At 36.8% G+C, this 110,912-nt stretch overlaps 6 protein-coding genes across 6 annotated transcripts; 3 read left to right on the plus strand and 3 right to left on the minus strand.

Moving 5' to 3' along the window:
• Nucleotides 1–17,473: 17,473 nt before the first annotated feature.
• On the plus strand, nucleotides 17,474–34,602 carry LOC121427639 (membrane-associated transporter protein-like). The gene is made up of 7 exons (XM_041624145.1): nucleotides 17,474–17,516; nucleotides 20,874–21,647; nucleotides 22,111–22,272; nucleotides 23,035–23,991; nucleotides 25,529–25,639; nucleotides 32,050–32,258; nucleotides 34,367–34,602. Exons 2-7 carry the CDS (start codon nucleotides 20,906–20,908, stop codon nucleotides 34,586–34,588), a joined length of 2,403 nt encoding a protein of 800 aa, XP_041480079.1. The 5' UTR covers nucleotides 17,474–17,516; nucleotides 20,874–20,905; the 3' UTR covers nucleotides 34,589–34,602.
• Nucleotides 34,603–45,406: 10,804 nt separating this feature from the next.
• On the minus strand, nucleotides 45,407–51,394 carry LOC121427631. The gene is made up of 4 exons (XM_041624133.1): nucleotides 51,266–51,394; nucleotides 49,236–49,348; nucleotides 46,626–46,717; nucleotides 45,407–45,881 (listed from the first exon to the last, which is right to left on the minus strand). The coding sequence occupies exons 1-4, from the start codon at nucleotides 51,363–51,365 to the stop codon at nucleotides 45,623–45,625; spliced, it is 564 nt and encodes a 187-aa protein (XP_041480067.1). The 5' UTR covers nucleotides 51,366–51,394; the 3' UTR covers nucleotides 45,407–45,622.
• A 2,363-nt stretch (nucleotides 51,395–53,757) lies between these two features.
• LOC121427564 (beta-lactamase domain-containing protein 2-like) lies at nucleotides 53,758–59,944 on the plus strand. Its single transcript, XM_041624018.1, has 8 exons — nucleotides 53,758–53,986; nucleotides 54,534–54,697; nucleotides 55,221–55,357; nucleotides 56,227–56,458; nucleotides 57,395–57,582; nucleotides 58,237–58,320; nucleotides 58,853–59,017; nucleotides 59,731–59,944. Exons 1-8 carry the CDS (start codon nucleotides 53,844–53,846, stop codon nucleotides 59,914–59,916), a joined length of 1,299 nt encoding a protein of 432 aa, XP_041479952.1. The 5' UTR covers nucleotides 53,758–53,843; the 3' UTR covers nucleotides 59,917–59,944.
• A 73-nt stretch (nucleotides 59,945–60,017) lies between these two features.
• LOC121427563 (monocarboxylate transporter 2-like) lies at nucleotides 60,018–67,638 on the minus strand. Its single transcript, XM_041624017.1, has 4 exons — nucleotides 67,083–67,638; nucleotides 65,482–65,628; nucleotides 63,414–64,331; nucleotides 60,018–61,239 (listed from the first exon to the last, which is right to left on the minus strand). Exons 1-4 carry the CDS (start codon nucleotides 67,276–67,278, stop codon nucleotides 61,109–61,111), a joined length of 1,392 nt encoding a protein of 463 aa, XP_041479951.1. The 5' UTR covers nucleotides 67,279–67,638; the 3' UTR covers nucleotides 60,018–61,108.
• Nucleotides 67,639–74,441: 6,803 nt separating this feature from the next.
• LOC121427514 (beta-lactamase domain-containing protein 2-like) lies at nucleotides 74,442–82,278 on the plus strand. The gene is made up of 8 exons (XM_041623949.1): nucleotides 74,442–74,767; nucleotides 76,508–76,671; nucleotides 78,307–78,443; nucleotides 78,975–79,206; nucleotides 79,870–80,054; nucleotides 80,623–80,706; nucleotides 81,120–81,287; nucleotides 81,861–82,278. The coding sequence occupies exons 1-8, from the start codon at nucleotides 74,625–74,627 to the stop codon at nucleotides 82,047–82,049; spliced, it is 1,302 nt and encodes a 433-aa protein (XP_041479883.1). The 5' UTR covers nucleotides 74,442–74,624; the 3' UTR covers nucleotides 82,050–82,278.
• Nucleotides 82,279–83,350: 1,072 nt separating this feature from the next.
• On the minus strand, nucleotides 83,351–93,604 carry LOC121428213 (mesenchyme-specific cell surface glycoprotein-like). The gene is made up of 11 exons (XM_041624825.1): nucleotides 93,409–93,604; nucleotides 92,682–92,900; nucleotides 91,822–92,017; nucleotides 91,067–91,208; nucleotides 90,024–90,156; nucleotides 89,042–89,197; nucleotides 88,527–88,589; nucleotides 87,733–87,980; nucleotides 85,849–86,066; nucleotides 85,325–85,443; nucleotides 83,351–84,892 (listed from the first exon to the last, which is right to left on the minus strand). Exons 1-11 carry the CDS (start codon nucleotides 93,602–93,604, stop codon nucleotides 84,777–84,779), a joined length of 1,806 nt encoding a protein of 601 aa, XP_041480759.1. The 3' UTR covers nucleotides 83,351–84,776.
• Between the last annotated feature and the right edge of the window lie 17,308 nt (nucleotides 93,605–110,912).

Consider the following 110,912-nt stretch of genomic DNA (forward strand, 5'->3'; position numbering starts at 1 on the left):
TAACTTTCTATATCTTCGAGGTGGGATCACCAAATTCATACCAGAGGTCCATCTCCTGAAGGCATAGGTCAAGTTCGAATATGAGTCGAATTTGAATAAGGTCAAAGGTCAATGAACTTTCCATGACTGGCACTGTGCTGTGTTGTACACACAATAACTTTTTATATCTTCGAGGTAGGATTGCCAAATTCATACAAGAGGTCCATCTCTTGAAGGTGCAGGTCAAGTTCGAATGTGAGTTGAATTTGATTAAGGTCAAAGGTCAATGAACTTTCACACTACTTTGTTCCTCTAATGACATGAACTTTATAATTTTATACTTTTTAATACTAACATTTTACTTCAGAACTCAGTACTCTCTATACCTGAACCAGATTTTGTATTTTACTTGTTTATTCTTTAAAAACTGTTGTTATTTATTTAATGAGCTATAGTTCTTGGCACCATTTATAATATTCACACAAATTTGCCAATGGTACAATAGAAAAGCTGTCAAAGTTTCTTAAATGTTACCCTTCAGATTTGCTGTATGTGCATGCTCTGGTATTAAATACTGTAGACTGTACAAAAGAAATTGAGAAAACTTATGCCCCTACCATTATCCAACCTAATGCTAAAGATTGGCATTTCATTACAGTGTGAATATTATGAAGTGTGATCCGCCTCCACTTACCAAAATAGCTTAAATGAGTGCTTTATTCTCATTATTTTTTAAAATGTGGGTAATTATAAACACAGAAAAGTTTACACACAATTGGACTGTGGAAATGATGTTGACGTACCTCTGCCGAAGTAGTTTGTTATTGAGTTTTGTAAGTAAAATACATACCTACATGTATACGTTTACAAAATTCATTGCTTTGATTACAGACTTCAGGAATTCATTCTAACAGCATATCATCTAACATTGTGTATGATATTTTGTTTCAAGTTCAATAAAATTTAAAAAAACCCACATGGCACCATGTGTGATTACGTCCCCGCCGTGGTGCCGGAGACATTTTGCCCTCGCTCACATCTATCATAGCCTTTAATCAAAATGTGCTTATAAAAAAACTGCACTCTTTCAAACTTCCTACTCATACCCTATTACTTATTTTATCTTGTAGTATTTCACTCTTGCACCATTTACTTATCATATGCGCACGGATCAATTTAAAAAACCCTAGTGCTAAAGTTTGCCATGACACCTTAATTCCATTGTTATTAATCGGTGAATAAACTCATCACGTTGTCCATGCATTACCCGTTGCCAGGTCAGGGTAGTTTTTATAATCATTTGATCGTCCAGACATTTATTGACAAGTGAAATTTTCCCTTCCTTGCATCCACCAGCTTTTGCTGAATCAACCTGTATGCAGCCATTATGTGTATAGGCCCTATGCAACCATGCATTATGTGATTATACCACGTATATCCATTGTGGCACCACCCTTTGGTCATGTTGGTTGTATATGACATTATGTGCTAATTTATCATCATTTTCACGAACTATCCTTCTTTCAGAGGTCATGAACCAATTTTGAGAAACTTGTGTTTAATTTCTAGCTTTTAGAATTTACTTTTTTATTTTGAATACCAACACAAGTGATCGATCATGAAAAATAAAAGACTCTGAAATTTAACGAGATATTTAACAATTTGCATCTCATTAGAAATTAACAAATTAAAATTTTTCTTTGATTCTGGATTGACTCAGACCTCTGAGACACTTCGTGATGCCGATGACCAATTATATCAATATATATAAATGTATATTTTTTCGATAGGATCGAAACCTTTATTTTGTATCCTTATTATTACAGTGCCACTGATATTTCGTGTTTAAAAGGTTCCTTCATATACAAATCATGGCTGAGACACTCAGAAATAAGAGTGTTCGTTACATTTCGATTATGAATATTCATCAGATTCCGGTTGTAGGATTTGAATTCTCCAATCATCAACTCCATCATCATTGTCATCATTGTCATCATTTTCATCATCATCATCATTATCACCATCATCATAATCACCAACAGCAAATTCTATTTCACATTCATTCATTTTTAGTTTTTTTAAACTTCATCCTCTCTTCATTTCATCACCATCTTGCTGTCACGACACAGAAAATTTACACACAAATCACATGTCATACCAATAATCTTAAGTTTTTGGTAATATTAAATATTCCTCCTGAGTAATGACATGGAAATTTTTTCTATTTTCAATACAAACAATATATCATCTGATAATAACTATTACTCAACTGAAGATTTTACTTCTAGATTTAGAGACATGGAACATAAATTCAGTTTGCTTCATATTAATGCTCGAAGTTTGAACAAAAATTTTGAGTCATTGGAATCATTACTTTTCACTTTAAACAATTTCAAATTTTCCATTATTGGTGTCACGGAAACATGGCTTCACAATACTTCACCTAACATATTCAGTTTGCAAAACTATAATCTCATTAGGCGTGACCGGGAAGAACAAAGAGGAGGAGGTGTAGCATTTTACATCAGTGAACATTTACAATTCAAAGTAAGGAAAGAAATATCATTAAAACAGAGTGAAACTTTATTCATAGAAATCACGAAGCCAAAAAGCAAAAATATAATTATTGGATTGATTTATAGACCCCCTCATGATAAAGTAAATTTATTTTGTGAAGACCTTGAAACATGCCTTCATACTATTAGAAAAGAACAGAAACAAATATATTTAATGGGAGATTTTAACATCAACCTGTTATCCCAAAATAATGAACACGATTTATTCTTACACACAATGCATTCATTTGGCTATTATCCCCATATAAATAAACCGACCAGAATTGATAACCATTCATCAACACTTATCGACAACATTTTTTTCAAATATATTAAACAGAGATATTACCAGCGGATTGTTAATATCTGATATATCGGATCATTTGCCGGTTTTTTCATTTTGCGATAATGATATTCCAAAAGAAAATATACTCAAATCGACAATGTATAGAAATGAATCTCAAAATAACATTGAATCGTTTAAAAGTGATCTTGCAATAGAAGAATGGTTGGATGTATTTCATGAGTCTAATCCAAACATTGCTTACACAAATTTTAACAATAAATTGCAGACATTTTACGAGAAAAATTTTCCCCTGATATCACAGGTCAAAAGAAAGAAGGCAAAAATGCCATGGATTTCTAAAGCAATTTTAAGATCCATACGTACCCGAAATAAACTTTACAAGGCATTTTTAAAGAACCCTTCTATTCAAAACAAAAATAAATACAAAACTTATAGAAATAGACTAACCAATACAATTCGAGCTTCTCGCAAATTATATTATTCCGAGAAGCTTTACAAAGTCAAATCAAACATGAAAGCAACATGGGAGATTATAAATGATTTGATTGGCAAGAAACCCAAAACATTACCCAAAGATAATTTCACAGCTCATAATCTTGCAATAAATTCAGAAGATGTAGCTGATACCTTTAATTCTTTTTTTGTTAACTTAGGACCCTCCTTGGCAAACAAACTAGGTAGAACTGATGAAAATTTTGGAAAATTTCTTCCCACACCCATTAACTCTTCTTTATTCTTTAACCCAACAAATGTTCAGGAATTAATTGAAATAACAAAAAATCTAAAATCAAGCAAATCACAGGGAATTGATAGAATTAGTACTTCCCTTCTTAAGCAGATCATACACTATATTTCCTCTCCTTTGTGTCATATTTTCAATCTCTCAATTAGCACTGGAATATGTCCTGATTTCCTAAAAATTGCAAAGGTAAATCCTGTTTTTAAAAAAGACAATCCGCATGAAATAACAAATTACAGGCCTATTTCTATTCTTCCCAGCATTTCCAAAATATTAGAGAAGATTATCTACAATAGACTTTATAAGTTTCTAGATACTTTTCATTTTCTAAATTCTAACCAATATGGATTCAGGAAAGGACATTCGACTGATCAGGCGTTAATACAAATATATGATAAAATTACAAATGCAATGGCAAATAAAGAACATATAATAGGCGTATTCATGGACTTAAGCAAAGCCTTTGACACTCTTGACCACCAGATATTACTTAAAGAACTTGAAAATTATGGAATTCGCGGAATTACACTATCTTGGTTTAAGAGTTATTTGTCCAATAGAAAACAATATGTAATTCACAATAATATTTCTTCTGATTTTCAGTTAATACAATGCGGAGTTCCACAAGGATCAATCCTAGGCCCCTTGCTCTTTTTAATATATATTAATGATTTGACTTCTGTAACACCTTTATTATCATATGTATTATTTGCAGATGACACCAACATTTTTTGTTCACATAATAGCTTAGAAACTTTAGTAGATATAATTAACCGTGAGTTACCAAAACTATCTTTGTGGTTTAAGTGTAATAAGCTTTCACTCAATATAGACAAAACAAACTTTATATATTTCAAGCATACACACTTACATGGTAACGAATTTCCTTATAATATAAACATAGACAATATTCCTCTCAAAAGGAAAAGAGAAACAAAGTTTTTAGGTGTCACAATAGATGAAAATTTAAATTGGAATGAATGTACGTTTTATAACTACTAGTATTTCTAGAAACGTTGGTATACTTTACAAAATGAAGAATATAATTCCACATACAACTCTTGTCATACTATACAATTCATTAATATTGCCTTATATATCGTATTGCAACATAGTTTGGGCAACATGTGCAAAAACTAAAATTAATACAATATACTTATTACAGAAAAAATCAATTCGAATCTGTACTGATTCCCAATATTTTTCACACACAAATCCATTATTCCATAAACTAAAGACTCTAACAGTATTTGACATAAATACTCTTCAAAGCTTACTACTTATGTTTAAGTACGTAAATAACATGCTCCCACCTTCATTCCACAATCTTTATACTCTGAATACATCTATTCATTCATACCCTACCCGTAACTCTTCAAATTTCCATTTAATTAACCCCAAATTGCTTATTGCGCAGAGATCCATAAGACACCATGGTCCAGATTTATGGAACTCTCTACCAGAGCCTGTTAAACAATGTTCGTCTCTTCACTCATTTAAGGCAAACGTTAAATCTATGTTATTATCAGAATACTTGAAGTAAAATTTCTGTGTCGTATCCTTTTTATCGTGAATTTATTCCTCCTTCGTTTTAGTCATTACCAATATCTTCATCTTGACCATCATCATCTCCATGGCCTTCATCATCATCATCATCATCATCATCATATCACCATCACCCTCAGCTATTTGAAAGAATATGCCCATTCTGCTTTATCAATGTTAAAAATGTATTAATTCAATTAGTATAAGTTTGGGATTGTCATTTTTTTCAAGCAATCTGCTTATGATGACAGTCCTTCTCCTGCAAATTGTGAACATCATATAGTTAATCATTTTTGTCTGGAATTATCTTTTTAGTAATCTTTATTTACAATTTATGCCAAAAATGCTAACATATTATGTTTATTATGTTATGAAAAATGTATTATACAAATGTTATGGATGCAGAAGAAAACAATAAATCAAATCAAATCAAATTAATAATTGATTTAATATTACAATTTTACTCACATTTTTATTAATTACATTCTTTTTCACTAACATTTATTTCCTTACTTGCATGTAAATAATGATAGCTTCATAATATTAACAGCATTCTTAGTGTTATCTGATTTTATAGGGATAAAGTAGGCCTATAAACTGTCAGCACAATTCACCCCCTAAACTGCTGACAGCCTCAGAAGTCATATAGCATAGTTTTGACAAGCAGTCTCTTCATGACTGCAATATGCAGGCGAGACAACGCTTGTCGTTTGCCTTGTTTTTAATACTTGGGGTTAAGAATTGGGGACGACTCTCCCTCGTTCTCCTTAGGGTAGCCGCTGGAAGGTCTATAAATATCTTTTTTTTGCAATACATGCTTAACAGGCTGGCCTCCAATTAGTTTACATGAAGAGTGGGGCGTCGCGGCCAGGTGGAAAACAAAACGTCTTGGGATAGAATCCCAGCCATGGCGTAATTTCTTCAGCAAGAAATGTATCCACATTGTGCTGCACTCGACCCAGGTGAGGTAAATGGGTACCCGGCAGGATTAATTCCTTGAATGCATGAGCGCTGAGAGGCAGCTCGAGCTAAAGCCGGGGTAATATAATAACAACGCGCCTCAGAATAGAATATTTCTAGATAGATGGCGCTATACAGTGCGTATAAAAAAAAACCGGGACAGATTTGAAAAGTCTATACAATTTTTGTTTCAAATCATGACGTCTTTATTTTGGTGTAAATAGATGCTCTATGGTCTTATCTTTGAAATGCAGTTTAAAAAAATAAATTTTGTTCATGCTTGAGCGAACAAGGGACGTTTTTGTTGGGGGTTCAAAATGAGGCTTACGCCAGAATTGCAGAATATGAGTAATGATCAGACATTTTGCTAATCAGGAGACTTTCTCTTGACCTTTTCATTATCTGTGCCACAATTTTCGAATTATGCTGTCAAATTTTATGTACAAACTTATTTATTTACTTGAATTATTTTTTTTTTCATTTAAACTTCTCTTACCTTTTAAGTTTCCTTCATTATTAACTGAGAAAGAAGATTTTTTTGTCAACCCAAGCAAGAAGATTTGCATTATTAATTGGAAAAACTTGTGATCATTCAAATTCTTTTATTATATGAAACAAATTATATTACGTACCTTTGAAAAACATGAATCTATTTTTCAAGGGGTCTTATGTTCCTTCAAAAGACATGAATCTATTTTGAAGGGGTCATTGATTCCTTGACCAAGTTTACTTGCTCGACAGGAAACACAGGAAGGGATTCATGTCTTTCAATCATGTCAATGACGATGGTGTATTGGGTCAATTTTGAAGGAGCTATATATATATATGGCAGAGTGTGTAAAATGTCTTAAAGAGTTGTGAGCGAGCGAAGTGAGCACGCAAATATTCCCACTTTTTTTTATTACAATACCAAATTTTGTAATAGATTTTGACATAATATCATATTTTACTTTCTATCTTTCCTTTTATTTCCTGTACACTTTTTGTCTTGGTCATGAATTATTTTTGAATTGGGGAGGGGACATCCCAGGCCCCCGCCCATCTGTGTGGCACTATTGAAAAACACCTTAACTTTTGTAGCACACAATGAAAGGATTTGAAAAATAAAATCACGCTCTTCCATACTTCGGTTGAAAAAAAAGTTGTTTTAGCTTAAAGAATGAATATTCAAAGCTAACAGAGAGCATATAAAAAAGAAACAACAGAACAGTTCAAGCAAATAAATAGATCTGAAAATGAATTTTGATCGCATGATTTGAAAATTATGGCAAATATAATGAAAGGGTTAAGATGAAGTCTGCTAATTAGCAGGAAGTCCGATCATCATATTTATCATTTTAGGCCATTTTGGCGCAAGCCTCTTTTTTAACCCCAGACAAAAACATTCCGTGTTCGCTCAAGCATGAACGAAACTAATTTATTTTAATAGCATTTGAAAGATAAGACCTTAGAGCACCTATTAACATTTAGGTAAAGGTAAAACCGACGTAGTGTTATTTGCACCAATAATTGCTTGTTCGTTTACGCCCTAAAGGATGCAAATTCTAACTTGTTTTTATTGGTAAAAATTTACTTCAAGTAAGGTTCAAATTGGCACTTCATTTCTGCACCATATAGAGTGCATGGTGGCGCAGTGGTAGAGCGTGCGCTCCATGAACGGGAGGTCGTGTGTTCATCCCAAAGAAATAGAAAATTGACATTCTGCCTTATTATTATCATTATTAGGGTGCTTAATGTCGTTAACTACATGTACACCCTTAAAGATGCACCAATGAGCACAATTCCACTCATTAACATCAATTGGGGTGCTGCTATTGTACCAACCCTTAGGTTTCAAAGTTCAGCCCATTTTTTTTTTAGTGTACATCTCGTAGGTTTCATGGACACAGTGGCACAATGATGATGATGATGATGACGATGACAATGATGGTGATGAGGATATCAGATTATATATTTTTTGCAAACTAGGCCTACAACGACAGCAATGCACTTCTAAGCTCCTAGTAACGTGAAAAGTTATTTCTATGATAATAACACCAATAAGAAGTTGCCTTGATTGAGAAGAAGAACATACCGGAGCCTCTTCGAACCATAGGCGGCGGAAGCGGGGGATGGGGGGACAGATCCCAAAAAAATTGAGGTGGGGGGACGCCCCCCCCATAAAATTTAGGTTGATCACCTTTTCTTTTTTGCTTGTCAATTTTTTTTACATGTGTCCATCACAAAATTTCAGGTAGACACCCTTTAATTTTTTGGGCTTCCGCCGCCAATGCTTCGAACCGTCACTGTAAATGTGCATCTATCGCTGTATCCTGCAGCATCTGTTGCTTGGTATATAGGAAACCTCGGTTATGCCAACAGGGTAATCCCCACCATTAGTTCCTGGTCCTAGGAAGTTCATTCTAGGACAGCTGGACCAACTGTTCAGAACAGGTTAAGTCCAGTTGACCGACGATGTGTTAATGGCGTTTGTGGCGTTGTCGTCAATCACAGCTACGATGTTCTCAGGGCATCCTTCTATGGCAACTGGTTGGTAATATGGAGCAGTTTGAAAAGTAAAAACAAATCAACTGCCTTAACATTACACGCATACTTGTTTGGCTAGAGATTCCATCTTTATGAATTAGTATTAGATTCCGGCAGATAGACCTACCAGTCATTTGAAAATGCATTCTACAAGCGATAAACCCAAGATGATTACGATATTTCAACATTTTAACAGCGTAGATCGGGGGGGGGGGGCACTCAGTATATAATGCATAGTGGGTATGTGCCGCGGAGGGGACCCCCATTTTTACACTCAAATTTCCGTTCCAAGGCATAGCATTTTTGTCTTATCGAGAAAAAGAACAAAGAAAGCCGCTCCAAGGCAAAGCATTTTCTTCTTATTGAGAAAAAAAGAAGAAAGAAATGAGCTCCAAAGCTTCGCATATTTTTCGTTACGCCGTTCCGATCGCATTGATCTGCTACAATGAGACGCAATTTTGGTGAAAAGCGGCCGCAGAGCTCACCCGGCGCGGCGGAGGCCGCGCTAGCTGCATGACCGTTCCATAGGGATGCATATACGCGCTCATACGCTGGCGATCCGTTCCAAGGACCGGGGGGGGGGGGCACTCGACCAAAAAAGTGGTGGGGGTGTGCCGCGGGCGAGACAAAAAACGGGGGCCTTGGAGCGGGCTTATTGTAAAAAGGAGGGTCCTCGGAACGGGCTTCGGAACGACAAATGTTTGTGAAAACGGGGGTCCTTGGAACGGATCGCCAGCGTGTGAGCGCGTGGGGTCACTCAGCCGCAGAGGGGGACACGTATGACCGTTACCACAAATGCAAGTGACCCCCTATTGCAGTCAATTTCAAGGACATTTTGTGAAATTTACCCCCTATTTTCACGCAAAACAAGGACAAAATTGCGGTAAAATGGTACCTTGAAACACCCCTAATTATAAGATTGTAAGGACACTTTTGCCCATTTCGCAAATTTACCCCTATTTACCGTATTTCAAGGACAGGGCATTTAACACCCTTTCCTCATTAGAGGAAATTGCAACACAGGCGTCAGAGTGCTCAGTCCTTAAAGATGACCAAGAGCCAAGTCATACTGATACAATAATCCAAAAGAACTTTATTTTTCTTGAAAAATAAGAAAAGTAGAATTCTTTGTAAAAATAAATGGAGAGTTGTCCATATAAAGATACAGAGCATGATGCGCGCACCCTCTGCGGCTGGTGACTCGGCGACGGATTTTACTTCCCGTAATCGTTCTCCCCTTTTTCCTGACCCCTATTTCCATCAGATCGAGGACGGTGAGCACCCCTATTTTCACTACTTCGAGGAGAGTTCTGTCCGCGGACGTTCCGTGAAACCGCTTTTCCCGCCGCAATTTTGGTAACGGTCATGCGGTCCCCAAGTCATATTGAGTGACCCCACCGGGATGCCTCCCTACGGAACGGTCATGCGTGCATGATGCAGCTAGCGCGGCCTCCGCCGGGGAGCTCTGCGGCCGCTTTTCACCAAAATTGCAGCTCATTCAACGCGATCGGAGCGGCGTAACGAAAAAAATGCGAAGCTTTGGAGCGGATTTCTCTCTTCTTTTTTCTCGATAAGAAGAAAATGCTATGCCTTGGAGCGGCTTTCTGTGTTCTTTTTCTCAACAAGGCAAAAATATGCTATACCTTGGAACGGAAATTTGAGTGTAAAAATGGGGGTCCCCTCCCCGGCACATACCCACTATCATTGGCGGCGGAAGCCAATAAATTTAGGGGGTGTCCACCTGAAATTTTGGGATGGACACATGTAAAAAATAGGACAAGCGCCCCACAAATTTTTGAGAAGCAAAAAAAAAAAAAAAAAAAAAAAAAAAAAGGTCATCAACCTTAATTTTAGGGGGGGACAACACACGTGTCAAGGGGGTCCACGTGAATTTAGGGGGGGACGCAGGAAAATAATTGACAAGCAAAAAAAAAAAAAAAAAAAAAAAAAAAAAAAAAAAAAAAAAAAAAAAAGTTATGAAAACAAAATTTAGGGGGGGGACCGTCCCCCCCACCTAAAATTTAGGGGGGGGACACGTCCCCCCCGCTTCCGCCGCCTATGCCCACTATGCATTATATACTGAGTGCCCCCCCCCCCCCGGGCCAAGGACCCCCGTTTTCACAAACATTTGTAGTTCCGGAGCCCGTTCCGAGGACCCTCCTTTTACAATAAGCCCGCTCCGAGGCCCCCGTTTCTTGTCTCGCCTGCGGCACACCCCCACCATTTTCTTGGTCGAGTGCCCCCCCCCCCCCGGGGCGTAGATTTCCAGAGTCCTGATGTGAACAAACTGGGTCACATTGTCGACCAACATTCCCCACCCACCGACCGGTACACCACTTCCATCTAGTCCTCTCCCCCCTCCCTTCTTAATCAGCAGCGTCATTACCCAAGGGCATATTGGGGGCCAGATATTTCTATGGGGCATAATTTCAAGAACTGCGAGCGAGGGAATCGAGAGCAAAATTTAAACCTTTAGAATGCAAAAATTTGAATTTGTGATAGATTTTGATGTAATATTCAGAAATGATATCCCTCCTTTCATTTTTTCCATTTTCTTTCTTGGTCGTGAAACTCGGAGAGGGGGGTCTATATGCTCCCTTTGACCACCCCCCTCCCCTTCTCCCTTGACAGTGCGGTGAACCATGGACCTACCACTCTTGTCCATGTTTAGAGTCACCGACGTGTTCCGTAATCCGTAGGGTGAGAGAAGAGAACTTCAGATCGTACTCGTGTATGCTGATCTCTTGTTTGAATCCCATACCCACCCAGCTGCCCAGAGCAGCTTGCTATGCTAATGAGGGATTGACCCAGAGATGGGGTGGAGAATACCTCGATTGTCTGGTCCTCGCTCCCGTCAGTATTGATGACGCCCAATTTAGTGTAATTCGCGTATTAAAACAAACAGGCTGTACGAGAGAAAAAAAGAAATCTTAAGTTCAGATAAATAGCTTGGCACAGATGAAAGTTTTACGATTAGCGTGGACAATTATGCCTTATTGCCATTACAAACAATTTTCACAAAATCAAATTAGTGAAGTGAAGTGAATAGTTAGATACTGAATACATTGTGGTCAAGAACTAAAATGTGACAACGTAAGTTCCTAAAGAAGACAGAGGCCCGTCGAAAATTTAAATAAAACTGTATCATAAAGTTTTATTGGCCACAATGCTTTTGTCATTTTTGGTCATTTTTATTATCTTGTTGGAGCCAAAACGTAAAGCTGTAAGCTTAATAAGCTAGTTTTACACTTATCAATAAAATATGTTGAAAACATGAATGAAATAATCTTCCTTAATTTTGAAAGCAGAAGATCAATGGTAAAGATCACCATGAAGAATTAAACCATAGACATGATAGAGTCAATTTTATATCAGAAAATATTGGAATGTACCCGTTGGTGGTGCAGCTACGCCTACGACAAAGGTCTGACGAAGAATGCAGCCAACAAGCATGGCAAGGAGAGCTTACCAAAATAGATAAATTTTCGTGATTGCGTTAAAAGGACATTTTTTAAACCGACCAAAATTAAAATTATTTTATTTGTTATCCGATTTTGATGAAATTTTCGGCATTTTGCTCAGTGAATTCTACTCTATATAAATATTTTCAACCCGGACCATCCCTTTAAGATCATTTTGGAATATTGACTTTTCATAATAATATAATACATATATTTTTATTGCTGTGCATTGTTTCTCATTTTGGAGGGGAAATGGATCATGAAACGTTAAAGGGATACTTAAACAAACTGAAAATAATGCTTTGAACATTAAAGGAAAATCAACAAACACAATACCAAACATTTTTTTTTTAATTGGACAAAGAATGACAAAGTTATGACATTATAATTTTTTGTATCATTTCATAAAACAGTTCTTTCTTCATGAATATGCAATGAGCAAGCTGATGATGTCATATCCTCATTTATTATCTTCTATTTCAGTATTGTGAAATAATATCTATTCACATTTTGCCCATGAAGATGGTTGGATTGACGATTGGTAAGGGAAAAATCACGCATGAAAATATAAAATTATTATGATTTCAAGGAATAACAAAGAGGGAAAGTGTGGACATGTTTATTGTAAATTGCCAATTTCATCTACTGCCAACACGTCTACTCACACATGGTCTACTTTCATTTAGTCTATTCCGTCTAGCAACCATTTGGTCCAGTAACCATTTGTGGTCCAATTATCACTTCGTCTGATCACCATTTCGTCTCATAACCAGTTGGTCTAATATCCATTTCATTTTCATTCACTTCTTCCAATCAGACCAAATATTAAATGACAATTGAACCAACTGGTTATTAGAAGAGTTGGCAATTGGACGAATTGGTGTGTGTGTTGGAGTTTTGTCAGACGTGTATCAATCAGAAATAATTATTTACGTCTGGGACCGACCTTTAACGTCACCATCCGAAAGACGTGTCCAGGGTTCGAACCTCAAACCTCTGCATCAATTTGTAACTTCCCCACAGCTTGGATTACAGGCGCATGCCACAACACCCAGTTGTGGCATGAGACAAATTGACGAATTGGCATGAGACTATTTGCCTATAAACCTTAATCAGTCCACCTAATGAATTTTAATGACGCTGAGCATATCTGTTTTCACAAATATTGCAAAACTTTAAACTTCAAGAACTTTGTAATCAGATTTTGATGAAGTTTTCGGCGTTTTTACTCTTTATGAATTTTGTTATAGTTATTTTTAAGCCAAGATTACCCCTTTTATATTACAAAAATTCTCGCAAACTTAAATGGATTCAATCAACCAAAGTAACAGGGGCCCTATCATTGAAATTGTCTTTCGGAAATGATCGATATTCATTTTTACCAGGATATGGCATATCTATGGAATCTAGGCTTGTATATGGAATGTGAGCGAGAGCTAAACTCTTTATTTTCATAAAATGATTTTTTTTTTTAAACCGTCCGCCCAAAAATTTGACAGGCAAAAAAAGGCCTCAATCACAAACAAAGGATTTCGTACCACAAAAAAAAATTGACAAGCAAAAAAAGGGTCTTCAAGCTCGTCAGGGGGGGGGGGGGCAATAAAGGTCTTTCAAGCTCGTCGGGGGGGGGGCAGGGATACGTCCTTTGCATGGGTTGTGGCTTGTCAGGGGGCAGACTTCCCCCTGCCCCCCCAGAAGGTACACTAGTGCTTGGTGATATTAGGGGCATTGGCGGCGGAATCCAAAAAAATTAGGGGGTTTCCACCTGAATTTTTGCGATGGACACAGGTAAAAAATTGGACAAGCGCCCCCAAAAAAGGTCATCACCTAAATTTTAGGGGGACAACACACGTTTCAGGGGGGTCCACGTGAATTTAGGGGGGACGCAGGATAAAAAATTGATAAGCAAATAAAAAAAAAGTTATCAAAAATAAATTTAGGGGGGACCGTCCCCCCACCTTAAATTTAGGGGGGACACGCCCCTCCCCGCTACCGCCGCATATGATAAGGGAAAAATTAACTAAGGGGGCAAGTGGTTCAGATATTTTGCAAGAGCAACTTTTCTGAAGGGCAATTAAGTCCATCTCACCAAAAAGGTGATTTGAATAAAATGAGAGCAATCAAACGAGCATAACATCGCACATTTCGTCAAAATCGGATAAGAAAGTCGTGATATTTGAGAATTTTGCTTACTTAATTGTCTATTCCCTCAATTTTAATTTTCCTCCAATAAAATTTATCATAGGGGAACATATAGTCCTTAAGACCGAAGTTTTAAGTATAATGTTTTCTTTTTTTCTACAAGACATGGTACTTCGTAAGGACGAAATAAATAACGCGAAGCGCTGGGCTGAATTTTCTAGAAAAAAATAGAAATTTGCTATTTTGTATTTCAATTAATATTTTTTTAGCTGTGGTACACATACTCCAGATGTGGGTATACAATTGAAGACTAGGAATTAACTAAGAGAAATAACTTATTGGGGGAGGAATACACAGGCCCCCCCCCCCCCCCCCCGGTGCAACACCCATCATTCATTAAGCGATATAAGCCATACAATTAAATCACAGATTATATTAAATTAAGTTCAGAATACAGGTCATTCGGAAATGATCGGTTTTTCTTTTTCATGTATTTTTGTGCACCCCGGGTTGTGCACGTTTGTTTCTTTCCTTTTCCTTATGAGACAACAAAAAATAATGACAAAATAGTGACTTGATTAAGACTATCCTTGATCAGCTGATCGTCGAGATCGTTTCGATCAACGAACGTAGAGGGCAGCAACACACAAGCGTGTTGCTCTAAGGAAGGTCAACTCCGCTCGAATTTTGTGACCACTCTAAAAAATAAGGGGGACTTTTCGGAAATTTGTCGAGTTGATTTCTTTTCATTTGTTAATTTTAAATATTTTTTAATCAACAATTATTAGATCGGTTATTCTGGGTAAAAATATTACAAATATTAATTTTAATTTTAAAGAAATTATTTAGCTTAAATAATCATGATTTTGACATTTTTTCTCATTTTGGAATATTAAGTCTATGACGAGGATCCCTCTTATCTCTTATTTTCCTCTGCTGAATTTCGCTGCACCACTAATAAATGCATAGACAACCACCGTAATAATCGAGGTCATTTTTCTGGCCTGGGTGCGCCGAGTCTGGGCCGGTCGCGTAGCTAACTAGTGACGTTGATGATGCGCTGGGGCTTCAGTCGACTCGTCATAGATCTTCTAGCAACATAGACAATGACATCTAATATGCCTGGTCTGATTTGAAGTGCAATTGCTTCAGGGCTGATGTTTATCAACGATGATTGTTCAAGGTCAGATTTCAAATTTTAAATTGCATTTGACTTTTAAGTCTATAAATCTTAATAGAAGAAGCTGCATCCCCGAAATCCGGGTCTAATTTCAACTTCGAGTCCGAGACTATGGACGGCGAAAAAAAACCCATGTATCGGATGCATTGCATTGGCTGCGCGCTGCGCTGCAGCTGAGCTGCACAGCCATGTAGGCGTTGCGTCGCGTCGAAGGTCGATAATCATTGAGCAACCAAACTTCCAAAGCCAAATTAAAGCTTGAATAAACGGCCACCTATTCACATTTTCCCTGGTTTTCTTCAATAATTTCTAAGAAAATCAGCCAATTGAGGGAAATTGATTGCAATGTTACATCGTTTGCAGAGTGCCATCATCGACATTCGTTTTGCGTTAGAAACCTTAGTTATAGGCCTAGACTAGAAATGGGGGCTAGATAGATTAGACCATCTTAATTTCTGATTTTGGGTAGAAAGTAGACTTGATAGACAGCATCCATATCTTAATTTGACAATTGATTCTGTGCAATCAATGTTTAAATACTTTTACATAATTTGTTTGCCATATTGCAATTGGTAAATTTTCATGGGCCTGCATGGCCTGGGCTTGGCTGGCAGAACGCGTTTTTTTTTTTGGATAAATTTCGAAAGTGAAAGAGCAAAGTGACTGAGCTCGTCGTAATTTTATTTTTATGCATTTTCTGACTGAATTTTAAAGATTTCATGCCTAACGCTAATGCCTAACGGTAACTTGTCAACCATATAATCTTCTAGTTCTAGATCTAGACTTTACCCTGTATGTAGGCATTTAACGGACTAAAAAATCGGCTAGCCCATGCAGGCTGGCCTTAATTGAACCAAACTTAGCTTGCATGGACCAACCCTCAAATGGTCTAGATTTAGGCGTCCTATACTATAAAGACAATGTGGAATTCGTCTGTTTTGAGTTGATTATTATTTTAGTATTTTTTTATTGTTGCATAGACTCATACCAACAAGACGTGCTAGATCTATATAATATATATTCTAGATCTACTTAGATATCCAGTGTGGAACAACATCTTCAACAAACAGATCGAGACTGGTCAAAGCATTTGTCTACAGTCTAGTTAGACAAATAAAGTTTTCTAGATCTTTAGACTTGGGTCTATCGATCAACTAGACAGGAATAACCATCGTTTCTGGGGATTTATTCAACAATTTCTGACATTTTACTTTAATCTCCATCGGTGAGTGAGCCAGCGCAGTTCAGCAGAGCAACCAAAATACAGAGACTGAAGCTTTTGGTCTATGATCGATCAACATGATCAAGATCTATGTTAGATGTAGACTTCACTTATTACTGATTGGAATGTATTTCTAAATTTATAAGTTTTGGGGAAAATGGTGAAAAGAAATGATAACATACTACTGATAGATACGTGAATTATTTTTTTTAATACCCATTGGCATTGCTGCCTGCTCTAATAAATAAATAAATAAATGAGTCACGGCCTATATGGACTGCAGATAAATGCTGATCGACGCCTAGCAGAACAAGTACGTACCAGTGCTAGACTAGGGGGTTGAAATCTAAGCAGACGACGGAGCGTAATGTAGCTTAAGCATAGAATGATGATGGGTTCAGCGAAGAGCCCAGAGAAAATAAGGGGGACATATTCAATCCCGAAATGCTTTGCGAGTGGTCACAAAATCGTCTCGGCGCAAATCACCTAATTCAGCCGTCTGGTGAAATCGCTGATAACAACAATCACCGATTTGGTAATTATTTTAGTTTCCTGAAACTTGCATTTGTAAAGTTTTAAATATCAAAGTATGTTTTCATATTTATGTATATCCCTCAACATATTTTTTAATGTTATCTTTGATATCGTTGTAGTCATATTCTTTCATATTCGTTTCTTGATCACTACTAATTTGTTGTTGTATTGGATCGGCATTTGATTTCGTTGTCATGAACAATAAAATATGCGCGCAGCTCAGTTGCATGCGCGTATCGAGTTGACCTTCCTTAGAGCAACACGCTTGTGTGTTGCTGCCCTCTACGTTCGTTGGTTTCGATGTGTTGACATCTCTCGAATTGATCGGACCAGACAGAATGTTCGACGCAATCTCGTTTACACTCGGTAATTTTGATTTCAAAGCATATTTTATCGTTGAAAATTGTGATTAATGTATGGATGGTTGTTTGTAATGTTCAAGAGCGCTTGTATAAGTTTGGTGTATTTGGAAACGATTGCTTTAGCTAAAGAGAAACAATTTAAATTGTGTTTGTTTCTTTTGTTTACATCCTTACATTACATACAGTGGTCAGTGCGGCTTGCCAGCCCGGCCTAGTGCGTGTGGCTGCTGAGCTGTGGTCGGTAACGCGACATATATTTGCTCCCACTCACACAACCAGGTGCGAGGTTAGTAAGCCTAATACTAACCTTGCACAACGCATTTGATTTCAGAGTGGACTTTGACGTTTTCATTCATCACACGAATGTAAGGGAATAAAACACGCCAAACCTTTCAGTATTTCTCCACTATAATCTTTATTGAATTATTTAAGTTCGTTTTAAAAAGGAATTGGAAATTATTAATAAAATTTATTAAAAGTGTTTTTATCGCTTACCTCCAAGTCTCAACCAGGAATCTCCGTTCGATCCATCCTTAGTTATCCTTTGCGGTGGAAAGTACGCAAACAACAATCGAAAAGCAATTTTTCCTATCGAACATTCTCGATTTAAGTCGTCAGCGCATAATAGGAAATTGTACCAAAAATCAACAGGTTGCATCTCATGTTACATGTACCGGTATATACTTATTGGTAAAGTATGCCATCTTTTGACAAGATGATGATGAAAGTGGATTGAACGACCAAGAAAATAATGCTGATCGCCTAGAATGCAGCTAGCAGTACAAGTTGCAAAACCGTAAACAAACCGCCTTGTGAATAATATCGCGCGTCCTCTTTAGGCAAAAATTGATATCCACGCTGAGCAGGAGGTATCTACGTGAAGATCACGAAAAATGCTATTATTTTATTTAAAAAAACAGCAAAGAGAAGTCAACAAACGATCCAAATGGTTCGGTAAGTGTCAAAGCACAATTATAATTCTTAGCTATGATGTAAAGTCATAGTTATTTCAGTAAAAAGATTCGCGTGCACCAGGTGCATATGAATCCTTCACATGCGAGATGATTTGAAACCATGGGTGATTTGCTCCCTGCCCTGCTTTAATTGCTTCGGGCTTAGTTTCGTCTAACTTAGCCTGGAGGTGTCTGGGCAGTGAGAGTCATGTACCATATATGGTCACTCCCCACTGACGCCTGGGATCCCTACCTATATTTCCCCACGTACGGGTACAAAACCAGAAACTTTCGCCCCCAAGAATTCTACTTTCCTTCTAAGATCTAGCCCTAAACATGTACATGGGGTCCAACTTCATTTCCAACATTTCTGCGATATTGATCATATTTTTAAAGGAGAATTCATTTTAAAAATCGAGAAATTTGTTATGAAAAGATGGGAAGAGCTTACGGCCGTCTTTACGTCGACATCTTGATTTCTTTGTCTTCCGCTTGGCGACAGCACGCAAATCGCGCGATTTACATGCTGGGATCCCAGGCGTCAGTGGGGAGTGACCATACGTATAGTATATGACTCTCACTGAGCGGAGCAAATCTCGCGTGCTGTCGCCAAGCGGAAGACAAAGAAATCAAGATGGCGACATAAACACAGCCGTAAGCTCTTCCCATCTTTTCATAACAAATTTCTTGTTTTAATGAATTCTTCTTTAAAAATGAAATCAATATCACAGAAATGTTGGAAATGAAGTTGAACCCCAAGTACATGTTTTAGGGCTAGATCTTTTAGAGGGAAAGTAGAAGAAATCTCGGGGGTGATAGTTTCAGGTTTTGTACCCGTACATGGGTGAATATAGCTTGGGATCCCAGGCGTCAGTGGGGAGTAACCATACGTAGAGTAGATGACTTTTACTCCCCAGACGCCTCCAGGCTACTGCAGTAATCCATTTGTTCACTGCAGTGTCAGTGTGCAACCGTGTGTGTGCGTGTACATGTATTTTAGTTTTGTCAGATGTGTATGATTATGTACGTCTGGGATCGACCTTTAAGTTTAAGTCACCATCCGAAAGACGTGACCAGGGCTCGAACCTCTGCAACAAATTTGTAACTTCCCCACAGCTTGGATTACAGGTGCATGCCACTCATTCAGTGAACAAGCTTATGATATAACCTTGTTCTCAGATACATCTCCATGTGTGGCAAAATAAGGATGGCAATGTTTGGCTTATTTTTTCTTTTTCTGGGACAAATGCTTGATTTTCTTACACTGTCAGATTCGTAGCGAAATTTGAAATGAGCTGTCAAAATCTTTGAATTATCAACAAATTTGAGCTAATTTTGAGTGAATTACGTCGGATGCCGAAGCAAAATGTGGTTTGGAAGTCCGCCTGAAATCCAGCCAGCTATGATGCCTCCACATTCAATACACAGTGTGTGCAATCACAGTGGTTCAGGTGGCCAGGCCAGCTCCACTACCTCGCTCAGACTACAACTTGCCTAACAGCAAATATTGAAAAGGTCTGGGACTGTCATATGCCTACACTCTTGTATAGTCATATTTAGACCTCTTAGAAAAATCATGAAGTAAAAGAAGTAAAACAAAATTGATATGATGTTGTACATGTAGCCACAAACATGGCCCAATGTATGCAGCTATATTATCAGACTTGAGAAATCATCATTATTAAAGGACAAGTCCACCCCAACAAAAACTTGATTTGAATGAAATGAGAAAAATTCAACAAGCACAACACTGAAAATTTCATCAAAATTGGATGTAAAATAAGAAAGTTATGACATTTTAAAGTTTCGCTTCATTTCACAAAACAGTTATATGCACATCTTGGTCGGTATGCAAATTAGGGAACTGATGACATCACTCACTCACTATTTCTTTTGTATTTTATTATTTGAAATATGAAATACTTTGATTTTCTCATCATTGTCATGTGAAATGAAGTTTCATTCCTCCCTCAACAGGTGGAATTCCATTATTTTAACATTGTGTGCTTCAGGCGAGGAGGTCCGAATCATCAAATTCGCAAAAATTGAAATATTGTATAATTCAAACAATAAAAAACAAAAGAAATAGAGAGTGAATGACATCATCGACTCTCTCATTTGGATGTAACTGGCTCGTTCATATAACTATTTTGTTAAAAATAAGCGAAACTTTAAAATGTCATAACTTTCTTATTTTACATCCGATTTTGATGAAATTTTCAGCAATGTGCTTGTCTGATTTTTCTCTATTGATTCAAATCAACATTTTTCTGAGGTGGACTTGACCTTTAAAGTGAATGATATGATTTTTAAATTTAGAAGATTATTTGTGCAAGGAAAGTAGACAGCACCGTGCAGTGTTTTTAACGATTAATATTTCTGTATTTTTTTCTCATTTGCCATTACAGTGTATTGTCTGTAAAGTTGAAAGGAGATCAAAATGGAAGAATCAGAAAGTATAGACAGTCCCTCCATGGATTCTAGAAGAACATCTAAAGAGTCCATTAAAGATGATTTAAGAACTAAATCTGATGAAGAGGTCTTTGCCAAGACCCTGCAATCAAAATCAACAAGAAGACGATCATCATTCCCTCTGATTTCTGTGAGCACTGAAAGTGATGAGTCGGTTGAGACGGTGTCCCTCTGTGATGGAAGTGTGATGCGAAGCAGCCCTGCTATGGCAAGTTCTATGGGAGCATTACCTGATGTTAAAACTCACTTCCCACTGCGTAACAAGTTCCTTCAAGTTCCCAAGACCCATGCAGACCTTGGAAGCACATTAAGTATAGCTAGCCACAGGCTGGTAAGACCACCATGCACCACAAGAACTCAACCAGAAGAATCCAAATTAACCTCGAAACCAAAGCGGAAGTGGTACCAGCTCCTGCAGCAGTCATCTGTCCAGTTTGGTCTTGATTTCTGCTACTCTACAGAAGGTGCCTTGGTTACGCCTATTCTACTTCAGTTGGGTCTACCAGATCATCTTTATGGACTTGCTTGGATTCTTGCACCCGTCCTGGGTCTCATTCTGGCTCCTCTTATTGGGTCGGCTAGTGACCGGTGTTATAGTCCAATGGGTCAAAGAAGACCTTTCATTCTGTCTCTAGGGATCTGTGTTATGATAGGGACGGCGCTGTATTTGAACAGTGCCGATCTTGGTGTCCTGATCAGTAAAGATGATGGTAAGAACTTGGTATCCTCAGATTTCTAATTGGCTGTTGAAAGAGGCACATCTCTAGTTTAAGTCTGGTGCTCTGCCTTTGAGTACTTTAACACTGTGTTCTGTTCCTAATGTTTTTTCTGTCTTTTGTCAATCGAGTAATACATCATGTTTAATACAAAAGTTGCTAATATTCTCATGTCTATGATTGTTTAGAGATAAAACAAAATGCAGATTCTTCACTATATATTGTGATTGTAGAAAAATGCCAACATGACAGGTACATCTACAGATATACTTTAAAAACCAAAAATACTTTTCCAAGTTCCATTATTTCCCTGGCTAAGAGTAAGACTACAGCGATCAATTCAGGCAGGGTATTGGGAACAGATCGATATTAATCGAGAGAGTGCTCGTCCAGTTTACTTGTCTATTTATTGCATTATCTATCTGTTATGTATTTCATCCCTCTTTGAATCTTACAGCAAATACTGCTACAATGTGGGGTATTGCAATAACAGTAATTGGGGTAGCATTGACGGACTTCAGCGCCGATGCCTGTGGCTCACCTTTCAAGGCATACCTGATGGATACATGCAATCTTGATGACCTTAAGCGTGCTCTTGGCATGCGGAGTACTCTCGGAGGTAACTGTTAATATTCATTAATGTTATTTGTTTTAATTCATCAGGGTGGTTCTGTCAGCAATCTGCTGTTTTCCTGAGACACCCTATAAGATGATTCCCCACAATCGGCATCTGACATTATTATAGAATGTTCTCGCAGTAACAGTTGTTGTTAATCACCAAGAGTAGAATCAGGCTTTACGAAGAAAATCCTTAATTATTCAATCCAATGTGTCGTATGTAACATAACTTTCACTGACTTAACTGACCTTCAAGTTCCCAAACCAGGCCAGAGAATATCTGATGGGACAGCATGTAATAATTGCCTGAGTCATGAAGATGTAAAATTCTATGACATGTCATGGACATTTCCTGGTCATTTATATACATGTATGGGGCCAGTACTAGGATGTAATGCTATTAATTCTCAGATAATCATTGTTGCAGGTCCAGGCGACATCTTTTTTTTTTTTACCAAGGCTCTGTTGATGTAAAGCAGAGTAAATACATTTATGTAGGTATACTGTGTATGACATCTCAGAGTTTTGCCAAAGCCCACCCACATGTAGGACAGAATAGAATGGTTTACATGTATGTGGTGTTTGTTGCAGCCATACATTTTAAAAGTTGTCCATTCAAATATAATGTGCACACATTATTTAACAGGGGCATGTCATCAGGGTGATTATCACATGGTTGATGTTAATTCAGTAATTTTGAAGAGGATTCGCTTCCATTTTATATTAATATTGTGTTTAACCAATTTTATTGATATTTTATCAGGTATTGGTGGAGGTCTGGGCTACATCTGTATTGCCATTGACTGGGAACAGACAGTCTTTGGACAGGCCCTTGGGAGTCAGCTCCGAGTGATTTTTCTTTTGAATATCACCATGCTTCTCATCTCCTTCATCCTTACTCTGACAAGCGTTCCAGAGGTTCCCTTGAGGAGATTTTCATCAAGGAGTGAGTCAGAAACAAAGTACATCCCATGCAGTGATGAAGAAAGTGATGGAACTAGTGACAAATCGCTGGACACCAACCAGGGCAAAGTGCTTAAATTTTGGTGTTTTATCAAGTGGTTCTACAGGAAAAGGCCAACAGAGGATATTTCTCTTGAAAGTAGCGAAAGAACTTCCTTGTCGTGTGATGAAATTGATGAGGGCAGTCCACATTGTGATGAGGAACGACCCCATAAACATAACAAAACCTATGCAAAGCTCAAGAAGCATAGAATTTCCAAAGGGCAGTGTAGATCATCCGATGGAAAACCTGCAAATAATGGAGGAGGAAGTAACAGGAGCTTTGTTCCAAAGAAGAAAGCCAAGTCACCGTCAAAGAAATCCGAAGCAGGCTCGCTGGCTGGAAGCAACTGTATTTTGAAGATCAACCCAAGTGACGATACCAAGGACTTCTTGAATTCCCAAGCCAAAATGCCAGCGGGGTCGTTCAATCATGACGCAACCATGCACCAGTGCAACGACAGCAGCCAATCTCTAGCTATCTGCATATCCAACCCTTCTGTTGAGATCAACTGTGGTGATGATGAAGAGGGGGGTGAAAGTGATGACGATGATGATAATAAGGGTGAACCAGTATCCATTCTGCAGTTGCTTCGGTCAACAATCCACATGCCCAAGGAGTTGAGGTATTTGAGTTTGGTGAATTTCTTGGGATGGGCCAGCATCATCATATTGATCTGTTTCTTCACTGACTTTGTGGCTCAAGCTGTATACCACGGTAAGAAGTTAGAAAATAGCATTACGTCAAACCCCCGTTTGGAGAAAGACCGCAGTTCAGATTGCAAACTGCGGTATTAGACCCCAATTTGTGTTTGAAATAATTTCCAAGCCCTAGGGGCCGTTTCATAAAGCTGTTCGTAAGCTAAGAGCGACTTTAAGAACGACTGGTGATCATTGCCAATGGTGTACCATTTACCGCAAGACAGGATCACCAGTCGCTCTTAACTAACGAACAGCTTTATGAAACACCCGCCTGATCAACCCCACTTGGCCAGGTAATCCTCGCTATCTCAATTTCACCTCCACAGGCCAGATTATGGGCGTTGAGCCAGGGACGAAATGATAAATAACAGCTGTGCTATTACGTAAGACCTCTCTGCCTGTAGTATGACCTTCGGAATGAAATTATTGTATTTGATATTTAATCGCGTTTTCAAAGGCATATTGTATTCAGAAATTCAATGTTAATAGTCAATTTTCAATTTCAAACGAAGAAAATCGACCGCGATAAGGAAAGTATGTGAATAAAAAATGGCAGCATGCTTAGCCGGGACGGCGCTAGGGCTGTTGTGTTATCTTCGGACCAAGGTCAAGAAACAGGTGTTTTGATACTTACATTGCTTGCTTGGGGCAGTAGGGTTCGTCGTACTTGGAGAAGGGAATTGAATGAGAAAAACTGGGGTAGTGTTCTCAAATAGAGGTTTTCATCATGAGGGCATAAATCCATGCACAATATAAAGTAATCATGTGGAGATATATGTACCTGGCTCTTGTATATGAAGTCAAGAGCATTGTGAGTTTGTAGAATAAATGTCTGTGCTTTTCCCATTTTTTAGGTGCATGTACAATTGTAGATAAATGTTGTTTGGTATATGAAGCAGCACCATTTCATTCCAACCATGCTTTAATGTAATGAACCAGTATTCTGAAGTTCTGAACAGAGATTATTACCAAATCCATATTCAAACATACAAAGTATGACAGTAATCAATAACAATAGTCATTAGATATAAAAAAAAAATGCAAAAAACTGAGTTTGGTGCTAAATTGATAAATGAAATCTTTACATGACGCTTATTCATGAGGCACCTCTGCACATTAGAATTCCTATTTTGACAATGTTCCGGAATGTGCCCAAAGAGTAGGGTATACAGTGTAATTTATATGTGTCTGCTTTAGTATATATAATATTTCTTCCAATCTTGTGAGAATTCAGGGGCCCGTCTTACAAAGCGTTGCGATTGATCTGATCAATCACAACTATGGACAGCCAGCAACGTCAACATCTAACATGCATGAATGTTCAAAATGTTTTATAGATATGATGTAAATTACATAAATAATTATTTTCTTTACAATTTGGTGTGTTCACCTTTGTTTTCAAAGGACATTTTGCAAATTTCCTGTAGAAAAAATTATGACACTAATGGATTTCCATAGAGATACGATTGATCGGATCAATTGTAACTCTTTGTAAGACGGGCCCCTGGTCAACATTGCATGATTTAATAGCTTTTGTTCCTTTCTTTGAACAGGTGACCCCAGTGCGGAGCCTGGTACAGAAGAGTATCGTCTGTATGAGGAGGGAGTTAAGATGGGCAGTTGGGGACTATGTGTCTACTCCTTTGTTTCCTTTGCTCTTGGGTGTAAGTATCTCTAGGGAACATGCTTTAGAGGCAGGGAATCTTCTAATACCTTCATTTTGGGTCATCTGAGTGATTGTATGATTTCAAGTGAAAATTACTTACCCCAAAACATTCATAGAAACAAGAGTCATACAGTTCAGAAATATTTATTCTAAACAGAATTTGTTAAACTCACTCCACTCTTAGCTCTGTTCATTATGAAAACATGGTGACTGGATCGTTTTCAGAGATGAAGTTCCCAACGATAAAACAATGAAAAATGATGAAATACAAACAGCAATTAAAAAAGCAGAGAAATGAATGTCTGTACATGTGTTACAACATCAGGGTATAGGATAAGCTAATACTAGCAAAAATGTATGCAGCTGTTGTCACTTTTTTAACAATTGTTTTAGTGGAGAGTCAACCAGAATTGGAAAAAGTGTCGATGATGATTGCCGACTTCAGACAGGAAAGGGTTAGGCCTAATGTTACATGTACATGTTGGATATTCTTCATTGTTTGTTACCTCTTTAATGGAAACTCATATCGTGATTTGCTACACCCTAACATTCAAATGGCATTTAACAATGATTTTGTGCTCCACTGTCAACATTCTTGTGAGGGAAATGTTTACGGACTTCAAATTATACAGTTTTCTGCCTGTTTCAAAGAGGGACAGATTGTTTTGGAAACCCCATTATGTGTGTGTGTGTGTGTATGAAGAGTAATTGTACAGTGATTAGCATTAACAAAAGGAAGTTATATAGGAAGTTATTTAAAAACGTGTTTCCTGACACACGTTGGAGTGATTGTCTCTCATTTATTCACAGGATGTTTTGAAAACCCAGTAAAGCTATTACAAATTTCTTAACAATGCCTTTCAAAGCATGCTGTTATTCAGGGTGATTTATTGAAAATTGGTGATAATCATTAACGTCACCAACATCCTTTTACAAAGACAATTCAAATCTGATTTGAATGAAAGGAAATGTTGGTGTAGGAAAAAAAAGTTGCATGCAGCAAGAAAAAACATATTCGATGTCATCAGTCGTGATATCGTAACTCCATGATTTTCTTCCTTTTTCTCATTTCTTTTTTTCTTTAATTCATTCTTTCTTTCTTTTTTTTCTTTCTTTATTTCTTTCTTTCTTTATTTCTTTCTTTTTTTTTCTTTCTTTCTGTTCCATCATTCTTTCTTTCTTTGATTCTTTTATCTACCTTTCAATTTTTCTACTTTCTTTCTTTCTTCCAATGTGCTTTCTAAAATCACTTTCTAAAGATGCAAGACTTGAAAATATTTATTTCGAGTACATATAGTTTAACCTCAGCATTTTTAAAAAGATTCCTATGGAATAATAGGACTGTCACTGTGTCATGGGAACAATATGTAAATTATGGTATTCGCTCAATACATGTACACGTACAACTAGAACTGTCTGAATATCACACTATTAAGACTGTTCAATCTACATTTCAAACTTTTGTTGTCATTTTGAAATGAATGCACTCTGACTTGTAAAAAGAAATGGTCTGGGTTTAAAGCCACTTACACATATGTACCTGTATTTAAAACAAATATGTTATGGAAACCCATAAAATGAAGGTTACTTTTTCCCATTATTATCTTAGATTTAGATCTAGTTCAGCATTTATTAGCATGAGCCTAATTTTATGAAAACATTTTATGAAAATGATCATACTGAAGGCTACTGACACAGAAAGGCTGGTATTAGTGGTATAATGTATCATTGATCGGAAAAGACAATAAACCTGTTTGCTATCTAGTGTTATTATATTTAATCCATTTCTCAGCAATTACACATTTTGACAAGAAATATTTGGCACATATTTTTCATTCAAGCACATGCATGTAGACACAAATATTAGGTGGTTAATATTGGATTCCATTCAAATTCTAGAAGCTTACACATGTGTAGTTTTATTACATTGTATAAAACTTGCATTATATTTTGAGAAACAGCCATATTGGGTAAAGCAAACAAGTTGCAGGAAGAGTTTTTTTGTGTGTATGAATTTGATAAACAAGTCGACCTTAAAAAGGGCAGGAAAACAAATTCTAAGCAGTCTTGCTTGCATGTACATGTATAGTGCAAAGTCCAGGTAGAAGACGACTAAAGCGATTTAACATAACAGTAAATCAGTCTACATGTATAATATTTCAAAAAGGCAAAACTTCTAGTATACTTACATGTACTAGATGATGGGGAACTGTCTTTATTACAGATGAATGAAATTATGAAAAATTTTTGGCCTGTTTGTATTTTCTGTGTGACATACGAAGTAAACAGGAGGTGAATCCGAGAAGATGGACATGCACATGTATTGATTTAAAACAAACGAGTGGTTACAAAGCACCATGGGATTGCAGGACTTCTCATGCATCAATTTTGAAAATTTTGAAAAGAACAAAAAATGAGGGTAGAATGTAGATCTCCATGGAAATATAAATTATACCCTCATTTTATCTTTAAAATACAGACTTTGCAAAGATACTTGTAATATACTACTAGTATAGGACATGTTGCATAGATATTGTGGCAATGATATTCACTTTCCAAGTTACCTCTTAGTGTGATTAAAAAGTGAAATGAAAAAGGAAACTTTAGCTTTATCCCTTTAATCATTGAACACCAAATAGGTCAGCAGCAACTCCCATCTTTTACGTCTTTGGTCTGACCCGGCCGGGGTTTGAACTCCCGAACTCCCGGTTGTGAGACGGATGCTCTACCAACTGAGCTAAAAATATAATGTGTGCTTAAACAAAAAGTCAATGGCCTTATCTGTGTTTATAAAGCAAACCTTGCTGAACTTTATATTGAAACCATTGTGTTGTTTTTTTTACTGGGGCATTTAAGAAGATTTTCCTGTCTTTGTTTAGACACTAATCACAAATTTTTTGCAGACAGACAGGTTCATAAAATGTCTGAGTGTGTAGATTTTCTGTCTCAACTTTCTTCGAGGTCATCTTTATAAAAAAAAAGAACACATTTACTTGCAGGGGCCGCGGAACAGTTTTAAAAGTGGGGGGCTTAAGCTCCCCCCCCCCCGGTTCCGCGGCCCCTGACATGAATGTGCAATGGAGTGTACATGTATGCACATGAAGATAATGAAAGACCCTGATCTACTTCCAAGGGTAGGTCATTCAGTCCTGTTGCTTACAAAGTACATGTAATGTGATCCTTACAGCAAGGGAATCTGTTGCACATTCAAAGTAGCTTGCATTACTTGCAAGCGACATATTTAATTAACCCTCTCCCCATATATGATTTGACACAAAGCACTATTAAATACATGTGTAGCCCGGGGGGGGCCACTTCCATTCACAAGTGGATACCATGCGCGACCATGGGGTATAACAAAGCACCCTAAACACGTAATTTCAATGTTCTGGAAATGCACCCCTTAACAAGTATTGGCGTGTGAAACCCTCCCCTTAACAAGTATTCGAAACAAAACGATACTCTTGGCAAATATTCCCTGAAATGAACCCCTAAACAAATACAGGAATGTTTTATTGTTACGGTCGTCGGCTTTACCTAATTTGGTTTAGTACGACCCCACCTTCTAAACCTCGCGCAAATCGGACTCTAAACACAAAGTGTTGGGCAAACAGGACATCCTTTATAAAACATTTTAATTTTGTTTTATTATCCCCGCAAATTCTACCCTAAACACATAAGTTTCCTAGCGAAATAGATTTTACATGTTTTTTGGTTGAGCATGCTGGTATCAACTTGTCAATGTTAGTGCCCCACCCCCTCCGGGTGTGTAGTGCAGGTTTCACGGTACACCATGTATCTTTCTTGGGAAAAATGGTGGTCCTGAAAGGGCCACCCAAACTGTTAAAGTAACCGAATGAAAAAAAATTACATAAAATAATAAGCACGTTTAGGAAAACATGGAATCACATCAAAAGCACTGCCCCCAACACCAGTCCATAGTGTTATTTCTTTTAAAGTAATGAAGAATTGGTGAAGGTGTGCAAAAATGAATTCAAAAAGATCAGTGATAATGTTGTGAACAAAATGATTCTTAGATATATTATAAGAGACAAAAAGAAGAATCATTTCATACATGTATTTTAAGGGGGTTTTCAATGATTTCTTTTAATTTTTTTTCCTCTCGCACAAAGTTTAAATAAAACTGCCTGTTTAAAGGGATGGTCCAAGCTGAAAGTATTTATAGCTTAATAAATAGAGTAGAATTCACTGAGCAAAATGACTTCATCAAAATCGTATAACAAATTACATAGTTATTGAATTTTAAAGTTTAGCAATATTTTATGAAAACAGTCATCATGAATATTTATTAGGTGGGCTGATGATATCACATCCCCACTTGTTCTTTTGTATTTTATTATATGAAATAAGGTTTATTCAATTTTTTTTCTCCAACAACTAGAAAAATTGGATTGACAATTGATTTAGTGAATTGGATATTTATTGAGCACTGCAACTTATTTCATTATAAGGGAGATATAATATTCACACAGGTATGAAATAATGACAAAAATATTTTTTGTAATAAAATAAGAAAACGAAAAATGGGGATGTGACATCATCAGCCCACCTGATGAATATTCATGACGACTGTTTTCACAAAATATTGCTTAACTTTAAACTTCAATAACTTTATTTTATTTTTGATTTTGATGAAATTTTCGGCATTTTGCTCAGTGAATTCTAATCTATTAAGATATAAATATTTTCAGCCCGGACCATCCCTTTAATCATAATTTTTATCTTTTTAATGACTCAGCCCTAATTGTGCATGTTATTACATGTATGACTTCACCTACAAATCCTCCCAGAATTCTAATCCCAACAGGTGGCATCATGAAGCTTTCAGTAAATGGATTACATGTACTAACCCCCGGGGGGGCCACTTCCATTCACAAGTGGATACCATGCGCGACCATAGGGTCTCGAAAAGCACCCTAAACACGTAATTTCTATATTCTGAAAATGCACCCCTAAGCAAGTATTGGCATGTGAAACCCTACCCTTAGCAAGTATTGGAAACAAAATCGTTCTTGGCAAACTTATTCCTTAAAATTAACCCCTAAACAAGTAGAGGAATGTTTTATTGTTACGGGTCCTTCGTCAGCTTTACCTTATTTGGTTTACGACCCCACCTTCTACACCTCGTGCAAATCGGACTCTAAACACAAAGGGGTGGGGCAAAAAGGGACATCCTTTATGAAACATTTTAATTTTGTTTTATCATCCCCGCAAATTCGACCCTAAACACGTGATTTTCCGAGTGAAGTAGATACCCCTTTTTCATTAATTTTGTGTTTTTGACACCCTTATCACGTTATGTTCGTGTCCTATCGTGAAAAAGACATCCTTTTTACGTGTTTTTTGGGTAGCGCATGGTATCCACTCGTCAACGTAAGTGCCCCCCCCGGATGTAACCATGGACCTATTTCGTAATAGGTCCATGATGTAACTGAAAATATCCATCTCCATAATGACCTCTTCATACATATGTAGCTCAGTTACAAAACTGGAATCATATTGTAAGGTACATGTATATGTAAGACAGGTCTGCAAGATAAATATTGTGTTTACATAAAGTGTCATTCATGCATAAGTGCCCACACTGAAAAAAAACCCAAAATAGAAAACAAAATGATCAAGAAATCATGCAGAGACAGCCTTCGTTGAGGTATTGTTTTCATCTTTGCAGAGTTGATGTTCGTTCGTGACCATATCAAATGGAACTTTGATCTAAAAATCCTCCTTTCAATCCTTGTGTGTGCTATGCTTTATAAATGTACAAAATAAATACCATTGTGTAGTTGACAATGAATGCAAGCAACCATGCTGCAAATGAAATCTATTGTTGATACCTGTGGTTGTCCTATGTGGCCTCATAATTGTAAATATGCAGAAAGTTAATCCAGCAAACACTTTGAGGCAGGAATTTTTCTTCAAACTGCAGTTGAAATATATACATGTATTTTATGAAGTAACCTACACATTTTCACTTTTTATGAAAATGATTTTTGATAAATTTGAGCATGCACCTGTTCATACAAACCAACTGCCTCAAAAAATGCTTGTCTTAATATCTGTCATTTCATTTAAATATGAATATATTTATGAGCGCGTGCATGATTACCTGAATGTTTGGATTGACAGGATTTTGATTTGATGATTATAAATCTTCAAAAGTTTCATAGGAAACAAATTATTGAAACATAAGGTTTGGTCTATCTTAAACATGTATTGTTTTTTAAAGAAGTTTTCTTTTTGCAAATGGACAAGCTTATTCAAATTAGTGAAAAGAAATATTTCATTGATTACTAGTAAATGATTTAACTACAGGTTAAATGGATTCGCAAAATGATTATCATGTTTTCTTTCCAATTCCTTCCTCCCTTTCTGCTTACTTTCTTTCAGTGGTAATGACTACCATACAACGCTATTTCAGTCAGAAGTTCATCTTCGTGACTGGTCACTTCATCTTGGCTGTATCATGCGGTGCTATGGCCCTGTTTACCAACCATCCCCATGCCATCCTATTCCTATGCTCTGGACAAGGTATTGCCATTGTTATTCAAATGACAATACCCTACAATGTACTGGGCATCTATCACAAAAGTGAAAAGGTAATGTCAGTGCATTTTATTTGATAATGTAGCAGGGTCCGATGGAAGAACAGGTGGATGTTTCATGAAAGTTGTCAGCACTGACTAAATTGTCAGCGATGACAATTTCAGTGAAATCCTTGGTTTTGATTAGCTGAAAGGCACTGGTCTCTGACTGTTACTATGGTAACTGTCGGAGAAAGACAACTTGTCAGTGCTGACAACTTTCAAGAAACGGCCCTCTGTTTTTGGATTTGAAGTGGCTACCCTGGGTATATAAATGTACCATTATTATTATTTATTTTTACATTAGTGATGTACAGTATTCATCTAGTAAATATATTTTTCCCAATGATTGATTTATTGGTTAGTTAGTTTATTGTATTTGTTTTGTTATCCATTAATTTCATTTTTTTCATTTTATATCTTAGAAGTGGTTTACTAGTTCTTGAGTGAAGGGGGAGGGGGGGGGTCTATACATGTAGTCTATAGTCATGAATTTTGTTGTCAGTGCCTAGTCAGTGCAAGTGTGATACATGTAACTCCTAAAGAACCTTTAGCCTTTGAATGGTTGCCATGGTACACGTACATGTAACTAATAATCTGCTGCATTTTATCAAAACCAGGACAATTTAGGGAATCATTTGTGAATTGAATAATCTATAGCACTAGCGTACCAACAGGGGGGGCAGACCCCCCCCCCCCCTCCCCGACGAGTCACAACAACCCACGGAAGGGACGTATCCCTGCCCCCCTGACAAGTCAAAACTGATCCCTTGCCTGCTCAGACTTTGAACTTGAAGACTTTTTTTTTGCTTGTCATTTTTTTTTCTGGAAGGGAATCCCTAAGGGAATCCCTTTATTGGTGGTTGAAGACCTTTTTATTTTTGCTTGTCAGAAGAATTTGCCCCCCCCCTGTGGAAAATCCTAGGTATGCCACTGATCTATAGCCTTCTACTCCAAAGTATATATTAAAATATTTGTACCGTAAATAAGGTGACTATTGAGCAATTGAAGCTGCATCTGCATGATTCTCTTTATAGCCCTGTTGCAAATGATATTTGTATTGACAAACGCAAAGCAAATATATAGGTATCAGTTTTCATGGGTCCTTTGGGATCATTTTGCTGACCCCCAGACTTTGTGACAAGCACTGAAAATACCTGTAATAGAGATTTCTTTGGAGGAAGCAAACTAGTACCCCTTTCATAAACCCAATTATGCGGATAATAGGTGCATATTTTGGTCGTAAAATCGGAGGAGGACAAGAGTTATCCGCATTATTTCGATGCTGCAATTATCCGCATAATAGCAGCATCGGGACCAGATTTTGAATTTATGAACGCATTTCCAAAGTAATGCGGATAATTGCCATAGTGCGGTCACAAGGTCACCCTTTTGCAACGCAACCCTATCGGAGGGGGCGTGTGCAGTTGCCATGACAATTATCCACCTTTTTCAGGTCGGGCGCTCGTAAAAAATAGTGCGAATTATTTGTGGAGTTTGTGAATGCAATTTTTATTGAATTATCCGCATTACTCTTAGATGGATAATTTGAGGATGGGTTTATGAAAGGGGTATAGATTTACTGGCAAGAAATTCTTTGGCCAGGCCTGCTTATCCTCAACTGTCAGGCCAGGAAAAGTATTAGTTACATATTCCACAAGGCAACTTCAAGTGACATCACATGGGTGTTGTTGCTCAGTGGATAAGTCTCCGGACTTTGAACCACAAGGTTTTGGGTTCAAATCCAAGGCATTTATCAACACTTGCCACTCTTCACCCAGGTGTAGTAAATGGATACCCGGTACCTAGGAATTCCTTGACTGCTGAATGCCCCTTATCAGGTACCCGTGCTAAAGCCGGGCTAATAGTATACTATGCATAAGAAACATTTGTATTAATTGATATATAAATGTTGCATATTGTTGTTATTAGCAGATAGGCCATTATTACATAACATGGTCAAATCCCTCCCAGTTCCACACTCTGTGTGATGAGCTTTCAAATGCTTTTTAATTTACCATTAAAAACTATGCACATATCACTGTAATGTGTAGCCTAAATCTGATTATGCTATGAACTGAAACTTATTTTCATACTCTTCCCCCCCCCTCCTCTCCTTCCAGTTCAAGAACCCACCAGGAGGGCTCCCTCGGGGACTTGGTACAGACATGGCTTGTATCGACATCCAGGTGTTCCTATCACAGATCATAGTTTCCGCTGCGTTGGGTCCTCTGATCCAGCTAACTGGATCTCACATCTCCATCGTTGTGTCTGCCGCCATCATGTCGTTCCTGGCGTCGCTTTGCGCTGCATTCTTGGTGACGTACGAGCTGAAAGATGTCTGATTTGAAATTACAGATCACAGGCAAAAAGATGCAGAATACAGTGATGTACTGCATGTAAAGGCCTGGTCACACCGCCGAGCGTTGTTGGAGCAGTCGTGGAGCGGAGAGAAAAAATCATCACCGCTTGCTACCGTTCACCATTTTCGATTTCGATTGTTTTGTTTTCGATTTTTTCCCCAATTTTGTGAGCGAAATTCGACCCTCTCTCCCTACCGCTCCAACAACGCTCGGGCGGTGTGACCAGGCGTTAAATGTTCATGTTTTATGTAAAGTATAATGAACATGAACTGTTGTAGGAAAGTACTTGGCAATATGTCTCCATCAGACTCTTGTCGAATAACATAATCATAGGCTTTATTGTACTTCTTGATTTACATAATCATAATCATAGGCTTTATTGTACTTATTGATTTACATGATATACATGTACATGCAAATATGCCATTACACTATTCAACGGTCTGCTTCTGAGGAGTGTATGTAAATATAAATTTTTTTCTAAGAACAAAGCATAATGCTTAAAACACGGATTATACCCTATGGGAGAGTTCCTTTCAGAATTAATCTGAAATGGGTTCAGGTTAATTTGCAGTGTTTCAAGAACCAATTGCGATTATACTGAAGCTTATTTTGAAAGAGAAATTCCAGTAGTTGCAGTAAACACTGATTTCATGAGAAAGTCTGTAAAACAAGGCTTAATTGTCAGTATATCATCGAGGATCTAGATCTGGTACAGTTACATTAACTGAACTTTGTGAAATTTTGAAATCTACACTGAAAAATGTTCACACAGAAGATCACCAACACAGATAAGCGCACGTGGGACAATGTATAATTATTGCTTAGAGCGTCGGGCCCGACGCTCTACCCGAATCCTGTGCTTATTTGCTGATTTCTCAGCAATTACACAATTTCTTCCAGAATCCTTTGGCACATGCGTTTTATTTATACAAACAGACACTTTGATGGTCATTTCATTGGATTCTGTACGAACTCATTTTGATATTGTTACCAAAACTAGCACTTACCTTTAATCTCTACATGTGCACTGCATGTAAATAATTTAGGTATTGCTACCATGAATGCATGTACCTTTAATACTTACATGATTGCAGTCCTAGGTATGCTTGTACATTAAACACCTATAGGTGATGTTTCGTATTTTGATATAAAGGGATGGTCCGGGCTGAAAGTACTTATATCTAAATAAATAGAATATAATTCACAAAGCACAATGCCGAAAATTTCATCAAAATCGGATAACAAATGGCGAAGTTAATGAATTTTAAAGTTTATTAATATTAATTATATCTACATCATGAATATTCATTAGGTGGGCTGATGATGTCACATCCCCACTTTCCTTTTTCTTGAAATCATAAACATTTCATTATGTCTCCATTATGATGAAATAAGTTGCGGCAATAAATAATTAATGCACTTAATCAGGTGTCAATCCAATTGTTTTAGTTCTTGGTAGAAATTTTTTGAACCAACCTAATTTCATATGATAAAATACAAAAGAACAATTGGGGATGTGACATCATCAGCCCACCTAAATGAATATTCATAAAGACATACCTAGAATTGTTTCACCGAAATAATGAAAATCTTTTAAATTCAGTAACTTCGTTATTTGTTATCCGATTTTGATCAAATTTTCAGCATTTTGCTTTATGAATTTTATTCTATTTATTGAGATACAAATATCTCCAGCCTGGACAATCCTTTTAAAGCTGTTTGTAATTACATGTATGTTCAGTGAGGTGCAGTGAGTATGATGTACTCAGTATAGTATGTGGCCCTGTGGTGCATTAATGTGTTTGGTTATTGTTTCCATGTGAAAGGGTGTCCATAAAAGTCTTGAATCCAACAAGAAATAATGAAATATAATTACTGTTTTAATAAAAAGATTCTTGATTTGCCTTCCTTTTGATAGCATTCAAAGGAAAAAGTATAACTTCCCTTCATTAGCAAGCAAGGTACAGGCAAACCGTGCTATTACACTATTGTACACCAGGACATGTGCATTATTATTATGCAGCTCTGTTCAATCTTTATTGATACCATAATATTTCTATAGCACATGGTTCAATCCTCTCGGGCTGAATGGGAAATGCATAGGATAAGTTCAGGGAAATACACATTTAGGTCCATTTGAAATATTATTTTGTACATATACATGTAGGCCTACTGTATTATATACCTCAGTATTTTGTACAATATACCTCAGTATTTTGTACAATATGAGTGGAGAACCTTGAATACTCGTTTGTCAAATACAATGTATTTATATTAGAATTATTGGTTAAACACCATAGTTGGTGTGGTTTGTGTCCATTTTTAACCCTACCTAGGCCGGGGTATTTTGGGAGTTCCTACGGCCGGGGGGGGGGGGATCTCGGCCGTCGACCGCACGATCGCGCCGAAAATTGGCACGCGGGTTGCCTAGGACATAATCTGCAAGATTGTATAGTAATTTATTTCATGCGAATCGCTATTAAGTGATTATGCTAATTTATGCGTGATTAGTATGCAAAATCATACTTTTCCCTCTAACTCCCTAAATAAAGCTCCAAATGTACTAATTTTTGGTATAGAAGCTCTTTTGGTGTCCTTAGCAAGTGTACATGAAAAAAAGTGTGATATCAAATAATTTTCTTATGTATTATATTGTTTTTTGCAATTTCTTATGTATTTCCTTGTTTTTTTTACCTTTTGTTTTTCATTGTTTTTTCAATGAAATTTGTTAGGGACTCTTCTGTGATCATAAAAAGCATAAAATGAATACATTTAGACTTGAAAAACTAAAAATAATCATACATTTATGAATTTTGGTTGAAAACACAATTTGCATTGACTTTGTACATGAAATCACGTTTTTGAGCAATATTCGGTCTGACATGCACTTACATAATGTTGGGTAATTTTGGAACCACGTACCTGGGTGACGCAAAATTGGTCTCAAAAGTTGCGCAAGACTTGAAAGTAAAAAGTCAGCGAGCGGCGCGGTCAAAAAATTTCGCACGGCGAAAATATCGCGCGATTCGTTGAGGGGGGCCTCCAAGGCCCCCCTGCCTAGATAGGGTTAATACATTTTAGAAGAATCTTGATATTTAAGGTCTGATATTTACATGTTCATTAAATTGTTAAATATATGACTTGAAAAAATATTTACAATACAATCTACATGTTTTTAAATTTTACACTTTTCCCTGTAACTAACTAGCATTTATTTCAGAATCAATATTTTTATTGTATATTTTAATACATGTATACTACTCTATGGTAAATACAGTTAGAAAACTTAGGGTTAACAAGAATTATGAAGAAAAGGCAAGTTTAGAAACCATATCATGGCTAAATATTTCTTAATTTTATTTAATGTATTTGTTTTACATATATTTAGAATAGTCATCGTCTTTGCATACTATGTACAGGTATAAATACATGTAGTTCATAAACATATTTCTGAATGTCTTTCAGAAACAGAATTTTCAAATATTTGAAGTTATGATCAAGATAGATATTTCAGGTACTGTGATTTATAAATGAATTTTTCAAACATGTGTATAGCATTAAAATGAAAGTGAGTCCATGTAGTATCTTAAGAAAGTACATGTAACTAAATATCCCTTTCGAATCTTTACTGTATGCCTGACTGTATGATAATAGACAATGCATATGAGCCTACTTGTGCATGTTTCTGTATAGATTATCTTACGTTTCTTTTTTAATTCAATGACTGAGGTGATACACAACTTTCCAATGTATTAAGGAGTGTATGCATGATTAATAGCAATATGTGTAATTCTTATACTATTATTTTCCTTTTCTATACATTGGATTGCAAGTTTTGACTACATACGGGAGATTGTATAGGGATTTTTACCTTTTTATTTTATTTTTTTATTGTCAGACCTATTCAAAATCAATGTTTTGGCTATTATTATTTTTAGTATCATCATCTTTATATGTGGAGGTGCTACCATGTGAAAATCTTCTAATATTTATTTCAATTGAATAGAAACCATTTCAATTATTGTTATAGGAATTGATTGTTCACAATGGCATTTTTTCTTAAGTTTCATGATATTTTTTTTATTTTTTGCGAAGGGCATTTTGTATACCATGTGATATTTCCATATACACTGTACAGTACCAAAACTTATTCATCTAAGATTCCTTGCAATTTGCTTGAGCTTTTCCTGTGTGTTTATGTTAAGTTCATGTGATGTTTTCATGTTTTACAGTATTTATATGTAGACCTCATTGCATTTAGAACATTCCAGAGTAGTTTTTAGATCATATAGTAGGATATTTTTAAAAGTTTTGTTAAAAGAGTGGCCTCATTTGCATACTATCCAGGATATACATACAACATTTGTAAAATTAAGAAAATTTTGATATGTCAATACTAAATGCGATTTTGATTTGATCACTTTATCACTTCAAACATGAATTTCTTTTAAATTCCTTAGTCTTTGCAAAACTACAGATTAAAAAAAAATTTCAGATTAAGATAAGTTGTGTTGTTTTTAATCACGCTTTGGGCACAATCAGTTCCAAGTACAAAAAGTGCTGATAAATTAAAACAATTCCTACAACTCTAATTCAGTTTTTAAATATATTTTGCATTATATTGCAGATTTAAATCATGGTTTTACTTGATAGCTATTACTCTAAGATATGCCAGGATATTGCACCACCGATCTATTGAGTGGGTTGTTTTATTTGATGTAGAAATTTAAAGGCGCACTTGATTTTTAGTTGTGCATATGTCACAAAGGTGCATGCAGGGGGCAGCACCCTTCATCAATTGTGTACTTGTATATTAGTGGAGAAAAGGGAAGAATAACTAGGTCTTATTCGGGTGGTAATGTCATTTTCCAATTGTATGTACATGTATGTGAATGAAATGCATAAAATCATGATATTAACTGAATAGAAGCAAAATGTAAACAAGACTTTTTAGTTTTTAAATTTCATACATAATGGCAGTGCCATTTACAAATTGTGTATTTATTCAGAAAGATAATTGGGAAGAATACCAGTAATTAGGGCCCATTCACTTTGGCATTGTCCTTATTGAAATTCCGCACGTCGACGGAATGAAGGAATGATTACGGAATAGAAAGGAATTTTCAAAAAGGGCTGGAAATTGCCAAGCATCCTTTTGAAAAGACAGTTTCTTTATAAGATGTAGAGTGTGTGATATCAAGTTGTGTTAATACATGGTTACAAATGACAGGATTTGACATGTCTTTGTAAAATGTAGTTTTTATAGCATGGTGTTTGCTAGATGATGCAGTAGAAATGTACATTAGGGTTCATCGAGTTGCAATGATGTGAGCATAGCACGTTTTTGCCCTATTTTAACATGTCAAATATATAGAAATAAAATATATATATATTAAAACCGAAAAATCTTGTGTACTACTACTTTTTCATGGTGGGGGAGTGGTCAATTCTAGATGGAGAAAACTTTCAGTCATAAGATTTAATCTGTTTTAAGGGGATTGGGTAAAAGTGATATTGTGATAGGCCTGGGGCCCGTTGCAGAAAGAGTTGCAATCAATCGCAACTCTAAAAATCATGCGCAATTTGATTTTCGACCAATCAACAACGCGCATTCGGGACTTGCGCATGATTTTTTGAGTTGCGATTGATTGCAACTCTTTTTGCAACGGGCCCCAGAGAGAATAAGAAAGGGTTTGGAATCTTCATAATGGCCTTGAGATTACTATGATTGTGCCGCAAGTACATGTACCTCACACACAGGCCACTGACATGCATGTTTGGCTCTGTAGGCAAATATCTAATTCGTTGTCATCTATGTTAGATATTTTAGAATTTGAAAAGAGATTCTTTGCAGCAATGACTCTTTATTCATAGTAAAATTTGAAAATTCACAATTTCCCACATAGAAAGATTTTGTTCATACATGTAGATCAAATATGAAAGGGGATTTCTTTTTTATTTTCTAACATGGCTACTATAAACTTGAAATGGAATGCAAACTGCAATCTGATCTAAGTTCACATCAGCATGTTGATCCTCAAACCATGAAAGATATGACTTAAATTCATACTCCACCCCTCCAATCACCTCATAGGGTGTAAATTATAATTTAAGAAAATAAGTCTCTTTCCCATTTGATTCCTTCTGCTCTTCGCTTGTGTCTCTCAGCACCATTAGCTCCACATCTCCCATTTCCTGGAGTTGGTCACATCTCTACCCTTTATATGCAAGTCTTTCACCTTTCCCCCTCTCTTTCTTCCCCCTTTTTATCTCTCCCCTTTTATTTCGTTTTTCTACCCTCCTTTCTCTTGTTTAATCTGTCCATCTTTGTGTTTCGATCTCACTCCCAACTTCTCAGCACAGATGGAGGGATGGGGGCAACGGATCCCCAAGATTTTCATGACTAATGAAACAAAAATTATAATAAAATTAAAAGCAAAGAAAATGGGTCAAATATGCTATTTCTGTGAATATTATGTCAAAATCTTTAATAGGTGGGGGTGGTATTGAAAATGGCATTTTTTTCTTGCTCGTTACTACTTTTAAGTAATTTTGTCCCATATGCCATGTCTTCCCCCTCCCCCTTAAAATTTTTGGCTCATTTTGCCACTGCTTCTTCGTATCATCATATTGCAATGGGAAATTGAATGGATCTATTCACACCAATCGTGTTTTATAGGACATCATGCAAATGCTTAAAAATATCTTTGAATACAAATAATATTGCCTGATAAAAGGGAATGCAGTAAAGTTATAGGTCAAGTCCACCTCAGAAAAATGTTGATTTGAACCAATAGAGAAAAATCAGACAAGCACAATGCTGAAAATTTCATCAAAATCGGATGTAAAATAAGAAAGTTATGACATTTCAAAGTTTCGCTTATTTTTAACAAAATAGTTACATGAACGAGCCAGTTACATCCAAATGAGAGAGTTGATGATGTCACTCACAATTTCTTTTGTTTTTTATTGTTTGAATTATACAATATTTCAATTTTTACGAATTTGACGATTGGGACCTCCTTGCCTGAAGCACAAAATGTTAAAATAATGGAATTCCACGTGTTCAGGGAGGAATGAAACTTCATTTCACATGACAATGACGAGAAAATCAAAATATTTCATATTTCAAACAATAAAAAACAAAAGAAATAGTGAGTGAATGACATCATCGACTCTCTCATTTGGATTTAGCTGGCTCGTTCATATAACTGTTTTTGTGAAATGAAGCGAAACTTTGAAATGTCATAACTTTCTTATTTTACATCCGATTTTGATGAAATTTTCAGTGTTATGCTTGCTGAATTTTTCTCTTTTTATTCAAATCAAGTTTTTGTTGAGGTGGACTTGTCCTTTAATAATTTGACTAGGAATATTTGCAATATATTTGCTTGTGCCTGAAAGGAAAGAGATACATGTAATCTGGAGATCATAGAGATGGCTGCTGTAAACAAAGTATGAGCATCGATCTTTAGTACATTGTAGGTCCCTAGAGAAGCATGATTTCTCTAATAATTACTCCCACAAAGTAATATATATTTAATGCATTTATCAAATAATACAATAATACACCAATGATATAAAGTGGTCTAGAACAAGAATTTAATCTAGTCATTTCAATAAATAGGTAATAAATAAGTACAAAATACATTTTTCTGAAAACTAAAACAATTCACAGTACATGTTCTCTTCATAAAGTATATGAACTAATTTCCAACTATTGCACATCATAGGCATCACAAACACTCCAATACAACACATCTTTCTTTTTTTTTCATCATTGTTTTTTCTTGTTTTACAAAATTGCAAGGTAGCTAATGGCAAAAATCTATTGCACAAACAATCCTTTAAATGCTTACATTGTAAGATAAGACACCACTCCACTAATGTGGCACTAATTACCAATACACACAATTTGGTTCATTAAGTATATTCTGCATATCTCTCATTTATACACAAGCAAATTTCAAAAACCTTTTGTAAGTTGTGAATACCAAATCTGAATACAGTAGAATCATTTCAGTACGTTGTACTAGTTAACTCTTTGTCCACCAAGTTCGCCGATTGGCACACTTGCTGCTTCGCCAAGTACGCCGATCGGCACAAATCTCGTGACAATCCAATTACATTGATTTATACAATGCTATCAATCACAAAAGCTAAGCTGCACTTCCTGCCTTGCCATTGGAAAAAACAATAGCCCAGGCTTAGAGTATTGGGCCTGCACTATTATTCTTTGACAAAGGGGTTTTAAGGAGCTAGTTCTCATATTTTGTAAAAATCAGGGAATGAATAGCCTGTATAGTTATAGTTTGCCAATTGAAACTTGAAGGTTTCCATTGATCAGAGATAAATCTTCTAAACATGAGTAAATATTTATGAAATATACATCAATAGAAAGCTAAGTTCATACTCTACAACTTTACCGGTGAACATTTGTCTGTAGGAAAAAGCATAAAAAAGTTACAGCAATGTAAACTACGTATGCAAATCCAAAGCACTAATTTCTGGTGTCCACAGAATTAATCCGGCAATTGGGGATTCCGTGCACGGCGGACAAAGAGTTAAACTGGCGAAGGATTATTGGGTTATATTAAATATTCAGGCTGTTTGGCCTCCAGAGAGCTCAAATAATGTCCCCTGTTATACATGTATGGTTAGACTTCATACTTTTTTATTAAATTTTCCTTTTCAATAATCGAAGAAAAAGGAGTTTACAAAAAAAAGAGAAAAAATAAGGCGAAATCATAGCGAAGTAAAACTTTACTTTGCAGAACCAAAATGGAAGCTGTTAATCTTATCTTTTAACCATACTTAAATACATGAAAAATGGCATAAATAGAATTATAATAGAACACAATAGTCCTGGTGCATCTATTTTGCATTCCCAAACAGGAAACTAGTAATATTTACATTCACATCACTTTCAAAGGTACTGATACATGATTTTACAAAAAGATTTCACTATTCAGCCTAAACCTAAAAACTAGGGCACTTTTACACTGTTTATTGCTTTGCCCAATCCCTACCTGCACCCTGTAATATCATTCAGCCTAAAAAAAACCAAGATATTGTGATGATAGTCCCCTAATTGAATTGTGCATTTATTTTTCCAAAGCTATAAAATATACCTCATCTAACAGCCTCTCAAGCCTATCATTAATAATTTTGATACACAATTAAATTTGAATAATTTCCCTCAAAAGTTGATAAATCCAATTGTCCAAGTCAAATTATTCTATCCATCTATCAATATTCAGCAAACTTATTCACTTATATCCAACAATAAGTCAGATCTCCAAAATTATGAAGATGTTTGTGGTACAAATGCAAACGTGGTTCAAAATTAAACATGTTACCTGTAATATTTTTTTCTTAAAGAATATTGCACTAAATGTAAAATAAAAGATAATGAGAATAATACTGATTCATTATTATTTGCTTGTTGGTGAGAGATCCAAACTACAGATGTAAGCAGATTAAAGTCAAGAAAAGGTTTTTACAACAATCATAAATTTTGCAATTGACAATAATCAAATACTTCAAAAAAATCAAATAAATTCAGCATTATGAGAAATTCCTTTCTTGTCATTAAAAGAGAGAATATTCACCACAAAAAAGAGAGAAAAAAAGTAATAGTTTTAAAAGCTTTACAACTATACATGTATTTCTTGAGGCTAGAAAATTGAACTCAGTCTATTCAGGGATGGAATCTAAAAGTCCCAAGTCACAGAAATGGTAGTCACTGGATCATGGTTTACTCTCATAGATTTTGAACATGAGTTGCATCAAGACCAAGGCCAAGTCTATGGCTAGTCACGTAGTTACTACTTCACAGTTACTCCAACACCCTTTAATATTTTACAAAATTCACATCAAGATCAAGGCCTGGGCCAGGTTTCATAAACAGTTACAACTATGGTAACTTTGCCATTATGGCAACTACCATGATTGTGATTGGCCGCTGAGCGTTGTTACCATGGTAGTTGTCAAAATGGCAAAGTTAGGATAGTTTTAAGTCTTTTTATGAAACAAGCCCCCTGGCTGGACTTGACTCTTTCCATACAGCATGTGACCTGTGACCCCAAACCAACAATAACTCACAAGGGAAGGTTCTCTGTAGATAGTACCTCACACAAATTTAAGTTATTTTGGGGCTATTTTATGTCAAGCATTACACATATTCTTTAATCAGTCCGGCATGGTTATTCATATTCTTCCCAATACCCATCTTTATTTATTTTATCTTGCCTGGGGTTACAAACTTTTTAAAATAATGTTTGTTAAATGTGTGTTTTTTTTTAATAATGTGTAATTTTATATACTGGAATGTGCAATATTCTCTCAACGTTTTTTCCATGAGGGCTCCCATGCCTCTGGGCAATAGTACTGAATTTTACTTTTGCAAGCCCTGGCCCATGGAAAAAACGTTTTCTTACTCTTTTCTTCTTCTCTTTCATTTTTACTTTATCCATATTCAATTTCAAATTGTATGCATGTAATTACATTGTACATTTTTTATGGCCAAATAAATAATAACAGCTAAAATAGCAATTTGGCCTTTAAAAATTACAAACTAGAAAATTACATTACCTGAAAGAGTAATTCTTCTTCTTCATATTGTCAAAATCTGTGTTGTAAGTTAAATAAAAGAATAATAAAAGAATTTCTTTGACACCATGTTTGCAAACTAGAGGAAGTCCCATTGAGATTGCACAGCTTGCATATCTCATACTTGAGTGAACCTCAATTCTTGTTTTCTCGTGGTCTTTTTTTTTGGAGCTGTTACTGAATTTCTTGTGAGGACTATTATTGATAATTTTTTTACAAGTTACATATTACTTCAAAGCTTAGGATGTGCTTTTCAAAGCACAATGAAACACATTTAAATTCATTTTGGGTCATTTATTGTCGGTTCGGGGGTGGTTGGTCACATAAAGAGTCATACATGTAATTTGGTCACAGGAAGTATCCCCCAGAAAGTGTTTGCATTGGGGGAATGCAAGAAGACTGCTACTTCAGTACACTAAAGAGAACAAGAGCTGATAGTCCAAGGGTTAAGACGATGGAACCCACTGAAAGTGGTGCGTTCGCAAACACAGTCGGGTCGTAGTTGAAACATCGCTCTCTACCAGGTACCACGTGGAAGCTGTTTGCCTCACAGAAAGCCTTTCCATCCCGATACTGGTCTCCGATGAGTTCGCTTTTGTAATACGCCGTTTTGCACTCCTCGAAGGTAGCTTCACAAAATTCAGAGCAAATGTATAACCTCCTATGAAAACCAAAAATAAATACAAAGTCGTTGATCTGATTTCAAAATGTTAGCTTTATTAATATTATTAACCTGAAGATGATATGTACATGTATGTCATCCCGATAAACATGTCAACATAGTGAACTCGCCTGTGTCTATTTTATAAAAAGCAATTCTTTGTTATGTGTTCTGAACTTAAAATTCTTTGGTAATATATTAAAAGAATAAGACATAGCAATTCAAATTAGCATGAAGTATCAAAAATGTCATTATTGAAGGGCATATGTTAAAGCAATGCAAAATTTAAAATTTACCTGCAACTGTCCTTTCATAACCTTTATCTAATAAACAATGCAAAAAGGGTTTTATTCAAATCTTTTACTGATGCAAGCCTTTGTTTTATTGCACTGTAATGTGCTTTGATCTTTTATGTTCTTGTATAACTGATTTATTTGTACCCCAAAATCTTGTTTGCTGTTAAATTCTGTAGTCTTCTGAATTCTGTTGAAAATATTCTCTTTTTTCCATACTAATATCTGAGGATTGTGCATAATAATAACAGAATTTTCAATGACCATGGTCAACACCAATCAATAATTTTACAAAATCCAACCAAAATCAGCAATGAACTTCCTCCTGTCTTTCTTTCATTCTTCTTCCCCCCCCCCCCCCTTTCCTCCTTCCCTCCTCATTCTCTTCATCCTCTTTGTTCTAATCTTTTTTTCCTTTTCTCCTTATACAATTACCAGAAGTGATACTTACGTGTCATCATACCAGTTGATTTGCTCAGGACTACAGAAATAGCACATCATGTAGTTAAGATGATAACGGCACGAATTGGTAGCCTGGTCAACCTAATAAATAATGACAAAAGTTCAAACATCACACATTATACATGTATAATGGTAATAGTTCCCTGGGTGACTGCATCCTTCCTTAATAATAATAGCTGGATTTATAAAGCGCTTTTTGCCAGAGGATACAAAGCGCTGCTATTATTACCCCGGCTTTAGCTCGAGCTACCATCATCGCGGCTCAGTGCATGCAAGCAATTAGGCCCCCATCTCACTAGGATGGCGATCATGGCGACCATGGCGATCTGTCTAAATCCCGCAAAGCGTAGCAGAATCGTCCTCGAATTCTATTTTTAGCCCGCGAGGCGATTGCACTGCAACTTCACTGCGACGGACCTGCGCTGAAGGCGATGGTAATACGCTGATAGCACGACGCTGCCACTCTCTTGCTACGATTTGAGGCAGACATGATGCGCTGCTCCTGCGATCAAAGCGACCTTACAACGAGGCTCATACGCTAATTAGGACCTCGGTACGGTGGTGCTACGAATGGAGCGATTGTGTTACGTTCATGATGGGCTCTTGAAACGATTTCGAGCAATCGGCATATTAATCGCGGCACATGAGACATTTTTCAGTCGATTGCCAACCTCCGGCCAAGATATGGATGCATGTCCAGAATTTGGTTGGACTTATACATCTTAGCATTATACAACAACATCAGTTAGAAGTGGAATACAAGGACCTGATACGAGGACAGAAGGAGGCCAAAAAGATACTGGGTCCGATCCTGGCTCTCACTTAAGTCATAATATACAATATCTAGTAAATTTCATTCCGAAAGGATGTCGATGAGCCTAATATAGTTAATATGAGGGTTCATAAAAGAGCATAAAAATCTTTGATATCCTGTTTATTTTTTCCACAAAAGTTTGTCACTCAAAATTGTTAGGTAAATTCCTTTCAAATGTTCTTACAAGAAGTAGTCCACTGATGTGAGAGCACTCATACAGGAAGGGGGGGGGGCACAATGCAAGAATCCCCATAAAGTGTGCTTTCCTAATCAATACATCAGTGATCGAATCATTAACACAATTTTAATATTGTCTGTCACTGTAGTTAAAATTCATTCTATTTTTAAAACATAGTCAATTCATATATTTTTGCGGAGGTAACCTATTTCGTCATCAAGGCTCAGCAGTAAGATTTTCATCCTCCTCCTGTAACCCCTCTTCCTTCTCTTCCTCTTCCTCCTCCACCACCACCCTATTAAACTTCTTGTTCTTCTCTTGGACCGCCGGCATAACAGCTTGGGCAGCTTCCCCTTTTTGGTCCTTTTTCTGGGAGGTATATTTGAAAACGTCGTGGTGTCGCCTCGTAATCTGTTGAAAATATGATAATCCGCCACCATCGGCACGGTGTTTTATAGCAGCGCGGACGGTCGCTGCTCAGTCATCAGCGGCGCAGCAAAAGCGCAACGCGAATGCCTGCAGCGGGCTGAGAACGTGTGCCACATGCCACCCAAAGGGAAAGCGTCGCGGTGGAAACGGTGTGAAGCGTGTTGAGCGCAAGGCAGTCGCCTTGTAAACGGAAGCAGCGTAGCAGAATCGTCATTGGGAACGGGCCTGAAAACACGGGCGATCGGTGCCGTTTTTAATGCGCTTCTACTACGCTTTATGCGTTGGAGCTCCGTTACAGCTACGAATATGTCGTTTGTAATACGCTCTTGACTCGACTGTGATGCGCTTTAGCACCTCCGCGATCTCGCTACGTAAGTTTTGAACATGTTCAAAATTTTGTGGCGACCAGGAAGATGGTGGCGATCCTTGCCGCTTCAGAAAAGATCAAGGTACGACGGAGAAGATTGAAAAGATCAAGCCACGTTCAAGCTACGATATACCACGCTTTGTCGATTTTTGACGATCGCAGCGGAATCGCCATCTAGTGAGATGGGGGTATTACTCCTGCCGGGTACCCATTCACCTCACCTTGGTCAAGTGCAGCACAGTGTGGATAAATTTCTTGCTGAAGGAAAATACACCATGGCTAGGTTTCGACCACACGACCCCGTTTCAAAGGCGAGAGTCAGAACCACTAGACCATGACGCACCCACTCTTAATAGTAAATGGCAGGGAAAGACATTTACAGATCGTGATAAATACACAATTTGAAAAATATGTTAATACTTGTACATATTCTTACAAAAGTTCAGCTTCAATATTTGTCTATTCCTATTGAAGGAATGTCCCAATAAATCAGTCTTTTTATGGTGGTTTATTGAAAATAGAAGCATAGGAAAAACCTTTGGCAGATGATTGACTTAATAGCTTAGACCATGATTAAACGACAGACGAATACATCTGGTTTACCTCCAGGTTCAATCAGTTAAAAATAAAGCTCATCTGCCATTGCTGGCTTCCATTTCATTACGACTAGTTATAATAACAAATGCACAATGCCAGTAACAAGTTTACATTCAATAACTCAAACTGAATTACATGTATTTTAGTAGCTTTTACCCGCTTACAGCTAATTTGTTACTTCAACAAGTTTTATCAAACAGAACCCTCGACTTACCTTGAACATACTGCCCAGCACAGCAGCTACTTCTGTTCTTTTGCAACAGGCATTCTTGTTGTACCAAGAGCAGTTTGGCAACCCTGATTCCGGTTTAGAGTACCTGGCATCAACTGGTAAAATAATATGAATAAAAGACAAATGCTAAGTTTATCAAATGTTTATACAGTAAATCGGAACCGACTGAAATGTAAAGATCTTCTAAAATAAATAAAGATATGAGAAGCATATTAGCAACAGACAATTAAGATTTTTAAAAATAAGTTTTTAAAATTAAGATAAAGATTTTTTAGTATTTTAAATTGCAGAAGCAATCACCTTCCCAATTTCATTTTTTCATGAAAAATAACAAATCTTTATTGTTAATTTCTTAATATGACCCCCTACTCAGGCGGAGTTCTATACGTATATTAAAAGTGAAAATAAAATTGGATATGACTTTCTAACACTATAGACATTTATCATCTAAACACCAGATAAAATTGAGTATTGATTGAGGTATAAATATATAAATAGACTCTAGATCTAGTTGATACTAACAGTTATGCACTGAACTTTTGGGGAAAATTTCCCCGAGGGTTCGTATAGGCTCCACTACACTTCACTACCGCCACACTCCGCTCCACCTATCTGAACCCTCGGGGGACAAATACGCGCTCTCAAAAACCACTTACAAATTGTAGCACTCTATGGTAATAAAGGCAACCTATCATGACCAAAACATCACTCAGCTTACTCTACAGTGACCAAACTTTCTATCGGACACAGACTCACTCCATGTCCTGGCCTTTCTTGAAAACATCTCAAAATCAGTGATTTGAAGGCGGTTCTTGATTAGACTAGTGTAGGGTTAGAAAGCTGGCAGCCGTCTGTTTCGAATTTTTCAAACATTTTTTTTTTATTTCTCCTCGTACACAGATGGCTCGCGATCGTGCAGCTGCCATCAGGGGGTAAAGTGGTAAACAATGCAAATTCCCCCTCCCCCCATTTTGTCTTTATATAGGACTCACCCTGCTTATACTTTATAGCGTATCATAAAAGAGAGACGACACGAAAGGGTCTTTCGTGTCGCCCATCTTTTATGATACGCTATAAGCGGGGGTGTTTCTGAAATTTATGATAAAGAATAAGATTCGTTAGCTTGCTTTTAAATCAAATTTTATACAATTTCATGATATATCACATCATTTTATAAACAAATATTTTGTTTATTTTAACGGACGAATGAAATATGTTTGCAGATGATTTATTTAAAATGCGTTTCACATGGCGCATCATAAAAGATGGGCGACACCACTTGTTCACTGCTACCACCCTGCCTGTGGGGAATCTACAGGTAGGACTATGGTATGCCAATGTTGTACAGAGCACACACTTCAAAAAATCATTAAAATATCACTTTTGTGACCAAAATTACTAATTTTCATACAGTTGCAATTTATTTTTCATTAGTAACTTAGGAATAATTTTTGTATTCACCAGAGCGCTCAAAAACTTGAATTTTGGGCATATTTTTTGTACGCCCTCTATTGGTGGAAAGTAATATGGCAAGAAAATTTTCATTTTTTGATCTCTATTTTTAATTAAGAAAAAAATGATTTAAAGAATCAAATTGAAATAAGAGCCAAGTAGTATGAATTAATAGGTGTAATGAAAACTGTCAGTGTAAAAAAATCAAGCATTTGCCCCAAAGAAAAAGAGAAAATAAGCCAAACATTGCCACCCTTATTTTGCCACACATGGAGATATAACTGAGAACAAGGTTATATTATAACCTTGTTCATTGAATGAGTGGGCGACACGAAAGACGGTCCTTGCAAAGACCCTTTCGTGCAATCGGCCCCTTGGCCATGGCTCCGAGCGCTCCGGCCCGCTTTGCGGACCGGAGCTCCCTGGGTTAGCCTACACCAAAACAGTTATGTGGGACAATGACGAAGAACATGAACATGATGAATTAGAATAACCGATGTTAAATATGTCAAATTCGATATTTCATCGCTTCATTTTTATTTAAAAAGTAAGGTACGTACTGTAGTATGTACAAACCGAGCCATCACTTGCAAGAGAATACAGAAAAAATACCAAAAAGAGTAATATCAAACTGCTCATTATACGATGAAGGCAATCCATTTTTGTATCCTGAAAGCTTTAGCGCCCTCTATAATAATGGCAAGAGTAGTGGAGAGCAACTGTGGCGTGCGCCTGTAATCCAAGCTGTGGGGAGGTTACAAATTGATGCAGAGGTTCGAGCCCTGGTCACGTCTTTCGGATGGTGACGTTAAAGGTCGGTCCCAGACGTAAATAATCATATCTGATTGATACACGTCTGACAAAACTCAAATACACACACACAGCATTTAATCTGCTGACCACAAAACTTTCAGAGCCCCCTCCACCCCCCGGCCCCCCTCCCAAAAAAATACCCCCCCAAAAAAAAAAAAATGTAGAAAGGGAAAGGAGAGATTGGATTATAGTTCTCTGAATATATTATGTCAAAATCAATCAAATCTAAATTAGATTTTCATTAGTAATTTAAGAGTTCAACATTTTTTTTGTAAACGGGCATACCATCGGAATTCTTCTTCTTCTGATTAAGTACAGTCCACCGACTGGTTTATTGTCGTACTATATTTGGCAGGTCTGGTGTGGAGTATGTGCCGTGCCATTTTAAAATATTCTAAAAAAAAATTGTCACTGTGGTGGCCAATCATTATCAATGTCACTACAGAAGGCCCTAATGGCAAAGTTTCTGTAAATGCAAGTCTTTATGAAACGGGCCCAAGAAATGCCAGACCTGAAGGAAAGTAATATTCTATAAAATTGAAACATGATTTTAAAACAAATCACGGGAGAGTAAATGTATGGTGATTGGAGAACAACGGGAAGAATTTTAAACCCAACCACACAAACAAATCGGGGCTGTTGTTGATTCAAACTTTGAATAATACGGTTGAATCACCATCTACATCATCATCACCACCATGGGCGGAAATCCTAGGGGGACAGGGGGGACAAGTCCCCCTACCAAAAATAGTAGGGGGACACAATATCAAATGTCCCCCCTACTATTTTTGGTATGTTATGATGGAGAAAAATACATCATTCACATTCGAAATAATTTATGTATTTTGGACTAAATAACCTTATATTTTGGGTGAAAACCTTTTTTCCATTCTTTTTTGCTTGTCAAATTTTCCATAGTGAATAAAATAAGATGAGGGAAACACTTGGAAAATAAATAGAATCTTTCATGTCACTGTAACAATTTTTCGCTCGCACTTCACGCTCGCATTGCCTGTTTAGGTGATTGGAAGTCAATATATATTACATATTTCACCTTGGAAATTTAACTTTCATTATTTTGTGTGATTTACAAACTGATTTCTAAAAAGTGCTCTGTAAAATGTAAAAATGATAGCTCTATGGTCTGAATATTGACATTTTCTGCTCGCGCTAAGCGCTCGCAAATTTCGATTAAGTACCTATAATATATATTATTTTCGTGTATTCCATTTAGTTTGACAAATATCCCTTTTCAAGTCTGATTGTCAAAACGTATCAGATAGCGCTGCTCGCTCGCATTTTGATTGGCGAGTTATGTATGTCCCAATATTGATATTCATGACAGTTTATCAAAGACTTCGGCTCGGGATTTGCGCTCGCATTAATGGTTGAAAACTATTTTAACTGATGCATCATATGCTAATTACAAAAGTGCTTGAAATGTACAGTTTTCAGGCCATAATATAATCAGATTTCTCGCCCTCATTAGGCATTGATAAATAATGAATTAATGTAATGATTAAATTGTCAATTTGTTTCATCTCGCGCTTAGCAAGAGGAATGGGAATATAGTCATCATTTTCATATGACATGTCCTAAGGATGTCCCGGTCCTATGTCAAAACTCAAATAGTAATGAAAAATATCAGCTCTTCATTAAGTGCGATCCAAATCCACCTCACAATTTTCCTTCAAAGTGCTTGAAATATATAGCTGAAATTGACTCTTTTTCAGATCGGAATATCAAATAGTTTAAGCTCGCTTAATTCAGCTTCATCATAATCTATAAATAATTTGGGCTCAAACAGAAATTAAGTGTAAAAACAACAACCTTTGTTGCATTTGTTGCATACATGAAAACAATTATTTTGTATTATGAATTAGATCAAAAACTTCACCTACATTACAAAATCTTTTTTTCAAAATCCAGACACATGACATGAAAGAATGATTTTTCTTCTTTATAAAGATACTCAAAACATTTTAGAGCAGCAATGGCCGATCATAAAGAGGTGATTTCGTCCGCACCAAGCTCTTAGATATGCAAAAACCCTCTTGTCATGAATATCATGATCACTTGGATAAAAGAAGCTATTTTTTGAGGACTTGCCAACTGACTGATATAGTCCCAAAAAACAAATATAGCCTTTCATCCACAAACATTGTAGTGTTTATCCGTGAAACTGGCCTTAATTGTGTTTTGTCATGGGCAGTATTCTAACTTCGTAAATGACTCATCACACACAGAGCACCAAGTATAACAAAAAGATCATTGATTTGTGAAACTTCAGTGCTCTCTGCAAAATTCTATAAATAACAGAACAAAATGTCGGCGTGGACCAGCGCAGCATTGGTTGCGGTGACTGCTGTAATGGTAACTTGGTTACCCGGCTTCTTTCGACAGCAACCTCCTGTGATCGTCGACGGGTTCGTTGCAAAAGGCTTTGAAGAGGTTGAGAAGGCTTTCAGGTGAGGTCATGATCCAGGAGGAACTATTCTCACAGTGCGTGTAAATGGTAAAATTTGGATGGTAGATTTTAATAGGGCAGCCCTAGTTGATCTGATTTACAATCGTCTATCTGTGTACACTATCGAATGTCCAGTTCAACCAGTTTATGATACATGTACGTGAAACGGAAATCAATAAATGAAATAAACTGAGTTATTAGTATTATCATCATTTTTATTGTTATTATTATTATTATTATTAATATTATCCTTGTTACAGGGGCCGCGGAATCGGGGGGCTGGGGGGTCTTCAGCCCCCCCCCCCGCCACTTTTTTCCAAACCCGTGTACAAAAATGTGAAAATGGTCATAATTATGATTGTGATTTTTAGCTTGGTCAGCCCGGCCCCCCCCCCCTTGATACCGTTCCGCGGCCCCTGTGTTATTGAAAGATAATGATAATCTATATCGTGTTTTGATACTACAAGTATAAAAATGTATCATCATCGTAGTCTGCTAACGAATCAAATCACTACTAATCACCTCCCCTCGATCCTCCTTCCCTATAGGACAAACTATGAGACACGTGTAGACCAGCGCGAAGGGGGTTCTGCCTTCTCTGTTTATTACAAAGGATTGAAGGTTGTGGATCTATGGGGAGGATACGCTGACTATGACAGTAGACAAGAATGGAGACAGGATACCATGTCTGTTTTCTTCTCTTCAACGAAAGGTTAGCATACTGCCACGCCAATTTTTTTTCTAATTGATGTTAATAAAAGGCATTTTATAATGACTATTTATGTTTGGGGAAGGGGCTAATGTAAGCACTGTAAGTACGTAATTTTCTTCAGCAAGGAAAATGATCCAGTGTGCTGCGCTCAACCCTGGTGAGGTATATGGGTACCGGCATGACGTAATTCTTCAAAAAGATCTGAGCACCGGAATCGGAATGCAATGGTTGCATTTATCTTTGTAGAAGAGGTTAAATTGCCTAAACTAAACTTCTTACAGTATGAAATATTTCAGCTAAAGTGTTTAACCTCGCTCGCTTCTCTGGCACGTCGTCTCTCGAATCACACACATTATCCCATACTCCAACCGTCTGAACCTACAGGTGCTGCTGATAGTAAGCAAAAAAAAAAGTAAACCACAATCGTATGATTGTTTTATATCACATTTTAATGTTTATTACAACATTTTTTGTCTGAAAGCTTACATCACAGCTCTTTTTATTTCTTCTCACCTTATCCAAGGAATAGCATCAATCTGCATCGCCATGTTGGTTGACAGGGGTTTATTAGACTATGATAAACCTGTATCAGAATACTGGCCAGAGTTTGCACAGAAGGGAAAAGGAAAGGTCACCGTCAGACAACTCATGGAACATAAGGTTAAATTATTATTTAGACATAGTAACAAATAATTTAAATTGAAACAATAATTTAGATGAAACAATATGGATTTTAAAAACATTTCCCCGACGTTAAAGGATGTCGAAAGATTTGTTTCGTTATACAAGTCAAGTGTATATGTATTGGAAAAACGCTGCTATCTTTTCTAACTCGAAAAAATGACTTTAGTTGATTTTGTGTTTGTACTGTTTAATAAAGAAAAATTATATTTTCAACAGCCTTTCATTTAATCAAATGATAAAACCTAATTTGTGATACATGTCGATAAAGTAATTTTACTTAATGAGTTAGTGTTTTCGTGTGGAAAACATCATATATATGTACATGAACGTTTTTATATCGAAGGATAGGCTCCAATCAGAGGCGTTGATCCATATAACGGATAGGAGGGGGTGAACAAAATGTCCCAAATTTCCGACACGCTCTGCGAGACAAAATATAGTCCTGATACAAAATTGTGCTTGCATAGCGCCCCAAAATTGTGTCTTCAATGTTTTTATGCCAAGTTTAATGCATTTATAGTGCTTTCCAATGATTTTAGACAGAAATTTGCATGTTAGAAATTGTTCGAGCTATCAATATAATTGGGAACAGATCAATGTATTTGCCCCCCGCCCCATATCTTCATCCCCCCCCCCCCCTCTTTCGGGATATAAACGCCATTGTCTTCAATTATTAATACATTGATTTAAGTAATCCAATCTGAGTTTTACAAAATATACATAAAAACATACTTTTGAAACAGAAATAATTATGTTCATCCTTGTGATTTTCTTCTCCTTAACACCCTCCCTCGCCCCCGCCCTTCTCTCTCTTTCGTTTTCCACTTTTTCCCCACCGATGACAGGCAGGCCTTCCGTTGGCTGCCCCACCAGGCTTGAACTTCGAACTCCTAAGCGACGTCGCCAAGGCAGGCAAAGTGATGGCTTCGACCGAACCGTTGTGGGATGTCGACGGGAAAACACACGGTTACCACGGCATCACCTTTGGCCCTCTGACTAATGAGCTTCTGAGGAGAGTCGACCCGAAGCACAGAACCATGGGCCAGTTCTTTCGGGAAGAGCTAGCGGAGCCCTTCGGTAATAAATTCAAAAGACGAAAAATCAACGAACATAATGTAAATATTAGATGATCACCTCTATGTAAACCACTTATCTAACATTGTCTCTATCTATGTCACATATTTATTTTGAACTGTTAATGAATCGTACTGTCATACCCTGAAGTGGGTTGATAGAGTCGATAAAATCTAATCTAGAGGGCACACATTTTAGCAAAATGTTGACGCCCTCTAATTTCTTTAACGAAAACTAACATTTACCCAAAAGGCACAACCAGTAAACCGAACAGTTACCCGAGGGGGGCGTTTCATCAACATTTTTGTCAGACAAGTTGTCAGATCAGACAACTTTCCTTGATTTTGATTGGCTGAGAAGCACTGTTACTATAGTAACTGTCTGGTAAATCAGGACTAGTCAGATAAAACGTACGACAAGTCCTTTCATGAAACGCTCTCCTGATCACACGCACTTAGTTCAAGACGTTTTTACGGATGAATGCGAGAAACTTTGTTTAAAGCACCGTCAGTTCATGATGGTGTTTGAGTTTCTTCAAATTTTGAAACAGAGGCAGACACAATGAGAGACAATTTGTAACCTATACGGTTTTCTTGAAGGATGGGGGTATAGGCCTATATCTCAAACTTGTGTTTGCCTACACACACTGTCACACATTATATCAATGTGGCCTGTCTCCACATCTCGGACCCCCAATATCCAATCCGGGATCCAATCCCCAACAAAATGTAGATTTGTGAGGGGAGCACGCGTTTATGCTCCATCGAGACATGTATCGAATACTTTACGGTCCTAAGAAACGGTAAAGTTATCGTATCAGTACTCTCACTCTGTTGATACGAAAACTGTGAAATTGAATATTTCCACGATGCATTGTAAAATCTCTTTTTAATACTCTGGTTACCGGCAACCGCTGTAACTTATGTTTGTCATTTACAGGTCTAGATTTTTACATTGGCCTGCCCTTGGAGGAGAACTATCGTACTGCAAGAGTGCTGGGAGGTGGTACAAACGTTATAGCGTATTTACTTCAAGGTTTGAGAAGCCCCGCAAACAGACAGATCTTACTTCACATGATGAAAAACGACCTCTTCTTGCGCATTATTGAAAACTCGGGACTTGGAGATGTAAGCTTTCCATTGCATCACCATTATACTTTCGTGAATGGCGCGAAGGATGTGTGTGTGGGATTGTTTGTGTGTGAGGATGTGTGTTTCAAGGTGCGTGTGTGGTTGTGTGTGAGGGTGGGATGCGTTGATTCTAGTTTCTCGGATTGTCCTACCAACTTTTACCAAACTTTAAGATATGTTTTATGACAGGAGCCAACCTCCGAATAATCGCCCTATGCGTCATTGACCATGTTGATTTCATTGATTTGTACTGTTTGGTATAGCTTCTAAGTCATATTTATAGATGAATATTGATCAGAAAATAATCGATAGTTTGTGAATAATTATTTTGATGAAAGCAATAATAAAATAATTGATTATCTTATGATGAGGAGGAGGATGAGTGATGATGGTGGTGGTCATGGTAATGACTGTTGTATGTGGTGGTGTTGATATGACGATGATGGCGGTGGTCACGGTAATAATGATGACTGATGATAGTAATGATGATGACCATGGTGTTGTTGATGATAATGATGATGATAGTGGCGGTGGTGGTTTTGGTGGTATATGGTGGCGGTAGTGATGCTGACGATAATGATGACGATGATGCCAATTGTGGTGATGAAAGCCATAATTATAAAAACACAAGATTTCCTATCCTCTTCCCAGGTAGCAGTTTTCAACAATCCATACAACAGACGAGTAGAATTACCATCTGCTCTCGGCATTGGTACCGCAGAATCTGTTGCCAAGGTAAACAACTATGATACCTGTAAGTCGAAATAAGATTCGATCTGAATAAAATAAACCGCTATGAAGCCCACTCGTGTCAGATACGTGTCAAGTATTATGATTGTGCCTTTGTTCGAGGGAGGAAGAAGATGACAAATAAGATGTCAACAACGAAAAGATTGCTCAAAACATAAAATACATGTAGATGACCAGATGTAGGAGAATATAAAACACACCCTCCTCAACAATCTTCATAAGCATCACAGATATCGCGTTTATGTTGTTTTAGAGTATGTTATACTCGAAACCTAAACCTCAAAAAAAGGCTAAAGCTTCTACCCCAACGTCAAGGCCAAAGCTTCTACACCCCACCTGGCTAAGGTCACGTCATCTTTATCAAAATACGGTAGCTGACAACTATCCAGAAGTCGTCAGTGACAACTTTGCGATAAGTACGTAATGATAAAATCGCGATGATTTGATTCCTGAAATTGAAGAGAAAGATTATTCTATTTTTTTTTAATTTTTGCACCTTTTAAACTTTCTCCTTTAGTTGTTCGGTATTCTTACCACGGGTGGTGTGGATAGCCGGACGAACGAAACTCTTCTTTCACCGTCAACGATTGGCAAACTCTTCACTTCTGACACACCCACCTTCGACGAAACGCTTGGCGTACCAATTACATTTAATCTGGGTCTAATTGCAGTTGACCTGGTTGTAAGTAATCGTGGAAAGTCTTAGCGATTGCAGTGCATAGATCGAAACATAAAACCAATATTGCACAAACCAAAAGTATGATAAATTGCCAAGATTTGTGTTACGTGATCCTCACACTGAGCCATTCCTGATCTACATAAATTGATATGCAAACCCGATCGACTGCAAATCGTGTGATGGTCCACACGGCCTTGGAAAATTTTGTCATTACTTTGGTAATTTAATCAATTATGCCGATCACGATCTTTAGGCGAATTATTTTTTTTTCTTCAGAACTTAAATTTTTCCAGTTTTAGAGCAACGCATCACGAACACCAATTATGCTCTAAAGTTTATTAGTCTTTAAATATTCTTATTACAACAGCCATATAGAATGAATAAAAGAAAACTCTAATTCTGAAATTCTCAAGGTGTCAAAGAAATCCTTTCCCAGAATGCAACAGTATGACCATGCACTGGTTTTGAGCATACTCATCGACTTTTGCTATCCTCTTTACAGAATTGAAACCATTGTGTTGAGGAAACAAAGTCTCTATGTATGGATGTCCAAATATTGCTAATTTACAGTTGATCTGGATCTCGTAATTTTTTCAACGAATTTCACACTTTATTTTATTTTGTTCTATTCAAAAGTATTTAAGGTTAACTATCGAAAGTAATATCGCCTATAAGGACGTTATTTTTATATGTTTAGTTGGTGTTGTTCTTCACAGGATGGAGAGATGTTGTATGGTCATAACGGTGCAGGAGGTCAGTTAGCATTTGCAGATACCAAAAACCAGCTTGGAATTGGATTCGTGAGCAGTGCTTTGTCTCCCTATTTCATCCGTGACGATCCAAGAACAGATGCTCTGCTTGCTGCTCTATACAAATGCATACAATCAATAGAGAAGACTTAAAAGACATTAGAGTGAAGAAAGGAATTCACTCGGATTTAAACTTTAATTTACTACTATTACATAGATGCACTAACGAAAAACATAGACCTATACATCTATGATCATTCTACTGAAATTTATTGTTTTCTCTTTTAATTCCATATAAATAAATTGTTATTGTCTGAATTCTCTTTAGGCAATAATTACATACTCCTTTGAAAGAGGTTCCACGAAAATATATTGAAAATGTACGATAGGCTCATACACATCGATTACTTTGTCTAATGTGAATTCATATTTTATCATCCTTATCTTTTGAATGACTCCTAAATGATCATTTTATGTCAAATATCGTCATTAAAGAAAAAAATCTGACGACAAGTTCTCTCTCTGGAATCATCACCTTCGTTTATTGAAATAAAATTCAATCATAGCATATGCAACAAAAAATGTGATCTCCATTATCCTGATTATACCACATTTTTAAGACATGTTAAACATGATGAATTATTGATTGAAGATATTGACAAAATTATGCTGGATAGGTGGACGCAGTGTTTCTTCCTTATAAGAGTACCAAAGTGTGACATCAGTTACCATGATCAGCCGACGATCGTCTGTACACATTTGCAAATGACTTTTGCTCGTCTGAAAAATAGGTTGTAAGCGATCAATTCCGATAGCAGCCATTTTCTTCTATGAGAAACACGCTTTCATTGGGCGGGTTCATTTGTTTAGAACCAGGCCGCCATGGTACCCTGGCAACTGACGTCATCGCTTCGGTATTCTATTACATAGTATGTAATTTTTGCAACTGTGACGCAGAACGATTTGGAGCACATAAAGAATGTATTGTCAACTGCCCTTCAATACAAAGAGAAAGCAAGAAGACTTTGTCGAAAATTGGTGAATCAAAAAGCAGTTTCGTCCCGGATTCTGCATGAACAAACGACATATTTACAATTTTCCGTCAGCTCCGAAACGGAGGAAGGAACTGCTGATCCGATTCGCCAATTTTTGACAAAGACCTCACAACTATTTATTATGATTTGACTAACATTTGCTACCCGTCTCATATACTGAAGGACAGAGAAGTTTAGCACCATCTTCTCTTACCACACATACATGGAATGAGTTCATGATTTGCCATGATGATTTGACAGTAGTCGAAGATAATTATGATCAAATTCTTGATTTGTCTGGATGTTCTCTTTTATTTACGAGCTACAGCCCGTCTCCGTCGAGCAATCAAGAATGCAAAGGTGAGGATGACGATTAAACAGTTAATGGCGCCAAGAATTAGAAATACTGCTGTGTAAGATCCAGTTTTATCCATGATCAGACCTGAGGAATGACATCAAATTGAAAAATAGTGATGCGACATTTACACAATTATACACAATAATACACGTATTAATTTTCAATGCGCCTGTGAAGGTGTGTGCGGGTAAGTGGTTGTGGGTGCAAGTGTATCGTTTGGGTGGATGTGTGTGGGTTAGGGTGTGTGTTTCGATGCGGACACACATTCTTACCAGGGTTCTAGGGTTTGTTTCATTTTTAAAAAAGCAAATGGCTATGTGAATTCGCATCTTGTCATTAATGGTTTATCAACCATTCAAAATTCAGGTTACCAATGACATGTGTTTTTCTCCTTAAATATGCATTTGTAATATAGGTGGGCCAGGATTGACTAGCACTTGTGTTATTTTCTGGTCCCATTTTCACTGTATGATTCTTACATGTATGTGCAACTATTGTGCAATGCATTGTTTCATATCCTGTAAACATACAGGCGCGTAGCCAGGGGGGCGGTGGGGGCGGTCGCCCCCCCCCCCAAAAAAAAAAAAAAAAACGTCCCCAAGAAGAAAAAAAAGATGGGAAAAAGAGAGGAGAAAAGGAAAAGGGAAGGGAGGAAAGGGAAGAAAGGAAGGTAGCTTTGTGTTTTTTTTTCCTTTTTATTCTTTATTTTTTTCTCAAAAGAGAAACTCTTTCACTCTTCTTGCTCTAAATTTATATATGAATTTTGCTTCCGCGCTGCGCGCGGTTAAATGACAATATTGAAGTTCTCCATTGTTTCCCCCACCTTTCTCTAACCCTGTTTATAAAGTTAAAATATTAGGGCATGAATTTGAGTAAGGTTAGGCCGAACTAAATATGTGAAGTTATTTTTTTTTCAATTGATCGCTCAACTTCTGGTCTGGTCGGCTCCGGGCGGGTAAAATCTTTATATCAGTTTCTGCCGTCACCTCCATAAAGTCAACTTCTCCCGCTTTTCAGCTCATTACTAAACAACCATAATTTTGGGGCAAACAGGTTCCTAATTTAAAAAGAGGAAGGTATGAAATTCGTGTCGTATTAAATAAAAAAGTACAATATTTTTTTTATCAAATTGTATTAAACTTCATGTCATTTCCCTGTATACATTCATCTCCTGTCCTGTTTTGCGCCCTCAGTTTGAAATTTTGAATGACACTTAAGTTTCTTTATATTCAAAATGAAGCGCTTCAGGATAAGTCAGAAAAAATAGACATCCTTTTTTTTTATATAGATAGTTTCAATGCATCGCAGAAGTTTCAACTTTTTGCGCACTATTTTCCTTGTAATGAAGTTCAATAATCTTAGAAAAATTGATAAAACGCTTTAGCTTCCGCGCTTCGCGCTGAGTTATTATCATTTTAATTTCCTCCATTGTATACCTCTTTTGTGCATTCACAATCACTTTTGAAAACAAGGTTCAAAATTGCAATATAGTCAACCGAATTGGAGGTACTAGAGACAAGAGAAACGGCTCCTTTTCATTTTAATTTATGAAACACTAAAAGCTTCGCGCGGGAGGGGGAAACTCCCCCTCCCTGCACCCACCCCCTAGGGAGCGCGCTTCGCGCGCTCTGTAAGTGTTGGCACGCTTCGCGTGCATCTACCGCCCCCTCCAAAATGAAATCCTGGCTACGCGGTTGTAAACATATGAATATTGTTGGTAAATTAATCAAATCAAATCAATGTCTTTATAACCATAGTGGTTAATTTAATGACCGAATTGTAGGATAAAGATCGTCGTACTTCTATACTCAAGCCAAAAGTTGTTTAATGTTTAAAGAGAAATGCCAGTAGTTGCAGTAAACACTGATTTCATGAGAAAGTCTGTTTAACTAGGCTTAATTTTCAGAATATAATCGAGGATCTAGATCTGGTACACTTACATAAGCTGAACTTTGTGAAATCTTGAAATCTACGCTGGAAAATGTTCACACTGAAGATCACCAACACAGATATAGGCACACGTGGGACAGTGTATTAATATTGCTGGAATAAAGACCCGTCGGAAGTGACCGATTCCGCGCTTATTTTGCTTATTTCTCAGCAATGACACAATTTCTTCCAGAATCCTTTGGCACATACTTTTAATTCATACAAACAGACACTTGGGTGGTCATTATATCAGATTCTGTCAAAAGTCATTTTGAGATCGTTACCAAAACTGGAATTTATCTTTAATATGAACAAACTGTTGTCCTTACCCGAAAGTAGGCTTCCAACACTCCCGCCGACTCCGTACATAAAACCAAAAATCCCTGATGCAACGGTGAAATTTTCATCAGACACTGACCCCTTGAGAAAGGCAGCCGAAGATATTCCAAAGCTGAAGATACACGTCCCCTGGATGAATGCTGTGACACACATAGTGGGAAAGGATGTTATCAACGGATCGAATAAGAAGGTAGTTGATGACACGATGCCCACAATCAGGAAAACAAATATGAAGTCAACTTGGAAGAAGAGAACTGTAATACATAAAGTCCGTCCTAGAATGCCACCTCCACCAGCAATAGACGACAACAAGACAGCTCTTGATATCGGAATCCCGTGCCATACCGCTCTTGGGACAAGGAATAGAATCCATGACTGTACTACGAATGATGCGAAAAAGAGACAGGGTAGTGAAATAAGTAAAAGTGGTTCCCGGATGATAATGGAATCCCGAAGCCAACGATGTAATCGGAATGTCCAGCGCCGATCTTCGCGATTTTTCGAGGTTGCTCTTGATGATGAAACGTCATCTGACCTATGCTGTTCTTCATCCATTGTAGTCATCATCAAGTCTTCTCCATCACCATCATCATCTGGATCAATTAACGGTTCTTCCCAACCGTTTCCTTGTTTCTGTATCTTTGTGAATTTCCGGTAACCTCGCTTAACCGTTCTGGCAGACCTAAGAGCACAACTGGCTGCAATGGCATGCATGCTGATACCTCCGAGGATGAGCATGGAGCCACTAAATCCATAGGCGTCTAGCGCCCGCTCGATGATGACCGGAACTATCAATGCACCGGCAGTGCTTCCGAGATTGCCTATGGCGTTCATAAGTACGAACCTTCCCTGAAAGTAATCGTTGAGTAAGACCTTGGTTGGTAGATATCCCATCGACAGTCCAAATCCTAGAGAAGATAAGAAAGAGAGTGGAAAATGTAAGAGAATTGGAAATTTTGAACCACAGTTATTTTCTGATCGCAAATATTAATTAAACAGTTTTTACTGTTGTAAGTTTAAAAAAATGTCATGTATACATTAAATTTAGTCGTCATGGCCAACTTTAATTGTCTTGGCAATAAGACAACTATATCCAAAATGTGAATGTCAACAATGTGATGTAAATCATCTCAGCAAATGAATGTTACAAAAAAGGTTTTTAGTATACGGTGAGATCCCCAGTGAATCGGATCAACCAGAAACTGTACATGGGGCGTCATGGTCTTGTGGTTAGGAATCTCGTCTTTCCGTGAGAGGGACATGGGTTCAAATCTGAGCCACGGCATGTTTTCCTTCGGCAAAAAATTTATCCACATTGTGCTGCACTCAACCCAGTATTGGTGAATGGGTACCCGGTAGGATTCATTCCTTGAATTCACCAAGTTTCTTCAGCAGCTGGAGTTACATCCGGGATAATATATACAGTACTTCGCCAATGAATAGGAAACTATATGCATAAGCGCCTCATAAATGCTATGTATTATTATATTATTAAGTCGACAGGGTGATATAAAACATCTCATCAAGTAATTACAAGCCTTCAACAACTACAAGTAGAGTAGGACTAAAATGATTTCTACTTTCATTTTAATAAAACCTTATTTGTCAACATGACAAATCAACTGCATGGAGACAAAAACATCACCACAAATTGGTTGCCACGGAGTAGTCTTTCCAAGCAGACTCCAAAAATGGTAAATCGATATTGCAACATACATGTTTATCAAATGCCAACAAAACATATCTTTTAGGTCCCAGTATCTTGCCAAGCCGACTTCTCCAAAACTGTAAGTCGACATGGCGACATATATCTTCTAAAAAGTATATGGCAAGCCATGGGGAAAATAAATATTTGTAAGCGACAAAACTACTTCACATTTTATCTAAAAATATCAAAGTGATTTCCATATTTGACCAAAGTATTTCACAATACATTTTGACGCTCTAAAGTCATGTCAGTGGTTTGACATCCAGTTCATTTGATGAAAAATTATTTTACAAAATATTAGAAGGTAGCGATTCGAGGTTTGTTCTTCATATTTGTCTGTATAGGATTACCTGTTAAAGCAAGACAGAATCCAAGAGCAGTTACCGAAGTCAGATAGCCAGATATGATGATTCCTAACGATGCCATGATAGCTCCAATAACCGCCATAATACGAACAGATACGCAACTACTCTTCAGTACATACGCCACGGGTAAGGCTACAAGTGGAAAGAGGATATTGGGAGGAAAACCATACAATAATTGAAATTAAAATTAGAGGTGAACTTTATTAGTGATAAATCAGGTTCACTTTATGAACCGAAATTTAATCTTTCGAATCGGATATGGCCCATAAATTATCTATGCCATAAAAGTAGGGAGGAAATGGAAGTTTACATTTTAAAAAGAAAGGGCAGAGTAAAAAAAAAAGTAAACACTAGCCAAGAGAGGACCGAGGAGGAGAAAGAGTGCTGCACTGCAGAAAGAAAAACGGACCAGAGGGGAAGGCATTGGGTAGGAGAACAAAATATTAACAAAAGATAGAGAGGCAAAGAGAGGGGAGAGTATGAGAAAGAAGTATCGAGGAAGAGGGGGTAGAAGAAAATATTTAATCCCCCCACCATCACCAGTGCCCATTTAGTTCGGAGAATGCGAGACAGTGATTATTTCTTCAACTATAACCAAACCTTTTGTATTCTTTTTTAAAAGATCATTCTCCTGTTCTTTTTCTAAATATGTAATTTTAATGCAATGACAAAAAGGAATCAAATGCCAATTTCCACACTTCTGCTTACAATTTCCCAACGTCTAAACCCCGGGGGGCCACTTCCATTCACGAGTGGATACCATGAGCGACCATGGGGTCTCAAAAAGCACCCTAAACACGTAATTTCCATATTCTCAAAATGCACCCCTTAACAAGTATTGGCGTGTGAAATCCTACCCTTAACAAGTACTGGAAACAAAACGATACTCTTGGCAAATATTCCCTGAAATGAACCCCTAAACAAGTACAGGAATTTTTTGTTACGGGTCCTTCTTCGGTCGTCGGCTTTACCTTATTTGGTTTAGTACGACCCCACCTTCTACACCTTCAATTTCAATTTTATCATTTCATTTTCAACAGAACAAAGTAAGAGGTCAAAATAGTTACATAAAGTTACACCTCGTGCAAATCGGACCCTAAACACGAAGTGTTGGGGCAAAAAGGACATCCTTTATAAAACATTTCAATTGTGTTTCATCATCCCCGCAAATTCGACCCTAAACACGTAATTTCCCTAGCGAAATAGATACCCTTTTTTCATTATTTTTGTGTTTTTGACACCCTTATCACGTTACGTTTGTAACGTGCCCTATCGTGAAAAAGACATCCTTTTTACGTGTTTTTTTGGTCGCGCATGGTATCCACTCGTCAATGTAAGTGGCCCCCCGGGGTCAAAACACCATGAACAGGCGAGTATCCAGCATCAAAATGCTACATATTTCAGAATAGATTTTGATAAACATTTAATAAAGTTTAGTTTTTCGCATTGGAGCCCCGCATTGTACAAAGATGAGCCTACTAAACTGCTTCCGACACTTAAATCAGTGATCCACATATGTTTTTGACATCACAACTTTATAAGCCATCTCGTACTCGAAATTTGAAATTCAATTCGTTTGAACTCACATCCAAACAACATCACCGCCGTCGGCATGCTACAGGCCAGGCCCAAAGACGATGCGTCCGTGGAAAACACATTTAGCATCGTTGGAATCAAAACTCCTAACGACTTCATCGTAGCTACCTCAACGAACTGGACGACGAATTTACTCAAAACGATGACGTATCTCCATTTATCTTCTGATTCTTGAATGCCCTCCATCTTAGAAAATATTCACTGTACTGTCGCTAAAAATGTTAGCATTTTGTTCCAGAATAATGGTAGACCATATCTGGTCGTACATATCTGATCAGTCCGCCATAACTGCCAGCATAGTTAGATACGATACGTTGAATTCTGTTGTGAAACACGTCTTTTTTTTCGCTTGACCGTTGAGCTACCATCATTATGTTAACGAGAGATATGTGTACATGTATACTTATTGAAGTTAGATACAGAGCTATGAAACTACGATGAAGAGAAGGTCAAATCAGGCTTCAGTCACACCTCCGAGATCGACCCCAGTCCGATCAAAGCTGTTTCGTTATTTCGAACGGCACACAGTCGGTCTATCTGGAGTTGGCTTGACTGTGTACAGTCAATGTATTAGTACGATGAGAACGACTCACAGTCATTACAATATATGAATTATCCATTCATGTACCAGTTCTAAGAACGCAATACAATGGACAAAGAATTTCCGACATGCATGCAAAGAAAATGCTATTATAAGGTAAAGCTGTCCCGTGCCTCGGGGTCGAGGGGCCTTCAGTTTGGCTATTCATAGACATGATAGATAACCTCGACAAACTTAAAGGTGTGATTCGGGCTGAAAATATTATTTATCTTAATACATAGAGTAGAATTCACCCAGCAAAATGCCGAAAATTTCATCAAAATCGGATAAAGTTATTGAACTTTAAAGTTTGACAATATTTTGTGAAAAAAAGTCGTCATGAATATTCCTTAGGTGAGCTGATGATGTCACATCTCCCCTTGTTCTTTTGTATTTTATTATATGAAATTAGGTTTATTCAAAAATGTTCATATTTGTGTGAATAATATGGCTCCCTTATATAGGTTGCAGCAATAAATATCTAATGCACTACTAAAAAGTTGTCAATCCAATTTTTCTAGTTCTTGGAGGGAAAAATTGAATAAACCCAATTTCATATAATAAAATACAAACGAACAAGTGGAGATGTGACATCATTAGCCCCCTGATGAATATTCATGACGACTGTTTTCACAAAATATTGCTAAACTTTTTGATGACATTTTCGGCATTTTGCTCAGTGAATTCTACTCTATTTATTAAGCTATAAATACTTTCAGCCGGGACTATCCCTTTGATTAGTTGATTTGTTAATTTGGGGTTGACTGGTCATTATGTCAAATCTATCTAAAAATAAATTGTTGTACCCAAAATGTCAAAGATTTTGTTTCGCTCGCTCGCATTATTTTTTGAGAACCCAGTTGCTGCATCCACCATAATCCGATACCCTTAAAATTGTTTTCTCTCATTATACGCCCGTTCCAAGACATTAGCTCCGGCGAGAATTGCTTCGCTTACTTCATTTCCAACTAAATACAAATGAGGAAAATACAGAAAATACAAATTATGCATCATTATTACACTTAATATAACTAGAGAGCATTATATTAAGTACAACCAATAACAAATGAAGTATGACACTAAAACATAGATTTCCGCTGATGTGCATACTGCGTGTTTGTTTTTGAACCCCTGATCGACACTTCTGTCTGGAGTTCGGTCGTCAATTTCTCTCGCAAATTTTGGATTTACAATGAAACCTTAGGAAACTTCTGTCAAACCTGGCCGTAAATCTCAAGAAGTGGAAATAATCGAGGAATAAACTCATAAACTGAATGTACGTGGAGGCAAGCACATAGTACAGCAGGCATGGCAGGGGAAGATCTGTTCGACGTCCCTTCTGTACCAATGGCAAGGAAAGAAATAACTCTTCTAAAATTTGTTTTCAGTACCCCCCCCCCCTAAAGCTATATTAACACTATACAGTGCGTCCCACAAAAAAAGCAAACCGAGATTTATCAATGATTTATCATGTTATTCATTCAGGTTATTTCTCATTCACGCATGAGTAGGCAAAAAACAATTTGAAGAGGGGATACCTGCGCGTAGCCAGGGGGGGCGGTCGCCCCCCCCCCCAAAACGTCCCCAAAAAGAAAAAAAAGAAGGGAAAAAAGAGAGGAGAAAAGAAAAAGGGAAGGGAGGAAAGGGGAGAAAGGTAGCTTTGTGTTTTTTTTCTTTTTATTCTTTTTTTTTCTTAAAAGAGAAACTCCATCACTCTTGCTCTAAATTTATATATGAATTTTTCTTCCGCGCTGCGCGCGGTTAAATGACAATATTGCAATTCTCCATTGTTTCCCCCACCCTTTCTCTAACCCTGTTTTTCCACCTCAGGTATATGTGTTTCTTACCGGTTAAAGTTCAAATGTATCCATTAGGGCATGGAATTAGAGTAAGGCTACGCCAAAGGATATGTTTTTTTTAAATTGGTCGCGCAACTTCTGGTCGGGTCGGCTCCGGGCGGGTAAAATTTTATATCAATTTCCACCTCCATAAAGTCAACTTCTCCTGCTTTTCAGCTCATTACCAAACAACCATAATTCTGGGGCAAACAGGTTCCTAAAATTCGCGTCGTATTAAATAAAGAAGTACAATATAATTTTTTTATCAAATTCTATTAAACTTCATGTCATTTCCCTTCACATTCATCTCCTGCCCTGTTTTGCGCCCTCAGTTTGAAATGTTGAATGACACTTAAGTTTCTTTATTATTCAAAATGAAGCACTTCAGGATAAGTCAAAGAAATTAGGAATCCTCTTTTTTTAATTTAATTTCAATAAATCACAGAAGTTTCAACTTTCTGCGCACTATTTCCTCATAAAGAAGTTCAATAATCTTAGAAAATCATTTTAATTAGAGCCGATGGTGGTATTAGACATATCTGCATTATTTTGATGAAACGTCCGCCCTTTGAAATTTCACAGTTTCATTGCTCTGCGCGGGGCTGAATATCTTTCTCCCGGCATATATACACTTCTTCTCCTCTGTTTTGCGAGTTAAAGATATGCACTGTCGCTAAATTGTTATCAAATCTGATCTTTCCAAGGGAAGTATTCAATATATCTTTGAGAAGACCCTTTAGTCGGGACCCTTTTCATGGCAAAAAAACTGATAAAACGCTTTAGCTTCCGCGCTTCGCGCGAGGGTATTATTATTTTAATTTCCTCCAATGTATTCCTTTTTTGTGCGTTCACAATCACTTTTTGAAAACAAATTAAGGTTCATGAAAACAATGTTCAAAATCACAATGAGTCAACTGAATTGGAGCTGAAATAGGCACTAGAGACAAGAGAGACGGCTCCTTTTCATTTTAATTTATGAAACACCAAAAGCTTCGCGCTTCGCGCGGGAGGGGGAAACTCCCCCTCCCTGCACCCACCCCCTAGGGAGCGCGCTTCGCGCGCTCTTTAAGTGTTGGCACGCTTCGCGTGCATTTACCGCCCCCTCCAAAATGAAATCCTGGCTACGCGGTTGGGATACCAAAAAGTTACTTGGCGGGCTGTATCTTAGTTTCAAAAAGAAAACCACATTTTTATAAAGTTCAATATCTGCTCTTTAATTTGACACCTCAATTACAGAAAATGGTCAAGAAATAACAAAGTTCTGGTTATTTGAAAGCTTGAATTTCAGTAATTTCATAAAATGAAGATGTTTTACAAGCTACTAGAGTCCAGACTCGCTCGACACTCCGTTTTGTTGACGATCAGCCAAGCATTAAGTCTTTTCTTAACCGTGCGATAGGTTCTGTGAGAAACCAGTGAAAACACGTTTATATAATGAAATAATGGAAATACAAGCATTGTTTTGAGGGAACATAACCTTTTTTACTTCTTGACCATTTTCTGTGATTAAGGTAGCAAATAAAAGAGCAGATATTGAACTTTATAGGCATGTGATTTTCTTTTTGAAATTCAGATACCCCACCAAATGAGTTTTTGGTATCCTTTCTCCAAATTGTTTTTGCTCACTCATGCATGAATGACAACTAACCTAAGTAATTTCAGATGAAAGAGGAGATTCTAAGCTTTACATTTGTAGGTCATTTGTCTATTTTATTTATGAATAAGTTATGATAAATCATCGCTAAATATCGGTTTCGTTTTTTTGCCTGCTAAAGGTAAAGATCCCATTACACCCTTGTTATCGCACTTGCATTGGTTGCCTATATAGAAGAGAATTGTTTTCAAGATAATAGCGATATGTCAGAAAACAGTAAGTCCCCATCGTACCTGCATGATCTGATTACTGAATAATGTCCCACAAAGAAATCTCTGCTCTTCTAGCCAAAATTTATGAACTGTACCAACGTCTAAAAGATGATCGTTTGGTGATCGTGCCTTTCAGTTAGCAGCACCTGTACTGTGGAAAAAAACTGTCTAGTAATCTGAGGGCCATCACAAAGTCATGTACTTCCACCTTTCTCAAATCTTTAAAAACGTACTTGTTCTCATGTTAGATTATTTGGTTTAGGAAAGGTATGTAATGATGTGTTGTTAATCTTTCATTTAGTATTTATGTATTTTATTCTAAGTATACCTGTATTAGACTTAATTACCTCTTTTGTAAAGCGCATAGACATTCTGTAGAATATAATGCGCTATATAATCATCTATTATATAATCATCTATTATTATCATTACTATATATATTTTTTTTTCATTTTTAGTGGGGGTGCATAGAAAATTCGAAGAGTAACAAGTTGAGTTCACAAAAAAAAAGTTAATAAGCATAAATATAAAGCATGTTCCAAAATGCAATAACTTCATAAAAAAAGTGAATAAAAAGTGCAGGTGTGAAACAGATTGAATTAAAAATAACTGAGGACATAAAATCCGAACTAGCATTTATATTACAAAGTCAAAATAGAAAATGCATAATTATTTTTAAAAGACATGTACATATACAGTAGTACATATAGGCTTAAAAGAGAGTCATGAGAGAGAGAGGGAGAGAGAAGGGGGAGAGAGGAGTCAGTATAGGCGAGCAAGTGAGGAGCAAGAAGGATCAAGCAGTATGAGAAAAGAGAGGGAGACGGAGCAAGGATTTAAAAAAATGAAGGGAAAGGGGAAAAGAAATAGGTCGATATAAAAGTACATGCAGCAAATGTGTCACCCACTAGCCAATGGCCATCACACTGTCACACACACAATAGTCAATACATGTATCCGGGCTCCGTAACACAAAGGTTTGCGATAAAGTATTAATAGAGTAATGATAATAGCAGGGCACGCTAGGAGAAATGTTTTCAGAGCTGAAGTGGCTACTGTGGGTAAATATACAGTTATTTTTTTTTATTGTTATTAATATAAAACAACATCTCTGAATGGACCCAGGTCAAACTTAATGCGCGTGTAACATTGACATTGATTGGTCAATTCATTTAGCGATTGATCGCCAAACTTTTTTGTTACCGTCCTGGGTCCCGTGAAACAAAGGCTAGCGATTGATCGTACGCTTGATTTTCACGATTGATTGTGTATTGTAGTCAATGGGATCAATCGTAGAAAGGTGTTTCTACGATGATTGCTAAGCTTTGTGTAACTGGCCCCTGGATATTTAATTTCTTCACGTCATGCGCGCTTTCACTAAACAAAACATCCCTATAAAACATAATTATATAACAATCAGTGGCAATAAAAAAATATTCAACTGAATACCGTTTCATATAATTATACAGTGCGTATCAAAAAAAAGTTTACACTTTGAAAAAATCCTGTAAAATTATACATTTGTAATATCTTGAAGATTGTTCCACATTTTAACATTGGTACAGGTCCATTAAAGCAAATGACGATATAACTGTCGAAAAAATATTTCCGCTTGAGTGAGCACCACTCACTTTTGAAGTTAGTGAAAAATGATTTGCGCAGAAATTTGAAATAGTTATGCGAATAAAAGTAGCCCTTAATCATGAAGAACACATGGAATTTAGCTAGTAAAATTGATTTTAAGATATCTTCTACATTATTTGACTTGTTTCCTTGCCCAAAACACTTCGAAGAGTGCATTTTGCCCCACCCCACTCCCCAACACACCGAGGCCATCGTGACGATATTTGCTTTACACTGAGCTGTGATTTACATGGAATGGCTTAAGCTTGATTTTCATTTTGTTAATCATTGCTTAGCTTGGGAAAAGTGTGGATAAACAAGTATTAAATGAAAAATGAAATGTAAACCAACTTTCAATGACAAAAACTTAGTGAAAAAATGCTGGAGATGTTTGATGTAAACTTTTGTTCGGATTCAGTTATGTCCTCAGATCCAGCTGGCACAAATAGGGTAAAGGTTGTGCTTATTGAGTGTTGAAATTTCAATTTGGGTGGCAATATTGTCACAAAATGCTTGAATGTATCCGTTTTATTCCAATTGCCTAAAAGTGCAAGGAAAATGTATGATAAATCTTTCGTAGTGTCAGTTTGATTTCGTCCTTTCGACTTGACACAGCATGAAAACGAGCATTTCTGCGCAAACAGATTTCTTCGAGCTTTACAGAAATGGACAGTGCTCACTCAAGTGTAACATTCTGACAAAACTTTTACTTTCATTGGATAGATGAGACCCAACTGAAGATTATATGTGAAAAAATTACCCACGTGTTGTGTATTTTTTAATTCCCAGGACTTTTTCAAAGTGTAAACTTTTTTTTGATACGCACTGTATAGTCTATCCCATGATCAAGATGGCTGTTGTATAACGGAACTAGTTGTTTACCTGGACAATACTCAGTAATTTCTGGAACGTTCATATATAAATCGACTGAAAGAAATATCAGGCAATATTACGCAGCAAAAATATTCACTATTTTTATTAGTATTATTATTATGGTTGTTATTACTATTATTATTGGCATCATTACTATCATTATTACCATTGTTATTGTTTGTTTATTCATTTATTTATTCGTTTTCTATTTATTGATCTATTCATTCTTGTCATTTAATTTTTTTATGCACGGATGTATATATCGAGAAAATCCAGAGCAAAGGGCGATGTTTTCATCAATTTAATTGTCCGGACATCGGACCCATACTAAGGTTCCCCCCCCCCTATAATAATAATCAGTCAATATCTGTTGGAATTAAAGCTAAGCTAAGACCCCCACCCCTCCTCTTTCGTCAAGCCACCCCCCCCCCACCCCATCCGGATTGATTTACCGTGTACCGCAGCGCGTACCGGAGCATGGACCTATGACCTGAGGCAGGGCAGGAGAATTTTTAGCTAGTCATTGCACAAACAGCTTAAGTAAATAAAGTATGACGAATACTGACCGTACTGAGTAAAAGAAAATCGATATGCTTAGACTTTGCGATGAGCCTGAACAGGGACGTGAGAGACCTCTGAGCGGTGTAAAGTTCACATTTATCTAACCATGCTAACGGTAATTTCAGAACTGTGCGATTGCTAACTAAAATCTCCTGCTTCACACTCGAACCAAAGTTCGATTCACCAGCATCATGTCTTTGCTTCGTAATGCCATCTTGGTTGCTGTTACAGCATGTCTCGTTGCCTACCTACCAGGGTACTTCAAGAAGCCACCACCGATAGTCGTCCATGGCAAGGTTGCAAAGGGGTTCGAACCAGTTCTCCAGCAGTTCAGGTATCAACATAATCCTTTTGAACATGTGATGATATATTCTGAGGTGTGGCCAGAAATTTTGACAAAAGAATATGATTGAGTAAATACCCCGGATATATTCCTACTTTCTTCTACCCAACTTTTCATCGTTCTATGCAATTACGGCCTCATGTGAAAGTTAATTTTACGGAACTTACCATCAAGTAACCTGTATGTATAGTGTTTATTGAATAAACATTTAGATTTTTCTCTTAACCGTTTAATTTCTGCATGGTAACACCTGGTAATTAAGTGACAGATCCTCATACCTTATCCACCTTTTCCATTTGTTCACTGTGTTGATCATATTTACGAACCGAAAGCATGGTAATGACACACTTTCAATCCTGTATCATGGGGTCAGCTTAAGGCGACCGCACACCTTACGATTGATCTGCGACGCAAATTTGGAATAAAACGTAGTAGAATTTGATGCTAATATTGAGACTTGGAATATCTTACTGCGTAGTGTTCGAAATCATCGTACGAATACCTCTGTTCAAATCAATAACTATGCTATCATCCTTAGAATAAAAGCAAATTTAATCTAGTCGTAATGACCTCATAATAGTCGTACGATTGGCTACGATTTGACACTAATTTGGCCTTTACTCCAAAATAAAGGCTTGCAATCTTTCAAAATGGTTATATTAGTATTCTTTAAATTAATTTCAACCTCAAACAAAATGATATGTTCCATTCACATTTTCAGAAAATGAGCAAAATGTGATTTGTTCCAAAATCGGATCGCGACCAGTCGTAAGGTGTGCGGTGGTCTTATGCAGGAATAGGATGACCCCTGTGTAAAACTTGGCTTATATAATAGACACGTGAGGATGGACATCGGAAAATTGTCTGAGAAGACATCCAATCAATTGTTGTAAAGATCTATTTCGTATTGCAGATTTCATGATAGTTTATTAATACTTTTTTTTTCATGTATTGTATTAATTAATTCGTGGCCATGCGTAGCGTGTGGACAGCTGCCCCTACTCCGTCAATTTTTTTTAATTACATTGTTTACAGAAAATGTTCACAAATTTCACCAAAAGTGTGCACGGAATCTTTTAATTTCACTCTAGAAAGCTCCCCAATAAAAAGCCCGATCGATTCGCTCCCTCGCTTACGAGTTCCTTCGGGAAAAAACAAATCTACGGACAGTCATGATTTAATTCCAACTTCTTGAAAGTTTTACTTTTCTGGCACTTATCATGCTTATACAAAAGTATCCTGTCTGTAATATGCAATGCAGTTCAAGAAAATTCTTGCTGTACGCTGTTTCAAAGTTTGGCCCACATCATGACAATAGGCGTCACAATACGAAATCACAATATTAAATACTTGAAGTTTATGACATACTCATATTGTAGGGCTATAACTGTGGGAATATTGGTTGTACATGTAGGGTAAAATGAAGATAAAATGTCCTAGACAGCGAAAACGGTATAGAGAGGAAAGAACGGCAGTTTTGTGTTAGTGTTATGTGTAAGAGTATGTTGTTATGTAGAATTGATTATAAAGGGAAGAACTGAAACTCTGCTTTCCACTGTGCTAATGAAATATAATGTACATCAATAGCGTGATTAGTATGTTGAAAATTCCCTAGCAATCCATCGTTTAATCACATGAGGTGAACTGAACTAACAAAATAAATTGAATGTACAGCTTTATAAATCATAGCTAATGGATTCAGTATCCTTTCTTCTTTTTTAACATCATTAGAAAGAACTTTGAAAGTGGCACAGATACCCGTTATGGAGGATCAGCATTGGCTGTTTATCATAAAGGCAAGAAGATCGTTGATGTCTGGGGAGGATTCGCCGATGTAGAGAGTAATGTAGAATGGCGGGAAGACACGATGACTGTCGTTTTCTCTGCGACCAAAGGTTAGATTCAGAAGGTTGTTTTTTGCAGCTACATGTAAAACCGAAAGCAAATGATCATGTGTGTTTGCTGTCTCAAATCTCACTGTCGTAAGTAACTAAACAAAATATTCCACTTACCGTCGGTCTTGTTGCATAGCCTTAGGGCCCGGGGGGGCCACTTCCATTCACGAGTGGATACCATGCGCGACCATGGGGTCTCGAAAAGCACCCTAAACACGTAATTTCTATATTCTGAAAATGCACCCCTTAACAAGTATTGGCGTGTGAAACCCTACCCTTAACAAGTATTGCAAACAAAACGATACTCTTGGCGATATTCCCTGAAATGAACCCCTAAACAAGTACAGGAATGTTTTAATGTTACGGGTCCTTCAGTCGTTGGCTTTACCATATTTGGTTTAGTACGACCCCACCTTCTACACCTCGCATAAATCGGACTCTAAACACGTAGTGTTGGGGCAAAAGGACATCCTTTATAAGATATTTTAATTTTGTTTTATCATCCCCGCTAATTCGACCCTAAACTCGTAATTTTCCTAGCGAAATAGATACCCTTTTTTCATTATTTTTGTGTTTTTGACACCCTTATCACATTACGTACGTAACGTGCCCTATCATGAAAAAGACATCCTTTTTACGTGTTTTTTGGTCGCGCATGGTATCCACTCGTCAATGTAAGTGGCCCCCCCCCCGGGCCTTAGGGACGACTTTTTTACTGGGGGCCGGTGCTGATGTAAATTTAAAAAAGCAAAAAAAGGGGGGTTTACTGCAAAATGGAGGTCAAATTTGTCTAGAGGTATTTGAAAAGCCAAAATGAAACAAACAAAAAAGTATCACTAAAAATGAAGGTCATTTGTGTAATCAGTTTTGCATTTTTGCACACCGTCCAAAATACCTGGGTTTGCCTCCCACGGCCATGTCTTGTTGGTTCTCGAACCATTGCTGTACGTTCAAAGAACAGAGCCTCATTTCATTACATAGCATGTATAGGGCCTGGGAAATATGTTGACCTCGGGAAAACTCTTTGCGTCCCTAATTGTGTATCATGAAATAAGTACAGTAGCATCTCTTCAGACAGGAATTGAAGTTTGACCTTTCTTCCGTTTGCTCATTACACGTGTCAATAGATCACGAAGATTGGCACGTTAGTCCATTGACGTGTTGTGATCAATTGAAATTGTGTTATTTTTAAAGTCGATGGCACATGCACGAATATCTTTCTTTATCCGTCAGTCGCATTCAGAAATGATAAAGAAATACTAATGGCCATTCAACAATGATTTAAGAAAAAAAACACGCAATAACCTGGAGTGCCTTCAGTACAGCCCGTTTGATAGACCTTTAAAACGTCATTAGTCAAATAATGAAAATCAATTAAAATCCGTTATTATGAGATATCCTTTCGTGTTGAACATTATGACATTAAATCATATATTACAATAATGTCAGGATTTGATTGAATTTTCTCTATGCCTATGCTGCTGATGGTTAACTATAATGATAAAGACGGTCGGGCGACGAACACGGTGATGATGATGGTGGTGATGATGATGATTGTGATGACGGTAATGGTGTTGATGGTGATTATGATGATGACGATGATGATGTTCATAAAAATGTTGTTTTTAATCGTAGGTATTGCTTCAATTTGCATCGCCATGTTGGTTGACAGGGGTTTATTAGACTATGATAAACCTGTATCAGAATACTGGCCAGAGTTTGCACAGAAGGGAAAAGGAAAGGTCACCGTCAGACAACTCATGGAACATAAGGTCAGTTCGAGATAATTTCATCTTTCACTGTTCATGCTTTCTACATTAACATCTTCACAGCTCCTGGGTTTGTGACCTACTCAATCTTGCCATGCAACAAAGGCTAACAAGATGAGTTTTTATCACGCTGCTGACATTGTAGACAAAAGAGCTCAGTGATTCTTGGTACCATTGGGCCACTTTTCTCAGCGTCTCGCCAAAGACCAATTACTATAATAAGTAGCATTATGAAGTTTCCTTCGAGGCAAAGTTGATACCATGACATTCTTGTCGAGGCAGTCAGACCCACTGGTCAGACCAAAGAGATATCACCTCTCTCCTTGGTCAGACAGAGACCAGACAATGAAACATCTTATAACCGTCTCGGGAACGAGACATGCCTAAAAGCACTGATACCATGAAATGTTTCTTTTTTAATCTGCCATTTTCAACACAGTAAATAATCATAAACTTGAAGACGTTGATTTTTTTTTGCTCTAATACAGTTGTCGGGTTTTTGTATTTCATTTTATCATCATCCGACCTACACAGGCTGGCCTGACTCTCATGGCCCCGCCCGGTATGAATATTGACACCTTAAGTGATGTAGCCCGAGCAGGGGAGTTAATGGCGACGGCTGAAACTCAGTGGGAAATTGACGGAGTGAAACATGGTTACCATGCCCTTACCTTCGGTCCTCTCACCAACGAGCTTCTCCGTCGAGTTGATCCTCAACACCGCACAATGGGGCAGTTCTTTGCGGAAGAGATTGCAAAACCTTTAGGTAAATCCTAACTTTACATTACGTTATGTAACAAACCTGCCGAAGTATTCATTAAGCCAAAAAAACTGTTAGAAAATCCGAATATTTTCAATTATTCGTCTATCTATCCGTTCATCATGCCCGTCATATTCAGTTGACATAAATATTTACCTGAATAAAAAAGATCATCGTGTTAAGATATATATTCTTCTTGTATTGATTGTATTTATAATTTATCTTTGTTTCTACAATTCGCTATAATGAACTTCTACGATAGAAGACATTTTCAATTCACACCAAGGCAACTATGTGTTGCGTTTTTACAAGAATACTTTTGGCGTAAATATATTACGTATTTTTATACACGACCAAGATCTAGATCTAAGACAGTGTGTCATTCTGATTTTGTTATCCTTTCAATGTATGTTTTAATAAATAGAAAAACAAATAGATATTCTCCCACATCACACCATCATTGTGATCATTAGAGTGGGCCCCGATGTGCGTTTCATGAGGGAACTTGTTAAATGTTTACCTACAAAGTCTGTGTTATACCAATTACAATTTACCAGTCAGACACTTGTGCGTTCTTCTCATCCAATCAAAGAAAGGCTTTCAATGTCAGTTCCGAAATCTTGTAATTTGATGAAGTGCCCACTCATTATGACGTGTTCGCCATGACAGGTGGATTGGACTTTCACATCGGACTACCGTTGGATCAGAAGTACAGAGTTGCTCGATTGATTGAAGGAAAGATTGGGAGACTGTGGGGTTTAGACGATCCTCAAATACGACAGATGACATTGCATTTCTTGCGGACATCCTATTTCAGCAACATTCAAAAGAATCAAGAAAGTATCCTCACCAACGTAAGTAGTTAACTGCCCACACAACAGTACCCCCAAGCTCTGATATCATTTTTTTAATACCTTTGTACAAGACCAAAATCAATCACTGACCAAATTTAGAGGGACTATATATTTTCGCAATCAAGATGTCCCATGATCGATCATTGATGATGATGTACTGCTTCTATCCCTTTCACCGACGCCTTTCAATACTTTTGAAGACAATTTAAAATTGTCATTTGAACACAAATTATTAATGGGAGTGTTAATGCTGATCGATTATTTGATATTGTGTATCCAGTTGTATTCACATTGTTATCTCTTGCATTCATTTGTGTGCTGTAAGATTAAGTTGGACCGAATATCGCTATATTTTATTTAATCGGTTTTAGCAAAACTGTTTAACATAGCACATAAAATAACGCACACTTTGTGCTTGTCATTCTAGAACTTTTCAAAAAATGTTAAACATGATAAAGTTCAAGGAAAGAATTCTGTAAATATTGAATGGGATTAAGAGAATCAAATATGATAACGGTCCGGATATATACCACTCCTATAACTACTGCTTTTGTTTTCTTTCTAATAGATGGCATCATTCAACAATCCGTATTTCCAAGCTGTTGAACTTCCCTCGGCAAACGGTATTGGGACTGCTCGGGCTGTCGCGAAGGTAAGTCAGGGTTGGGGGTGGTCGAGGGCCGATTGCCCCCCCCCCTCCCTATGATTTTTATTATGACAACGGGGAAAAATAGGAAGAAATGGGATAAACGACGAAAGAAGATTATAAACCTATGAGATATTACCATCTAGCAATCTTAATATTTGACGAATTATTCTAGTCTCTCTGCTTGCTGGCATGGCTGGTGTACTCATAGCTATTAGCTTCATATATGACCAGGGGCGTAACTACTGGGGGCGGGGCACTCGCCCCCCCCCCCCCCCCCCCCCTCGTCTAGCCAAGAAAAAATGGAAAAGGAGAAAAGGGAAGAGAAACATGGTGGGGAAAAAAGAAATTATTGTAAATTATATTATTATATCATACTATTTAACGGTACAAAGTCCGTCCTCTATTTTCCTACCCAGATCTACGGCGTTTTAGCAGCCGGTGGTGTTGATCCAGAAACTAAGACAAAGCTGATGTCAAAGGAAAGGATTGATGCATTCATGAACGCCAGTACTATCACAACGGATGAAGTATTGGGTCTTGACTTAGCCCACACTTTGGGAATGGTGACAACCAAGTATGTAGTGGTAAGTGCTATTTAATTGGTAAGCCGGATAGTTCTGTAATTAATGTTTGAAATTTATATTCATTAGATGCATACATGTTCGGCTCCTCATGTGTCATTTCTCCCTTATAATTACAGGTTGGCTAATCACAAGGCGACACTACTCATAATGTTGCACTTTTTTCTGTACTATTATTTTTTTATTTTTTTGCTTTTGTAAGGAAATATAATAATGTTATATATATTAAATATCGATTACTACCCCTACAGAAAAGGCGCTTACAAAAGAAAACTGAAAATGAATGAGATGAAGATTTTGTGTTTACCGCTTATCACAATAATTCAGTTATCTTTTGGGGGCTTGGTTGGGGGAGACTATTTAGTTGCCATACCAATTTGAATAAAACTAGTCAGATTGATTGTGTATAGATTCTGTGTTGTGGTGAAAGGAATGCTTTGCCTTGGTCAGTGTATTTCATCACCTCTACTGTGAATTTATAGACAAACTAATCATTTTGTATTGGTGAATACTCTCTTCAATCATATCTATGAACATCTATGTTCTCTCTCTCTCCGTCTTTCCCTCTCCCTCTAGAACGGATCGATAATGGGATTCGGTCATGAAGGGGCAGGCGGTCAGAAGGCGTGGGCTGATCCTGAGAACCAGATCGGATTTTCATTCATCAGCAGCGCAATGTCTCCTTACACGCATAACGGAGATATTAGGAGCCAAGATTTAACCGAAATCTTGTATGAATGTTTAAGAAAAGAGAAGTTGATTTGAGGATCTTTTAAAATCTTGTTTAATTTCCCCCCACCCCAACCCCAAAAGACAAATGAATATGATGACAAAAAAAATCTTTAAACAGCAGGTGACGAAAGTGCACATTATTTCCAACAGAAAATAAATCGAAGGCTAGTTCGAAGGGATGATTCACATAGATTTAAAGGACAAGTCCACCCCAACAAAAACTTGATTTGAATAAAAAGAGAAAAATTCAACAAGCATAACACTGAAAATTTCATCAAAATCGGATGTAAAATAAGAAAGTTATGGCGTTTTAAAGTTTCGCTTATTTTCAACAAAATAGTTATATGAATGAGCCAGTTACTTCCAAATGAGAGAGTTGATGACATCACTCACTATTTCTTTTGTATTTTATTATATGAAATATGAAATATTTTTATTTTTTCATCATTGTCATCTAAAATGAAGCTTCATTCCTTCCTGAACACGTGGAATTCCATTATTTTAACATTTTGTGCTTCAGGCAAGGAGGTCCTAATCGACAAATTCGTAAATATTGAAATATTGTATAATTCAAACAATAAAAAACAAAAGAAATAGTGAGTGAGTGACATCATCGACTCTCTCATTTGGATGTAACTGGCTCGTTCATATAACTATTTTGTTGAAAATAAGCGAACCTTTGAAATGTGGTAACTCTCTTATTTTCATCCGTTTTTTATGAAATTTTCAGCATTGTGCTTGTCTGATTTTTCTCTATTGATTCAAATCAACTTTTTTCTGAGGTGGAATTCACCTTTAAGTAAGACTTAAAGGGCAAGTCTACCCCAACAAAAATTTGATTTTAATAAAGTGAAAAAAATAAGAAAGTTATGACATTTTCATAACTGTGCTTAATTTTACAAAAAAAAAGTTATATGCACATCCTGGTCGGTATGCAAATGAGGGGACTGATGACATCACCAACTCACAATTTTCTTTTGTATTTTATCAAATGAAATGTCTCCTCGCTGTTATGTGAAATAACGTTTTATTACTCCCTGAACATGTGGAAGTGAAATTCTTTAACACATTGTAGGTAAGTTAAGTTAGTCGTTATTGTCAAATCTGTCAAAATTATATATTGTATAATCATAAACAATAAAAACAAATTAAATAGTGAGTCAGGGACATCATCAAGTCTCTCATTTGCATATAACTGAGAAGTGCATATACGATTTTGTGAGAAAAAAAAACTAGGGAAATTTTAAAATGTCATAACTTTCCTATTTTGCTTCCGAGTTTGATGAAATTTTCAGTGTTGTTGTAGTTTGATTTTTCTTTTTTGATTCAAAATAAACTTTCTTTCTGGGGTAAACTTGACCTTTAAAAAAAAGTCGCACTTGAATACCGAGTTGCTAAAGGTATGAAAGGCTTGACCGCATCGATCAGATCGACACACACTACTATGTATCTATCGATAAGATCGCGCGTTGTATATCATGTTCCCGTCGGCATTTAAGTGCGACTTAAGTTATACTTAAATCTTGTGAAACATCCAACCCCCCCCCCCCCCCTGGAATCGACTTCTCTTTGTAGCTCACGATTTCCTTATAGTTTATCAGACAACCTTGTACTTCATCAAAGAAATATTAGTTTTTTTATCCCCTCGAGATTCGTGCCTTAATCGATTGCATTTTGCCTCCACTCTAACGAGAATATCTCTATGCCATAATTGCAATCCTTTTGTGATATTGACATCATTTTTAATGTGCCATATCTTTTTATATTAAACAATATTTATTAATGAATATACATTGATTTAATCAAAGAGAATAAAGAGCGGGAAGTGACTCTAGACGGTTGTTTATTCATATTGTCTGTGTTATGCAGGATGATTGGAAGTACGGATACAAAATCATAGGGCCGTCGGAAGTGATGGGAAAATGATTACATGACATAACGTGATCAAAATGAGAGATCTCATTATTCATAAGCAGATTTTCTTTTAGTAGATAATGTATTAGTGATAATGGATATTTTACCTGATTGTGCAAAAAACACAAATTTGGGGATAGCTTACTGTCTTATATATAAATAATTTGATTTTTGATCTCTATTCTACCTGACAATCTGTCAAAGATATTATGTTAGAATGATTTATCCATCAACGTTTAATTTTGAAGAAATATTTACTGGAATTATAAACCTCTTCCCGGTCTCATCATATAATATGATTTCTTCATTCTCTTCTTGTATAAAGTTAACGACGCATGAGTATATATTTTTCTTGCTCTCAACAGCTTTTGCTTTAACTGTCTTTTCTTCCTCAATTTTGAATAGAGTTCTACCACCACCCCTTTCATGAAATCCTGAATCTGCCAATGAACAAACTGATAAGGGTAAATACATCATATCATTTACTAAACTATTAGATCATAATGGTTAAAGTAAAAACTGCAAGAATTCTGTCAATCTATTTCGAGATGATTTTTAGATTCATGCGCGCGTAGCTTCTAAGAGGAGAGAAGCGTTTATATGGTGATGACTAACAAAAAAAAATCGTCATGGTAGGCAACAAAAATAGGATGCAATTTTTTTTTCTTTAAAAAAAGATCACGAAAAGTTGGAATGAAATTTTTTTATTTGTTTATTTCTTAATCTTTTTCATTTTGATGCACATTCACTCAAAAATCAATTGTATTTACGTCTTCCGCTATGTAGTCTTTTCATGGGTAATCTACCCGTCACGTCACTAAATTGTGTTCGTCTTGCAAGATGAATCTATTGAAATAAATAATGAAGTACCAAGGAGATACAACAAACGATGGGAGAAAAGAAGATAATGGCGTCACTCCCTCCTGTTGTCATGGTGCTTGTGTGTTCGGCCGTCGTAACGTCTATATCATACAGAGACAGTGGAAAAACATTAGGGCAAAAATAAGATTACATGGATATTTATCTCTAAAATGTTTAAAGACTGATAACCTCACAAATACATCAATGAAATCAGTTACAAAAATATGGGAACAGCACCCCACACGCATTTTCACACACATACACACCCACACACTAATAACCCATAACCCTCTCATTCGCACGCACACACGACCCTCACACGTTCGCACACACAAACACAACGCGCATCCAGGCACTGGCATTTTCTGTCCGTATCACGCAAAATCCGTTTTCTCTTCCACGCGCACACATTCCCACACTTGGTCCTTTATTGAATTTCAGATATATGCCTAGTAGATTCGGGGGTATACCCTTTCGTTGTGAACTTCAACCTCAACAAACTCATCGGCAATATGTATTTATGTCACACGTACCTGTTGGATTGGTATGTTGTGTTTCGTCATAAACCTCGTAGAGAGAAATAGTTCCGCTTACTGTGCTCGTAACCATCAACATGGCCACTCCTGTTACACTTTTGGATGCAGGAATGAACCTTTATTTTAAAAAAAGTCAGTAATAGTTCACATGAATGTGCATTTTAAAAGACAGATAATATGATGATTAAAATGAATGGGGTATTATAGGGAATCTCCGTTCCTACTAAATTGTGAATAATTTCATAAAAAATAATTTCCAGTCACAATGGGCGAATCATGCGATGAAGAAGATCGGTACGATATTTGATGGCATAATAATGCTGATGAACAATGATCAATTTAGGGCAATCTATATGATGTGGTGTTGTGACTACTTGACATTTTGTTTCGAAAAAAAGTAAAGTAAAATTCAGTTCTTTTATATCTATTATTTCAGAATCAGTCATGAAATGCGTTTCATTTAGGCTTATATCGCCACCAGTGAAGTGAAAGCAAAATAGAAGTAGCAATCATGACCTTACTTCATATCTTCCGGATCAAGGTCACCTAGGTTGCCATTGTTCAGAAGATTCTGGAATGTATCGTTGATGCCACCCGCTCGATACACGCTTTCGAACGTCGGTACGACCTGGCCGACTTCAAGAGAGTAGATAAGGATTACCGATGTACGATCGACACCGACGAAGAGGATACGACGTCCACCGAGTTCGCCGATCTCTACCGATTCACATTCGGGACCCTGCGCGTGTAAGTAGGATGAGGGAAATATTAAAACACACAGACTTTGCTAATCTTGCGAACTATGCAACTGGGGAGCGTTTCATGAAATGACTTGTCGGACGTTTTATCCGACAAGTCCTGTTTTATCGACAGTTACCATAGTAACAGTGCTTCTCAGCCAATCAGAATCAAGGAAAGATGTCAGATCTGACAACTTGTCGGACGAAAATGTTGATGAAACACCCCACGGGTATGAAAATTCGTATGGTAGAGAATTTGTTTTGCATTTGTATCAACAACTACGGCCATGCACATTCAATTACCGAATTTTGTAATAAATATTTATGAATTTACTTTGATATGAAAAAGGGGAGGATAAAACAGAGCAACGATTCTACGTTTATTGTAATGGGTATCGAAACCAAACATTTATTCCATCCTTACACTCTAATGTAACTTTGCTATTACTGTTACTTTCTTGGAATACTTGATTGTGATTAGCTGTTGAGCCCTGTTACCATCAAAGGTACGGCAATTACAGCAAAGATGCCGTAGTTTCGCAACTCTTTATGAAAAGTGTCCCTGGGATCCGTTTCATAAACCTGTTCGTAAGTTACACGTGACGTTGTGCACGTCTGTTACGGTCTTTCGTCTGGTGATATTTCCTTGTAAACTAACATATTCACTGTAAAAAATGAAGTGCTAAAATAGCACTTCATTTCTTACAGTGTATACATGTAGCTGACCTAGCACCGAAGAAAACGGGTGGGTCAGGGTCAAAACAAATTGAAGGGGACGTCAGATCCTTTTCCTCAATTGAGGGTATCATAGAAACTTCATGTCCCAGGCATCTTCTTTTCACACTTTTCTTTTCTTTTTTTTTTTCCTTTTCACCCTTTTTTCTATCCTAGTTTTCCACTATTTGAAAATCATAGACACCACCCCCATGGCACCGCCTCTGTCTTAGGATATAGTCCAGTCGTTCGAAAAGTCGTGGCTATCTTTGCGATCAGCTTTATGAAACTGCATCCCGGTGGCTGAAGAAATGATTAGTACTTTTCTCAATTGAGAGTATCATAGAAACTTCATGTCCCAGGCATCTTCTTTTCACACTTTTCTTTTCTTTTTTTTCCTTTTCACCCTTTTTTCTATCCTAGTTTTCCACTATTTGAAATCATAGACACCACCCCCATGGCACTGCCTCTGTCTTAGGATATAGTCCAGTCGTTCGAAAAGTCGTGGCTATCTTTGCGATCAGCTTTATGAAACTGCATCCCGGTGGCTGAAGAAATGATCAGTACTTTTCTCAATTGAGAGTATCAGAAACTTCATGTCCCAGACATCTTCTTTTCACACTTTTATTTCCATTTTTTCCTTTTCACCCTTTTTTCTATCCTAGTTTTCCACTATTTGAAAATCATAGACACCACCCCCATGGCACCGCCTCTGTCTTAGGATATAGTCCAGTCGTTCGTAAAGTCGTGGCTATCTTTACGATCAGCTTTATGAAATTGCATCCCGGTGGCTGAAGAAATGATTAGTACTTTTCTCAATTGAGGGTATCATAGAAACTTCATGTCCCAGACATCTTCTTTTCACACTCTTCTTTCTTTTTTCCCCTTTTCACCCTTTATTCTATCCTTGTATACCTTGCCGATCGATACATATTATCATGATTATCATACCTGGTTATCGGAGCGCTTGTCAAAAAAATCGATTGGTTTGTCTTCGTCAGCATCGTCAGGTTTAGTGTCCGTGTTGAAGACATCAGGGTAGAACTTGGCTATCATCTTCTCTACCTCATCGCCGCTGTCGTAGACGAGTGTCATGTTGGAGGCCTTGAAGATGGAAAACCCTCTTGCTCCAAAGAAATAAAGCTTCTCAAATTTGTCCTGGTCATCCTTACCGTCGACCTTGCTGAACGTAAGACGTCCTTTTTGTATATAATTCGGTATATTATTTGGACAACAAAAGAAAATAGAATGAAATCTCAAACTTTAATCTAAAAAAAAATAATAATAATACACTTGTGTCTTTGGGTATCCTTGCCTACCGGTAGGTAATGATGAGAGGAGATTTGCCTTATTTCACCATAAATATGTTTTAAAGATATAATTATACATACTTTTCAAATGTAATGAATAACTTGCCCATTCCATTTTTACAGGCCAAATCGATGACTGGAATGAAGAATGAATTACAAAGGTTCGGACCTTTATCTCGGTTGCTTCATTCATACGCACTTAACAAATGTAATGAAATATCATGAAATATTCCTCTGTATTGGCCTACTCATCCCATGTATTTGTTTCATCATTCCATTGATTACGAACATTTTTTTGAGGGGGGGGGGCTCTCCTGTCAGAAATTCCATCCACCAGATAAATTTCTGCGAAAGGCATAACGAAGAGAAGGTCTCATTAATCTAAGAAGGTTTTACTATTATTGTTAAATCAAATCTGTCATGGTTTCAACTTACCTAGAATTTCATTGTCACTCACGTTAGTTATCAGATCTCTATTAAATGTTGACGAAAAATCCCCTGCAAGTTATCAAAATAAAGCAGTAATATGTGATTATTATTATACTCATGTTATAATATTTAACCAAAGGTGCATGTTAAGGATGTTTTAAAAGCAACGAACGCATCAATTAAATTGTAGTAATGGACCGAGAATTCCATATTTATAATCAAAATATATAAATTTATCTTAGTGTAAGTTATGCAAGCCTTACGTTCTTGCCTGTGAATATTTGGGTCTAATAAGTTTTAATTACATTTTCCTAACACACGCAACAACCTTTGGCATAATTACAAAGCAGTGAATTGGTAGATTTATTTATTCTTGCTTTCTTTAGACAGGGTGGTCTCTTCAGTACACAAAAACTGTTTTTTGGAGAGAGCCCTGATAACCATAAAAGCATAACTTCCTTATATCTAAAGTTGGTTGCAATACTTACAAATTAATTAAGTGTAATTTGATTTTAAGTCACCTTCTTTGAAATCTTTCCCCCTTTGGCTTTCTGTCCAATCATCCTTTCCCAGTTCATAATCCAAACTATTGCCCTCATTGGCTGTGATGATATATCCTTCTCCATCCACTTCAAAGTATTTGATACCATCGGGCTGGAAGAAGCTAAAGATGTCGTGTTGTTGAAAAAGATCCCTGAAAATATGATCAAAGAGTGTTGGGTGTAGCTGAAATAAAAAGATCCATGTAGGCAAGCTACTTCTGTTTCCTCATAATGAAAGCTGTTAATGAAAAGGTTATCTTTGTCACCGAGTAATTCTTGTCAACCAAATGGTAGTATAGAAATTAACTGACAACCCTTTTTCTTATTTGAAATCTTTGTGTCTTCGACAATGATTTTGGAGAAGCCTCTCAAATTGACCTAATAATTAAAACCATGGAGTCATCCGAGTACTAAAAATCACACTTCATTATAATGCGCCGTTTGGTCCAACTTACACTTTTCTATTGATACTGTGGGGGAATAAATGATTGAATAACGTTCCCAGTTGTCACATGAGACTAAAATAATAACAATTTTACCCATGTCACCATATACCTTGTGAGTAACAAATATTGACACCTCACAAATCCCCAATTTAAGAAAATACCAACGTCACGAACGCATAATCATTATGTATGACTGGAAAGAATATCTTCTTCCAAATAATGCGGTACCATATTTATGGGGTATGTGTTAACAATTGGATGATTAGTAGAGATTCTTTGCAGCGATGTATATTTTGATTTGCGCCAAGGTAAGGCATGAATGCAATGAAAGAACCCCGGTTTCAGTGGTGTCCTAATCCTGCATGAGTTAGTAAACATGTTTGCAAATCATTTTTCAATGAAATAAACTCGAGATTGATACTAAAATGTGTCTATTGAACAATTATGTCAATTTACTGGGAAAAAGTTGTTGTTTTTTCATTGATGATTTGAATTCAGAACAAGAGAGTATATATATGAACAAAATAGTTTACCACCATCTTTATCGCTTGCATCCAGGTAAAGGTTACTCCAGCTTTTTTCACCAAGGGGATAGACGTCTTCTATTTCATCGGTTGTTAAATCTATGGCAGCGATTGCGTTGTTTTTCTGAAATATCAAAAAACGTAGCGTTGTAAAAAGCCTATACTGTACTGATACTCGAAGATTTTATTCGAATAAATCAAGATCACTTCACCTCCAAATTATTTTGGTGCATAACGTCGTTATGTATATCTGTACGACGATGCCTCGGATTGAATGGTATATATAAATATTTATTCATTCTATCAAATGTCCATACAAGATATGCGTATGATGACATTGTGCTTTGAAACAATTATCCGTTTTTTCAACTACTTGGAACTATTGCAACCAAAGGGCCACCAGCTTGCAGCCATCGAGCCTTTTGATCATGTTGATTGTGAGACTGGCCCCCAGTGGCGGGAGATAAAAATGTAGGAATTTTGGCGGGCAGACGGTTAGTGCGTAATTTCCGGGAAAACAAAAAAGGAAATTTAGATTACTTAAATTATTATCATTATAAACTGTCATAAAATATTATTTTATGTTTGACAGAGAGGAATTGGTAATGAACAAATATAAAAAAAAATAAAAAAGTTGAAGGCGCATGCTGTGGTTGGAGAATAAATGTCAGCTTCCTTTCTAGTAACAGTTGATGTGAAGCAGGGATGTGCAATCGGTCCGATCTTTTTAATACTTTTTTCCAGCAGCAGCAGCTACAACAGTCATCAAAATCTTCACAACAATAAGGCTTCATTCTCACCAATTAGGTATACCCATGAAATTCAGCTACGGCCTTATGTAATTTACCGCAATGCCATGAATGTCCCCTCCTAACAAGCATATCGTGACATGCATTTGAATGCACATTACTTGCCGAATATTTGATTAAAATTTTTGAAAGTTAGCTTCCATTACGTGACATTGAAAGCTCCCACATTTTTTTTATAAGTCCTCAGAATTTTCTCAAACAAGTTTCCATATAGCATACACGTACCTGTAATGCAACATATGCTTTACTGTCATTTTTGTTATATGTAATATATTCAGGCTCCATATTTTGTGAGAATGTATGTTCGCCATCGTCCAATTGTCCACGGTAAGAATAACGCACACCTTTTCCCACATATTCATCAGCTCTACAAAAATGAAAATAAATGAATAAAAATCAGCACAAAGATTGTACGTTTGAAAATGAAAAGTTCCAATGGAGCCCTCACTGCTCCGTCTTGTTTAAACGTTAAATTTGGAAATTAAGATTTCATGAAATAAAATGTGGAAATTCTCTGTCTGTCTGCATAAAGTTGACATTTATATTCTTATTTCGGAGTTTTAGGAGTTACATCATACTGGCACAATTTATTTAAAACACACAGATGTGTACTAGGATAATCTTGACAATTCCGATTCTGGAAAAAAATGAATAATAATAAGATCTCCATTCATACAGCGTTGTTACTGTATGCATAATACTCAAATGCGCTGTGATCCGTGGTATCATTACTATTACTCCGGCCGTAGCTGAGACGCCATATCGGCGCTAAAGCGTGAAGTGATAAATCCGACCGGGTGCCCATTCACCTCACCTGGGTCGAGTGCAGCACTAAGCGGGTAAATCCCTTGCTGTAGGGAAAGACACCATGGCCGGGATTGGAACCCATGTCCCTCTGATAGAAAGACGAGAGTCGTAACGACTAGACCATGACGCCCTTACCATTAACCATATCATTGGATAACGTCAATATGACTCACCTGTCATTGAATTGGGTGAAGTTGAGCAGTGTAGAATTGTAGGCGGAGCCATCATGGGAAAGTCGAATAATGGAGATCGTTCCCTCTGGATTGATCAATGCCGTCTTCTCTGCATTTTCTTTTGCTATTCCCTTATTAGCAACGAGGATGGTTAGGCAATTGCGTGAGAAATGAAGCATATCGGGTTTGCTGCCGACTTTAACCGAAGGCGAAAGTAAGTCAATTAACGAACAAAAAATAAAACCAATCAATTTTTACTTAATTTGAATTAATTTACCAATTACTGATTTCCGTTCAGTTGTACATTATAATTATGCTAAGCATGACAAAACACTAACATAATTTAAACATATTTAGTCAATCAACATATCTGATTGTTATTGTTTTCATGAGGTCTTAGCATTGCGATCTGAAGTTTAATTTAATTTTAGTAGTCCTTTGTCAATCATTTGGTCAGCTGTACATCTCACTGGGTGAGAGAAATATACTTAGAATGTAAATTACTATGCATTGTATATCTTCTGTATATGCCCACTGCAGTATATTGAATAAGCAGGTAAAACATGTGACCTGACAACCTGAAACGTTTGAAATGCATTACTCCGTTTTTTTCAGGGATCGGGGGGGGGGGGGGGCTTTATCAATTTCGTTGGACTGACAAGATTTGAGGTCTGAGAACTTTCTTCATTTTGATCGGTTGACATGGACTCTCACTTTGGTATTTACTTCTTTCATGGAACGCTCCCAAGGTGATTTCCACACAGCTTTCTTAAACGTAATTTTCCCCAATGTGTTTCACTTTTATCCAACTTGAAACCCCTAACTTGACCTCAAGCTAGACTTTCCTTTTCAACACTTACTCGGTATTTCCTGAAGCCTGCTCCACGTCTCTGCAGTTTTGTCGTAAAGGCTGTAAATCTGTAGAGTACCCGGATCTACTTTCGAATTTCCTTCAAGAACGAAAGCAACAAAATCGCCGCAGGTCTCGATGTCATTGCATGTAAAGTCAATAGTCATTCGATGAATAATGGTGGGCATGGTCACATTTGACCAATCAGTGATATGGATATAATTGTCACCTGCATGGGAGGAATAAAACGCCATACCGATATATATTATGAATTTCAAAGTGATAGTCACAACTTATAAAGGAAGATTAGGCATGTTGTTCTATATTACTTAGACACTAGTTTTGTGCCAAGGAATAATCTACCTTACATGATTATGGCTATACTCGAATACAGAGTTACTGATACCGCAGTTCGTCATATTTTTTTTCTAGTCCATCTAGCGTAACTTGATTAACCAAACTATACTAAAAACAAAAAAAAACATGTTTAATCTTTGGCAAATATTGTAAAGGATGGTCCAATGTGGACAAACTTACTTTAGTTTGACAATGACTTCTGAACGATTGTCAGTACCATGTTCCGATGTGTCCATCTTACAATGAAACTCCGTTAAATCAATTTAATTAAATATGATATGTTATTATAGACTGGATGAATGTGTCACATGGAGGAAAAATGGGTTCGAAAGGTATTGGACAAAATGATAAAACATGCAGAGAGAACTAAATAAACAGACCTCCTGTGTAGGCAATTTTGTTGGTAGCATCATAGCCAGACTGTTCTGAAGCGCCCTCATCGATTCCATAAAGACCAACCTCTTCGTTATATTCGTATGGCATGGAGATTGTAGAAACTGGACGAAGGGTTACCATCGCAGAAACGACTGGTAAAACGACCAGCAGCGAAGCAATAAGGCCAATCTGCTGTTTCATGATGGGTGTTAAGTTGAGTCTTTCTGGAGAATATTCTAGAAAAGATTTTCGAGGATTATCGTTTCCTGAAACCATGGACTATGTAGTGACTGTGATTTTTTTTTAAACTTCTCTCTTCTTGGCTGTTGATAAAAAAAATATAATACTAGGAGGTGCAAGGCGATTATGACGAAAATGCTAATGATGATGATGATTATAGTGTTGGTGGTGATATTTCAGACTTATAGATCATTCTCGACGAACAGGGCGAATTGTACTAATACAATCCTACAAACTAATGGTATATTTGTAAGTACATGTCTAAAGCAAAATCCAACAAAATGATGTTCTAGGCAAATTTAATTTTTTTATCTGCTTATTCAACATGTTCAAGGAGGTTTTTTCTAATACAGATACATTGAAAAGTTTACATTAGTTTTTTTTAAGGTGGTGGTAAATAGATTCCTCTTTATAATACTTTTTTTATTCATTTATACGTATCCAAAATGATAATGACGTTGGTATATTAATCATCATTCATTGTCTTTTTATGTGGAATGTAGTGTTAGCGTTTAATTTGACAGACAATGTATTTTATTTATTTCTATGCAAAGATTATGTATTCCATGACTGTATAGGCCTACAGTCTGAAGGCCTGGTCCCACTGGCCGACGGACACAAAACATTTCACGGCGGACGAGCAAAATTTCAGACGTGGCTCCATCCGTTTTTATCCGCTCCAGAATATGGACGAAATGGGCTAACAATGAAATAACAGTGGACGGATGCTCGATTGATATAGAGCGTAGGAAACGCGAATGCAAAGAGTAAACAACGGATACAGTCCTAACGTTTTCCAACGGATGGCAAGATATTCGTCCGTTTTACATCCTCTCGGCACCCGTGAGTGCAGTGGGACCAAGCCTTTAAAGATCCACATGTACTATAATAATCCTTAGTATTATTTTGCCTTTCATAACCACGATAACTACATGTGGCTATCATGTGTAGAAGTACATGTATAATATATGATCATGACTGTAACTAATTACTGTAAAAATACCACATAAAAAGGCAGATTTCCATTTATCAAATTTGACAATGAAAACATGTACCTTATAAACCTGTACAACAACCCAAAGATATGAAAGTGCAAAGAAAACTTACCGAAATTTCACAGGTTCTACTTATCTGAAACTTAAGTTGTATAGTCTTGCCGTTCAGGGATCTGTATGTGACTCGTAGTAACAGAGCATTATGATATTTGCCTTTTGAAAATGTCAGAGCTGTTTTTAGTTATGGAGGCATTCAATAAATAGCCGGGTGAAAAGAGTATATATTGACACAAAGGGCTTGTCAATTCCCTCAAAAATTCTGAAAAGTCAACACTCGCAGACACTCAAAACAGACTTGTATATGAATTCAAGACTGTTTCTTTTTTTTTCATTATTCAAAACACTTGTGTTCTACCTGTGTATTCAATTAAAATCAGCACAACAGTTAATTCTAGTTTGAGTTTATTGGGGGGAGATAAAAGTTATGTTCAATGGTAGAATATTGCTGTACCAGAATTAACGTGTTTTTCGGGTGTTTTTACAATAATAACCCATTCAATCAACTTTAAAGTAGAGCCATCAACACGTTGCGTATGTGGAAACCTGAAGAACTTTATGGGCTAATTTCGTCAAAAACATGTTTCATAAAACCCCTAAAAACTACAACCTCTATTGACCATAACTGTCTTAACTGGGTAATGTCTGGTTCCCAAATTGTGATCAGTTGCGTACGCCAAGATTGGCCTTTCGGAACTGATTTCGAAAATGTTTGGACCATTCAAACAAATTATACGATCAAATACGATTGCCACGACTAATCTGATTCGATCACTATACGAATTAGCCACGATTAAAAGCACATTATTTAGTCGTGGTGCGAATCGCGGAAGTGAGAACTAGGTATAGTCCAGGATAGAAGAGGCGTAACCTTGTTTTTTTATATATACTATTTTTTTTGATGGTTTCTTGTCAATTCGAGGGTGCTGATCACGAATCTGGATGATGCCACTCGTGTAACCTTGAGCATTTTCCGCAAATTGGCAAAATCCAATATGGCCGCCAAAATATGCAAATTACCCATAAAAATCCTAAAAATGTCCGCACATTAGCTACAAAATGCATGAAATTGTGTGGCAGGAGTGAGATACTCCCTGAAAAAACAATTTTTGACAAAATATTTATTTTCCTCATATTTAAAATGGCCGCCATAGTCCATTGTATACTATATTATAAATAGGGAAAACTAGCTTTCACAAAAGTGAGCACTAAAATGCATATCATTAAGATTAAACGAGTGGAATACTGACTAAAAACATTATTGTTAACGAAATATATTATTAATATGCCATGTATGTGATGAATGTTGTATTTAGATATTCAAAATGGCTGCCAAAGGCCCTAAAAGCATTATGCACAGTGAGAAAGAGGGGCAAAAAAAATCGCACAAGAGTCATCACTAAAATGCATATATATGTGATAGATTAATGGGATACTGTTTAAAACACAAATTTTCTAACGAAATATATTATTCAGGTTTAAAGTTTGTGTTAAATACTGTATTTTTACTTTCAAAATGGCTGCCAGAGACATTAACAGTATTATGCACAATGCAAAGTGGGAAACCAATATTAGCACCATAAATGCAAGTATTAGTGATCTATGAGTAAAATCTTGTCTGAAAGCATAATTTCTATTAAGAGATATCATTAATTCTGCCAGTTAGGTGATAAATACTGTTATTGGAAAGTCAAAATGGCCGCTACAGGCCCTTAAGATATTATGCACAATGTGAATGGGAACAAATTATTTCATCAGAATTTGGCTTTGCTTGGCCAAATGGTGATGTATGAGTGAAATATCGTCTGAAAACATGATTTATGACAAAATATATCATCTCTTATGTAATTTATGTGATAAATACCGTATTTCAACATACAAAATGGCTGCCATATGCCCTTTTTGTGAACATTATTTGTCTGCACTCAAATTGTATATTATACGATAAGGGCTTATGTTGGCCATTTTCAATTTAAAAATGCAGTGTTTATCACCTACAACATTATGATATATCTCGTTAGAAACCATGGTGTTAGACAATATTTCACCCTTGCATCAGAATTCACAATTATAGGCAATATTTAGAGTCAAACAAAGCCATATTCTGTCAAAATTATATGTCTAATGTTACAATGTACATAATACTTTTAGGACCTATGGCAGCCATTTTGGATTTCAAAGTACAGCATTCATAACCTCCACAACCAATATGTGATGTATTTAGTTAGAAATCATGTTTAAGACAATATTTTTACTCGTATATCACAGTCATATGCATTTCATGATTCTCACTCTTGTGAAAATTAGTTTCTCCATTCGCATTGTACATGATAAATATAGGGATTATGGCGGCCATTTTGAATGTCAAAATACAGCATTTATCACATAAATTACATAAGATATATATTTTGTTATAAATCATGTTTTCAGACGATATTTCACTCATACATCCCCAATTGGCCAAGCAAAGCCAAATTATGCTGAAATAATTTGTTCCCATTCACATTGTGCATAATATCGTAGGGCCTGTAGCGGCCATTTTGACTTTCCAATAACAGTATCTATCACCTATCTGGCATAATAAATGATATCTCTTAATAGAAATTATGCTTTCAGACAATATTTTACTCATAGATCACTAATACCTGCATTTATGGTGCTCACTCCTGTGATTATTGGTTTCCCACTTTGCATTGTGCATAACACTGTTAATGTCTCTGGCGGCCATTTTGAAAGTAAAAATACAGTATTTAACACAAACTTTTAACCTGAATGATGTATTTCGTTAGAAAATACGTTTTTAAACAGTATCCCATGAATTTATCACATATAAAATGCATCTTAGTGATCACTCTTGTGATTTCTTTGCCCCACTTTCTCATTGTTGATAATGCTTTTAGGGCCTTTGGCAGCCATTTTGAATATCTAAATACAACATTCATCACATACATGGCATATTAATAATATATTTCGTTAACAATTATGTTTTTAGTCAGTATTCCACTCGTTTAATCTTAATAATATGCATTTTAGTGATCACTCTTGTGAATTTTTTGGCCCCCATTGCCATTGTACGCAATACTGTTTGGGCCAGTGGCGGCCATTTTAGACATCAAAATGCAGAAATATTCCCATTTATGACATAATAAATGATATATCTCGTTAGTAATGATGATTTGCATAATATTACTTCGTTCATATATCGCGATTTTTTGCGGTTTAGTGCTCATTTTTGTAAAAAAAAAATAGTTTTCCCTATTCATATTGTACATAATAGAGTATACAATGGACTATGGCGGCCATTTTGAATATCAGGAAAATAAATATTTTGTCAAAAATTATTTTTTCAGAGTGTATTTTACTCCTGCCACACGCTTCCATGCATTTCATAGCCAATGTGCGGACAATTTTAGGATTTTTATGGGTAATTTGCATATTTTGGCGGCCATATTGGATTTTGCCAATTTGCGGAAAATGCTCAAGGTTACACGAGTGGCATCATCCAGATTCGTGATCAGCACCCTCGAATTGACAAGAAACCATCAAAAAATATTGTATATATAAAAAAACAAGGTTTGGTCAAGTTTCTATGGGGCCTATCCTGGACTAGTATAAATAATCAAGAAGCTTACGTCTAAACGATTGCTAATTATTACAAAAATATCTTAAGATCAAGAGATGTTAAACGTGTTAAAAGAATGTATTATTTCCGTACATATTGGCCATATTGAAAGTGCAGTATAAATTATAAAGCAAAAAAAATCATTTTGTAATTTAAAAGTAGGCAACTATTGATTCGATATTCTCTCACTTTTTTTATGTTTTTGTGGACAATACAATGTTATCATCCATTTGAAACCACGTTGCTATAAACTTAATTCGTAACTACAATCTACGACGTACGTGTGTGGGTCGGGGTTTGGGGTGTGTTTATTATATTTTTTTTAGTTTTAACTTAGTTTTAACTAACGTGAAGCAAGCAGATGTTTATTCATACAATCACCGTAATAGCGCAATTGTTGTTTTGATTTTTGTTAAAACGATGTATTTTCTTCACCCAAGGCTGAATAATAATCATGTATATACAGGATGCATAAAAACTGGTTTAAAATTTATTGTGATTTTTCGTAAGAATCCTTGTCAAAGCTCAGCGCAACGTCAGGAATCCGGCATAGAGCTTTTTATTATGCTAAGTTCACACCAATGGCGAATGTCGCGCTTTAAATCGGCGATCAATTCGGCGTCATTTTTTTTGCTTGAAAAAAAATCTCACGATCTCATTAGATATGTTATGCTCTGATAAGCTCTGACACGAAGTTCGTTCCCGCTTTGTGCGACAAATTATTTCCAGAATCGCTACGACTTCTCACGCTATGATGCCGATTGATCAGGATTTGTTACGCTTTAAATCACGCTTTGATATGCTTTATTACTTTTTGATAAGCTTTGATGCGCTTATCACGCTTTAAATAACGCTCTGATACGATTATCAAGAACTCTTGTGCATTGATAGGGTCTGTCAAGCTCTGTTACGCAATGACAAAATTCGAGATTCTGATTGCATCCCGCCTCTGATCCAGAGTATATAAAGATGCAGCAGATACACGAAATCATTGCATCTTTGGCAGAAGAACAAGATATGGAAGTTCAATATATGCAGACTATGAATCATCTTATGATGTAGACATGACCTTTGTCTCCCTGCTATGTAACTACATCATAGCCCTCGAGGCAGAGGAGAGAGAAAGAAAAGCAGACAAGAGGATATTGAACTACCGCAGGAAGGAGAAGACCATTCATCGGGTGCTGCTGGACCAGGCCATGGCTCACTGAAGAAAAAAAACAGCAGTATGGCCAGTACACTATCCTCTCAGACACACAGCTGCGGTTAGAGGACCCTGTTGCCTTCACAATGTTCACTAGAGTAACCCTGAGGTGTTTGATGAGATCCTCAGTGCTAGAGTTGAACCAGTCATCCAGAAGCAAGAGACTACAGGCACCCTTTGTCAGCTGGCCTCAAACTGGCAATCTCCTTGAGACATCTGGCCACTGGGGACAACTACAGATCACTGGCATATGGTCTCAGATGTGGTATCTCAACCATATCAGAGTTGATTCCAGGAGTGTGCACGGCCATTGTAGAGGCGTATAAAGATGATGTCTTCAACATACCTACCACCCCTGAAGCATGGAGCACACTTGCCCAGCAGTTTGAACAGAGATGGAAGATGGAATATCCCCCATGCAATTGGTACCTTGGATGGAAAGCACATAGCCATTAAGAAGCCAGCAATCACAGACAGTCTCTACCACAACTATAAGGCTTCTTCTCTGTACCAGTGCTGACATTGGTAGATGCAGAGTACAAGTTCATCTGGATTGAGCTGGGAGGGAAATGACACATGTCTGACTCTGAGCTCTTCGAATGCCTAGAAGATGGGTTCATAGAGCTGCCCCCATCATGCCCCCTCCCTGGACAAAATCAGCCTGATATTCCCTACTTAATCCTGGGTGACAATGCTTTTGCCCTGAAAAGCTACATGATGAAGCCATACAGCAGAAAAGGGATGACAGATGAGCAGAGGATCTGCAACTACAGGATCTCAAGGGGGAAATGAGTGGTGGAGAATGCATTTGGCATCATGACCAACAGGTTCCGGTGCCTGTTGGGAATACTGGAACAGAAGTTAGATAACGTCACTGAGTTGGTGGAGACTGTTGTGGTGCTCTACAACCTGCTGAGGAAGAGGGTGGCGCTGGCAGCCAATGCGATGGACCACGAAGATGAAGAGCACAGCTTCGCACTAGGGGCCAGGAGAGGCTGACCTCACTGGGAAGATGTTCCGCAACCACCTGCAAGGGGGAACCTCGCCAATGTGGATGCCAGAAATCAGAGAGATCATCTCAGAGAATACTCTCCAGTGGGTGCTGATGACTGGCAACAAAGAATGGTTGGGGTGGTACTTCCTGATTGAGTCAAGAAAGGAGTGGCTCAGATGTCGTCAGAAGCAAATGATGAAGATAAAGACTTTTGTGTCTGGATATAAGAACATACTCCCATATGCAAATTTCAACAAGGAAATGCTTATTGTGAAAAAAGGTATTGTAATCCAAATGATGATACTCATGAAACTAATACAAAACGTAAACTCAATCAAAATACAACTGGCAAAGAAAGCAGTGAGTATTGTGGAAATAACAAGTTATATACATACAGAGAAAAATCTATAAAAAGTTGCTTTTATTCGACATGTAAATTACATGAACATCATCAATGTGGATTACAAGACAACTCTTGCAATTTGTATATTACTTCAAATAATAAGGAAAATCACGTATCTGATTTACCATGTAAACTTCATGAATTCGATCATGACACAATTATCCAATGTGGATTACAATGTGATGATTATGATAATATTGAATCTGATCCGAAATGTAATGTCATTAAAAATGAACGTATCTTGCAATGTAAAGATGTTGAAATCAACCAATATGAACTAAATGTAAACAATAATGAGAGTAGCAAATTTGATCCCCATAATGATCTTGAAAGTGAATGTAAAGATGATGAAAAAGGTCAAAATGATCAACAAAGTAATGATCATGATGATAGTGAACTTAATGTACAGCGTACCTATAATGAAAATGAGTATACCTTACAGTGTAAAGATGATGAAATTAATCAATGTGAACTACAAAGAAATGATCATAATAGCGAATCTGATCCCATAATGATCTTGAAAGTGGATGTAAATACGATGAAAACGGTCAATATAGCCAACAAAATAATGATCATGATAATGGTGAATTTGATATACAGTGTAACTATGCTGAAAATGAATGTCCATTACAATGTGAAGATGTTGAAATGTGTCATGATGATCCACAGAGTGATAACCACGAATACGAATTGCACAGTAAGCGTCTTAACAAATATAAAGGTATGAAAATTGGTCATATAAATTGCCGTAGTATTGTTGATAAGCATGATGAAATAACATTTTTATTGACCAAATTTAATTTTGACATTTTATGCATATCGGAAACTTGGCTGCATAACCTTGTTAGTGATGATACAGTCAAAATTGATAATTATAACATTATTCGGCGCGATAGGTCTATTAAACGCGGAGGGGGCGTTTGTATTTATATACGCAATAATCTATCTTTCAGCCTCAGATCCGACCTGAATCATGAAAGTTTAGAAGCAGTATGGCTCGAACTAAATAATATTAATCATGAAAGTATAGTATTATGCTGTATATACAGACCCCCAAATTCAACTAGTGATTTTTTCCATGACCTATTTGATATTCTTGAACCTGTATCTATTGAAAATAAAAAAAATAATGATTTTAGGTGACATTAATATAGATTATCTTGACTCTGAATCCATAGGTCGGAGTTCGATTGATGATCTCGAAAATCTCTTTATGCTCTCACAGATAATAAGAAAACCTACTAGGCTTAGTTTGACAACATCAAAATGTATTGATCACATTTATACGTCCATTCCTGATTTGCATTTAATATCAGACGTTGCATGTATTTCTTTAAGTGATCATTATCTTATATATACTTGTCTAAATATCGATGTTCCTAAGGTCAAACATAAAACTCTTCGTTTTCGTAACTATAAAAACTTTGATGAAAATCAATTTCTTACTGATTTGTCTAAATATGACTCTGAAAATGAAACAATTTTTCAGGATGATAAGACTGACGTAAATACATTATGGAATAAATGGAAATCTTTCTTCTTAAATGTTTGTAAAAAACATGCCCCTATAAAAACTACTCGAGTTAAGGACCGTTACTCCCCTTGGATAACACCGGACATAATAGGATTAATGTACAAAAGAGATTATCTTAAAAAGAAGTACGATAAGAAAAAGCTTAACAAAGATCTAATTGAATATCGGAAAATAAGAAATAGGATTACAAGTCTAATACGAACAAATAAAAAAGAATATTATAATGAAGTGTCAGATAAGTATAAGAATAATCCAAAGAAATTGTGGAAGGAATTTAATATGGTAATAGGAAATAAAAAATATAATGATGATATACCTTCTGAAATTGACTGTGAAACAATGAATGATTATTTTTCCAATGTTGGTAAAAAGATGAATAAGCTTTACACCGATAATACTATTGAATGGAAACACCCAAAATGCTTGTATAAATTTATGTTTACAGATATTCAACCTGATGAGGTCCTTAAATTGCTCCGTCAACTCTCATCTTCTAGTAATTTAGATATTCTTGATTTTGACTCAAAGCTCTTACGACTTGCTGCCCCTTATATCTATAAATCTTTATGTAGACTATTTAATATCAGTCTTTCTCTTGGGTCAGTCCCCGACGATTGGAAGATTTCTAAAACGACTCCTATATATAAGGGGAAAGGGTCCAAATTGGACAAGACAAATTATCGGCCAATATCAGTTGTCTGTCATATTGCAAAATTAATTGAAAAGATTGTTAAAAAACAACTCATTAATTATTTTCTTGATCATGACCTTTTTAGCGTTGATCAGTTTGCCTTCTTACCAAATCATTCTACAGTCTCTTGTTTACACAGAGTCGTCGACGACTGGTATGAAGCATTTAATGAACATGAAGTTGTTGGAGCATGCTTTTTGGATATATCAAAATGTTTTGATTCAATTGACCATAATCTACTTCTTTTTAAAATGGAGAAATATGGAATTTATGATATCGCTTTGGAATGGTTCAAATGTTATCTTCGCAACAGAAAACAAACTGTATATTGCCACGGTCTATTATCATCCTATCAAAATGTAACCGTTGGCATCCCACAGGGAAGTGTTCTGGGCCCTATTTTATTTCTCATAATGATTAATGATATATCTGAAAGTGTAAGTGGCACATGTAATATATTTGCGGATGATGTTGTCATATATAATATTGGTCCAAACATAACAACAATAAATATTGATATGCAAAATAACTTAGATAAAATAAAAAAATGGTATGACGCCAATCATCTTACAATTAATGTTGATAAGACAAAAGTCATGTTGCTTAAAAATGGATCCACTGATAAACTTCACCTATTCATTGACGATAAGCCAGTAGAACAAGTTAAAACTATTAGATATCTTGGGGTAGAAATAGACGAAAATCTAAAATGGAATTCACATATTGCTATGTTGTCTAAAAGTTTAGCTTATAAGATATTTTCACTTGGTAAATTACGTCATATCCTTAATGAAAACCTATTAAATATATTATATAAATCCAATATACAACCCTGTTTTGACTATGCCATATCGGTCTGGGGAAATAAAATAGGTTATAATGCCCTCTCAAAACTTCATAGACTTCAGAAACGAGCTGCCCGATACGTTACTAGTAATTTCGATTTTATAAATTATAGTGGGGAACAGATTGTTAAGGATATGAAATGGAGATCTATTGAACAAAGAAGGGATTATTTTTTAGCAAACTTAATGTATAAATGTATTCATGGAATGGCCCCATCTCGTTTATGTAATAATATTGAAATGGTTTGTGAAAGGCATAATGTTAGAACACGTAATTATAATACACTAAATGTTGTTCCCCCTAAACCAAATATTGAATGCTTCAAAAAATCTTTTATGTTCTCCGCCGCACGGGTCTGGAACAATTTACCATACTCACTTCAGAATGCAGTTACAGTAAATTCTTTTAAATCATCCTTTAAAAAAATGTATTTCCTATGATATCATGTCAATTTTCGACTCACAATGGCTGCCACAATCACTATGAACATTTGACTGCATCTCTATTCTTCACCTCTCCTTACTTTTATGTTACCATGGTTAATACAGATATTCCTATACTTTTAAATCTTTTCAGATAGTATTAGTAATCCAATGATTTTGTCCATAATAATCCTTACTTATATTTCATTTGTTGTAACATACAATTCCCCTATTCCTATTTAATATTGATGTTACATTGCTTTTATGTGTAATGATCCTAACCCTTTGATATCTTATAGTTAGACATACATTTATAACTGATTGCCATTTTTTTAATTTTTCACTCGATTTTCTATTGTGCCAGGATTATTTCATTGTTCATTGTTTTTATCAGCGAATAAATTATACAATTAGTAGTATTAAAATTAGTTACTGTTCCTTTTAATAATTTGAAATATTTTAGTTTGATTAATATTACCATTTAAGTAACAATATTTGTTTATTTATGTTACTAAGTATTGTTATCTTTGATTTAGATTTTGACTATATTTTCATGTATGATGTGATGATTTATGTTATTCTTTATGTTTTCATCAGGTCATTGATGAAAAACAGTTTTATACTGATCTTTTGTACCTGATTAAATATGTTCTAATAAATAAATAAATAAATAAATGAATAAATATGCAGACTTCGTTTATTTTTAATACATGATCGAAATAATTTTTGTATTGTGTGTACTTGTGAAGATGTTATTATTATTATTGATGTTATTGTTGTTGTTTTGCATTTCATCTGCTTGTAAAAATATAAATACAGACTTTATTGATTTCTTACCGATTAAAAATCAGATAATACTACTATTGTACACCAGGAGTGAAAATTTAAAGGAATCAAGTTGCAGAATTCGAAATTTAGATATGCGCGATTAAAGATTTTTAAAATACGCATTTTTTTTAATTGATTATTACAAATTATTACAAATTGATTTTCTTACTAATAAAAAAATAGTAAGAAAATCAATTTTATATGTGAGATAAATAACCCTTATTGTAAAAGAGAAAATAAAACAAAGGAAATGAAATATAAAACCTAATAGAATTAAAAATGAAACATAACAAATGAATAACTTAGAGTTTTCAACAGAGTTTTTCTATTTATTATTTTTTTCATTCTATTGCCTTTCCTATTTTATTATGTTTTAAACAGGGTGTCCCATTAAAAATGCCCGGTACACTTCTGGTCTCATTTTTTCATTGAAAAGACCAACTTTTCATTTAGTAACTTATCCAATAGTACCAAAATCACATTCAGTTGTTATTGTGTTATAATACTTCTTGCAAAGGTCTGTAAGCGGTAAAAATTAGGCTGAACGAATCCTTAACCGTAGGGCCTATGGGCAAAGTATCAAAAGTGGGGTCACCGCTTTGAACCAAGCTCTCTGTAATGCTAAGTTCACACCAACGGCGAACACATGGCGAATGCCGCGCTTTAAATCGGCGATCAATTCGGCGTCATTTTTTTTCAACTTTTAAAAAATCTCACGATCTCATCAGATATGTTATGCTCTGATAAGCTCTGATGCGCTCTGATACGAAGTTCGTTCCCGCTTGTGCGACAAATTATTTCCCGAATAGCTACGGCTTCTCACGCTATGATGCCGATTGATCAGGATTTATTACGCTTTAAATCACGCTTTGATATGCTTTATTACTCTTTGATAAGATTTGATGCGCTTATCACGCTTTAAATAACGCTCTGATACGATTATCAAGATCTCTTGTGCATTGATAGGGTCTGTCAAGCTCTGTTACGCAATGACGAAATTCGAGATTCTGATTGCATCCCGACTCTGATCCAGAGTATATAAAGATGCAGCAGATACACGACATCATTTCATCTTTGGCAGAAGAACGAGATGTGGAAGTTCAATATATACCAGACTATGAACCATCCTATGATGCAGACATGACCTTTGTCTCCCTGTATATAACTACATGATAGCCCTCTAGGCAGAGGAGAAAGAACAGCAACGACAAGAGGAGATTGAACTACCAGCAGGAGGGAGAAGACCATTCATCAGGTGCTGCTGGACCATGCAGGCCATGGCTCACTGAAGAAAGAAGACAGCAGTATATGGCCAGTACACTATCCTCTTAGACACACAACCGCGGTTAGAGGACCCTTTTGCCTTCACAACGTTCACCAGAGTAACCCCTGAGGTGTTCGATGAGATCCTTGCGAGAGTTGCACCAGTCATTGAGAAGCGACTAAGAGACTAACTGCAGGCACCCTTTGTCCGCTGGCCTGGCAATCACCTTGAGACATCTGGCCACTGGGGACAACTACAGATCACTGGCATATGGTTTCAGATGTGGTATCTCAACCATATCAGAGTTGATTCCAGGAGTGTGCAGGGCCATTGCAGAGGCATATAAAGATGAGGTCTTCAACATACCTACCACCCCTGGAGCATGGAGCACCCTTGCCCAGCAGTTTGAACAGAGATGGAATATCCCCCATGCAATTGGTACATTGGATGGAAAGCACACAGCCATTAAGAAGCCAGCAATCACAGACAGTCTCTACCACAACTAAAAGGGCTTCTTCTCTATACCACTGCTGGCATTGGTAGATGCAGATTACAAGTTCATCTGGATTGAGCTGGGAGGTAAATGACACATGTCTCACTCTGAGCTTTTCGAATGCCTAGAAGATGGGTCCATAGGGCTGCCCCCATCATGCCCCCTCCCTGGAGAAAATCAGCTTGATACCCCTACTTCATCCAGGGTGAAGATGTTTTTGCCCTGAAGAGCTACATGATGAAGCCATACAGCAGAAGAGGGATGACAGATGAACAGAGGATCTGCAACTACAGGATCTCAAGGGGGAGAAGAGTGGTGGAGAATGCCTTTGGCATCATGACCAACAGGTTCCGGTGCCTGATGTGAACACTGGAACAGAAGGTAGATAACATCAGAGATTTGGTGGAGACTGCTGTGGTGCTCCACAACCAGCTGAGGAAGAGGGTGGCGCTGGCAGCCAATGCGGTGGACCACGAAGATGAAGAGCACAGTTTCGCACTAGGGGCCAGGGGAGGGGGACCTCACTGGGAAGATGTTCCGCAACCACCTGCAAGGGGGAACCTCGCCACTGTGGATGCCAGACATCAGAGAGATCATCTCAGAGAATACTCTCCAGTGGGTGCTATCGACTAGCAACAAAAAATGGCTGGGGTGGTACTTCCTGATTGAGTCAAGAAAGGAGTGGCTCAGATATCGTCAGAAGCAAATGATGAAGATAAAGACTTTTGTGTCTGGGAATAAGAACATACTCCCATATGCACATTCGTTTTTTTTTTAATACAAGTTTGAAATAATTTTTGTATTGTGTGTACTTGTGAAGATTTTAATATTATTATTGATGATAATGTTGTTGTTATGTATTTCATCTGCTTGTAAAAATATAAATACAGACTTTATTGATTTCTTACCCATTAAATATAAAAAAATACTACTATTGTACATCAGGAGTGAAAATTTAAAGGAATCAAGTTGCAGAATTCGAAATTTAGACATGTGCGATTAAAGACTTTTAAAATACGCATTTTGTGTTAAATTGATTATTACAAATTATTTCAAATTGATTTTCTTACTAATTAAAAAAAATTAGTTAGAAAATCAATTTTATAAAAGAGAACATAAAACAAAGGAAATAAAATAAAATAAAACATTATTGAATTAAAAAATGAAATATAATAAAAAATAAATAGAAAAAAACTTTGTGGAAAACTTCAAGTTTTAAAGAGTTTTTCTATTTATTCATTTTTTTTATTCTATTGCCTTTTCTATTTTATCATGTTATATACAGGGTGTCCCATTAAAAAATGCCCGATACACTTCTGGTCGTTTTTTTCATTATTTTTTGTTTCATTGAAAAGACCAACTCTTCATTTAGTAATTGATCCAAAAATAACCAAATCACATTCAGTGGTTTTTTTGTTATGAGTACTTCTTGCAAAGGTCTGTAACCGGGAAAAATCAGGCTGAACGAATCCTTAACTGTAGGGCCTATGGGCAAAGTATCAAAAGTGGGGTCACCGCTTTGAACCAAGCTCTCTTAAACTCTGTTAAGCTTTCCTACGACTTTGATAAGCTTTGTGACGGCTTGATAAGCTTTAATACGCTCTCCCCGCTTTTTTCAATCCGTGACAGATCGCCTCAAATTTTTAAACAGTTTAAAAAAATTTGGCGCTCTTGCCGAATGTCCCGAATTGCTCAAAGCTTTCTCATGCTCTATTACGGTCTTTACGCTTTAATTAAGCTTTGTTACGCTTTGCCACCGCTTTGCACGCCGCTTTAAAGCGCCATCAAAGCGGCGTTGGTGTGAACCTAGCATAAGGCTTTCCTACGACTTTGTTAAGCTTCGTGACGTTTTGATGAGCTTTAATACGCTCTCCCCGCTTCACGCAATCCGTGACAGATCGCCTGAAATTTTTAAACAGTTGGCGCTCTTGCCGAATGTCCCGAATCGCTCAAAGCTTTCTCATGCTCTATTACGGTCTTTACGCTTAAATTAAGCTTTGTTACGCTTTGCCGCCGCTTTGCACGCCGCTTTAAAGCGCCGTCAAAGCGGCGTTGGTGTGAAACTAGCATTACCAATCAACGCATTTCATAAAGTGTGTTGATGAATGTGGAACGTCGAAAATAAAAGACGCGTGTAGCACGTGGTTCCTGCTTAAAAACATCGCAGTAACCGGAAAAAATAACTAGAAGATTTGACTCTAAACACTTAGCATCTGTATAAATAAATTAATAGAGTGGAAATAAAACATTTCATATTCAAAATATTTCACCATCCTGTCATTATTCTCTCCCCCGGCCCCTGGAAATTATTTTTTTTCACCGGTGGTGCTGACGTAAATTTGAAAACAAAATAAAATAAAATAAAATGGGGGGTGGTAATACAAAATGGAGCTGGTTTTAGTCATGAAAAAATTTGACGAGAAAAAAAAGGGTTTCAATTCAACTGGGTCCAGAGAACTGACAAGCAAAAAAAAAGGATAACTTCTACTTCTACACAAAAATTACGTCACTTTGGGTTACAGTTTTCTATTTTCCACATCAGAATTACAGGGGATGCTGAGAATAAGAAATGCAGCAACCCCTAGGAAAATCTTATGGGTGCTTCAGCACCCCCCGCTTCCCAGGGCCATATTCCCTCCTCCTCCTCCATTTCTCTCTACCACCCCGACCCCCCCCCCCCCCCTCTGTCATCTTTTCTCTCTCAATCTATCGCCCAATCTTTCTCTTTCCTTTCCCGGTCTTCCTCTATTTTTTTTCTCTTTGTTATTTGATATGGGCTCAAATTTGCAAAACCACCACACGCACAAAGTCACTTTTTCATTTATTGAATATGCAATGCGTCCCAGAATAAACGAAACCGAGATTGAGCAATCATTTATCACAACTTAATCATAAATAAAAACGACAAATGACCTACCAATTTAAAGCTTAGAATCTCCTCTTTCATCTGATATTACTTAGATTATTTTTCATTCACGCATGAGTGAGCAAACAAATTGAAGAAAGGATACCAAAAACTCATTTGGCGGGAGGTATCTAGGTTTCAAAAAGAAAACCACATTTCCGAAAAGTTTAATATCTGTTCTTTAATTTGGTACCTCAATTACAGAAAATGGTCAAGAAATAAAAAAGTTCTGGTCATTTGAAATAAGGCTTGTATTTCCATAATTTCATGAGATAAACGTGTTTTCACCGGTTTCCCACAGAAGCTTTCGCATGGTGAACAAAAGATTTAATGCATGGCTGATCGTCAACAAAACAGAGTGTCGAGTGAATTTGAAAGCCAGCCTGGAGAACCTCTTCATTTTATGAAATTATTGAAATTCAAGCCTTTTTTCAAATGACCAGAACTTTGTTATTTCTTGACCATTTTCTGTAATTTAGGTATCAAATTAAAGAAGAGATATTGAACTTTTCGAAAATGTGGTTTTCCTTTTGAAACCCAGATACACCCCGCCAAATGAGTTTTTTGATATCCTTTCTTCAAATTGTATTTGCTCACTCATGCGTGAATGAGAAATAATCTAAGTAATATCAGATGAAAGAGGAGATTCTAAGCTTTAAATTGGTAGGTCATTTGTCTATTTTATTTATGATTAAGTAATGATAAATGATCGCTAAATCTCGGTTTCGTTTTTTCTGGGACGCACTGTATAGCCGTAATCAATACATAATACAGTAATGGGGAATATGGAAAACTGCAAAGAAAAGACGCGTACATCGGGATTCCTGCTTAAAGGCGCACACAAGTTCCCTAGGAGTTTAAGGGAAGAAATGTTTGCCGCTATTTACCCAAAATAATATCAAAATTGTCATTTTCGTTTGATTATTATCATGAATGCTTAATTTTTTTGGTGGAACTTATCGATAATTTTTCTTTTGTTCTCAAACCCGGGGAAAATTGCCTCAGAATATT

The sequence above is a fragment of the Lytechinus variegatus genome, chromosome 14 (assembly GCF_018143015.1).
Source record: "Lytechinus variegatus isolate NC3 chromosome 14, Lvar_3.0, whole genome shotgun sequence".
NCBI lineage: Eukaryota > Metazoa > Echinodermata > Echinoidea > Temnopleuroida > Toxopneustidae > Lytechinus > Lytechinus variegatus.

Bases quoted from the DNA above. Each gene is read 5' to 3' on its own strand.
- LOC121427639 (XM_041624145.1), top strand. From the start codon at position 20,906: ATGGAAGAATCAGAAAGTATAGACAGTCCCTCCATGGATTCTAGAAGA. The intron at 23,992-25,528 runs GTAAGAAGTTAG...TTCTTTGAACAG, and splicing joins GGCTCAAGCTGTATACCACG to GTGACCCCAGTGCGGAGCCT. The intron at 25,640-32,049 runs GTAAGTATCTCT...ACTTTCTTTCAG, and splicing joins TGTTTCCTTTGCTCTTGGGT to TGGTAATGACTACCATACAA.
- LOC121427631 (XM_041624133.1), bottom strand. From the start codon at position 51,365: ATGGATTGCCTTCATCGTATAATGAGCAGTTTGATATTACTCTTTTTG. The intron at 49,349-51,265 runs GTACGTACCTTA...TTATTTTACCAG, and splicing joins CTCGGTTTGTACATACTACA to TTGATGCCAGGTACTCTAAA. The intron at 46,718-49,235 runs GTAAGTCGAGGG...ATTATTTATTAG, and splicing joins TGCTGGGCAGTATGTTCAAG to GTTGACCAGGCTACCAATTC.
- LOC121427564 (XM_041624018.1), top strand. From the start codon at position 53,844: ATGTCGGCGTGGACCAGCGCAGCATTGGTTGCGGTGACTGCTGTAATG. The intron at 58,321-58,852 runs GTAAACAACTAT...TTTCTCCTTTAG, and splicing joins CCGCAGAATCTGTTGCCAAG to TTGTTCGGTATTCTTACCAC. The intron at 59,018-59,730 runs GTAAGTAATCGT...TGTTCTTCACAG, and splicing joins TAATTGCAGTTGACCTGGTT to GATGGAGAGATGTTGTATGG.
- LOC121427563 (XM_041624017.1), bottom strand. From the start codon at position 67,278: ATGGAGGGCATTCAAGAATCAGAAGATAAATGGAGATACGTCATCGTT. The intron at 65,629-67,082 runs GTGAGTTCAAAC...TTCCACTTGTAG, and splicing joins GGCGGTGATGTTGTTTGGAT to CCTTACCCGTGGCGTATGTA. The intron at 64,332-65,481 runs GTAATCCTATAC...TATCTTCTCTAG, and splicing joins ATTCTGTCTTGCTTTAACAG to GATTTGGACTGTCGATGGGA.
- LOC121427514 (XM_041623949.1), top strand. From the start codon at position 74,625: ATGTCTTTGCTTCGTAATGCCATCTTGGTTGCTGTTACAGCATGTCTC. The intron at 76,672-78,306 runs GTTAGATTCAGA...TTTTAATCGTAG, and splicing joins CGTTTTCTCTGCGACCAAAG to GTATTGCTTCAATTTGCATC. The intron at 81,288-81,860 runs GTAAGTGCTATT...CTCTCCCTCTAG, and splicing joins TGACAACCAAGTATGTAGTG to AACGGATCGATAATGGGATT.
- LOC121428213 (XM_041624825.1), bottom strand. From the start codon at position 93,604: ATGAAACAGCAGATTGGCCTTATTGCTTCGCTGCTGGTCGTTTTACCA. The intron at 87,981-88,526 runs GTAAGTTGAAAC...ATATACAAAAAG, and splicing joins GAGTGACAATGAAATTCTAG to GACGTCTTACGTTCAGCAAG. The intron at 86,067-87,732 runs GTATGATAATCA...TTACACGCGCAG, and splicing joins ACAAGCGCTCCGATAACCAG to GGTCCCGAATGTGAATCGGT.